Source organism: Humulus lupulus, chromosome 4 (assembly GCF_963169125.1).
Source record: "Humulus lupulus chromosome 4, drHumLupu1.1, whole genome shotgun sequence".
Classification (NCBI taxonomy): domain Eukaryota; kingdom Viridiplantae; phylum Streptophyta; class Magnoliopsida; order Rosales; family Cannabaceae; genus Humulus; species Humulus lupulus.
Genome location: NC_084796.1, coordinates 32,813,128 through 32,957,306, shown reverse-complemented (window position 1 = coordinate 32,957,306; position 144,179 = coordinate 32,813,128). Strand labels below are relative to the sequence as shown.

The 144,179-nt window shown below is 38.8% G+C and overlaps 4 protein-coding genes across 10 annotated transcripts; 1 reads left to right on the top strand and 3 right to left on the bottom strand.

Annotated features, from left to right (window-relative positions):
* Positions 1 to 29,389: 29,389 nt before the first annotated feature.
* Positions 29,390 to 49,695, bottom strand: LOC133832056 (uncharacterized). Its single transcript, XM_062262446.1, has 3 exons — positions 49,189 to 49,695; positions 48,998 to 49,089; positions 29,390 to 29,558 (listed from the first exon to the last, which is right to left on the bottom strand). Exons 1-3 carry the CDS (start codon positions 49,693 to 49,695, stop codon positions 29,390 to 29,392), a joined length of 768 nt encoding a protein of 255 aa, XP_062118430.1.
* A 1-nt stretch (position 49,696) lies between these two features.
* Positions 49,697 to 54,569, bottom strand: LOC133828908 (uncharacterized). The gene is made up of 3 exons (XM_062258957.1): positions 54,311 to 54,569; positions 53,680 to 53,772; positions 49,697 to 51,018 (listed from the first exon to the last, which is right to left on the bottom strand). Exon 3 carries the CDS (start codon positions 51,013 to 51,015, stop codon positions 50,308 to 50,310), a length of 708 nt encoding a protein of 235 aa, XP_062114941.1. The 5' UTR covers positions 51,016 to 51,018; positions 53,680 to 53,772; positions 54,311 to 54,569; the 3' UTR covers positions 49,697 to 50,307.
* Positions 54,570 to 57,960: 3,391 nt separating this feature from the next.
* On the top strand, positions 57,961 to 112,601 carry LOC133830307 (uncharacterized). Of its 2 annotated transcripts, none has more exons than XM_062260262.1 (9): positions 57,961 to 58,209; positions 109,954 to 110,308; positions 110,671 to 110,704; positions 110,819 to 111,043; positions 111,143 to 111,232; positions 111,437 to 111,502; positions 111,602 to 111,693; positions 111,792 to 111,839; positions 112,015 to 112,601. In XM_062260262.1, exons 1-9 carry the CDS (start codon positions 58,149 to 58,151, stop codon positions 112,130 to 112,132), a joined length of 1,089 nt encoding a protein of 362 aa, XP_062116246.1. In that variant the 5' UTR covers positions 57,961 to 58,148; the 3' UTR covers positions 112,133 to 112,601. The 2 variants fall into 2 exon arrangements, with proteins under 2 accessions (XP_062116246.1, XP_062116248.1); XM_062260264.1 differs by lacking the exon at positions 57,961 to 58,209 and adding an exon at positions 108,719 to 109,044.
* A 1,344-nt stretch (positions 112,602 to 113,945) lies between these two features.
* Positions 113,946 to 118,627, bottom strand: LOC133830305 (uncharacterized). 6 transcript variants are annotated; one of them, XM_062260259.1, is made up of 5 exons: positions 116,636 to 118,626; positions 115,416 to 116,408; positions 115,090 to 115,315; positions 114,783 to 114,925; positions 113,946 to 114,534 (listed from the first exon to the last, which is right to left on the bottom strand). In XM_062260259.1, the coding sequence occupies exons 1-5, from the start codon at positions 118,403 to 118,405 to the stop codon at positions 114,217 to 114,219; spliced, it is 3,450 nt and encodes a 1,149-aa protein (XP_062116243.1). In that variant the 5' UTR covers positions 118,406 to 118,626; the 3' UTR covers positions 113,946 to 114,216. The 6 variants fall into 6 exon arrangements, 3 of the variants coding, with proteins under 3 accessions (XP_062116243.1, XP_062116244.1, XP_062116245.1); XM_062260260.1 differs by having other exon boundaries at positions 113,946 to 114,531; positions 116,636 to 118,625; XR_009891986.1 differs by having other exon boundaries at positions 114,291 to 114,531; positions 114,783 to 114,944; positions 116,636 to 118,627.
* Between the last annotated feature and the right edge of the window lie 25,552 nt (positions 118,628 to 144,179).

Below are 144,179 nucleotides of genomic sequence, written 5' to 3'. Positions count from 1 at the left end.
CATTTTACCGTTCGAGGCAGTTTCGAAGAAATCTTGAGTTCTAGGAGTCGGAATCAAGCGAGGATCGAGGCATAGCGATCCTAGGAAAGATTAAAAGCTTCTTGACCGAAGGATTTGACAAGAAACAACCCAATCAAAGGTAATCTAAGTTTTAATTTTTGAGTTTTTAGAGTTTCTAAGCTTCGAATTGGAGTTTGTGAATCGTTGAGTTTTTGGTTCATTTGAGCCTCGAGATCTGATGGTTTTGGATCATTGGGAAGTTTGAGAATTTTTGGATTTGGAAGTGTTTAGGTATGTTTTTGGAGGGTTTGGGATGAAGGAGATGGAGTTTTGGCTGGTTCTGGGTTGGGGGCCGCGACCTTAGCTCGAAGAAGCAGGTGGAGCATTTTGGCCTTGTTGGGCGCTGCGGCCCTGGGTATGGGGCGCCGCGGCCCTTGCCCCTGGTGTGGCTGGGGGTTGCGGCTCAAGGTGCTAGGGCCGCAACTCTTGGGTGTTTTTGAGCCCGTTTGAGTGTTTTGACCCGAGAACTTGGTTATAGGCCTCAGGATTGTTCCTACTACCCGGATTAGTGGGGATTGATGTCCCGGAGGCTAGATCTTGGTTTGGGAACCTTTGTTAATCATTTTATTGATGGTGTCCCATATTAGGTTATGACTAGGTGACTGCTAAAGAGCTAAAAGTCAAATCGTTCTCAAGGGTCGTTCTTTTATTCATTCTCGCTCGAATCAGAGGTAAGAAAACTGCACCCTGTGTATATGACATGCATGATTGTTGTTGAGGCATGTTGGTTGATAAATGTGGACATTGATTGCATATTAAATGCTTAGCAGAGCTTGCTTACTTGTGTATGGCACTGATTAGTCAGGGACGGCACTAGTCGCGTATTACTGACCTGAGAGTTAGAAACGGCATAAGCGTCCTGAACGCATGGCCGATTAAAGATTAGATCTAATCGATATCAGCGTTGAATGACTCTAGGAGCATTAATGCTGGACCGATCCTAAGGTCAATGAAACTTATAAGCGCTTGGCTAGTCTAGGACTAGCTACTCAGAGCCAGGGCCAAAGGCCTAGGTGATAGCTTGTCACATGGATAGGGAGCGGAATCCCATGGTTGTGACTCTATGGTCACGAGGTAGGTTATGTTGGTGACTAGTCATCAAGCACCTATCTTGTTTAAGCTAGTGAAAGGATCACTTATGTGTAAAGCCCCGGTGAACCTATTGTCACATGGCTAGAGGGAACGGAACCCACCTTAGTGACTTTTTAATTGTCACTCATCTGAATGGACAGAGAGTCCTGAATGATTATTATGATCATTGTTGATATTATATTCATGCAATATTGTGTTTTCTTGTTGGGCCTTGGCTCATGGGTGCTGGTAAAGGGAAAGAAAAGCTCACCCAGCCTTGAATGGAGAGCTTATGTGGTGTTGTGTACATATGCGGCCGCTTGACCACCACGGCCAAGGAGTTCTCAGAGGAACTAGGGGGTTTACCCTATTTTTTCTGCTTAGGTCGGCGGGTTTGTAAATTTGAAATAGTAATGACCATTTTGAGTTGTAAATAACTTGTAAAAGTTTTTGATGGGCCCATGAACAATTTTATGTATTTAATAAAATATATCCTTCCCTTTTGATTGGTTTTTCACCTTAGCCTGTTAATAACACTTAGAAGCACGTTTTTAACCAAAGGACTCGGGTAGCGAGTTAAATTTTCAGTTCACCGTAACTATTCTGGGGTAACCAGGGCATTACAACTTGGTATCAGAGCGTGCCAAGGTTAGGGTTCCTATAGACTGGCTGGGCATGTACACTCATCACTGAAGTCAAGCTCGACTCATGGTTTGGTAACTATTTATGTAGTTATATGTATAACTGCTTAAATATAGTATATATGCTTTACCTGTATGCATGAGTACCATGTTAAACCTGTGCCCTGAAATATTACATTCTCAGCAACCGTGTGCTAATTAGTACTGAAATTGCTGGAACGTACTTATTAGTATTGTTGTTTGTGGATTATTATGTGATGCATGCTAAGTGCTAAATGCTATAAACATGTATCTGCTTGTATAATTGTATGACTGTGGAATATGATAATTGTCTACTTGTTCTTGGACCGTAAGGCGGCAAGAGGTTTAGTTATTACTACCTGACTGGCCGTATTGACCATTGTTTCAGCAAGGTATCAGTGACAAGAATGAATCCAGGGCAAACAGATATGTCAGCTGGCTAGAGTGATCAAGGCCAGAATAATAACAATTAGGGTCAAGAAAATGACGAAGGACAGGTTCCACAGCCAGCTCCTGTAAACTGGCAGCAGATAATTAGTGATCTACATGCTATAGTGTTGAGACAGGGAGAAGAGCTTCGTCTCCTGAGACAACAACAAGCGCTTGGAGTGGCCAGTGTATCAGAGGCACCTCCTTTGTCGGTGTCAACAGTTGAGCAGCTGCCTGAGGTTGGAAATAAATGGGAGCCTCTTTATGAAAGATTTACGAAGCAACAACCTCCAGTATTTGAGGGCAGATCCTGCCAAGGCTGAGCAATGGATGAGTATGATTACCACCATCCTAGATTTCGTGAGGGTGACTGGTAACGAGAGGGTGGCTTGTGCCACTTATATGTTTTGGGAGGATGCCCGAATTTGGTGGGAGGTTATTACCCAGACCAGAAATGTTAATGCCCTGAGTTGGGAAGAGTTTCAAACTCTGTTTAATGAAAATTATTATAATGATGCTATCAGGGCGACAAAAGCTGAGGAATTCATTAGGCTACTTCAGGGAGGTTTGTCAGTCACTGAGTATGCCTTAAAATTTGATCGTTTGGCGAAATTTGCCATGGAGCTAGTGCCCACTGATGGGACCAGAAGAGAGAGATTTCTTCAAGGGCTACAGCCCAGATTAGCCCGTGATGTGCGTATTACCACTGTGGCTGGGGTTTCTACCTATGCACAGGTGGTTGAGAAGGCACTCACAGCTAAGAGTGCAAAGAAAAAGATCTGGCGAGATAGTGCAGCCAGAAAGGATTTCAGGTTGACAGGTCCTCCATTTGTGTGTTCTGGTAGGGGTGTAGGCCCTAGTGATCAGAAGAGGAAGGTTCTTGACACCTTCCCAGTTCCAGGTCCTGATAGGCGGCCCCGTGTCATTTCAATGGGTCGTCTAGGTAATGAAGCCTGGAAGTCTTATCCTGAATGCCCTAGATGTAAGAGGCATCACTTGGGAGAGTGTAGGGCAAGGACCTGCTTCTCTTGTGGAGCAGTGGGTCATCTTAAAAAGGATTTCCCTAAGGCCAGAAAAGAAGAACCCAGGAAAGTGGACAGCTCGGCCCCAGCTCGAGTGTTTGCATTGACACAAGCAGAAGCTGAGGCTTCTCCCTCAGTAGTTACAGGTCAGCTTCTTAGTGCTGGAACCCCTTATAATGTTTTGATTGATTCTGGTGCTACGCATTCTTTTGTTGCTAGTAGTATTATTGATAGACTGTGTAGATCCTGTGATTTTTATGCTGTGGGGTTTGGAACTTTGTTGCCCACTGGAGAGTTAGTGGTATCCAGAAGATGGGTCAGATCTTTGCCAGTGACAGTGGAGGGCATAGAGTTATTAGTGGATTTGATAGAGTTGGTTATGATTGACTTCAATGTGATATTGGGTATGGATTGGTTGGAAAAGTATGGGGCAACCATTGATTGCAGAAGGAAGATGGTCACCTTTGAGTCTGAAGGTGAGGATCCCTTTGTGTTTGTTGGTACTGTGTATGGACCTCGCATACCTATAATTTCTGTATTGAGGGCTAGGGATCTATTGCAAGGAGTTTGCATTGGATTCTTGGCCAGTGTGGTTGATACCACCCAGATCATGCCAGTGAGACCAGAAGAGACCAGACTTGTTTGTGAATTTCTGGATGTATTTCCAGAAGATTTTCCAGGGTTGCCATCACATAGAGAGATAGAGTTCGTGATAGAACTGACACTAGGGACGGAGCCAGTGTCTAGAGCACCTTACAGAATGGCCCCAGCTGAGTTGAAAGAATTAAAGGTACAGTTGCAAGAACTGTTGGATTTGGGTTTTATCAGACCTAGTTTCTCACCTTGGGGTGCGCCAGTTCTGTTTGTGAAAAAGAAGGATGGTTCTATGAGGATGTGCATTGATTACAGAGAACTGAATAAGTTAACAATCAAGAATAAGTATCATTTGCCAAGGATAAATGATATGTTCGTTCAGTTGCAAGGTAAGAAGGTATTCTCAAAGATCGACCTTCGTTCTGGTTATCATCAGTTGAGGGTCAAGGAGGGAGACATATTGAAGACTGCTTTTCGTTCTAGGTATGGGCATTATGAGTTCTTAGTTATGTCATTTGGATTGACTAATGCCCCTGCTGGTTTTATGGATCTAATGCATAGAGTGTTCAAGGATTATTTGGACTAGTTTGTGGTCGTCTTCATCGATGATATTCTGGTATATTCTCAGTTTGAGTCAGAGCACGAGCAGCATCTGAGGTTGGTTTTACAGAGACTGAGGGAACACAGACTGTTTGCTAAGTTCAAGAAATGTGAGTTTTGATTATCTCAGGTATCCTTTCTTGGGCACATTGTCAGTAAGGAGGGGATTAAGGTAGATCCAACTAAGATTGAAGATGTCAGAGATTGGCCAAGGCCAAAGAATGCTTCTGAAGTTAGAAGTTTCCTTGGATTGGCAGGTTATTATAGGCGTTTCGTGGAAGGGTTTTCAAAGATTGCTACTGCATTGACTGAGCTGACACGCAAGAGCCAGAGATTTGTGTGGTCAGACAAATGTGAGAACAACTTCCAGGAACTGAAGCAGAGATTGATTACAACTCCGATTCTGAGTCTTCCGACAGATCAGGAGAAGTTTGTGATTTATTGTGATACTTCTCATCAGGGTTTGGGCTGTGTTCTGATGCAGTCAGAAAAAGTAATTGCTTATGCCTCTCGTCAGTTGAAGGAGTATGAAAAGAGATATCCCACTCATGATTTAGAGTTGGCGGTTGTGGTCTTTGCTTTAAAGATATGGAGGCATTGTCTTTATGGAGCGAAGTGTGAGATCTATACAGACCACAAGAGCCTGAAATACTTCTTCACTCAGAAAGACTTAAATATGAGACAAAGGCGTTGGCTGGAGTTAGTAAAAGATTATGATTGTGAGATTCTGTATCATCCAGGAAAAGCCAACGTGGTAGCTGATGCTTTAAGCCGGAAGGGTCCAGGACAAATTTATGGTATGAGGCTGATAGCCAGAGAGTTAGCAGATGATATGACCAGAGCTGGTATAGAGTTGCTGGTGGGCCAGTTGGCTAATATTTCGCTACAGTCTACACTATTGGAGAGAATCAAGGAGGGTTAGTTGAGTGATCCACATCTGATCAAGATCAAAGAGGATGTTTTGGCTGGAGCATCCAGAGATTATACAGTGTCTGATATAGGTTTGTTGAGATATAAGGGATGGATATGTGTTCCGTTAGACACTGCTTTGAGATGAAAGATTCTGGATGAATCTTATACTACACCTTACTCTTTGCATCCAGGCACCACGAAGATGTATCAGGATGTGAGATCGTTGTATTGGTGGCCAGGGATGAAGAGAGATGTAGTAGAATATGTGGCTAAGTGCTTGACATGTCAGCAGGTCAAGGCTGAGCATCAGAGGCCAGCAGGGTTATTGCAGCCTCTGGATATCCCAGAGTGGAAGTGGGAGGACATAACGATGTATTTCGTGGTGGGCCTACCTAGGACTATTGGTCAGCATGATTCTATTTGGGTGATAGTGGATCGCTACACCAAGTCAGCTCACTTCTTGCCAGTGAGGACTACATATACAGTTGACCAGTATGCAGATCTCTATGTGAGAGAGATCGTGCGCCTCCATGGAGCGCCTAGGTCGATCATGTCAGGTCGGGACCCCACTTTTACTTCCAAGTTCTGGGGGAGTTTACAGAAGGCCATGGGGACGCAGCTGAAGTTCAGTACTGCTTATCATCCTCAGACAGATGGATAATCTGAGAGGACGATCCAGATATTGGAAGACATGCTGCGAGCATGTGTGCTGGACTTTGGTGGATCTTGGAGTAAGTATCTACCTCTAATAGAGTTTTCCTACAACAACAGTTATCAGTCTACCATTGGAGTTGCACCTTATGAGATGCTGTATGGTTGGAAGTGTAGATCTCCCATTCATTGGGATGAGACAAGTGAAAGGAGATACTTGGGTCCTGAGGCAGTTCAGAGGACCAGTGAGGCCATTGAGAAGATTAGAGCTCGGATGCTCGCTTCCCAAAGTAGGCAGAAGAGCTATGCAGTTCCCAAGCGCAGGAACGTGGAGTTCCAATTGGGAGACTATGTCTTCCTTAGAGTCTCGCCATGGAAAGGGGTGAGAAGGTTTGGGAAGAAGGGCAAGCTAAGCCCTAGATTTGTAGGTTCATTTGAGATCCTGGAGAGGATTGGTCAGGTGGCTTACAGGTTGGCTTTGTCACCGGCGTTGTCAGCCGTGCATAATGTGTTTCATGTTTCAGCTCTTCAGAGGTATGTATTTGATGTGACTATGAAGATCAGCCATGAAGATCTGGAGCTATGAAGATCTGGAGCTTGAGGCAGATTTCTCCTTTGAGGAGCAGCCAGTCTAGATTCTTGACAAAAAAGATAAGGTCCTCAGGAATAAGACGATACCTTTGGTTAAGGTATTGTGGAGGAACAACAAGGTCGAGGAAGCGACCTGGGAGCTGGAGTCAGATATGCAAAGTCAGTATCCCGAGCTGGTCAGGTAAGTTTTCGAGGAAGAAATTTCTGTAAGGAGGGGATTGTTGTAATGCCCCGAAATCCCTAATGCGGTTAATGGCTGGAATAGTATGCCGGGAGGGCCATAATTGTTTAATTATGCCATTAATTGATAAATATGCATGTTTATGTGAATTATATTATAATATGATGCTATATGCATTCACGTGGTCCACATTTGATTATTAGGGTGTTTTCGTAATTTGGCCCGTTGAGGGCATATTTGTGTATTTTGGTGCATATTGTGAGTATTGGATGAAATCCCATTATTATGGAGATATATTCGAGCTATTCAGCATGAGATAGTCTTATATTATTAAGTTAGCGGTTTTGTCATAACAGGGTCATTTATTGAGATATTGAGTAATGAGAATGTTATTTGATGATAAGTTGGGAGTTATTGAGATCAGGAGGAAATTCTGGGAGTTTTGACTATAATGTCCCCGGGAGTGTTTTCGGGACCCCGAGCACTAGGTTTTATTTGAGGTTACTTAAGCTTGAAGTAGCTTGTCAGATAGAACCGTACGTTAGAAAACCTTTTTTTCTCTTCCCGTTAGTTCATTTTACCGTTCGAGGCAGTTTCGAAGAAATCTTGAGTTCTAGGAGTCGGAATTAAGCGAGGATCGAGGCATAGCGATCCTAGGAAAGATTAGAAACTTCTTGACCGAAGGATTTGACGAGAAACAACCCAATCAAAGGTAATCTAAGTTTTAAGTTTTGAGTTTTTAGAGTTTCTAAGCTTCGAATTGGATTTTGTGAATCGTTGAGTTTTTGGTTCGTTTGAGCCTCGGGATCTGATGGTTTTGGATCATTGGGAAGTTTGATTTTTGGATTTGGAAGTGTTTAGGTATGTTTTTGGAGGGTTTGGGATGAAGGAGATAGAGTTTTGGCTGGTTCTGGGTTGGGGGCCGTGGCCCTGTTCTTGGGCGCCGTGGCCCTAGCACGAAGAAGCAGGTGGAGCATTTTGGCCTTGCTGGGCGCCACGGTCTTGGGTATGGGGCGCCGCGACCCTTGCTCCTGGTGTGGCTGGGGGTCGCGGGTCAAGGTGCTAGGGCCGCAACTCTTGGGTGGTTTTTAGCCCGTTTGAGTGTTTTGACCTCGGGAACTTGGTTTTAGGCCTCGGGATTGTTCCTACTACCCGGATTAGTGGGGATTGATGTCCCGGAGGCTAGAACTTGGTTTGGGAGCCTTTGTTAATCATTTTATTGATGGTGTCCCATATTTGACTAAAAGTCAGATCATTTTATGACTAGGTGACATCTAAAGGGCTAAAAGTCCATTCGTTCTCAAGGGTCGTTCTTTTATTCATTCTCGCTCGAATCAGAGGTAAGAAAACTGCACCCTGTGTATATGACATGCATGATTGTTGTTGAGGCATGTTGGTTGATAAATGTGGGCATTGATTGCATATTAAATGCTTAGCAGAGCTTGCTTACTTGTGTATGGCACTGATTAGTCAGGGACGGCACTAGTCGCGTATTACTGACCTGAGAGTTAGAAACGGCATAAGCGTCCTGAACGCATGGCCGATTAAAGATTAGATCTAATCGATATCAGCGTTGAATGACTCTAGGAGCATTAATGCTGGACCGACCCTAAGGTCAATGAAACTTATAAGCGCTTGGCTAGTCTAGGACTAGCTACTCAGAGCCAGGGCCAAAGGCCTAGGTGACAGCTTGTCACATGGATAGGGAGCGGAATCCCATGGTTGTGACTCTATGGTCACGAGGTAGGTTATGTTGGTGACTAGTCATCACGTACCTGTCTTGTTTAAGCTAGTGAAAGGATCACTTATGTGTAAAGCCCTGGTGACCCTATCGTCACATGGCTAGAGGGAACGGAACCCACCTTAGTGACTTTTTAACTGTCACTCATCTGTTTGGACAGAGAGTCCTGAATGATTATTATGATCATTGTTGATATTATATTCATGCAATATTGTGTTTTCTTGTTGGGCCTTGGCTCATGGGTGCTATGTGGTGCTGGTAAAGGGAAAGAAAAGCTCACCCAGCCTTGAATGGAGAGCTTATGTGGTGTTGTGTACATATGCGGCCGCTTGACCACCACGGCCAAGGAGTTCTCAGAGGAACTAGGGGGTTTGCCCTATTTTTTCCGCTTAGGTTGGTAGGTTGTAAATTTGAAACAGTAGTGACCATTTTGAGTTGTAAATAACTTGTAAATATTTTTATGGGCCTATGAACAGTTTTATGCGTTAAATAAAATATATCCTTTGTTTTTGATTGGTTTTCCACCTTAGCCTGTTAATAATACCGAGAAACACGTTTTTAACCAAAGAACTCGGGTAGCGAGTTAAATTTCTGGTTCACCGTAACTGTTTTGGGGTAACCAGGGCATTACATCTTCATTGCTTTTGATTTTAAAAAATTATAGATAGTTGGACAATTCTCATATTTGTTGTATAGTTTTGTATTTTTTCCTATCATTTTTGCATTTTGTTCTTGGTTTATGTTTTGTTTCTCAACTTCGTTTCAATTTTTAATTCTATTTTGATATCAAGTTCTTTGTTTTGTCTTTTTTGTTTAGTCTAGCTTGGTTGATTCATTTTTTTTTTTTGATTTCATGCACTCCATGTGTTTGATGAAACTCTTCATCTAAAGTTCATATGTTGAACTACAAATGTTATTAGTTTTTTTTCCGTTTTGTTTAATTCTTGAATTGGTTGTCCTTGAAGCATTAATTTTTTAGTTTTTTGTGATTTATTTTTTGTTATTGATATTGAGTTGATGTTCCTGAACTTGTGTTTTATAGGAAATAGTAAAATGAAATTATTCATGCTTTTCAATATAGCTAATATAACTACACTAAAAGTTGTGATACAAAATTTCCACAATATTACTATTATTACTCATCCAATCTACTTGTTTCTAAGACAAAATTATCAGCAAATTTTTTTTTACTTAAGCTTTAAGTGCAACAAACACAATTTGAAAATTTTAGTATTTTTTATAAAGTAGCATGATCAAGATAATAGTCTCAAAACATGAAAGATATTCAAGGTTAGGCTTTTTTTTTTTTTTTTTTTTTGTAATTGACGTGCAATTTTTGCATAGGATAGCCTTGATCTTGTTCTCAGTTCAGTTTATCTTGACAATTTGAACTAATAATTTTTTTGACAATCATCAAAAGCCAAAGGCTTTAATCTGAATATGCAAACTTATTTCAAGCTTTTTAAGTAAAAGTAGAGTTGCTATTGCTTGTTCTTTTTTTAATCAATTGCAATCTTTACAGTATCCATTGTATATTTAGAGTTTGCTTCATGGGCTGGTGTGGTGAGAGTGGTTACTTAATTAGTCAGAAAGAGCTGAAAAATAATGTTTGTTTTTTGGGAAAGTATTTTGTAGATTAGACAATGCTATGGGGAATGGGGATTTAATGGAAACTCTTGCATACATTATACTGATTTCTTTAGTTGCTCAAAATGAACAGTTATGTCAGTTTGTTTTTTTTTTTAAATAATGATTCTCCCCACATAAAGAAACTCCATATTGATTGCATCTATATTAGCAACATCTTTTGTAGTCTTAGTAAACTTCTGAATCCATTTTACATCATCTCCTCCGTATAGCCGTATAAGCAAATGTGTTTTCCCTCACTGATCTGAAAGAAAGGTGTTATAAGACATCATTGTTAATATATATATATATATATATATATTAATAGTCCTTTGATTAACTTTTCAAATAGTAGCATAGTACTATGACAAAAAATGTACCTAGATATCCTTATTTAGGTCCATGTTGTCAATCAAAAAGTCAATTGACCAACTCATTTCATTCCACAATGACTCTTCTCTGTGAGTAGTAAAAGGGTATGCAAGGCTGCCAGGTATATCACGAATCATCTTGAAACTCTCTATCTTGTTTTTTTTCTGAAACATTTTTATTCTGAAGCTGTACTACAGGTTTGGAACGGTTGAGCTTGTCGGGGAATGTTTCTTCTGAACTTTGCTCAACCCCCCATTATTAGAATCAGAATTCTTCAACCAAACTATATGTACATTCTTTAGTTTGTTTGATGTCTTTGATGATGATTGTGATGATATTAATCCTGCGCTCTCGAAATTAATTTTTGATGAATTATTTAATTATTGATTTGTCTTACTAGTTAAAATAAAAGTCTATTCAAATCTTTAAAATCCAGTTGCATTTAAGCTGCTGATTTTTGTCTTAATCTGATGATATTGTTTTTTATACTGTTTGCTTTTGTGAAAAGTTAGTAGACAAAATTTCCACATGAGAACAAAGCTCATCTTATTTTCATGATCTTATTTTCTATTTTCATTACCTATAAATTAGATAACTTATATATGGTTCATGTGGTTATCGCATATATTCTTCGTAACATGATGATTTATGAGTTTTACCACTTTTATATTACTAGTTTATTGTTTTGAATGAGAGTTTTATAGAGTTGGGATGGTTCATGTGGTTTGTGTATATTTTGAATATTTTTATGTGCTCTCTGTCTTTGATGGAATTTCTCATATCAACTTTGTGTTTGCAAAATGAGAAATAGAATAGGAAGCTTATTGATCATGCTCACGATTTGGTGGTTAATCTACACGACACGATAGAGACCTGCATATTTTTTTTTTGTTCTTCTTTCTATGTGTTGCTTTGTTTCTTCTATATGGGGAAATTTAGAGGGGTAGAAGATAAGCAAAAATCCTAATCGATTTTAAGCTAGGAGAAAGATTTTTTCCTATGAAAACTTGAGTTTTAATCAAATGCAAAATCTGATGCAAGTAAAAAATTCTTATCAATTTGAATGTATTTTATTCTATTATTTTTCTTGGATACACAATTTCTTTTGGACACTAAAATTTGCTTTGGGAAATGTAGAGGTTGATGGTTTGTTTCATATATATGGCTCATACTCTTTATAGTTGACAAACGATGGTTGGAATTGAAGGTGAATGTAAATGGAAGAGTTGGTTTTTGTAGTTTAAATATTTTGAATTAGGGGTTTTGTGTTCTTTCTAGCAAGGTGGCTTTATTTTTATAAGGTTTCTTTGAGTTTTTCTTCTGTCAAGAGATAAGTTTGAATCTGTCTGTCATTTCTTTATTAGAGTTGTAAGTGTTAGATTTAAATTTTAAGGAATTATGGTTTAGATTTTAAACGTTATGCTTTGTGGTTTAAATTTATAGTGTAATGAGACGTGATTTAGATTTTAAGCCTAGTGGTTTAAATTGTAAGGCTTGTTGTTTAATTTTTAGGAAGCTCTGGTTTAGATTTTAAATGTTATGCTTTATAGTACAAAGAGACGTGATTTAGATTTTAAGTCTATTCGTTTGTACTTTTAGCCTAGTGGTTTAAATTTTTAATCCTTGTGGTTTTAATTTGAAGGTCTTGTTGTTGAGATTTTAAATGTTCTGCTTTATAGTTTAAAGAGACGTGTTTTAAATTGTAAGCCTTGTGGTTTAAACTTTGAGGAGTTATGGTTTAGTTTTTAAACATTTTGCTTTATAGTTTACATTTATAGTGTTAATAATTGTCATATTGATTTTTAAGCATATTGTTTAACATTTTAAACCTTGTGGTTTAAATTTTAAGAAGTTATGGTTTAGAGTTTAAACATTATGTTTTACAATTTAAAGAGACGTGGTTTAAACGTTATGCCATACTCCTGATTAAAAATGCATAAGCATGAATTCCATCTTTATTTCTTGTAGCGTTATAACTGCTTCACCCTGAAATTTGTACTTCGTAGATATATTAGTTGCAACACCCTGGTTACCACAGAACAATTACGGTGATCGGTGAATCAGAAATTTGACCCGCTACCCGAGTCCTTTGGTTAAAAACGTGTTCTAAGTGTTATTAACAGGTTAAAGTGGAAAAACAGTAAAGAGGAAAGGATATATTTTATTAAGTATATAACTGCTCATGAGCTTATTAAAACATTTACAAGTTATTTACAACTCAAAATGGCCACTACTGTTTCATGTTTACAACCCCGCCGGCCTAAGCTGCAAAAATAGGGTAAACCCCCTAGTTCCTCTAAGAACTCCTTGGCTGTGGTGGTCAAGCGGCGGCATATGTACACATCACCACCTAAGCTCTCCACTCAAGGCTGGGTGAGCTTTTCTTTCCCTTTACCTGCACCACATAGCACCCGCGAGCCAAGGCCCAACAAGAAGACACAATATAGCATGATATAATATCAACAATGATCATAATAATCATTCAGGAGTATCAGTCCAAAACAGATAGGTGACAGTCGCAAAAGTCACTAAATTGGGAATAACTCCCTTCAGCCTTGAGACGATAGGGTCATCGGGGCTTAACAGATAAGTGAACCTTTCACTAGCTTAAACAGGATAGGTGCATGGTGACTGGTCACGAACATAACCTTCCTCATGACCATAGAGTCATAACCCTAGAACATCATTCCCTAGCCATGTGACAAGCGGTCACCTGGGCCTTAGGCCCTGGCTCTGAGTAACTAGTCTTAGACTAGCCAAGCGCTTATAAGATTCATCGACCTTAGGGTCGGTCTAGCGTTAATGCCTTAAAGTCATTCAACGCTGCTATCGATTAGATCTAATCTTCATTCGGCCCTGCGTTCAGGACGTTTATGCCGTTTCTGACTCTTAGGTCAGTGTCCCTGACTAGTCAGTGCCATATACAAGTAAACAATATTCATTAGCATTTAATATGCAATCCATATCCACATTTATCAACCAGCATGCCTCAATAACTATCATACATGTCATATACACGAGGTGCAATTTTCTTACCTCAGGTTCGAGCGAGAAATATTATAAGAACGACTCCTGAGAACGATCGATCTTTTGGTTCCTTAGCGGTTACCTAATCACAACCAATTATAACCTCCATTAATGAAAATCAACATGGATAGGGTCTTAACCTAAGCACCACTCTTGAGACCTCGAAACATGCTCACACTGTGAGTAGATTCGATCCCGGGCCTTAAGGATTGAAGCCCCAAGTCAAAAACCCTTGAAAATACTCAGAACGGGACTTTGAAGGAACAGAGTAGCGCTACAGCGCTAACCCCTAGCGCCCCAGTGCTATTCTCAGAACCTCCAACACGCCCAAATGCCCCCTGAGTAGCGCTGTAGTGCCCTAAGGTGGGCGCTCTAGCGCTACCTCCAGACCAGGAACCCCCTGAAACCTCCCTCTTCATCTCCTTCGATTATAACCTAATTCCAATGCTTCCAAATCCCATTTTTGATGCCAAATGAACCCAAAAACCATCCCAACGTACCCCAAACATCACAACCATAGGAACCCTAGCCAAAACTCCCAACAAAACCAAGATCTCAACCTAAAAATCACAACTGTAAAACAAAACTAAAACAGGACAAACCAGGGATTTCAATGGTTAGAAACTTAGCCAAAGCTCAGCTTATGATGCTCTTCAATGGAGGAACACACTCCCAAACTCCCAAGGCTTACTTCCCAAGCTTGAATCCTCAAGAATGGTTCAAAAATCTCCAAGGAAAATAAAGGAAAGGATGGTACGGGAAGGCTCTCCAAGTTGCTCTGTTTTTCTACCTCTTTCTCAGCCAAAAATGGTTATATTGATAACTCTATGATTTAGAGTTATTTTTATGAACTTTGAACTTGTTTTTGGTTGAAAAGAGTAATGAGGGTGTTGTTAATTGTAAGTTTGTTTAGTTTTTACCTTTATTTTCTAATTAGTGTGTCAATTCAAGAGTCTTGTGATTTGTTGGTAGTAATTGTAAATATTTATGTAAATATGTGTGTTTTGTTATCTAGGAAAGGAACCTTAAACTCGCCAAGGGAATCAAGGGAATCAAAAGAAAAAGGGAACAGAAAGTTAGCATTGCTGCTCGGATGCTGTAAGCCAGACTCGTAGCAATTCTGGAAAAAGAAGGATGGCGTGGACAAAAGCCAGCAACACTTAAGTAATGACCTCAGCGCCTATGTGGCATCCATTGTAATGAAATAATTCAGCTGGCTGAGGTGGCAAAAGAGGGACAAAAGAAGGAAATGAAATAAGTAGGGTAAAGAAAGGACCCTAAAGAAAGGACCCAGCCGTAATACATAAAGGGGGGAATAGAGAAAAAGAAGAACCAGCCACCATCACATTGAATACACAAAAAAGGGGGCTGCCATTGTTAGAGAAAAGTTGCAGAAAAAAAAGAGCATGAAGAAGAAGAAGAAAAAGAAGGAAACACAAGGAATTGAATGAGGAAGATAAGGACAAGAAGATCCAACCTACAACACCATCAATCTAGGCTTTGCTCTCATTTCTTCCTTTCTTCTCTATTTTGTATTTTCTTATTTTGAATAGCTATTCTAAAACTCATGGATATTAATTTTCTGTTTTGGTTTATGTTTGCTACTTTAGTTATGAGCTAAACTTTTGAGACTTGAATGGTTAAAAACCCCTTTTGTCATATATTTTAAATTTGAATGCATTACTTAAGCTAAATTGTCATTGTTCATTCAAGTGAGCTTCATGTTTATTTACTGTTGTTGTTTGGAAATTAATGGCAGGTGATTAAGCTAGATTTAATACTGGAAAGGTTGAATCTAGTAGTTGGTACTTGAATGATGCAAGAGAACACCCATTTTCTAGGTTGTTCTTAGTAAGTAGAATAGGAATATTTTACTACCTTGCATAACTTTGAGAATTTATGCTTAAATTATGTTCTTGAATTTGATTTAATATAGGAATATATTGGGTTAGATGATAGAACTTATTTCTTGAGCTTTGGAAAAATCTCATGGGCTTGTAAGGAATTCTAGTTAACTCTATGCGTTTTGCTGAAGTAATGCTGCAACAACTGGGCAGATAAAACATAGGGGGGATTTAGCTATTCAAGTCTATCATTCCATAGATACTTTTTCTTGCAGTTAATTTTCTAGCGTTTGTAGCAATATTTTAATCTTGATTCCAGTTTAATCATTTTATTTTAGTTCACAACATCCAATCAATTTATTTTCTTAAAATCCAAATTGTTAAATAATTGATTTTTCATTAAATTTCACTTGCAATCCCTGTGGAGACGATCTTACTTATCACTTTATTACTTGTTTGACGATTACGTATACTTGCGTATATTAATTTTCACAACATATATCTATCCTAGGGGTGAAATGACCATTATACCCCTAGGTCAATTTAAAGTTTCTAAAGGCTCCCAAGGGAAAAATTGGTATTTTCCACCTATCTCGTTAATCATAATTAACGCTCTCCAATTCTCACTATTCTCGATAATCTCAAACACTAATAATTCATATCCCGTTACCCTTTAATTACCGGTAACGCTCTAACCCTTAAAATCACCCCAAGACTCATCCCGAGCCCCGAACTTAAACCTGTTATGACTAGACCGCTAATCAATAATCCAAGATCGTCTCATGCCGAATAGCTCGAACAAACCCACATTATACAATTATACCCTCAATGGGCCAAATTACCATCACACCCCTGTAATTAAAATGTGGACCCACATGCATGCATTTAACATCATATTATAATATAATTCACATATACATACGTAATATCATTTAATGGCATAATTAAACAAGTATGGCCCTCCCGACCTACTATTCCCACCATTAAACACATCGGAGAATTCGGGGCATTACATTAGTCCTCCTAGTTCTTCCTTGTACATATATATATATGGTGGTCATAGTAAGTTTCCAGATGAGTTCTATGTTGTGAAGAACCTTTTAGAGTGATGAAAATAGAACCTTTTTAAATGTATTCTCTATGTTGTGGAACTTTCAGGTTGTAGATCATGTGCTTTATTTATTCTCTTTTTCAGAGTCTGCATGAGTAACATTATCTCTTTTCCTTTCTTTTGTTGCATATTTCATTTTTTATTCAATTATGTTTGTTTTTTAATTTTTGCTTTGTTTCGATGATTTCAAGAGTATTTATTTATCGAGTTTAGTAATTGATAGTGGTTTATTTTGTTTGGTAGGTTTATATTTTGATCTATGTTATAATGAAATGCCTTTAAAATCTTTGTGGAAAAACAATTTAGTTTTATGGTCATTTGCCTTTTGGGGAATTTAATATGCCTTTTACCAATAGATTCCAAATAATTGAAGATTTCAACAAAAAGATTGATATAATCAGTTTAAACTATTAAGGTTAAAATTAAACTATTATGATAAAATTTAAACCAATAAGCTTAGATGGATTTAAATTTAAACCACCAGGCTTAAATGAATTAAAATTTAAACGACTTAAAATTAAACTGCTAGGCTTAAGATTTAAACCACTGAACTTAAAATTTAAACTACTAGTCTTAAAACTTAAACCACTATGTGTAACGACCCCAAATTCGCTAATAATGCTTAAGGGCCTTGATTAGTGTGCCGGGAGGGCATAATTGGGTTAAATGTGATTTGAATGATTTTATTGCTTTAAATGCATAATTATATGATTAATAATGCTTGTATGACTATATTGATGTTAATATGATATATATATATATGGTATTTGTGGGAACCACATTATTATGTGGGTAAGTATGCAGAGCACGAGTCGAGGCGATTCTAGGGCTAGATAGCGGGAAAAGTCACAACGGGGCTTAATAGTTGACTTTGGATAAGTCAGGGGTATTTTAGGTATCGGGTAGTTATTTAGACTATCGGGTTATGAAAATAAATATATGGAGATATATTTGAGGTTAGAAAGTCTAAGCGGGAATATTGGGGAATTTTACCGTTTTGCTCTCGGGGACGGTTTTGGCACCCCGAGCCTCGGGATTGACTTAACGGGATAAGGGTAAACTGAATTAAAGGGAAAACAGTAGAACAAAAATAAGACCGATTCTTATTCTCAGCCTGTCCTCTCTCTCCTCTCTCAAGGAAAACATAAAAAAAACACTGAAAATCTTAGGGGAATTCAGTGGATTGAAGGAGTGATTTAGAGGCTTAGCTCAAGAATCAACCAGGAAACTTAATTAGTACCAAGGTAAGCATTGAATTCCCTTCTTTGTGGTTAGAAATTCTGAGTTTTGGCTGGGTATTGAGAGAATTGTAATTTTGATGTTAAGGGCAGAATTAAGGAGGAAAAGCTTGGGAATTGACTTGGATTCTCCTTAGAGAAGTGGTTCAGCAGAAGAGGTAAGCTCTAATTCATGATTTAGAGGTTTCAATCTGAGTTTGTATGGCTGGTTTTAGTGTTTGAAGTTCTTGAGTTTCAGAAATTGAAAATGGGATTCTAGTAGGTTTTTGGGCTGGATTTATGTTGGGATGTGTTGTTAGAGTCATGATAAAAGTGTTGTGGTTAATGGGTTTTGAATTAGGGAGTTTTGGAATGGCATTGGATGAGGTTTAGATGTTGGAAATGGTGGGTTTTCTGGGCACGAAGGGAAGGGTCGCGGCTCTGTTCTAGAACGCTGCGGCCTTAGGATGAAGATGAGCCAGGAGGGCTCGGCCAAGGGTGAGCGCCGCGGTGCCCAAAGCAAGGGCCGCCGCACGTGTCTTCTTTCAGGCATGCCCTTGGTTCTGTTTTGAGGGCAGGGCCACGGCTAGGCTTCAAGGGCCGCAGCCCTTAGATGCATACTTGAACGTTTAGGGTTTTAAAGCACGGGAATCTAGTCTAGAGTGCTCGGTATCGATTTCACCACTGTGCTTGGTGGAATTTGGTTTCTCGGAAGTTAGTTCTGTAATCGGAAACCCTTATTTGAATATTAATGGAACCCTACACCTTGGTTGTGACTAGGTAATAAAAGCTAGGGCTCGGGAACGGATCGTGCTTGAGGAGCGTTGCTCGTATTCAGTAACCGCAAAGATCAAAGGTAAGAAAACTGCACCTGGTTTTATATTTGTAATGGGACTAAGGGTTCCCTATTGTGATGCTTGAAAGGATGGTATTATGGCATGCAAGCCAATTAGTGAACCAACGGACTAAGGGTGCCAAGGGTTACACTAGCGCACAGGGCGCGACTTGGCCACTGGTAGCTGAGGACAGCTTAATATGCACTGAGCTCGATTTAAGCGGGCCAGAGTCAGTGGGGTAAACAGAGGGTGCGGCCTAAGTTGTCGGCCCTGATTATTATGTGACTTGAATGTTATAAGTGATTGATTGCATTCCCGAATCTGAATATATGCTGATTGGTTAATGTGAATTATTTGGTGATAGATCATGTTTAGTGAATTTACTATCTGTTATTATTGTCTGTGTGCACATTGTGTTTTCTTGCTGGGCCTTGGCTCACGGGTGCTATGTGGTGCAGGTAAAGGCAAGGGCAAGCTTGATCAGCCCTGATCTGGAGAGCTCTGCGAGCTGAATGTACATGACCAGCTGCTCAGCTGTCACGGTTGAGGTTTTAGGCAGGGACGCGAGACCCAGAAATGTTCATTTTGCCTTAGTATGGATGACAGTTGTCTGTAATTGGAGAGTCTGTAATCAAACTTTTAAACTCTGGTACTTATGGGATCCCATGTATATAACTGTTTGATTATATAAAATGTAACTTTTGAGACCAAAACCTTTTTAACCCTAGCTCATTCATGTTTAGTGACACGTTTTTAAATTAATGACTTGATTAGCAAGTATTGCACCTTTATAAGTACACGGTGTAACAGTCTTGGCTATCCAGGGCATTACACTATGTCTATAATTTAAACCACTAGGCTTAAAATTTAAACCCCTCTGCTTAAATTATAAAGCAAGTGTCTTTAAACTAAATTTTTAAAATATATAGCATAATTTATACAATGTAAACCAAAATCTCTACAAATTTAAATCAGAAGGCTCTAGATTTAAAATTTTAAACTTAAAATTTAATCCATGAGCCTTAAATGTTTAAAATGTGAATTTCAAGGCTTAATTAGCATCAATTTTTTTCCAAAGTCACATTTAAACCCCTAGACTTAGATAGCTTAATTTTAATTTGTTTAGCTTGCAAAACAGGTGTCGATTCAATAATTTTTGTAGATGCCTCCCGATTGCTGCGGCTCTATTCATGTAGTGATGCAACACGCCCCGAGTAGATTTTGTTTTTGTCTCCTGAGCGCCGCAGCGCGCCCGAAGTAGATATGCTACTGTGTTCTGAGTGCTGCAGCGCTCCAAAAGTACATATGATCCCGTGTCCTGAGCATTGCAGCGCGCCCGAAGCACATTTTGTTACTGCCCTGCGCGCCGCAGCACTATATTTGTTGTGCTACGGCGCAATCCCCTCCTTTTCCAACTTATTCTAATGATTCCAAAATCCACTTTGTCAAATCATTTATGTAATGTTTGTTTAAAATATGAAAATATTTCATTTTTTAGATCGATGGCTTGTTTCCTAGTGTACTTTTGTACAAGTAGTTTTATTATACAAACTAAGAATAATCGGGTAGTTCAAATCATTGTATGTGCTTCTATGAATACTTGTGCATGTGCTTTAATTTTGATATTTTTCTAATAAGAAGTTTCTATTACTGATTATGTTTCAACACAGTTGTTTTAATTGAGCATTATTTAATCAATAATGTTAGATACATTTTTATTGTTATTGTTATTTTTTTGTGATTAATTTTTTTTGTTTATGCCCATTCCAGAAATGTCTTCCAAATCTTCCATTAAGAAAGATAAGAAGTCATTATCAATTGTTCATACAAAAACAAAGGATATGTTTCAAGTAAGAAATTTTTATGCTTTTTTATGTATTTTAAAGTTTTATCATCTCTAAATTGAATTATTTTTAATTTTTTTGTTGATATTTTATAATACTTCTTTATATAATTAACTTATATGTTTTTTTTCATTTTTATTTGTCTGTGCAGTATTTAAGTGAGGATAAATTAGTTTTTGTTCATTCTAATATTCGAGCTCAATGTTATTGGAGTGATATTGGGTGCATTCAAAGTTTTCTTAGTAATGAAGAACTACAAATACTGAAACAATATTGTGTTGGGTTTATTTTGGATTTGGATACATCGCTTGAACCATCCCATATGATCATGCATGCTCTTCTTCTTCATGAGGACGGTAGCTCTAATGGAAATGAGCTGCATCTAAATTTCGGAGGTAACATAACAAAGTTTGGCATTGAAGAGTTCGGTATTATAACAAGTTTAAATTGTTGTGAAATTTATTCTGATGTGAGTGTTAACAATGATAATAGTAGATTACTTGTTAAATACTTCTCTGGAAAATCATCAATTTCAAGAAATGAGTTGAGAGATTTCATTAAATCTAGAAGAATTGATATTGATGCTAAGGATGCCATTAAGTTAGTCAAAGTATACATTGTTGAAAATATATTAGGAAGTAAAAGAGGTGATAGGTTGGTGGACAACTTTGTTCTGAATTTAGTTGATGATGAAGAAAAGTTTGAGACATATCCTTGGGGTCACCGGTCTTTTAACGAAACAATAAAATACCTCACAAGCGCCTTAGATTCATCAAAGACAGTATATGAGCTCTGTGGCTTCCCTATAGCCTTCCAAGTTTGGGGATTTGAGGTTATTCCTTTGTTGGCATCATCATTTGCCATGCACGTTGGTTCAAAAATCCCCAGAATTTTGAATTGGAAGATAGAGAAGAAGAATTTCCACTTAAAGACAATTTGGAAAAAAGTTTTCAAAAGATCAAAGGTAAAAATTTGTTTTTATTATTTTTTTTTTTATCTTCCTCTCTTATTTAGAATTGTTGTATTAATATTTTTATTTTGTTTTATGTATAGGTTTATGTTCCTTTAACCTTTACTAATGATGAAAGAAATTCATTTCATCATGCTATGCTTTGTGTCTCTTCAAGTTTTAAAAGAGGGAGAGAAGAAGATGATCATAATTAGAAAACTAAGAAGAGAAAAATTTCTACTTCAAGTAGTTCTAATGAAGAAGTTATTTCATTGTTGAATGTTCATTTTTTATTGTTTCCAACTTAGGTATTTGTTTTTGTTTTTGTCTAGTTTGCATTTTGAAAATATGTTGTTTACAATTTCTTATATATTTAGTTTTTTCTGTGTTGTTCATTATATATTTTTGCCCTTCTATTTTTTTTTTTCAGAAAATCAAAGAAGATAATATTGTAATGAAAAAAGATATTGTGAAGGATATTGAGGAGGGAATGAAGCATTTTTTTTATTTTATGGAGATTTTTATGAAGAAACATGATGCAAACAAGGCAGTTCCTGGAGAAGGACAAGGAGAAGGAGAAGAGGAGAAGGAGAAGGAGAAGAGCAAAGATGGAAAGTGTTCTTCTCAAGAGGGGAACTCCTTATCTGAAGATGATTTGCATCAAAGTATGCATGACTTCAACAGTGTAGATTGTGTTGCTCCTTTAGCAATTATTCTGGTATGATTTTTAACCTATCTTTGATTTGAAAAACCTTTTATTATTTTTTACTTTATCTTTTACAAAATGTTTGTTTATTTTTCTTAATTTTGTTTATCTAATTCTGATTTTTAGGTTTCCAATGTAGAATCAATTCAAAATGATCTCAAAGAATTAACAACAAACAAAATTGATAATGACGATGACAAAGATTTTGAGACTACTCCAACTTTTAATATTTTATCCCAATCATCAAATGACAATCATGATGCACATGAGGAAAATAAATTATACTCAAGAAAGAAAAGGGGAAGGAAACCAAACAAATTTGTTTCTTCTCCATACACCCATGATTTGTCAGCAATTGTTTTGGCTTTGTCCAATGAATGAAGAAAAAAAGAAGCTCATTTCATTTCATTGGACGATTTCCTTTTGAGAGAAAGTTTGATGATATGTCTTCAATGGAGTTGGAAGAAAGATTTATGTCATGGTATAAGCTTGGTCTTAAGAAGCATAGGTAAGTTGGTTTACTTATTGAGTATTTATGTTAATTATATTGTTTTATATATTAATACCATTTGTTTTTGCTATGTTTTGTTTTTTTTTGTAGGTCTAAAAAAGAACCATTCTATCCATTTTATGCAACGATGCCTGGGTTTCTATATGGTGATCTATGCATTAATTATAAGAAGTGGTTCCACGATCTATATGACAAGAATGGCCTCCTTGATGATATGGTAAGATTAAATTTCTTTTTTATCCTGTTTTATACTTTATGAAAATTATTATTCTTTTTATACTTTTTTATGATTTTTCTTGTCCCTCATTTTTCATATTGCAGCATATTTCGGTAGTACTTTATTATTTGAGAAGGAAGGCTATTTGTCATACTTGCTCGCCTTCATTTCAAAATTGTACTACATCGGACTACATTTTTGATGCATTTCTTAGGCAACTAGCAATTAGTGAATCTCAAATAAAATATTTTAATTGGAGTAAGGAAGTGACTATAATTGATAGGATTCTTGGTAAATCAATCTTATATGGGAAGTCATGGTTGGATGTCAATTTTGTATATCTGCCATTTTTTATTCTAGGTGGAAAACACCTAAATCATTGGTGCTTAGGAGTTGTCGAGATTGACAAGCGAAAAATCTTTATTTATGATTCTTACTACGAAGATGGTGATGAGAATGTAAGAAATCATGTAAAGAAATATTGCCAAGTTCTTCCTTATATTTTTTACTACTTGTGTTTCCATGAAAAAAGAGAAGGATATGCTTCTGGTTGTCAGGAATTTGAGTATTTGTGGGAACCAACTCCATTCCAAGATAATATGTAAGTTTTGAAAATATAAATTAGTTTTATTAATTGAGGTTTTATCGATTGGCTTAATTTTTCTTACCGCCTGAGCGCCGGGGCTCTAATTTTCGTAATTCCTGTGCGTGGCGGCGGCGTAAATGGCATCAAATTTTGAACCCAATTTAATTTTTTTTTATCAATTAAGCTCTATTTATAATCCAAGTCTCTTTAAATCACAATGTTTTAAATTTAAACCACTAAGCTTTAATTTTAAACCCCTAAGCTTTAATTTTAAACCACTTGCCTAAAATTTTAAACCACAAACCAATTGGCATCAAATTTTGAACCACAAGGCTAAATGACATCAAATTTAAACCACAATTTATAAATTTTTATCCATTAAGCTCTATATATAATCCAAGTCTATTTAAATCACAATGTTTCAAATTTAAACCACTAAGCTTTAAATTTAAACCACTTGCCTAAAAAATTAAACTATAAACCAAATGGCATCAAATTTTGAACCACAACGCTAAATGGCATCAAATTTTTAACCACAAGGCTAAATGGTATCAAATTTTTATCTATTAAGCTCTATTTATAATCCAATTCTATTTAACCCACAATGTTTTAAATTTAAACCCCTAAGCTTTAAATTTAAACCACTTGTCTAGAAATTTAAACCACAAACCAAATGACATCAAATTTTGAACCACAAGGCTAAATGACATCAAATTTAAACTACAATTTATAAATTTTTATCTATTAAGCTCTATTTATAATCCAAGACTCTTTAAACCAAAATGTTTTAAATTTAAACCACTAAGCTTTATATTTAAACTCCTAAGTTTTAAATTTAAACCACTTGCCTAAAAATTTAAACCACAAACTAAATGACATCAAATCTTGAACCACAAGGCTAAATGTCATCTAATTTTGAAGCACAATTTATAATCCAAGTCTCTTGAAACCACAATGTTTTAAATTTAATTAAAAATTTAATCAACAAACCAAATGGCATCAAATTTTGAACTATAAGGCTAAATGGAATCAAATTTTGAACCACAAGGCTAAATAGTATCAAAATTTTATCCATTAAGCTCTATTTATAATCCAAGTCTCTTGAACCCACAATGTCTTAAATTTAAACCACTAAGCTTTAAATTTAAACCCCCAAGCTTTAAATTTAAACCACTTGCCTAAAAATTTAAACCACAAACCAAATGGCATCAAATTTTGAACCACAAGGCTAAATGGAATCAAATTTTGAATCACAAGGCTAAATGGTATCAAAATTTTATCCATTAAGCTCTATTTATAATCCAATTCTCTTTAAACCACAATGTTTTAAATTTAAACCGATAAACTTTAAATTTAAATCACTTGCCTAAAAATTTAAACTACAAACCAAATGACATCAAATTTTGAACCACAAGGCTAAATAGTATCAAATTTTTATCCATTAAGCTCTATTTATAATGCAAGTCTCTTGAACCCACAATGTTTTAAATTTAAACCATTAAGCTTTAAATTTAAACCCCCAAGTTTTAAATTTAAACCACTTGCCTAAAAATTTAAACCACAAACCAAATGTCATCAAATTTAAACCACAATTTATAAATTTTTATCCATTAAGCTCTATTTATAATCCAAGTCTCTTTAAATCACAATGTTTCAAATTTAAACCACTTGCCTAAAAAATTAAACCATAAACCAAATGGTATCAAATTTTGAACCACAATGCTAAATGGCATCAAATTTTTAACCACAAGGCTAAATGGTATCAAATTTTTATCCATTAAGCTCTATTTATAATCCAATTCTCTTTAACCCACAATGTTTTAAATTTAAACCCCTAAGCTTTAAATTTAAACCACTTGTCTAAAAATTTAAACCACAAACCAAATGGCATCAAATTTTGAACCACAAGGCTAAATGGAATTAAATTTTGAACCACAACGCTAAATAGTATCAAATTTTCATCCATTAAGCTCTATTTATAATCCAAGTCTCTTGAACCCATAATGTTTTAAATTTAAACCACTAAGTTTTAAATTTAAACCCCTAAGCTTTAAATTTAAACCACTTGTCTAAAAATTTAAACCACAAACCAAATGGCATCAAATTTTGAACCACAAGGCTAAATGGAATCAAATTTTAAACTACAAGGCTAAATGGTATCAAATTTTTATCCATTAATCTCTATTTATAATCCAAGTCTTTTTAACCCACAATATTTTAAATTTAAACCACTAAGCTTTAAATTTAAACCCCTAAGCTTTAAATTTAAACCACTTGTCTAAAAATTTAAACCACAAACCAAATGGCATCAAAATTTGAACCACGAGGCTAAATGGCATCAAATTTTGAATCACAAGGCTAAATGGCATCAAATTTAAACCATAATTTATAAATTTTTACGTCTGACCCGGATGATCACATACGTCTGACCTGGATGATCACATCGCACAGTATCGACTTCCAATTCATCAATGGACAGGCAGAGTCATCCAACAAGACCATCATGAACAACATCAAGAAGCGCCTTGAAAAAGCTAAGGGAAGATGGGCTGATGAGTTGCCAGGAGTCCTATGGTCCAATCGAACCACAACCAGGAATGCGATAGGGGAGACACCATTCTCATTAGCTTACGTGATGGAGGCAGTCATCCCTACTGAGAGCGAAGTTCCGACAGCCAGATATGAGCTGACTATAGACGAAGAAAATTGGGAAAACATGTGCCATGAACTCGACACCATCGACGAAAGAAGGGACAAAGCACTCTTAAGAGTCTCGACCTATCAACAGAGCATAGCCAGACATTACAACAAGAACATCCGCACTCGGACATTCAAAGTAGGAGATTGGGTTCTACGAAGAGTCTTCTAGAACACTAAGGAAGCTGGAGCAGGTAAGCTCGCCCCGACATGGGAAGGTCCCTACCTCCTCACAAAGGTAGTCAGACATGGAGCATACAAGCTACAAACAAAGGAGGGACGCGATATCAACAACAGCTGGAATGCTATCCACTTGAGACTGTATCACTCTTAACTTAACCTAGTCTACTTTCATTTTCTTTCATCAGTAATCTCACAAGATCTTCATTCGAGCAACATACTGACACTGTAATGCAGGAAGTGTCAGAACTACATTTGGGCTTGATCCCTGCAAAGGGTATGTAGGCAGCTCCACGGAGCGCAGCCCCCTATCACAACCATTTTTTTTACATATACTACGAACAGTTCAATAACAAATCTAAGTATAAATTGACTAAGTAACTTCATACTTAGATTGGGGGAATAAAGCACTTCTACTCCACACCTTGCACCTCCTCTCCAAGCCTTCCTCAAATGAATGCAAGGGTAAAAACAAACTACCCTTATATAGGCACACAAATCCACCAGATGAGTACCAAGTGTCATCCATCAGGTGGCCCTATAAAAAAAGGGGATTTTAACTTCCTCTAGGGGAACACTCAAAGTCTCAAAGACAAATGAAGGTTCACATGGAGTAGGCCACTCGGCCATCCTGGAGGAGCACTCGGCCAACCCGGCAAAGCACTCGGACATCCCGGAGGAGCACTCGGCCAACCCGGCGAAGCACTCGGACATCCCGGAGGAGCACTCGGCCAACCCGGCGAAGCACTCGGCCAACCCGTCGAAGCACTCGGCCATCCCAACGAAGCACTCGGCTCGTGCAGCCCATTCAGTTGGTCAAGCAGCCGGCCATGCCTCAGGGCCACCCCGTGGACCACTCGGCCAGAAGGCCGTTCGGCCCAAGCATCCAGTCGGCCCAGACAGCCGGTAGCCAACCAGGCCCGCGCGCATCCGCAGGCCACTCGGAATGACCGGATGCGTAGGTGCGCATCACTCGGCCGCAAGAAAGCAGCCAGTCGGCCCAAGCAGCCGGTCGGCCAACCAGGCCCGCGCGCATCCGCAGGCCACTCGGACAGCCGGATGCATAGGTGCTCATCACTCGGCTGGATACGTAGGTGCGCATCACTCGGCCGCAAGTAAGTAGCCAGCGAGACCCTCGTGAATAATTTCTGAAAGGGGTAAATTGAGTTAATGCATATTCTAACAATTTTCTCTAACTATTGGGAAAATGGATAAATTCTGATGGAATTAATTTCTTTTTTACTCTTTGATAAAAGAATGAATTCTATACCAAAGAGTGAGGGACAAACTGTAGTGGACAAAATCTGTATACTAGATAAATAATAGTCCAACAAGCAGTCAGTCAGCCCAATAAGCTATCTAACTAGCTAATAAGGCCCAAAGCCCATGTAAAATAGGCTCGCATATACAAAGTACCATCCAAATACCCAAAACCATACCCGGACCCGAATTCGGATACACTCAGTCAGCCAGGGACCTTGAAATAGTCAAGGCTCCCATCACGTTCACCAAGAATCTCGGAACGAAACCACTTGGAGCGAGTCAAACGAATCAGAAAGATGGAGGAGGACGGAACGAGAAGGAGGACAATAAATAAGACCATCAGAGGTTGAGAAAAGGCATGAGATAATCACTGAACTTTCTTTACTCTCTAATTGAAACGAAGGCTACTCTATTTCTAAGCAATCCAGTCACGTAAGACTAATCAGTCAGTCTGATTGGACCTGACCTAGTCGCTTGACCCCTCCGTCATCGCCACCGTCACTCTGACCATTCTACGACTCCTCCATTCATCATTATTTCGATTATTTATATCTTAATTTTATTGCTTTCTATTTGCTCTCATTACAACCCGACTGACTTGAGCGTCGGAGTCCCTTTGGCTGACACCCCACCGGTGCTCCCAATTGAACTCTCGTCTCTCTTCTCTTTGTTCTTGACAGGTTGCTGGTGCCCATCTAATCAATTGTAGGAAATCACCTCTACAATCCATTAAGCTCTATTTATAATCCAAGTCTCTTTAAACCGCAATGTTTTAAATCTAAACCAATAAGCTTTAAATTTAAACCCCTAAGATTTAAATTTAAACCACTTGCCTAAAAATTTAAATCCCAAGCCTTTAATGGCTTAAACTATGAACCACTAAACTAAAATGGCATCAAAATTTAATTCACAAGGTTTGAGTTTTAATCCTTTAGGCTTATATCATAAACATAATATCTTTAACCATTACGTTTAAAATTTAAACCCCTATCCTTTAGATTTAAACAACTAGGCTTAAAATTTAAACAAAATTTCTTTATTGGTTAAAAATTTAGACCACAAATTGTGATTGGCAAAAAAAAAATACATATATTATTGATAAATGTGTTTACTATGCGCTGCGGCCCATATATTTTCGAGCCGCGGTGCGCAATGACATCAAATTGCAATTATTTTTCTTACCGCCTGAGCGTCGGGACTCTTATTTGCATAGTTCCTGTGCGCCGCAGCGGTGGAATTAGAGTCCCAGTACAACATTACCCCATATTTCTGATTTCAAAATATCATTTCTTCCCCATTTTGAAATCTTTTTATATATATATATATTGTATTTTTAATTTGTTGTATGAAGTGTACATTTTCAATAATAAGAAACAAAATTGAAATTTAAATCATGATATTGTTAAATGTAATCTTGAAGTATTAAAATTTAAAACACAATTCTTTAAAATCTAAACAATGACAAACGTAATTCTAGAAGGATTATTTGTTGCTTAATAAATGAAATTTTATTTTATTAAGATGTAACATTTATATTAATTAACAATAAACTTATAGAGTTAATAACCTTTATATATTAAAGAACTCAAGATATTATTAGTAATTTTAAAGTAAAACATAAAGGAAATGAATCAAAATCATTGTAGAGATCAAACAATTGATCTTTGCATATTGATTTGAAAATAAAATGAAACAATAATGTGTGTTTTTGTAAGTCAATATTTAATCTTTTTTTCGAGGGTTTCTGCAAGTCTTTCTGTTATGTCCACTTTAACTGCAATTCCCGCATTTGTTTTGTTTTTTTGGTTTTTTGTTTTTCTCCCATGTAGCTTTACATCTTCTTTTCTTTGGTCTACCAACTCTTATTTTTCCTTCTGGAGGGTGTACTTTCACAGCTTTGATATGTTCAGGTATTTTCCAAGTGAATATATACTTTCTTTGTAAGTTGCAACAATGGCTTCCTTGGTGTAATATGGAGAACAATATTGATAAGTATCTTGATTAGTTTCTTTAAAAATAGCAATTGCATGGGCACAAGGAAGTTGATCCATTTGAAACCTGTTGAAAAATAACCAATCTTATAAAAACAACTAAAGTAATTTCATTATTTAACCATATAAAAAGTCTAACCCTTCAAGCAACTTGTAAAGCAACCTAAAATGATGTTAAACCCTAATATTTAAACATCATATTAAACCTTAATCCACTTATTTAGCAGCTCACAATCATTATTATAACCAAATTTAAACCAACTCATAAGCAACCTAAGCAACAAATAAATCAAATATTTATAACCGACATATACAAAATCGTTTTAAGAAACCTGTTCAGCAAGTACCAAACACTATATGCAGCATATACATCAACTGTTACAACTACTTAAGCAATTCTTAAGCAACTGTCTGAGCAACTACCATTCATTATAAGCAACATATACAACAACTTAAGCAATTGTCTGAGCAACTACCAGTCATTATAAGCAACATATACAACAACCTTTACATCTACTTAAGCAACCTATTTAACAAGTACCAATCATTTTAAGCAACATATACAACAATTGTTCCACTAACTTAAGAAACTCTTAAGCAATCGGAACCAGGAACTACCAGTCATTACAAGCAACATATACAACAAACATTACAACTACTTCAATCAATTCTTTGTTGGTTTTTATTGATCAAATCAGAGATTATACGCAACGGAACAACAATCAAATTGTTAATTTAATCCCACAAGATTTCTAGATCTACTTCTTCACATGCATATATATATTGAATCAAAGACATAAATATAAAAATGACCTCAGGTCCTTCCTTGTTGCTATCTTTTTGTATGGCTAAATCCTTGAGATCTCACACCAAGATCTTTCAAAATGTTCTCAGCATACAAAGAACAAATGTGGGCTCGCTATATAACTAATAGGCAAAATCTATTTATCAGATGTTCTCAACACATGAGATCTGATAAAGTTTTGGACCTAGGTATTGTGAAGAACAATGATTTTTGTATATTTCACTGTTCTCTTTCTCTGATAGAGATTTCTAGATATTTTTCTATCCCTGAAAAGTTACGTTCTGAAAAAATGATATCCTATATTTAATATATCCCATATATTAAAATAAAATCTTAGTTATTTTAAACAATTTGAAAATAACTAACAGTTATCAGATTTTTGTTTTAATAATAATATTTTAATCATATTACAATATCTCATATTACATATTACAATATCCCTATTTCGTGCCTTGGGCCCGGAACCGTGATCCAAGCCCACTAGCCGGGCAATTAAGGTTGGGCCCAGCCCAGGCCCGTTTGGCAGGGAGTATGATTGACTTCGACAGCCCAAGAGTGAGCCCAGGCCCGGAAGGTGTCTGGGAAGAATGATCCGGGACCTTCATCCAGGAGAGGTACAACTGTCTGGGGTTACAATCGGGATGTATGCAAACGGTCCCGAAGCCTGGTAAACGATCCGGGCTCCTGGTGGATGATCCGGGCTTATGGTAAACGAAGAGGGACAGAGGTAAACAAACCGGGGTCGAGCCCCCAGGGTTGGCAGGATAAAGCATCCATGACCCTGACTCCGCCCCATGAAGCGTGGGAGTTGTCCCCACGTTTCACCTACAGAAAAGGCCACCTAGGGATTGTACGCCGCTGGTTCAGACATGTGCCGCCACTACTTTGACTGATCTTGTCCCCTGAATCTGCCTCGTAACTCAAAATGCCCAGACCAAAAGCCCCAATTTCTCGGGTGATAGATAGGCTTTGGGCTGCCCCAGTGGGCTCTGGTTAATGTTTGTCTTCTTTGTTTTAATCCTTTGTATTGGGCTTCTGATAGAGAAGCCAGTAATATTTATACCTTTATTGGGCCCGGGTCAGCCTGGCCCAAGCCCAGTGCTCTTGTGAACCTATAAATACATGTGACAGAGCACTGGGGAAGGGATCTTCTTTTGGCGTATATACAGTTACTCTGCTGAAACGAAGAAAAAACCCCATTGTTATAGACTTTCTAAGCTCTAATACAACTGTCTCGTGGACTAAGGCTCATTAATGCCCCAACCACGTAAAAATCTTGTTCACATCTTCCAAACCCCTTATCATTAATCTCTCTTAACTTTTATTAATATAGTTTCCGAAAATCTCGGTAAACATTTTGGTGCTTTCATTGAGAGCCTGAGAAAGCTAGTGTTGACATCAAACCTCTACAACAATGGTGAATACAAGACACACCACTTTCAACCCTACTAACCCAGAGCAGGGCAATGGAGAGCCGCTGCGCCCCCCCCCCCCCCCCCCCCCCCCCCCCAACCTCTTCCTCAAAGTCCACCTGAGGTCGCTCCTCATCAGACATCCCACCCTGACGAGTCACAAGACTACGAAGGTGGAACAGAGTACGAGGAGGACTATTATGAAGAAGAGGGAATGAGGGGGAATACCACGACGAAGCTGCATATCCCGAGATCCCAGGAGTGGACCCCAGCCAGGAGGATCTGTAGGTGACTAGACTGAGGAAGCAAGTCCTGGACCAAGAGGCCAGGATTGCTGAGCAGGCAGAGGCATCTAGGCAGATGCAGGAGTCCCTCCAAGCCCAGTAGGCATTCATAGCCGCGCAGGGTCCGGCGACCAATCTCCTAGCTGGCCCGCCTCCAGGAGTGCAATAGCCCGCTTCGCAGGCCAGAACCGGAGCCCCCGAAGATGTGAGGCCGGCCAGCCCTTCCCCCGAAGCAATTTCCTGAGCCTGGCCCAGGAAACCTGGACCGGGAGAAAAAGAAGGTCGGGGGAAAGACCCGAGAGAAAAATACCCCGGTCCCGAAAGCCGGGACCCATCCAGGGCTGCTCCCTAGGAAAGAGAAGGTGCGCCCCATCCCAGGACAGGGAAACCCGACCAATCCGCAAGGGATGCGGTCGCGGGATGCTCGGCCCTAGCATGCCCCAGGGCAAGCCAGACGGGAAAGGCCTTTGCACCCCAGTGCTTCGGTGAACAAAAATTGCCGGGAATGCCCGCATAGCAGGGAGCATCACGCCCTTAGCTCCGGGGATGACACGTCCCTGGTAGACCTGCGCGATGGACTGAACGCTCGAAAAGAGCGGGCCCGTAAGGAAAAGATCCTCCCCCGAGGTGACGATCTTTGGAACGACATGAGGAACGAGAGAATCCCCCTGGAGGATGGCATGGACAGGCAGCTCATGGAGCAACTGGCCGCTTTGAAAAAGGTCACGGACCGCTTGGTCCGCAAGCAGGAGGGAGTGGACACCAACTCCGATGAAGAGGACAAAGAGCCATGTGCTAGCACATCCTGGACGCTTTGCTCCCTAAGGGGTTCAAGATGTCGAGCCTCACTGCCTATACCGGGAATACCGACCCCAGGGATCATCTGTCCTGGTACAATAGACTTATGATCGTTGCCCATGTTAGTGATGATGGCAAGTGCCTCTGTTTTTCGATCACTCTAGGCGGTCCCGCCGAGGAATGGTGGAAGAGACTCAAGCCCGGATCCATCCAATCCTGGTCAGGGCTACAGTCGGCGTTTTGTAAACAGTTCGTGGCCGCCATGACGATGGACATGCAAATCAGTGCCCTCGCCAACCTTAAACAGCTCCCCGCGGAGACACTGAGGGCCTACATCCAACGTTTTACCGAGGAGGCCTCCAAAACCAAGCTGGACGATGGGCAGCGCCTGGTGGCATTGCAATCAGGGATTCGGGTCGGGTCCCCCCTCTGGGATGACATGCAGCGCAGCAAGGCAGCTACCTTAGAAGAATTCATAAGGAGGGCCCAGGGTTTTATCAATTGGGAGGAAGCTCAGATCCAGGCGTTCAGATGGCCTCCGGTGCCTCAGCCCAGTGCCCACGCGTTCCCGAGGTATGGGGTGCAATTCCCGGTGCAGCCCTACGTCAGTCCCCCGATTGCCCCAGGTTCAGCAGTTACGCCCGGGGTTACCTACACCCCTACGGTGTACGGTCCTGCTTCTTCAGGACATGCCCCTGTCCAGTCCGCCCCCTTTTCTGGATATGGAGTCGCGCCAGCGGGTCACAGCGCTGCCCCCGTTGGGGCCCAGCAGTCCCAGGCGAAGGGAATGGAGGCAAGTGTAAACCCCTCCCGGGGGAAGAGATCCGACAAAGGCCAAAATCTGTCTGAACTGACTAAGAAAGGCAAAAGGGGCTACGAGCCCCAATATTCAGAATACACCAACCTAGTGGACATCAGGGAGAACATCTTCCTGGCCACAGAAAGGGCGGTTCACTACCGGAAGCCTGCCCCCATGTTCAAAGGAGGGAGGAATTCGAGAGATACCAACAAGCGGTGCGCTTACCACAACGACGCGGGCCACACGACTGAAGAGTGCCGACAGCTCAAGGATGAGATCGAGAATCTGATCAAGCTGGGGCATCTCCACCAGTGGGTCAGGATGCCAATGGGAGTCCTGGGCCTGTCGGCAGGTCCTGGACAACCTGCGGTCCTAGGTGCCCCCAGAGCGTAACCGCCTCAGGGAGGATATGCACAGGGCCCGGCGGCGTAAACCCCTCAGGGGGTCCTCGTTGCGCCATCGCCTGGCCTTGGAGTGCCTTATCCATCCGGGACGGCCCCCCCCTCGCGTGGACAGGCATGTGCCCACGATTTCGGGCGGGCCTCACCTGGGAGGACCTTCCAAGAATGATCAGAAACGCTACCTAGGCGAGCTCGACCACGATCAGGAGGTGTGCGCTCTGGTCTAGGCCCCAGCTCAGCACCCGAAACTGATGAATCTCCCTATCACTTTCACGGAGGACGACGCCCGTAACGTCCATTTCCTACACCATGACCTGCTGGTCATAGACGCCCAGATCGCAAACAATCTGGTGTCCCGGGTGCTGGTGGACGACGAAAGCTCCGTCAACATCTTGTTCAAGCCCGCCTTCGCCGCGATTGGCTTGACCGAAGTAGATTTGGCATCGTGTCCAATCCAGATCTACAGCTTCAACGGAGACGCGTTGCTCCCCATGGGAAAGATACAATTTCCCGTAACATTAGGGAGCAAGTTCCAGCACTCGTTCAAGTTCTGCACTTTCGTGGTGGTGGATTGCCCCACTACTTACAATGTCATTTTCGGGCGGCCCACCTAGTTGAGTTCGGGGCGATCACCTCCATCCGTCATCTTTGCATGAAGTTCCCTTGCGACAACGGAGGGGTGGGGACAGTCTGGGGGGATCAAAAGAGCGCCCGGAAGTGCTACCACGTGTCCGCCCGACCAATCTACATGGTCCGGGAGGAACCCTTCAAGGAAGTCATCGGCCCAGTTCTCCCTCCCCCCGCAGGAAGGGTGGTCCGGGAGGAAGATGAGCTGGACCCGAGGATAGGAGACGACTGCGTCTTGGAACCCATGGACGATATTGAGGAGGTGTGCATTAGTGACACCAATCCGACTAGGATAATCTAAGTCGGAAAAAATCTGCCGGCAGAGGTCCGAGCCGCCATAATCGCCCAAGTAAAGGAGAACCAGGATGTCCTGGCCTGGTCTTATCCAGATATGACGGGGATCAACTGTAACATCATCTGCCACACGTTGAACATCGACCCGAACGTGACCCCGGTCAGACAAAAATGAAGGCCCTTGGGAACAAAGAGGGCCGAGGCCCTCAAGTTGGAAGTAGAGAAGCTGTCATCGATCAACTTCATCCGTGAGGCTATGTACCCCGTGTGGCTCGCCAACCCAGTGCTGGTGCCGAAGCCGAATGGGACATGGAGGACATGCATCGATTTCATGGATCTCAACAGTGCTTGTCCGAAGGATTGCTTCCCGCTTCCCTGGATCGACCAGATGGTGGATGCGACATCCGGGTATGAGATCTTAAGCTTCATGGATGCCTACTCCGGCTACAATCAGATTTCCATGCATGTGGCAGACCAGGAACACACCAGTTTCCAAATCAACAAGGGAATATACTGCTACATTGTCATGCCCTTCGGGCTCAAGAATGCCGGTGCCACCTACCAGAGGCTCGTCAACCGAATGTTCCGGGCCCAGCTAGGGCGAAATATGGAAGTCTACATCGACGATATGCTGGTCAAGTCCAAGACATCCAGGAAACATTCGGACGACCTGGCCGAGGCCTTCGCGGTCATTCGGAAGTATGGGATGAAGCTGAATCCCAAGAAGTGCACTTTCGGCGTGGCCTCCGGAAAGTTTTTGGGGATCATAGTGGGCTTCCGGGGAATAGAGGCCAATCTGGAAAAGATCAAGGCACTAATTGATATGCCCTCTCCCCGAAAGCATAAAGACGTGAAAAGTCTGACCGGGCGGATAGCCGCCCTAAGCCGTTTCGTCTCTAAGGCCACGGACAAGTGCATCCCGTTCTTCAATGTTCTTCGGGGAAGCCAACGCTTCGAATGGTCTGTCGAATGTGAAGAGGCTTTTCAAAAGTTGAAAGAGCACCTGGCCAGAGCACCGATCTTGGTGAAACTGGTGGACGGGGAGCCCCTATATCTCTATCTGGCAGTGACCAAGCACGTGATCAGCGCCGCACTGGTGCGGGAGGAGGAAAAAGCCCAGCTCCCGGTCTACTACGTGAGTAAAAGGTTGTTGAGAGCTGAGTCACGGTATCCGCTTATTGAAAAATTGACATTTTGTCTGCTGATGGAATCCAAGAAGCTCCGACCTTACTTCTAGGCCCACACCATAAAAGTTCTAACCAACCACCCCTTGCGGCAAGTGTTGCAGAAGCTCGAGTCGTCGGGAAGACTCTTAAAGTGGGCCATGGAATTTAGTCAGTTTGATATATCTTACATTCCTAGGGTCTCCATCAAGGGGCAACCCCTGGCCGACTTCATCGTGGAGTGCTCCGGGATCACCCAGGGGGATAATCCCGCGGCGCCCACGACGCTCGTATGGAAGGTGTACGTAGACGGGGCCTCGAATGAGAATGGGGCCGGGGCCGGGATCATCCTAGTGTCGCCGCAAGGACACCAGTTGCAAAACGCCCTGTGTTTCCAGTTCAAGGCATCGAACAACGAGGCCGAGCACGAGGCCATGCTGGTCGGTTGCGTCTGGCCCGGGAGGTAGGGGCCGCGAACCTGGAGATCTACAGCGATTCCCAGCTAGTTGTCAGACAAGTCTCGGGAGAATATCAAACCAAAGGGGAAAGAATGGCGGCTTATGTGACTCAGACAAGAGAGATGCTACAGGCATTCAAGAAGCACTCCATCCGCCAAATCCCCAAGGAGCAGAATGTTTTCGCGGACACACTAGCAAAATTGGCCACCGATGCCGAAGCAGAGCTGTCCAGATTGGTCCCCATTAACCATCTCCCCATCCCAAGCATTCGAGTCTCCGCGATCAACTCCATTGACCACTCCGCGTCTTGGATGGGACCCCTTATCCACTATCTGACAACCGGTGAGGTGCCGGCAGACAGGGCCGCAGCCAGGAAGCTTCAATACCAGGTCCACAGATATGTCATGATGGACGGAAAACTCTACCGCAGGGGGTTGTCCATGCCATTGATGGACCCTAAACGGGTATGTTTAAAAATTTATATATCGCAAGCGCACGAATCGTCCATATAGAATAGTGATCGTAAGCACGGATGTCGAACCCAAAGGAGTTGTCTAAAATCGAAAATGAAACTATTTTAAATCAAAAGTAATAAATTCTAACCTAGTTCCAAAGATTGATGAGTTTTAATAGTATGAACATAAAATGAAATATTGAAAAATAAAGCTTTTTAAGATAATGAAAATAAACCAATAATGAGTTGAAAATAAGTATTAAAAGAAAAGATTATTAAGATACTAGAATCCACAAAATGTAAGTTTAATAATATTTATTAGTATATTGATTCCCAAGTTTTAGTGATAGTTAAAATAATTTAAACTATCATTTTCCAAAAATATTTATAATTTTAAGCACAATTTTCTTATAAAAAGATAGGATTTTTCTTCACTTTTCAAAATTATAATTTCAAAGCATTTAGTGTAAATCAATCTAATGAAATAACAAATAAATCAATGAACATTATTTATAAGGCAAAACATAATATTTTTGTTCTAAGCATGGATGTGTACAATTTAATGACACATCTTACACAAAGAATATTATGTTTATGCACTAATGAAGAACAAAGTGTAAAAATGTTCTAACAATCTAAAATACAAGATATTTAAGATGAAAGAAATATATGAAGAAGAAAAATCCATAGACTTTGTTGCATTACAAGGGAAATCAACATACAACATAAATATTACCTAGTTACAAGTTGCTTCATCATGATCTTAATAATCTTATGAAAAAGATTAGAAGCACATAACTAGAATAGAAATTACAAAATAAATGACATACATACTTGCAAAATGCTCTTGAAAAACCCAAATGGAAGAGAGAATGGTAGAGAGAAAATGAGAGAAAAAGATGGTAACCAAAAAATTAAGCACCCCAACAATGGTCTTGAAAGTCCATATTTATAGCCAAAGTGAGTTTATTAAAATAATCAATTTAAATTAATTAAATTGATTAGATTAATTAAATAAAATAAATATGGTATGTAGAGGTAAATTATAGGGTGTAATGATGATGTTGTGGTGAAAATGTGTAGGAAAAAGGGTAAAAAGTTGGCATTTTTGTCATAGGGGACAAAGGGACAAATTGCATTTTTGTTGGGCTCAATAAGGGAAATGGCAGCAATGTGGTGGTTGGGTGTTGGAGGGGGGGCCACGGGTTGGGCCTAGAGTGGGCCTCACGTGGTTGGGCTTTTGGAGAAACACCATTTTTCTTGTTACTTTCTTTCAAAATTACCATCTTTCCTTTGATTTTCTTGCTTTTCAAGGGTAATAATTTTCCTACACAATAAATTATAAACTAAATTAAAATTAAATATTTTCATTAATAAAATATATCATATAACTCCCATGAAAACATTAATTAAAATTTAATTTACATAACATTTAATTTCAATAAAATCATATTTTTAGCATTCAAACTAACAATACTAATTTTAAATAATTAAACTACAACATATTATAATAACATATCTATAAAAACATATAAAAATCTAGAAAACTACAATAAGACTAATAAATTAAAAATTACATAAAAACTTAATAAGTTAATTAAAAACTCATGAACTAAGCAACAATTAGCATGTAAAACATGGTAAAATAACTCTATTTTGTAGAGTTATCACACCCCCAAACTTAAAGTTTTGCTAGTCCTCAAGCAAAAGAAAAATTAAAATACACATATATATATATATTTTTTTATTGGTGATATAAAAATGATTTTCTCAAAAATTGCACAATGAAAATAACTCTCAGAAATTATTATGAATAAAAGTTAAGCTTATATAATTAATTAAATTGTCAATTTTGCTTTTAGAAAATATGTTTTTATTAAAATTATTTTTCACTTAAACTTATAGGAAATAAGAGTTTTTATGAAAAATGTAATTTTTGTTACAAGCAAAATTGACCCTATAATTAAAAACAAAGCTTAAAAATTATTCATATTTTTAAGAGAATTAATTTCAAACTCAATCAGAATTTTTATCATTGAAAATGAAAAATATCACCAAATTTTTTTTTTTTTTTTTGTAAATAATTTTTTTAATTTTTTTTTTTTTTGAATTTTTATGAAAATGAACAAATAAAAAAAAATTAACAAAACCACAACATATAAATAAATAAAAAAAATTCAAACAAACATTTTTTTTCTTTTCAAACAAGCATACATAAAATAAAACACAAAACATTAAAAACAATGCAAAGCAAACATAAATAAAACACAAAACAAACACAATAAAACTCGATACCCCCAAACTTAATTTAAGCATTGTCCTCAATGTGTCAAAATATAAATATAAATTAAAATTGACAAGAGTGTAAAGTTTAGAATGGTCGTACCTCGATATTGTGCATTGCGAAGATAGAACAAGATAGAACAGGATACAACTAACAAAAATTAAATCGCACATAAAACAACAATACAAATAAAACACAAGTTATCAAGATCACACAGGAATCAAAGAGCATGGTAAACAGGGTCCTCAAGGAGTATCTCATCCACTTCATCAGTTTTTAATTCCAAAAATGGTTTTAATTTTTGTCCATTAACTTTAAATATATCACCATTTTTAGGATTTTCAATTTCAATAGCTCCATGTGAAAAAACATTACGAACAATGTAAGGACCAGACCACCTAGAGCGTAACTTTCCCGGGAATAAATGCAAACGAGAGTTGTATAAAAGGACTTTCTGACCTGGATAAAAATCTTTTCTCAAAATATTTTTATCATGGTAAAATTTCATGCGATCCTTATACTTTTTTGAATAGTCATATGCATCATTCCTAATTTCGTCTAGTTCATTGAGTTGAAGCTTTCGTTTCTCACCTGCTTTGTCTAAAGAAAAATTTAACTGCTTAATTGCCCAGAAGGCTCTATGTTCTAACTCAACAGGTAAATGGCACGCCTTCCCATACACAAGTCTGTAGGGTGACATGCCAATGGGCGTTTTGTACGCGGTACGATACGCCCATAATGCATCAATGAGTCTTAAGGACCAATCTTTCCTAGTTGGATTCACAGTTTTTTCTAAAATGTGCTTAACTTCCCTATTAGACACTTCAACTTGACCACTAGTTTGTGGGTGATATGGTGTTGAGACTTTATGTGTAATGCCATATTGTTTCATCAAATGTTCAAATGGCTTATTACAAAAGTGAGTACCGTTATCACTAATTATAGCACGTGGTGAACCAAAACGGGAAAATATATTTTCTTTCAAAAAACGAAGCACAACTTTGTGGTCATTAGTGTGGCATGCAATAGCTTCAACCCATTTAGATACATAATCGACTCCAACAAGAATATAAAGATTACCAAAAGAGTTAGGAAATGGTCCCATAAAATCAATGCCCCAAACATCAAATATGTCAATAATAAGAATAGGATTTAAAGGCATCATGTTTCTTTTAGTTAAACTTCCTAACTTTTGGCAACGTTCACAAGCTTTACAATAAACATATGTATCATGAAAGATAGTAGGCCAATAAAAACCACATTGTAAAACTTTAGCAGCTGTTTTCTTACCACTAAAATGTCCTCCACATGCATGATCATGACAAAAAGATATGATTTTAGACTGATCACAGTTTGGAATGCATCTTCTAATTATTTGATCAGGGCAGTATTTAAACAAGTAAGGATCATCCCAAATAAAGTTTTTCACCTCAGAATAAAATTTAGATTTATCATGCTTAGACCAATGAGATGGTATTTCTTTAGTGACCAAATAATTAACAATATCAGCATACCAAGGTAATGAAGAAATATGCATTAATTGTTCATCAGGAAAAGTTTCAGTGATAGGAGTGGAATCATGTATAGTTTCAACAACTAGTCTAGATAAATGATCAGCAACAACATTTTCAGATCCTTTTTTATCACGTATTTCTAAGTCGAATTCTTGTAAAAGCAGGATCCAACGGATCAAACGAGACTTAGCATCTTTTTTCGATAAGAGATATTTTAATGCAGCATGATCAGAATAGACAATAATTTTAGATCCTAACAAATAAGATCTAAATTTCTCCAATGCAAAAACAATAGCAAGCAATTCTTTTTCGGTTGTGGAGTAATTTAATTGAGCATCATTTAAAGTTTTGCTAGCATAGTAAATTACATGAGGTATTTTTTCAAGTCTTTGTCCTAAGACAGCACCTATAGCATAATCAGAAGCATCACACATTATTTCAAAAGGTATTTTCCAATCAGGAGGTCGAATAATGGGTGCAGTAGTCAACATGGCAAATTTTCAAAGGCAACATGGCAATTACTATCAAAGACAAAAGCATTTTCTTTTCCAAGTAAATGGCATAAAGGCCGAGAAATTTTGCTAAAGTCTTTTATAAATCTTCTATAAAAACCGGCATGGCCTAAGAATGATCTAATTTCTTTCACAGTTTTAGGTGGGGGGAGTTTTGAAATAAGGTCAACTTTAGCTTTATCAACTTCTATTCCATCAGATAAGATTACATGACCTAAAACAATTCCTTTTTTAACCATAAAATGACATTTTTCCCAGTTAAGCACAAGGTTTTTCTCTTTGCAACGAATTAAAACAAGTGAAAGATGGTGCAAACATTCATCAAAAGAGGAACCAAACATAGAAAAATCATCCATAAATACTTCAAGAAATCTTTCAACCATGTCAGAAAAAATCGAAATCATACATCTTTGAAAAGTCGCAGGTGCATTACATAATCCAAAGGGCATGCGACGATATGCAAAAGTTCCAAAAGGGCATGTAAAAGTAGTCTTTTCTTGATCTTCTGGGGCGATGGGGATTTGGTTATACCCCGAATACCCATCAAGAAAACAATAATATGCATGGCCAGCTAATCGTTCAAGCATTTGATCAATAAAAGGCAATGGAAAATGGTCTTTTCTAGTAACATTATTCAACTTTCTATAATCTATGCACACTCTCCACCCTGTTTGTACTCTAGTAGGGATTAATTCATTTTTCTCATTTTCAACAACTGTGATCCCAGACTTCTTAGGCACAACTTGAACTGGACTAACCCATTGACTATCAGAAATAGGGTAAATGATACCTACGTCTAACAATTTTATGACCTCTTCTCTAACTACTTCTTTCATATTTGGATTTAATCTTCTTTGACATTCCCGAGAGGTTTTAGCATTCTCTTCTAGATGGATTCTATGCATACATATGGATGGGCTAATTCCTTTAATGTCTCCAATGGTCCAACCTATGGCTTCTTTATGTTTTCTAAGGACATCTAACAATTTACCTTCTTGTTCTTTATCTAAAGCGGATGCTATGATAACAGGTAAGGTTTCAGACTCTCCTAGAAAAGCATATTTTAAATTTTCTGGCAAAGGTTTAAGGTCTAACTTTGGAGACTCAGAAATTGATTGAACATGACCTAAGGGTGAAAAAGGTTCAACTTTGGTTTCATTTAAGGGTATAGGCTCTACCAAAGAATTCACATCATCATTAGAGTCATCAACATGCAAGTTCATACCAAAGTATTTTTCACAAAAATCAAATAAGTCATTTCCATCATTTTCACAAATACTATCTATCATGTTAACTTCATGCACTTCTTCACACTCAACAGATTTAACCACATTAAAAACATTCAATTCAACAGTCATATTTCCAAAAGATAATTTCAAAACACCATTACGACAATTTATGATTGCATTAGATGTAGCTAAGAATGGTCTACCTAAAATGATAGGAATTTGAGCATGCATATTTTCCACAGGTTGAGTATCAAGAACAATGAAGTCAACAGGAAAATAAAATTTATCAACTTTTATCAAAACATCCTCTATAATGCCTCTAACTTTTGGCAACGTTCACAAGCTTTACAATAAACATATGTATCATGAAAGATAGTAGGCCAATAAAAACCACATTGTAAAACTTTAGCAGCTGTTTTCTTACCACTAAAATGTCCTCCACATGCATGATCATGACAAAAAGATATGATTTTAGACTGATCACAGTTTGGAATGCATCTTCTAATTATTTGATCAGGGCAGTATTTAAACAAGTAAGGATCATCCCAAATAAAGTTTTTCACCTCAGAATAAAATTTAGATTTATCATGCTTAGACCAATGAGATGGTATTTCTTTAGTGACCAAATAATTAACAATATCAGCATACCAAGGTAATGAAGAAATATGCATTAATTGTTCATCAGGAAAAGTTTCAGTGATAGGAGTGGAATCATGTATAGTTTCAACAACTAGTCTAGATAAATGATCAGCAACAACATTTTCAGATCCTTTTTTATCACGTATTTCTATGTCGAATTCTTGTAAAAGCAGGATCCAACGGATCAAACGAGACTTAGCATCTTTTTTCGATAAGAGATATTTTAATGCAGCATGATCAGAATAGACAATAATTTTAGATCCTAACAAATAAGATCTAAATTTCTCCAATGCAAAAACAATAGCAAGCAATTCTTTTTCGGTTGTGGAGTAATTTAATTGAGCATCATTTAAAGTTTTGCTAGCATAGTAAATTACATGAGGTATTTTTTCAAGTCTTTGTCCTAAGACAGCACCTATAGCATAATCAGAAGCATCACACATTATTTCAAAAGGTATTTTCTAATCAGGAGGTCGAATAATGGGTGCAGTAGTCAACATGGCAATTTTTCAAAGGCCCTGGCAGCCCAGACTTCAAGAAGTTGCCTCATTTCATCCACGGGATCAGACATGTCGGAGTCTCCTGAAACAAACACAAATGAAAAGGAGTCAGTACGATTAACAGGAAAATAAAGGTCAAAACTAAGAGTGGCCCGGGACGAACCCTTATCTAAGCCCCAGACATGACTCAACTCATCTAAGGCGAAGAAGTAGACTCGATCCCCCATGTCGTCCATATTCAGGATGTTCCCGTATTGGAGGAACCCAGACAAGAACATGAGAATTTCTGAGCCTACGGGAACGGGAGACGAAGGTCTCGTCTCCCAGTCAGCCTCGAATGCGGGGCCTCGAAGTGCTAGCCTATCCCTAGCTAAGTCCCCGACTTAGGGAGCATAAGTTAAGATCAAAGGTGAGTTACCTCGCCCCGATACGCTATCCTCGGGGGTCCCCGTGTTTGGCAGTGCCTCCTCGAAGAGGGCTTCCAGCTCCTCAGAAGCGGCCACCTCTGACTGGTCCAAGTCTCTCTTCCTCTTGGCCACGTCCGCGAGTGCTGCAGCCTCTACTTCCTTGATGTGCTCCAGGGCCACTTGCTCCCTTATGGCGGGGTTCTTCTCGCACTGTATTCCCCGAAGGCTCGGGGCGTCAATTGTCTGGTGGGCCGTGAGCAGTCTGACCAGTCGGAGGTTGTCGGTATTGACTTAGCCCCCAATGTCCAGGTCCTCCGCGCTCAGCCCAGAGTAGAGCTTCTTCCGGTCAAAGATGAACTGGGTGAGAGGATTCTGGGCAAAAGGTCCTGCCACCCGAGGTAATACGGTGAGAAATAAAAAAGGAAAAGAAAAAGAGGAACAGGCAAAGAAGGATCGGGAAAGTACTTACCCACTCGCTAGAAGTCCAGCATCAGCGTGGGGTTCTTCTCTACGAGGAACCCGGATGTCATGAACCAATAATGTTGAACGTCCGGAGGATGCTTCCAGGCGCCGCAGCTTCAGCCGGTAGAAGCTGTCCAAGGTCTTGTCCTTGGCGTTGACCTGCTGTTCCATCTTGTAGAAGTACAAGATTTTCGCGGGGGTCTGCTCCACGATTTCCTTCGCAGTGCAGAAGACGCGCCATCCTGCAAGCAATCGGTAGGCTTGGGGCAGAAGCTGGAAGGGTGCGATCCCCACGAATGTTAGGAACCGCACGAAGTAATCATGAAGTGGGAGTGTAGCTCCTGCACTGATGTGGCCTGCACTCCAGGCCTCGAACCCGCTCACGAAGGTGTGCACCTGCTCCTCTTTCCTGGCCAGGCGGTTGTGGAAGAGTCCGGAAGTGGACTCTATGCCCAGGCGTTTCTCCAAGACGTACATCATCCGGTAGTTCTGGAATAGGTTTAGTACCGTGTCCATCTCCCATCTGTTACCTTTAGGGGTCCGGGACCCGGGAAGGAGGACGGGGGCCTTGTTGACTTCCTCCTCCGAATGAAGGGTGACGCCCGACGTCATGGCTGATGATCTGGGAGCAAAGAAAAGAAAAACCAAGTAGTCAATACCGAAACCCAAGAAAGTCGATTAAGGTACGGGGGGCCTCCTACGGACTGCTTGGAGTCCCCTCCGGATCAGGTCCAGGTTCACCAGGGAACCACGAGACCCAGATCGGGACAAAAAGTGGCCTACTAAGTACATTCCACCACTTGTCCGGGAAGCATCCAGACCCGGAGCGACCCAGACCAGGCAGTCTTCCTAGCACTAATCCTAAGCATAAAAAGGTTCTAGCAGCCTAAACATATGAGAAAAATGACAGAACATACGTTCGTATATCTATAAAGGCAGAGGGTAGAAGAACTTACTGTGAATGACTGGTCGTGAAAAATGGTGGTTGTTCGGCAAAAAGGACGACAGAATCTCGGTCTTGAACCGACGAAGGCGCTTCAGCAGCTCGTCGACGGGGCAGGCTGAAGACGTGTGCTCAGGCAAAGACACAGATGTCGAAACTGTTGGAAAGAGGCGACGATGCAGAGTGAGCAGACGGAGGAAGATCTCATCGACAAGGTCAGACATAAACAAGTCCTCAAAATTCTTAGAATGGCTCGAGAGTGTAAAGGTTTCAAATGGATACCTGAGGGGTATTTATAGAGACCCAAATCTTGATCTATGATCCAGCAGATAGGATTGATCCCCCATCGGACGGTCTAGGATCATGCAAAGGCATTAATGAATCCACTCAAGTGCTGGATCCGATCCATTTCGATCCGACATCCCAGGAGAGGGGCACTTCAAAGGTCGCTCCATTTTACGGTCCACCTCAGTGCAGAAACATTAATGAAGAACCCCCGTGCGGATGGGAATCTTCAGAATCCGTGCTGACGCACTAGCCTAGGCCTAGCTACCCTTGATATGGTTGGTGACCTTTCGGGGTCAAGTTCCATCGTTGCAGCAGTCACTGGACGACACGTGTGCCCCTTTCGCGAAACGGGACTTCGGTAAATGAACCCGGACCTTGGTAAATGGTCCGGGCTCTGCATGCACCCAACGTGCACACCCCTTTGCCACAGACCAATGATTCTAAGCAGGAAACGGGGAGATAAACGTGAGTATCTGGGAGCAAGGCAAGCCTCCACCTCGCGGACCCAGATGAAGGCTTGGGGGGTAAATGTTATCCCCATTTCCTGCCTTGGGCCCGGAACCACGATCCAGGCCCACTAGCTGGGAAATTGAGGTTGGGCCTAGCCCAGGCCCGTTTGGCAGGGAGTATGATTGACTTCGACAGCCCAAGTGTGAGCCCAGGCTTGGAAGGTGTCTGGGAAGAATCCTCCGGGACCTTCATCCGAGAGAGGTACAACTGTTTGGGGTTACAGTCGGGATGTATGCAAATGGTCCCGAAGCCTGGTAAACGACCCGGGCTCCTGGTGGATGATCCGGGCTTACGGTAAACGAAAAGGGACAGAGGTAAACAAACCGGGGTCGAGTCCCCAGGGTTGGCATGATAAAGCATCCGTGACCCTGACTCCGCCCCATGAAGCGTGAGAGTTATCCCCACGTTTCACCTAAGGAAAAGGCCACCTCGGGATTGTACGCCACTGGTTCAAACCTGTGCTGCCACTACTCTGACTGATCTTGTCCCCTGAATCTGCCTCGTAACTCGAAATGCCCAGACCAAAAGCCCCAGTTTTTCTGGTGATAGATAGGCTTTGGGCTACCCCAGTGGGCTCTGGTTAATGTTTGTCTTTTATGTTTTTATCCTTTGTATTGAGCTTCCGATAGAGAAGCCAGTAATATTTATACCTTTATTGGGCCCGGGTCACCCCGACCCAAGCCCAGTGCTCCTGTGAACCTATAAATACATGTGACAGAGCACTGGGGAAGGGATCTTCTTTTGGCGTATATACAGTTACTCTGCTGAAACGAAGAAAAAACCCCATTGTTATAGACTTTCTAAGCTCTAATACAACTGTCTCGTGGACTAAGGCTCATTAACGCCCCAACCACGTAAAAATCTTGTTTACATCTTCCAAACCCCTTATCATTAATCTCCCTTAACTTTTATTAATATAGTTTCCGAAAATCTCGGTAAACACCTAGGTATTGTGAAGAACAATGACTTTTGTATATTTCACTGTTCTCTTTCTCTGATAGAGATTTCTAGATATTTTTCTATCCCTGAAAAGTTACGTTCTGAAAAACTGAAATCCTATATTTAATATATCCAATATATTAAAATAAAATCTTAGTTATTTTAAACAATTTGAAAATAACTAATCAGTTATCAGATTTTTGTTTAAATAATAATATTTTAATCATATTACAATATCTCATTATTTATTTAATATTTAAATAACTAAAATTTTGGAACCAAGAAACTTTCTCAGTCTCTTATGTGTGTAGCACAGTGACTGTGTACTGTGCTACACGTGTACCACATGCCTGTGATGGCATGTGATTTTTCCCAATTTTTATTATTATTTAAATACCAAAAATCCCAAAAATAAATTAATTCAAAATGAATTATATTTTGTTAAATCAAATAATTAATTAATTACACATAATTATACAATAATTATGTTTGATACATAGAAAAATATTTTACTTATCAAATAAGTCATTTTTGCCCATTTTTGTATTTACCTTTGTCAGTGTTTGTTTGAGCCATTTCGGGGACCATGGACCTATAACATTAAGCTCCAATAAATTGAAACTAAATAATTAAACTCTTTAATTATAATAGTTAATTTATTAATTATGATATTTCTCCACTATAAATTCATAATTGCACTCTTTATGTTATAGATATACTTTTACAGAAATCTTTTCTTAAGTCGTCCATTGATATAACTATCTTTCAATAGTTCAGCCCTCTAATTAATTAGTTCATAAATTAGAATGGAAGAATTATCATTTTACCTTTCTAATTTACTTATTATTCCTTAAGTACCATTAATTCACTAGTGAATAATTAATCTATAATCTAATTATAGATTTGAGCTCAAAATCATTTAGTTCCAGAATTAACCCTTAAGGGAACTAATATACGATCCGTTAGGAAAGATTAGATTCTGTATTGTTGATACATGTTCCCAGCCATCCATGATATTAAATCTCCAAAACAAAAGTCATTAGCCTCATTCTTTGAAGATACCTTAACGAATGAATCAAAAGATTTAATAAACATGAATAGGAGTTCATGAACACTCAAGATTTAGGTTGATCTATAAATGATCATCAGTTATGATATTAATTACAAGTCTTTATTGTTAAATGGTTTTTGGATAAAGACTTTAATTCATATCGGTCCATGTCATATATAATTATATTATATAAATGACCTTTACCGAGATGTCTTACCACATCAATAATCTGAATCTAGATTATTTGTATCATTATGATACTCAGTAAACCGTACTTACAACTCCAATTAAAGAATTCCATAAATTTAATTTGTTGTTGTCGACTATTTTTATTCATTCATGTGATCTTAATTCTCTCGTACTAATACAAGATCACATCCTCAATAATGAATATGAAAATTTTCTGATATTTACAAAATTATTCAAACAAAAATTTAACAATCTAAATATAACAATAATAATAAACCATTGTATTTATTTATTCACAGAAAAAACAAATGTCTTTTACATGCTTTTAGGACACACTCCTAACATTCTTAAGCAACCTATTCAGCAACATGCAACTTAAAATTCCCAAAAACAACATATAAAATAACATTTTTGAGCAACTATTGTACTTTTAAGCAACTTTATAAAGCTCATAAACAACACATAAATAAACATATTACCATTCTACAAACCAAGGAAACCGCAATAAAATATTTAAATAAAAAATTGGATTATGGTGTTAAACCTGTTGCATGTGCATGTTCTTGAATTGAGATCAACTATTGATTTCTTGCCATCATCATGAACTTCATAGAAAATATGATTTGTTGGGTGCACCTATTTTTTTTTAATCAAGAGTAATATTGTTAGTTTGGTATGTGTAGTGAAGTTAAATTAAATAAAAATGAAGTGTGCATTTTTAGTAAAAAATAATACCGTTAACTTCAATGAGTAAATGTAGTTGTCATTCAGGATCACTTCATGCTTGTCTGTCAACTTTGTGGAGGTTGCATTTGCTATGTTCCTATTAGTCCAACTCCACCGTTGTACCAAAGCACGTAAACACTCTAGCATCGTACAAATTGGTAGCTCTCTTACTGCTACGATTGTAGAATTCAAAGATTCTGCGATGTTTGATGTCATGTTTGAGTATCTATTGTTTGGAGAGTGAATCCTTGCCCATTTGTGATACCCAATTTGTTGTAGGTAAGGTCGCAGCCTTTTGTCAATCTTATCAAGTTCTCTCATCTTGTACTCAAACTTTTTCACAGTGTATGCATTCGCTGCTGCAAAAAATGTATCCTTGAACTTTTTTGAGTTCTTCTTGAACTTGTTTTTCATGTTTTTGAGCAGATGGAAGCTACAAGCCCCATGCGGTACTTCTGGGTACACTGTGATGGCTTCTTTTATAATGCTTTCATGTCGGTCAGAAACGATGCTCATGTCTTCTCTTACACCATAAGCTTTCCTAACAACTCCCAAGAATCATCATTCTCTGAATCAACTACATAGAATGCTAAGGGGAAGATTTTACCTTTAACATCTTGAGTTGCTACAACCAATAATGTCCCTCCATATGTTGATTTTAAGAAAGTCCCATCAACTATTACAACATGTATGCAATAGGGCCAGCCTTTCATTGAAGCATTCAATGCTACAAAAGCATATAAAAACATGCCATCTTTATATGATTTTAGTTCAATATAGGATCCTGGATTTGTACGATGCAACATATACAGATAACTAGACAATTCTGCATAAGATTCAGCTGCTTTTCCTCTAACTTTTCAATAGTTTTTTTTCTCTAGATCTCCAAGCTTTGCTGCATTTGACTTGCACTTCATGATCATCTTTCAAGTCCCTAACTATATTAGCAGCTGTGTACTTTGTTTTGATGTTTGTGAACTTGTATTTGATCATATCTGCAATGATTGTCGATGTTGCTCTTTTAATCTTATCTCCAAAGCACAAGTGTGAATATGGCTGAACTTTCTAATTATGAATTGATTTGTGTTTCCATGACTTGATGCTCGTAACATCCACTTGCAATTTTTATCAAGGCAAGCAACTAGATATTCCTTTTTTGCATGACTTTTGTACACAATACTGGAAATGATTATTTATCGCATAATGGCTCAAAACAGTCTTCAATGTTTCTTTGTCCTTATATATTTGAGACAAAGAAATCTCTTGGTGATGGTTGTTGGTGATGACTAAATCATCGTCAATGTCAATCACTTCTTCTTCATTATTTCTGTTTCTTTTATCTATCATTTCTATAATCTGATTGGACACCAGTTCTGCATAATCAATAAAGTCTGCAACCTCCTCAGCAACACAATTATCAACTGGTTCATCATCTGAATTTGATGTTGCTTCTTCAATTTGTGCAACTTCATTGTATAGTTGATTATGTGTTGTTGTACTCCTAGTTGAGAAAAAATATTGCCGCATTGAGTTGATTTCAATTGTGAGACACAATGGGTATTTTGTGATATTCGTTTCCGTTTTCTTCAACTCTATGTAGAACTTCAATTGCGAATCATCAACTATTTTTAAAGGAGGGTATCCATCTTTAACTTGATACTGTATTGTCAAAAATGTAGATTCAATTTGCAGCTTCAATTCATTGCATATCATACCAATCAAGTTGTTGTAGTTGCAGTCATTTCTAATTACTATTCCACAAACATCAAAGTTGATATAGTTTTTGTTTTGATCCCATTGCCCATTATGTTGGAGTAAAACTGCAATGCTATCCATTTCCTGCAACCAAGATATACCTTGTAACTTAAACCACAAACAAAATGGCATCAAATTTTGAACGACAAGGTTAAATGCCATCAAATTTTGAACCACAATTTATAAATTTTTATCCATTAAGCTATATTTATAATCCAAGTCTCTTTAAACCACAATGATTTAAATTTAAACCACACAGCTTAAAATTTAAATCACTTGCCTAAAAATTTAAACCACAAACCAAATGGCATCAAATTTTGAACCACAAGGCTAAATGTCATCAGGCTAAATGTCATCAGATTTTGAACCACAAGGCTAAATGGTATCAAATTTGTATCCATTAAGCTCTATTTATAATTCAAGTATCTTTAACCCACAATGTTTTAAATTTAAACCACTAAGCTTTAAATTTAAACTCCTAGCCCTTAAATTTAAACAACTAGGCTTAAAATTTAAACAAAATTTCTTTATTGGTAAAAAATTTAGACCACAAGTTGTGATTGACAAAATATATATATAATATTATTAAATGTGTTTACTGTGCGCCGCGCCCCATATATTTTTAGAGCCGCGGCACGCAGTGACATCAAGTTGGCCTAATTTTTCTTACTGCCTGAGCGTCGTGACTCTAATTTCTATAGTTCCTATGCGCCGCAGCGGCGTAAATGGCATCAACTTTTGAACCCAATTAATTGTTTTTTATCTATTAAGCTCTATTTATAATCCAAGTCTCTTTAAACAACAATGTTTTAAATTTAAACCACTAAGCTTTAAATTTAAACCCTTAAGCTTTAAATTTAAACCACTTGCCTACAAATTTAAACCACAAACCAAATAGCATCAAATTTTGAACCACAAGGCTAAATGACATCAAATTTAAACAACAATTTATAAATTATTATCCATTAAGCTCTATTTATAATCAAAGTCTCTTTAAACCACAATGTTTTAAATTTAAACCACTAAGCTTTAAATTTAAACCCTTAAGCTTTAAATTTAAACCACTTGCCTAAAAATTTAAACCACAAACCAAATGGCATCAAATTCTGAACCACAAGGCTAAATAGCATCAAATTGAAACCACAATTTATAAATTATTATCCATTAAGCTCTATTTATAATCCAAGTCTCTTTAAACCACAATGTTTTAAATTTAAACCACTATGCATTAAATTTAAACCCCCAAGCTTTAAATTTAAACCACTTGCCTAAAAATTTAAACCACAAACCAAATGACATCAAATTTTGAACCACAAGACTAAATGTCATCAAATTTAAACCACAATTTAGAAAGGACGGTCATGAATTTCCCCCGAAAAACTCGTGTCATGTGTGATCACAAGAACAAAATAGGGATCTCAATTCTTTTGTTTTAAGAATGTTTTTATTTGAAACGATGTTAATGAAAACTTTTTATTGTATTTCTTTGTCATGAACAGTTGAATCTCGTAAATGGTTATAGATTTAAAGTTTTAAGCATCTTTTTTGTTACAATCTTCAAATTTAAATTAAACCATATTTATTTTAGATTGTAAGCAAATAAGTATAAAATTTAAACCACTAAACTTTAAATTTAAATCACAAGCCTTAAAATTTAAACCACTTATATTAAATTTTAAACCTCAATCCTTAAATGGCTTAAAATATGAACCACTAAACTTAAATGACATCAAAATTTAATCACAAAGTTTAAGTTTTAACCCTTTAAGCTTAAATAATAAACATACTCTCTTTTATTCCATTTAATGTAATGTGTGAATATGGTTTATTGCTTACTAACCCTCAAAACCAATAGTCGTAGAACTCTGACCCCATTATAAGTCAGGTAGTTATGGCTATTTTCAATGATACTAGTAACTTTGTTCTTGTCAATAGAAACTCAGAGAAGATATGGGAAAGTTTTAGTCACCCCACTAACACTTTGCTATGAACACAAGTATTGGAAAAGGGAGATGTGGTCTCTTCAAGGGACTCAAGTACCAACTTTTCTAGAGGAAGGTTTTCAGCTTTTTTTGCTGAAAGATGGGAATTTTGTGCTTGACAGCATAAACTTACCATCTGAGTTTACGAATGAGAGTTTCTACCCAAGTGGTACTACTAACGCCAACTATTCAGGTCCTGGTAAGCAACTTGTGTTTAATGAATGAGGTAGTTTATATGTATTAAGAGATAATAATGAAATGTTTATGCTAAATGGAGCAGACAATGCTTCTAGTGCAGACTATTATTATAGAGCAACTCTTAATTTTGATTCTGTTTTTACTAAGTATTCTTACCCCAAGAATCCCACTATGGAAAATAGTTGGTCTGATGTTTGGTCCATACCAGATAATATTTGCATAAAGAGTTTTGTGTTTAGAAGTAGTGGGGCTTGTGGTTATAATAGAATATGTAGACTAAAAGTAGATAAAATGCCAGATTGTGAATGCCCAAGAGGGTTTTCTTTACTTGATGCTAATGATTAGTATAGAGGCTGCAAACCAAATTTTCTTCAAAGTTGTGAAGAAGACACAAAGAGTTCAGCTGATAGTTTGTACACATTTCAAAAGATCAAATATATTGATTGGCCAACGGGTGATTATGAGGTACTTAAGCCTTATCAAACAGGCAAATGCAGTGTTTTGAATGATTGTATGAGTGCAGTTGCAAATTTTAAGAACAATACTTGTTGGAAGAAAAAGATACCTTTCACAAATGGGAGTCTTGACTCTAATGCTGGGGCAAGGGCTTTCATCAAAGTTAGGAAATCTGATTTTCCTCTTGAGAATCCTTCTTCATCTTCATAGACAAAGAGCCAATATGTTATAATTATTGCATTATTATTTCAGACTATAATAATACACGAAACACTTTGGTTCTGAATTAACTTTTCAAATACTCGAAACTACTGAACCTCAAAATTGGACAAAATGCATAGGAAAAGAAAAATATATAGAATAAAAACAAAATATTCAACTGTATAATTACTCCCTGAAGTTCCAGCAATTATGCCTTCTACTTAAAGATTGTTGAAACAAAGCTATTTGATATAATCTCCTGATGTCTGCACTGTATTATATTTCTTATGCTTCACATGAATCCAAATTTGACATTTTTGAAACATATGCTATAAAGAAACAAAATAAATAAATGCAGACCAAAAACCAATTCTACAAGCAAACCAAGACGTTATTTACAGAATTTTCTGGACACCATAAATTTTGTAGAGGAAAACCTCTCAAGAACAGTTTTAATCTTGTAAGAAAGCAATAAATGCAGCATCCTAAAGTAAATTAGAAGAGAAGTAAACCGAGCAAAAAAAGTAATAAAAACTTACCTGAAAGTTGCAAAGATTTGAGTGTTTGGGTTTGTTTTTGAAGTCACAATTCAATAGGATTTCAACCTAATTGCAGATTTTGCTAAGATTTTGTTGGGTTTTCAAATTTTTGTTGCGGATTTGAGTGTTTTGGATTTTATGGGAGGAGATTTCTGGTTGTTTTTTGAAGTTTTACATTTCGACAATAGTTGGTAGAGAAGAAAAGATGAGATCATGAAGATGGGAGAGATTGAGATTGTGCAGAAGGAAGAGCGCAAGACCCACTTGCAAACCATATTATTGAATATAACCTAAAATTTATATATTATTGAATTAAATATATAACCACCGTATTTTTGTTTGGAAAGTTTCTGATATATGTATTTACAAAAAATGCTCAAGTAATTAATACTAATATTTTTATTAAAATAATTAATTGGATATAATAATTATTTTGATTTAATAAAATAATATAATAATAAAGAGAATATTATATTTCAACAATCATATAATATATTAATAAAAAAATAAAATATTTTAGTGTAATTTTTATTTTGATGGTGGATCAACACTAAAATACACTAAAATACATTAGTAGGCATAAGAGACCCAACAAAAAATAGCATAAGAGACAAAGAACAAACAACAGTAGGAAACAATGAGACGTGGAACCCAATGAACCATCATCATCCTTGTCAGTTGGCGTCGACCCCCGACCCACCCACCCATAGCAAGCAATCGTTGTCATCCCGCGTCGACAACATCTATCAATCAGATTCGACGAAATCCCTCACTCACTCACCACCGGACCAGAGCATCCCCACATAATACGAGCTAAAATTATATTTCATAATATAAGTGATTAAAGAGACACTTCACATTGTAATATTTGAGTATGTAGGGGGATGGATGGAGGTTGTCTTCTGTGGAGGACGGTTCTAGACTCAACCGTGGGGTTAATATTATCCTGTCTTTTTTGGTGTTTTGCGTTGGGTGTTTGTTTTTAGTTCCAGTTTTATTGCTTTTGTTTTTGTTTTTGTAATGATGGTGTTCTATCACTCTATCTTCCAACAATTTGGACTTGTATTATATTTGTATTATCTCTCTCCTTGTTTGGATCGTATTTGGGTGGTGTTGCCAACTCTCTTCTCTTTTGAGCACTTATCTTTAAAAGGCCAATCATTGTTCTATGTATGTGAGCAGCAGGGGATTTGATCAGCTTTACTTTATCATGTTTCTGTTCTTGTCAGGGGATAGATAGTTTTAGTTCTTACTTCTTAGGTTGATTTGATCTACTAATATATTCAGCTTAATTAGCTTTACGAGATTCGTGTAACTCTTTCAGTGGTCTATTTTAACGAGCGAATGAAACCTCATTTTGATTTTTCTTTTTTATAAAAAAAAAACTCACTTAAAAAGGATATAATTAAATTTGTCAAAATATATATATATATATATATAATTAAAAGTAATTAACTCATTGACTTTGTTGAAACATTATAGATTAATTTCCTTTCCCAACTCCTAAAACAATAGTATCCCTCTTTTGCAAAAAAATCTATATATATAGATACAAATTTATATAATTTGTGCATTTTCCACTTGCACTTGCCTACGTAAAATGAAGGTATAAAAGAAAAGTAGATGTACTTACATATATAAATAAGAGATTAATCTTATTTTTATTTATTTTTCTAAAAGTAAAAATAATAAAATTAACTTTAATATGTGTACATATTTTTTAAAATTAAAATAATGACAAATAAGGATTTTTACCCTTAAATTATTGTCCTTGCAAAATTGTGTCCCCAACTTATTTTGCATTGAGAAAATTCCCTAAATTAATTAAACTATCAAAAATAGATTTTTCATTTAGCTTTCGTCCAAAAACTTTATGGAGGAGGTGATGTATGTGACATGTTAGGAAATGGACAAATAGGAGTGTTACCTTTTGAATTACAGAGTAAAACATCCTGAATTATATTGCATTGAAAAACTCTCTCTCAACAAATTAAACCACCAAAAAAAAAATCCTAATTCTATTCCTTTTCATTTTTGTTTCTTTGGTTTCTATCTAAAAATCGTATCGTCCTCTTCATTATTCCTTCTCTTTGGTTCTTTCTAAAGCTTGTGAATTTGATGTCATCTTCTAACAAATAAATATATACCCAATAGTATACATCTTCTCATTCCCACGTATTTAAGTAACCAAACAAATTAGTAGACCTATGTTTTCCTTCCATTCCATCAAAACAAATATGAGTAGACACTAAAAATTTAAGTGAAGTAGCTAATTGTTCTAATATGAAAATGATAATTTATCATATAAAAATGTGTAAAAGCTTACTTACATTAATAAGGATAGTGTAATATATATATATATATATATATCTTTCAGACAAGGTTTGACATGTGATATAAGGGTGTCGTATTGTATTAAATAAGTGGAACAGTATGTTTAGAATGAATTTTGTGTTGTATTATAATTACAATCACAAATTTTAATACAATATCAATCGTATTATTCAATACATAAAAAACGGTATGTGTTAGCTCATATAGTAGTATTTTTTAAAATAAGTTGTATTGTGGTAAGGTCTGGGTCGAGGTCGAGGTCAGTGCTAGAGCCGGGGTCAGGGTCAGGCTTTGGGGCCTGGGTTGTGGTCCGGGGTCGAGGGTTGGGGTCGGGGGCCGGGGTTGGGGTTGGGGTCGGGGTCGGGGTCGGGGTCGGGACTAAAGTCCGAGGTTGGGGTCGAGGGTTGGTATCCGGGGCCGGGGTCGAGGTCAGGGTCAAGGTCCGGGACCAAAGTCTAGGGTCGGGGCTGGGGTCGGGGCCGAAGTCGTGGTCCGAGGCTGGGGTCTAGGTGCGGGCTGGGGTCGAGGTTCGAGGTCGGGGGTCAGGATCAGAGTCAGGGGTCGGGGTAGTATCACCTATGATATCGTTTAAAAATGTTTATTTTATTTAGTTTTAATTAATACAATATAATTCAATAGCATACCAAACATAATATAATTTAATACAATATTTTAATACAAGTGAATACTAAGTATAGTGTTGTATAAAAATAATACTATACAATATAATCATATACAATGCTATACAATACATTACGACATAAGAAACGTGCCCTCATTAGTCTATAATATTTATGATATAAGCACATAAACTCAACAACAAGACGAGTCTTCTTACTGTGGCAGCCCTTGTTTAGTTTAATGTTATTCTCATTTGGCCAAAAAAAAAAAACTTCAACAACAAGAGATAATAAATTACACTAAACCAAAATAGTTGTATTATTTTTACGTGCATAGGCAGCATATTAAATATTTGATAAATAATTTGTTTGGGGAGCCTCTCTGTTCAGTTTTTGGATAGAAGCTAACAAAAATGATTTATTTACGATGGTTTAATTAGTTTATGAAAAAAAATGCACAAAATAATTCGGATGACAATGAAATGTGAAAATTCGAGTGTAAAATCCTATTTGTCCTTAAAACTAAAAAAGATGGATTTGAAATAAGAAAATGATGTAGTCACGTGCTTGGAAAGCCACCTATATTTGTTTTCTTGCATTTTAATATATTTCATCAGTTTACCCTCCCAAAGCCCATATATATGCAACATAAGTTCTTCACCAAGCTTTCTTTTATATAAAATTTATATATATATATATATATACATATATCTTCCACTGCGTAAATCATGGAAACGAAATGCATGGACTAGCCTCTGCCCCCACACTTGACCAATCATGTGAAACATTTCTCAATAGTAGTACTATACTCCTAATTATTCACTTTCTCAACCTTCAAAATCTTACTCCACAACCTCTCTTCCCTCACTACTTCTGGTTTCTGCATGCACCAAAGAGATCTCTCGCTTCTCCCTTTGATAAGCCACTCAAACTCGAGTATGGGAGGTATGTGATACAAATACATATATTATATATACATCATATACATATATTTTGGTGGGATCACACTTTTGTTATTCTTTAACTACATAATATATGTTATTTATTATAGTAAAAGGAAAAACTACATTTTCCTTATTGTAATTCTATTAAGTTATTGGATTTGTTCTTGAGCTTAACTACATCCAAAATATGTATGATTTAAAACAATATAAGCCAAACAAAAAATAGAGTATACATAATATCAATCACTATCCAAAATTATCCCACATAGACGAGCTAAAATTTTATTACATAATATAAATGATTAAAGAGACACGTCACATTATAATATTTGAGTATAAATATACGTTCCTAACTCATTGGTTTTTCAAAAAAACAGCAAATTAAGGAACATAGAACTCAAGAATATCATACATAAGCTTTTGTCTGGTCCAGTCTTAATAATTCACTTATCTCTATGAGGCACTTTTATTAATCTTTGTTACTCAAGTACTCAATAATCAGATGGACATGTATAGTTTTTTTTATAACTAAGTCATCTCTATATGATTTGGGAACCTTTCAATAAAATGATTTCATGTTAAAAGAAAATATATGTAGTTAGTGAGACCACTTATTTATAGTTAGTCTTTGTTGCACTTAAATTCAAATAAATAACAAATCCCCTTAAAATATGTGGTGGAAGCCTATCTTTTTAAATAAATAACACCTCATTTATTAATTAAATAAAATTAATAACTAAACCTATTCGATTCCAACAAGTTTGAGTCTTTCCTACACAATTAGCACGTCTAGAATGTCCAAAGTAAGGTATACTCTGACGTGCCACAACTCTGACAACATACTTTTATATCAGACCATAATTTTATTGAAGAGGTTTAGTCAGATACTCGACCAAGTACATCAGACTCGTCACTACACCGACGGGCTCCAAGGTTCATGTCACGATATTTGACTGACACATGTTGCCACATCGACATCAGTATCCTTGTTTAGTATGTCATGACTGAAAATTAGAGATAACATTTCCCCCATATCCATTTGGCACTCACACTACAATAGACTTACCTCAAGTAGACTCCATAACATGTGACTTTTATGGAGACATGACATTTTTCAAAGTATATCCGATACAAGCAACGATCAAAGTTACTTCTCATAACTATATATTAATTTTTTATTAAAAGCAGTGAATCACATCTTTTTTAAATAAGGAGCAATGTTGCCAAGCAAATTGCCAAGCAGTGGCAACTTTGGTAGGCAACCTTTGTTAAAAAGTCATCAAAGGTCCACATAAGGACTCATTTGTTAGTAAGCACGGTGTAAAACAACTCTCATTGGAGATGCTCTAGGAAGGAGCAAGTTTTGTATTTTTGACGCACACAAACCCAGAAAACCTTTTGGATTTCTCCTGCCTTTTCCAGATTCCAAATCAATTCATTGCATTTTTTGACACTTATATTGTATCAACAACTATACAACTTCCCAAAAAGTCACGGCCTATAAATAGTCGAAGCCCCGTTTGACCAAAGTCTACACTTTACACTTTCAGACCTTCAACAAGAAAACCCAGAGAAATAAAGCTTCAATCTATTGAAGAGAAATGAAGCTTCTCGTGCACAAAATATGCTATTTTCATTCTCGGATTATTATTTATTGTAAGCCTTTGAACATAACTAGTGATGCACATGAAGTAGGGAATTGACAGGAAGCCTAACTAGTGATCCCCTTGTCCCCATCCCCGCTTATTCGTCGTCAGGGGCGGAGTAGGGAATTTCTAAGGGTAACCTATTTATTTAACAAATAAATTTTAAAATAAAAAGTGAATATTTAAAATTAAAATATTAGACAATATTTATAATTTAAAATACTAAATATTGTCTCAAATAAAATTTAAAATCTTTAAAAAATTACTAATATACTGCAATAATACATAATGAAAAAAATACATAAAAAATATTTAAATATAAAATAAAAGTTAAAACAGGACCCCACTCCCCGTTGTCGGTATTGAAAGTGTAAATCAAAGTTACACAAAAAAATTGAGTCTTTTAAAAAATTTATTAATACCAGTCAGGATCATACATGTATAGATCTATTAAATCACATACAAATAGATTACAGATTACCTCTTGTAGCATATCAAGAATCCATGCATCGTTTTGTATAAATCAACGATCTTCCAATCCAGATTCTGAAAGCTCACACCTTGATCTTCCAGACAAATCCTCAAACACACAAGGACGTGTGTGGGCACATAGGATTCAAAAGGTTGATTTAGAACTCTCTAGATGTACTCAACACAGGAGATCTAGATAGGTTTTGTAATACCCCCAAAATCTCTAATGAGGTTTAATGGTTGGATAAGGAGGCCGGGAGGGCCATAATTGATTATTTATGCAATTATGTGAATAAATGCATGCATGTGGGTCCATTTTTCACTGTAAAGGGTATTTTGGTAATTTGGCCCGTTGAAGGCATATTTGTATAATTTCATGCATGTTTATGATTTATGGATGAGACCACGTTATTATGTGGATATGTTCGAACTATTTGGCATGAGACGATCTTGGAATGCAAATTAGTGGTTTGGTCATAACGGGATTAATTTCCGGGCTCGGGGTGAGTCTCGGGGTAATTTGATGATTAGTACATTATCGGAAATAAAAGGGTAATCAGATTTGATTTATTTATTATTGGCGAGTATTGGGAATATTGGGAATTGAAGGACGTTAATTATGATTAGCGGGATAAGTGGGAAATGGCAGTTTTGCCCTTGGTGGCTGTTAAGGAAATAAATAGGCTTGGGGGCATTTTGGTCATTTGACCTTAGGTTATATTTAAAATAGATGGCTGGATGTTGAAGAATTAAAAAGCCAAAAGCAGAGTACTCTCCTTCCACTCCCACGATCATCTCCTCTTCTTCTTCTAGGTTGGATTTTTGAAGCTCAATTTGAGGGTTCAAGCTTGGGAGTTAATGCTTAAGGGTTTAGGCTTGTAATTAGTAGCTGAAGGAGGTTCAAATCTGAGTTTAAGGTAAGGATGCAGCCATGAATTTTCTGGTTTTGCTCTGTTTTGAGTTAGCTTTTTGAGCTTAAACTTTTGATTATAGAAGTGGTTATTTTATGAGGTTTTAAATGGTTTAAAGCTTAGGTTTTGTTGGTTGAATGATGGATAAGTTGTGGTAATGCTTGGTTTTGATTTGATAAATGTTTGATAAGGTTTGAATTGAGAAAATGGCAGGGGAAGCTGGGTTCGTGGGGTCAAGTCGCGACTCACTAGGCCAAGTCGCGACTTGGACCCAAGTCAGAGCCTCCCAGGGCTCTGTGGGGGAGGCGCGCCACGACCCACCATGGGTCAAGTCACAGCCCGCCCCTAGCTCTTCATGTAGTGCTCTCTGTTTTGAGGGCAAGTCGCGACCCACTACGCCAAGTCAAACCTGCCCTTCCTATTTGAACTAAGAAGGGTTTTTCAAGGGTTTTAGGCTCGGGGTTTCAATTCTTAAGGCTTGGGATCGAATTTACTAATCGTGTTAGTAGGATTCGAGGTCCCGCTAGTGAGGTTTAGATTATAAACCTTTTATTGATGGAACTCCATATTGGTTATGACTAGGTGACTGCTAAGGAACTTAAGGACTGATCGTTCTCAGAGGTCGTTCTATTATTAATTCTCGCTCGAACTAGAGGTATGAAAACTACACCCAGTATATGACATGCACGGTTATTAATGAGGCATGTTGAGTGCTCTATATATTGACATTGATTGCATAGTAAATGCATAGCAACTTTGCTTATCTGTGTATGGCACTGACTTATGAGTCAGGAAACGACACGAGTCGTATGGTATTGGCTTTTGATTCAAGAATAGTATTATCGTGTGTAACACAAGCCAAAAAGATTAGATCTAATCGACATAAGCATTATCATCATAAGCCTAAAATGCTTGACCGACTTTAAGTTCGATGAAAACAAAAGCGCTTGTCTAGTCTAAAGGTTAGTTACTTAGAGCCAGAGCCAAAAGGCTCAGGTGACCGTAATGTCACATGGCTGAGGGTGCATAGCCCAAGTTCGTGACTCCATAGTCACTTATTTGGTTTAATTTCGTGACTCCATAGTCACTTATCTGGTTTAAGTTCGTGACTACATAGTCACTTATCTAGTTTAAGTTCGTGACTCCATAGTCACTTATATGGTTTAAGTTTGTGACTCTATAGTCACTTATCTGGTTTAAGTTCGTGACTCCATAGTAACTTATCTGGTTTAAGTTTGTGACTCTATAATCACTTATCTGATTAGAGCTACAAGTCCCTACATGATTACCAGAATCTTGATATTACATACATGCAGTAATAAGTTTTCTTGCTGAGCCTTGGCTCACAGGTGCTATATGGTGCAGGTAAAGGGAAAGAAAAGCTCACTCAACCTTGAGTGGAGAGCTTAGGTGGCGATGTGTACATATGCGGCCGCTTGACCACCACGGCCAAGGTGTTTCTCAGAGGAACTAGGGGCTAACCCTATTTTTGCCGCCTAGGTCGGCAGGTTGTAATTTTTTACACTGTAAAACATTTTTATGGACCCATATACAATTTTATATTTTAAATAAAATATATCCATTCCTTTTGATTAAGATTTTCACCTTAGCCTACTAGTAACACCTAGATGCACGTTTATAACCAAATGACTTGTTTAGCGAGTTAAGCACCGTTTAATGTCCACAATAACGGTCTTGGAGTAACTAGGGCGCTACAGATTTGATTGAGAGAAGATGTATTGAATAGTTTTTCAGGTTTAGGAAAAACTATCACTTTTTTTTTTCAGAGAGAGTCTGTCAGTATAAATATTTTAATTGCTTAAAACAACTTATTTATGAAAGTATCTCTCTTTTAGTTTTACAAAGATAATTAATTTAATTAATTAATATCTATTTTATTAAAATAAAATTGATCAGTTATAACCTATTTAATTATTTAATTTAAATCATATTTAAAAAGAATAATTAAATAATTGATTAAGCAAATAATTTTGAAATTCAAAATTCAAATCCCATAGATATAGATATCCCTGTGTGTGGCACCACACTCACTGTACAGTGAGTGTGTGGTACCACACACTATTAGGGTTCTCCCTAATTTACTCATTTGTTTATTTAATCAATATTTAAGACAATATATTTATCCGAAAATAAATATCAAATAATTTATAATTAACTTTATCTTAAAATATCAGTTTGAAATAAATAAATAAATAAATATCTTATTATAAATAAAATAGTTATTAATCTCTCTTTATATTAATCCAAACATGATTAATATTTATTTTAACATATAGTTTTTCAAAATAAAAACTATATAGTTAAGAAATTAATTAATTCATAATTAATCAATTGCCCATAATTATGACATAATTATTTCCTGCCCTGGAAAATTAATTTCCTTGCAATTAAGTCATTCTCTCTACAAATATTTGTTTTGACATCCTTACCCTTGATAGTATAGGATAGATGAGATATGGGGACCATTGACCTATAATACGAAGCTCCAATAAACTAGATTGTTAATTAAACTCTTTGATCTAATAATCTTATTTATTATTCCATGACTACACCACCATAAATATGGAATTGCACTCTAAGTATCTATAGAATTATATTTACCGAGTTTTCTCTTGTAGTCCATTGATATAATCAATAAATGTAGTTCTGTCCTCCATTTATTGGTTCATTAATTAGGGCTGGTAAAGATTACCGTTTTACCCTTCTAATTACCTCTTGATCCTTAAGTATCATTAATTCACTAGCGAATAATTAATCTATAATCAAATTATAGATTTGAGCTCAATAACTATTCAGCTCCAGAATTAACCCTTAAGGGAACCAATATTCAATCCCTTAGGAAAGTATGAATTCAATTATTGTAAATCATGTTCCTAGCCATTCATGATATTGAATCTCCAAAATAAAAGTTATTAGTCTCATTATACTAAGAAACCTTAACAAGTGAATCAAAAGATCCAATAAACACAAACAAGAGTTCATGTACTCAGGTTTAGACTGATCTACAAATGATCATCTATTATGATAAGAATTAAATCGTTATGTCAAATGGAAAATTTATAAAGATAATTAATTCTCATCGGTCCTCTCATATATATTCTCTATTATATACAACACATTTACTAAGATGTCTATCCACATCAATAATATGAATCTAGATGCCTTGCATCTCGTATGCTTAGTAAATCGCACAAATAAACATTCATTAAAGATTCATTACTTTAATATGTTACTGATTATTTTATTCATTATATATGATCTTAATTCTCTCGTACTAATACAAGATCATATTTTTGTGAATGAATTTTCTTGATATTATTTTATAATTAATTCAAACAATAATTATAACATTCAAATATAATAAAATTGTACTTATATTTAAATCAATAAAATGTCTTTACATGCTTTTAAGGCATTAATCCTAACAATCTCCCACTTACCCTCAAAGCAAGTGAGGCATCTCCCTTAATCTCATGTTGCATACATGACCCATAAACGACTTTGCAGGAAGTGTCGGTAATTGAGTCTGCCAGGTTTGGTTCCGACGCTGTCTTCATAACAGCCACATCACGTATATGCACAATCTCTCTAACCAGATGATATTTCCTTTCTATATGCTTTCTTCTCTTATGGCTTCTAGGTTCCTTGGAATTAGCTACTGCTCCACTGTTGTCATTGTAACGCCATGGTTAGCCAAGACTGTTACATTGTGTGTTTAAAATAGTGCTTGTTATACCCAAAAATTGGAGAATGCATCCTAGGAGGCTAAGGAGAATGCATCTAGGAGAGTGCCTCCTAGGAGGGCTAAGAGGGTGGTCCTAGGAGACCCCAAGGAGGGTGTGGTCCTAGGAGACCCCAAGGGTGTGTAGGAGGCAAGCCTCCCAAGGTTTTCTAAGTGTTGGCTCGAACGTGTCCAAGGTAAATAGCTAAGGAGGAGGAGTCTCATGCAAGAGAATGGAGACTTAGACTTTCATAAGGAAAGTCTATACAATGTTCGATCGGACATGTTTGGGAGATGCTAAAGGGGGTTGCCTCAATGTTGTCCAAGGTGGGGTTCCCTCAATGTTGTCCAAGGTGAGGTTCCCTCAATGTTGTCCAAGGTGAGGTTGCCTCAATGTCGTTGAAGGTGAGGTGCCAAGGAAGTTGCCTCGAACCACCTTGGTCCGAGGAGAAGCCAAGGAGATTGGTTCAAGGAGGAACATGGCATGCTAGAGGAGAGTACATGTTCGAGGAGAACCATGCACGTTCAACCCACCCAAAGCATGTCCTACCACCATGCATATCCTACCACCATGCATGTTTAACCAGCACTTGCATGGGTAGTGAGTAGGAGGTGGACCAACTAGCTAGAGGAGACTAAGTCAGACACAACTTCAACAACATGCGCGGGAATCTCTCATTCTTCCCGCAAATGGGGAATTTGTTACATTTTGAATTTTGAATGTTTATTTGTAATATAAATGTAATAAATATAGTAAAATATCCCTATTATAAGGGGATATCAGTTGAGGATCCCATCTCTATAAATAGAGAGCTTATGAGATGAGAGAGGGGTCCCTTCTGCTTATTCTTTCTAGAGAGATAAAATTGGGTCTGTCTATTCTAGAGAGAGAAAGTGCTGAAATTAGAGAGAATTCTAGTATTTTCACAATTTATACTGAAGAAACTCAGTTGGCATAGTCCATCTGATCTTGAGTATAGATTTATAAATCACAATTCTAAGTGGATTAGGCTATTACCGACAATCGGGGCTGAACCACTATAAAAATTCTGTGTTATTTACTTTTCTTGTTTATACCGTCTGTTGTCGTTTACATTCTCTTGAAGGTTCGTCGTATTTGACGTTCTCACGTCGTTGGCTAAAAACGCAGTCAACATTTTGGTGCTTTCATTGAGAGCCTGAAGAGAAGAACAGACGGTCCCTGAAGCAAGATGGCGCCTAAGAACACCACTGCTGCTTCCAAGAGGACGAACTCCTCTAAAGAACCTGCTAGATCTGAAGGTCCTTGCCCACAATATCATGAGAATGAACCTAGGGTCATGCTTGAGGATGTGACTCCAGGAGTTGAAGAGCTCCAAGAGACCATGGGGGCCTTCCAGGAGGAGATGGCACGATTCCACGCTAGGCAAGAGGCGTTTGCTGAAGAGATGGCCAGGCAGAGAGCTGCCTTAGAGCAGCAAAAACGCGATATGGAGGCCAGAAGTGAGGAGCTCAGACAACAACAGGAGGAGGTCAACCAGAAACATCGTGAAGCAGCGCTTGCTTTGGAGGCTGCTACCAAGTTGGCCCAGGCCAATGCCCAAGCTACAGCACGAGGGGCAACCACTCCAGGAGCAAGGACCACAGAAGCTAGTGGTAGGAGTAATGATAGACCAAGGAGGGGTGGTAATAACCCACCTAGTGAGGGAGATGGAGTTCGATCGCACACTACCTCAACCCAAGGGGAGCACTCTAGAACCCCCTCCAGAAGTCACCGATCGGGCAGTAAAAAGACTCCACCTGGGCAGGAGCAAAATAAATCTCCTAGAGAGAAGAGGACCTCTCAGTTCAAAGATGGGCATGGTGGGGATGAGGCTGATAGTCATCCAACCAGCCAATCCAAGGAAAAGGAGGGCCACAACCCACAAGGAGGAGAACACTGCCCAGAGCGTGCCAAGAAGCCTCCATTGCATCCCGACCAGCGGCGTAGCAGGAGAGATGAAGTCCCACGTAGTAAGCCCACTGGGAAATCGAAGAGTACGGTATTTGATCGGGTAGGAGAGCATGCTTCTCAGAAGGATCTGAGGGACGTTATCACCAACAAGAGGAGGACCGTCCCGGTCGAAGGGCAAAATCTGGACCGTCCTACCAGTCAATTAGAAATACTTGACGGTGGCGTGCCAGATGGTAATGCCCGACCAGGCGGTCAAAACCTTGGAACCTCATCAGTTGCACCAGCTATCCAAGCCCAGCTTGACATGCTAGCAGCTGCAGTGCAAGGTTTGTCGAAGCGACCTTCCGAGATAGATCCGATAGACTACCGGAGTGGCAGCCCGTTCTCTGCTCGAATAAGAGCAGCCCAACCACCAGCAAAGTACAAAGCACCGATACTGCCAATTTATACCGAAAAGGCGGACCCAATAAGACATGTTGGGAAGTTTGAGGACCAGATGGAACTACTCGGGGTGAGTGATGACTATCGGTGTAGAGTCTTCCCCACCACCTTGACGGACACTGCCCAAGAGTGGTATTGGAGGTTTAAACCAAACTCCATTACCTCTTGGGAGTCATTCAGGAAGGAGTTTTGTAGACAATTTAGCACTGCCCGGACTCCACCAGTTTATGCCAACGACTTGGCAGATATCAAACAAAGAAAAAATGAGTCTCTAAAGAGCTATATACAGAGGTTCATGAGAGAAGCCAATAGAGCAACTGCTGTAGGAGACGAAGGGAAGATGGTTGCCATATCTGCTGGGATAATTTATCGAAGTCCCTTATGGGATAGCATCCATCGCCATCCAATCTCAACACTTCAACAATTTCTTGACCGGGCGGAAAAATATATGAATTTGGATGATGCGATAGAGAAAGGGGAGAATGGCATAAACAACCCAAGCAGACCAACTGACTCTCCTAGTGATGGTGGAAAGAAACGTAGAAGTAATGGGTCTGACCACCATGAAGAAAAGAAGGCAAAGATGGATTCAAGTGAGAAGCCAACCAAGTATGAGCCTCAATTCACCAACTACACCACTCTCTCAACCAGTAGAGCAGAGATATATCTTGCTAGTCAAGAGGAGGTTCCTTACAAGAAGCCTCCACCCATCAGGAGAGAGATGAGGAAGAGAGACATGAACAAGTATTGTCGCTTCCATGAAGATTATGGTCACGACACAAATGAATGCAACCACCTCAAGGACGAGATAGAATTTCTTCTCCGGTCGGGCAAGTTGAAGAAGTACCGAGCAGAGACACCCCAAGGAGAAGGAGGTAGAAGCAACTCCGGATTCAAGCGACAAAAATCTCCACCCTTGCAGCCTGGACCCGTGGACTTCACCGTAGACACTATATGTGGAGGTCCGCCCTTAGCTGAGGAGAGCAACGAAGCAAGAGGAGGGGTATGCTGAGGAGGAGTGCTAGGAGCAGGAATCGTTGGAGTGGCGTGCACATAGAGCGTCGAAGGAGATATTATTTTTAAATACCGCTTTCAGAGTGGTAGCTTGGTTTCGAGTTTTTTAGACTTGTTATTTAAGTTTGGTGTATGAACTGGTTATTTGCTAACCAATCATTTTATTTTGAACAATTTTGGTTGTTTAAGACTCGTTGCTAGACATGTTTTGTCATTTTTAATTTACGAGTAATAAAAGAGACTACGCGCAGCGTGGTCGATTCTTGCTACAAATATGCATGTGTGTTAGTTATCCGAGTAGTGTTCAACTGGTCGATGTGTTCAAGCAGTGTTCAACTGCTTGAGTATTTTCCATATATTCTATGTGTTTCACGAGTAGTTAACTGCTCGAACAGATTCAGTCATGTAGCAAGTGACTAAGGGTCTTTCAACCTCCAACCACCTGGGGGGCACATGGGGTATGCTGGTATATAACTTAACACAGGCAATAAGAGCACGAGGTAATATATCTGTTTTTAGGCTGACTTGTAAATTTTCGAAGTCCAAAAAGGCCATTAAGCTAACTTGCTTGGCAAAGCTTAAGTAACTTGGAATTTTTAAAATTTCAAGTTAGGAGCAGATATTCGTGTGACCATAAACATCATGCTCATAAAATGTTAGAGCAATAAGAGTGTGAGAAAGTATACTTAGCATGGACTTATGAAATGTCTAGAATTTCTAAGTTAGAAAACTAAGTACTCATGCGAAAATCTAAGGCATACACCAGAGTGACTTTACTCTTCACAAGAAACTTATAACTTTTTAAGTCTAGAGGAGACTTAGAATGTTTTAAGCTAATAGAGAGAAGTAAAGTATAAGTGCCAACAGCTACAAGTTTAGCTCACCAGGTGCAAAGTTTTCTTGCTCAGGAGAGCAGATACAACTTCCCTGGTCGGCTAAGCATGTATCATCGATCAACATTCCCTGGAGTGAATCAAACAAATGCATGCAAAATAGATGCTACATGGTGAAAATTTGTCCTTGGGAGGAGAAGTCAAGTTTTCACTAAGATTGATTGAGAGAAATCAATCTCTCAAAATAAATTTGGGAGGGTCGAACAAGGTGCTTTGATGGTTTTTCCTAAAAGTACCTAAGAGTGCCCAAGCAAATGCATAAAAATGTGGTGTCCAAGCATACCTTGAGGTGGCCGATCGGATGCATGTTGATCCAAGGAGCATCTCGCCTACGTCCAAGGATCTAGGCCCAGAAATATTGGTGCCTAAGGTACTGCATCTGAGGAGGAGAAACACGCTTGAGTGGTTGGAAGCTACATTATATCCGATCGGAGTGGGGGGCATTCGTCTGAGGTGATGTGTTTAGTTCCAAGGAGAAGCGTCCAAATGGTGATGCTGCCTATGTCCGATCGGAGAAGGAATGCTTGGAAGGCTGGCTACTGTTCCATGCATTGCATTGCATTGCATTGCATTCATGTTAACACGGCTTATGCCTGTTTGTCCATGCTCACGATCAATACAGGTGCTTAAAGTGTTTGAAAAATTGGGTGTCCAAGCATACTTTGAGATGGCCGATCAGATGCATGTTGATCCAAGGAGCATCTCACCTACGTCCAAGGATCTAGGCTAGAAATATTGGTGCCTAAGGTGCTACATCCGACCAAGAGGAAACAAGAAGTATCCAGTCGGACCTAGGTCTTTGGCACCATAAGAAAAGAAGTGTCCGATCGGACAAGAAGTGTGCCTAAGGTGCTACATTCGACCAAGAGGAGACAAGGTACCCGATCGGACCTTGATGGAGGAGCCAAATGTTTGGCTCGGGCCATGTCCGAGGAGAAGCCAAGTCATTGGCTTGGACCTTGGTTCAAGGAAAGGTCATGAAAGCTTCGATCGGATTATGTTCGAGGAGAAGGCCATGCATGTGTGCCAAGGGTCCGATCGGACCTTAGCTTGGTGAGCTTCCAAAAAGATTGGCTCGGACCAAGTCCAAGGAGAGGTCCCATGCATGCCCAAAAGATAAACTCAAGAGTGCATGCCTGCCTGCCTTGTGTCTAAGAGTATATGCATCCGATCGGACATGATTGGAGGAGCCAAGAGGTGTCCGATCGGACCTTAGTTTGAACTTCCAAAAATATGTAGCTGGGACATGTCTGAAGAGAGCCAAAGTGATTGCCCTGGACCCATACCCGAGGAGAGTGCCTGCATTCGATCGGATCACATCCAAGGAGACCATGTTTTGCATGGTGCAGGCCGAGCATATCCAAGGAGCCTAATGCATGTGTCCGATCGGACAATGTCATGAAAGCTCAGTCCGAGGAGACCGTGCATCCGTTCCAAGATGGTTGGCTCGGACCAAGTCCAAGGAGAAGTCCCATGCATACCCAAAAGATGAACTTAGTTTTTGGCCAAGGGTATGCAATGTCCGATCGGACATAATCTGAGATGCCAAGAAGAGTGTTCTTCCGATCGGACGTGGTTGGAGATGCCAAGAAAAGTGTTCATCCGATCGGGCATGGTTGAAGATGCCAAGAGATTGGACTTAGATTTTGGCCAAGGAGAGGCCACACAAGCTTCGATCGGACCGTGTCCGAAGAGAAGCCAAGTCATTGGCTTAGATTTTAGATCGAGGAAAAGCCATGGAAGCTCCGATCGGACCATATCATGAAAGCTCCGATCGGACATAGTTGGAGGAGCCTAGTGCGTTTGGCTCGGACATGTCCGAGGTGAACTTCCAAGATGTGTGGCTCGGACCACCTTGGTCCGAGGAGATTGCAAAAATATGTCCGATCGGACCCTAGTCTGAGAAGCCAAGAAATTGCCTCGGGTGTGAAGACAAGGAATCTCGATCACCGAAATTCTAATCCTAGCGCAACCAAATCGAGGATATTCAACGACCTATCTCTATGCCATGATGATTTTGCAACATATACAAAGGGAGCTTATGTTTTCATTACATCAAGAAATATAGAGTTTGAAGAAATCACAAGGCAAGTTCGAGACAAGTTCTGTCATGGGAGTTTACGTGAAAGTTATCAACCGGATAGGAGCTTTGGGATGACCTCGAGAGCATTTTGCTAGAAGAAAAGTTTATCATACGAGGGAAATCGTATAATAAACTTGGGGGGCAAATGTTATACCCAAAAATTGGAGAATGCATCCTAGGAGGCTAAGGAGAATGCATCTAGGAGAGTGCCTCCTAGGAGGGCTAAGAGGGTGGTCCTAGGAGACCCCAAGGAGGGTGTGGTCCTAGGAGACCCCAAGGGTGTGTAGGAGGCAAGCCTCCCAAGGTTTTCTAAGTGTTGGCTCGAACGTGTCCAAGGTAAATAGCTAAGGAGGAGGAGTCTCATGCAAGAGAATGGAGACTTAGACTTTCATAAGGAAAGTCTATACAATGTTCGATCGGACATGTTTGGGAGATGCTAAAGGGGGTTGCCTCAATGTTGTCCAAGGTGGGGTTCCCTCAATGTTGTCCAAGGTGAGGTTCCCTCAATGTTGTCCAAGGTGAGGTTGCCTCAATGTCGTTGAAGGTGAGGTGCCAAGGAAGTTGCCTCGAACCACCTTGGTCCGAGGAGAAGCCAAGGAGATTGGTTCAAGGAGGAACATGGCATGCTAGAGGAGAGTACATGTTCGAGGAGAACCATGCACGTTCAACCCACCCAAAGCATGTCCTACCACCATGCATATCCTACCACCATGCATGTTTAACCAGCACTTGCATGGGTAGTGAGTAGGAGGTGGACCAACTAGCTAGAGGAGACTAAGTCAGACACAACTTCAACAACATGCGCGGGAATCTCTCATTCTTCCCGCAAATGGGGAATTTGTTACATTTTGAATTTTGAATGTTTATTTGTAATATAAATGTAATAAATATAGTAAAATATCCCTATTATAAGGGGATATCAGTTGAGGATCCCATCTCTATAAATAGAGAGCTTATGAGATGAGAGAGGGGTCCCTTCTGCTTATTCTTTCTAGAGAGATAAAATTGGGTCTGTCTATTCTAGAGAGAGAAAGTGCTGAAATTAGAGAGAATTCTAGTATTTTCACAATTTATACTGAAGAAACTCAGTTGGCATAGTCCATCTGATCTTGAGTATAGATTTATAAATCACAATTCTAAGTGGATTAGGCTATTACCGACAATCGGGGCTGAACCACTATAAAAATTCTGTGTTATTTACTTTTCTTGTTTATACCGTCTGTTGTCGTTTACATTCTCTTGAAGGTTCGTCGTATTTGACGTTCTCACGTCGTTGGCTAAAAACGCAGTCAACAGTGCTTGACTCACTAAGCGAGTCATTTGGACTTAAATGTGTAATTAAAGATAAATCAAGGTTAGGTATTAAAAATTTTGGTCAACGAAGTAGTTATTTCTCATTAAAACATTAAGTTTATACACGAGATCCCACAAAGTGGTTACAAACTGAAAAAAAAAACAAATGGAATACAAATCAATCGTCTTAAGCGGCAAAGTAGGGTTCAACCATGGTTCCTCCCAAGCTATCCCAACAGTGGCAGTTGTGTAGGCTACATATGTACACACCGCCCTTGAAGCTCTCCAACTCATGGCTGGTCCGACTTTCCCTTTCCCTTACCTGTACCACATAGCACCATTGAGCCAAGACTCAACAAGAAAACTTAAATCAACAGGTAAAAATGAGCAACAATATATAAACAATAAACTTAAATCAATAAATTCAATCAGAAACAGGATATAAGCCATAAACTTAGCAGTAATAATCTGCTCATTCAAACACATAATCCAATCTCAACAATCAATATAGTTAGTTAAGTGCAATCAACACTTCTATTTATTGGTATAATGTTCAGGCCGATGCCCTTAAGCCGAGTCTTCTGGTCTTATAGCCAACCTCGACACGCTTAGGCTAGGCTACGTGCCGCACGCTTGCTATCGGCCCCCGACACCTTTAGGTCAGCCTTCAGAATAGATATAATCACATAAATATATATATTGTACAACATGCAATCAGATGCAACAAATACAAGCATGCCCTACCGAATATTCTCAAATACAATTATAGCCATATTCTCACATATAGTCATAGTCATACTCATATTTATTAATAGGGTTCCGAGCCCTGATCACAACCCGAGTGCAGTTTTCTTACCTTGAGTCCCGAGTAGAAAGCGTATGGCGATCCCGAGCACGATCCCTTTTCCCGAGCCTTAGCGGTATAACTTAGTCACAACGCAATATTGGATAACAATCAAAACCTAAACCAATTAAAATCTTTGGAATAACTTATTAGCCTTTGGGACCTCGAATTCTACTAAACCGGGTAGTAGAATCCTTCCCGAGCCCTTAGGTTTGAGTTCCCGACCTAAAAGAACTGTTTTGGCCATTTTTCTCAATTAAAGTCGCGGCTCAAGCCCAAGGGTCGCAACACGCTACAAGTTAGAGAGCTCGAGGTTTCCTCCTAGCAGACAAGGGTCGTGGCGTGCCCCAGCCAGTGCCGTGGCTCGAACCCGAAACCCAGAAATTCTGGGGGTTTCCATGAGTTTTCCCCGAGCCAAAATTATCAAAATCTATCCTAAACAAGAACCCAAGCCACAATTGAGCCCCAAAACCGCAATATTACACTCACAGTAGCACAAACACATAAAAACTCAACCTAAAACCTCATGGAAACCAAGAATTCAGAAAAACTTTAAAAACTTAAAAGCTTTAAAACTCATAACCTAAATCTTCCAATTACCCCTGTTCAGATCAATCCTAGTTGCTCCCTTAAGCTTAGAAGCTCCTAGCTCCATTGAGCTTCAATTTCCCCAGCAATCCTTGCCCCAAAATTCTAAGATTTAGTGCTCTTCCCTTTCAATCTTCCAAAGCTTCCACTAAGAGAGTGAGAGATGGAAAACATGGGAGAGAGAGAGTGTGTGTCTTGTTTTGTTTTACTGATTGTTCTCAAGGCTTCTAGCTTAGCTAAGACCAATCAAAGGCTAGGAAAAGACCATAACGCCCCTAACCCAAATGCTTTCCCCTCAATCCCCTCAAGGGAAAAACGATCATTTGCCACATTTCCCACTAATTCTCAAATTGCACTATAAATTCCCGAATAATCCAAACATATCCAAATAATCATCAAATAAATACCCGCTACCTGATAAATCCTGAATACTCACTAGGATTTCCCAAAATACCCCTAGGCTCACCCTGAGCCGGGTATTTAACCCCGTTGTGACTATTCCGTTAATACGCTTACTAGGATCGCCTCGGACCACACTTCTCAAATATACCCCCATAACACTGGGATCTCACTCATAACGCATACATAATACAAATATATCCTCAACGGGTCAAAAATTACAAATATGCCCCGATTTACAAAAACGGGCCCACATGCATATTTAATACACATAAACATGCATAAATATTCGCATTACCACATAAATCATTTATACCACATAATCATACATATATTCCATTAATTCCATATATAAATTATGCCCTCCTGGCACAGTAATCTAGGCACTCAGCCTTAATAGAAAATTTGGGACGTTACAGTCATAGTACACAATTAGTGGCTTATCCATATTTGGAACTAGTTCTAGATCAGTGTAGAACTTCCTCAACCAAAACGCTTCCTAAGCTGCTTCACAAGCCGCTATATACTCAGCTTCAATGGTTGAATCTGTCATACTGGATTTGTTTAATACTTCTCCAGGCTACAACTCATCCACCAAGAGTGAATACTAGCCCAAACGTCGACTTATGAGTGTCTTTGTCTGATTAGAAATTAGAATCACGGTATCCAGTAGGGTTTAATTCTCCTCCTAAGATACTTGAGAATGTGCTTTATTGAAATCCAGTGTTCCAAACTAGGATTTGATTGATAACGACCCACAATCCCTATTGCATAACATATGTTAGGCCTAGTACACAATATAGCATCTGCTGTACCCCAAAATAAATACGAACTGAATTACTCAGCACGAGGTATAGCTGGCAGACAAGCATATGAATAAAGCATACATATAGAACATCTAACTAACTCTGGAGTGAGTAGCTCGAGTCAAACTTCACAGCTTACAACAACCAGATAGTCTCCAGATTGCCTATTGTGCCAACAACTTAGTTCAAGATGCGCGATGGTCGGATCGCCTTCGTGAAACTCTAAACGTGACCCGTGTCAGTTCAGGTTAGTTCTTGGACATCCGGCTCGAAGAAAGTGTTCAGCTCGCGGAAGCCTAGTCATGACGCATAGTGAAGGATCCCAAAAGACTCAAAAATTCCTTATACAGTCATTTATGCTTAAATATTATTCTGTATTTATTACCCAATATTGGGGTCATAGAATCAATAGGCATTAATGTATTTATGTAAATGGGATGTTACCCAAAAATGTATGTTACCATATTTATGCATGGTTACCCAAAACTGTCTAGGTAGAATTCCTTATAAATATAGGGGAGAATGGATAGAAATGAGGAGAACATCTTTGTATACTGAAACTCTGGTGAATTTGTGACAGACAATTTCACGGTGAGAAACAAACAGACTAATAAGAGTGACTCATGGACTAGGTGGATTTTAACCACTAAACCACGTAAAAAGTGTGGGGGATCTTAATAAGTTTTTATTCATCTAGTTACGGTTTAGCAAAAGCCTAATATCTCTATTTTTAGATTTCTTAATCCACATTGGCGAAAAACTGTGTCAATGGATTGGTGCTTTCGCTGAGAGCATATTAGGCCTAATCCCCCACACAAGTTTCACCTAATATTCACCATGGTGGTCACCCGATCTATGCGTGACAACGAAATGGAACAACCTGATGATCAGGAGGTTCACCGTGCGGCCATCCCCACTAGAGAAGGCTCAACTACACAACGTCTTCCTAGAAAACAACATGCGGACCAAGATGATGCTGGGAGCTCAGCCTCACGCCCATCAAATCCCCATCTGAGATACTTGATAGCCATCAAGATGGAAAATTCCTAATTAAGGAGCCATCTTGCCCAGGCTAATAAGTAGATTGAGGAGATCTTGGCTTACCCCCTCCTGCAATCAATGTTGGCATTAGAATGAGGCAAAGTGGGTTCCATAGGTCCCACAGGAATAATCGACCCAATCTTAGTAGCTCTGTTAGAACTGCAAATTCGAGCTCTATACCTTCTGAGAAAATCCCGTGAAATACTCACCTGCAAATACTCATAAGAATCATCAACTTCATGTCAGTCGATCTGTTCGGACTGCGACTCCGAGTTCCGTACCTTCTGAACTGATCCCAAAAAATGCTCAACCCACCAACCCTTGCAGGAACAATCATTCAACTCACACTCCCAGGAATCAACCTAGCCAACACAAGGCAAGCTTGGACCGATTTGAGGAGGCGAGACATCCCAGCAAATCCATCCGTGCCACGGCCAGAGCCTCCGACATGGAGAAATGAACTAGCCCTACCTCCAACCTAGGAAGTTGGAGTAGACCAAGGGTGAGCTAATCTAGTGTGCCCTGATGGAACAAGGATAGCTTCACCAATAAGACATTCTCTGTCACCAATTCGACATCCAATGCCAACTCACCCACAAAGGAATGCTCCAGCTCGAAGGGATGGCAGGAGAAATCCTCCCCTCCCCCCCCCCCCCCCCTTAGAGGACATTTATATCCCACATCCTCGCGCTAATAATCCAGGTCCTCGATCCCTGCCACGAGCTATAAGCTTCACTAACGGAAGCTACTGAATAGAGAGCCAGCACGATGGCAGGCATGAGAGCGACCTGATGAATCACTTGAGCTCCGCATAAAGCCTTCATTTCGACTCATATTTCAACTTGCGCGATCATCTAAACTCACAGAGAGGATATTTAGCTCGCCATGATGATTTGAGTTATACTCAACCTAGGGGAGATCCATCTATTGTACGAGACAATGGGAATGTCCCACCTAACCGAGCTTAAGCTTGGAGGCAAAATAACCCATCTAATGCATACAACATGATTGGGGCTGATAATCAGCTCCCGAATAACCTAGATGCCAAGGATCCAACCCTCAAGCGTTTGGCCTTAATGGAAGAGCAGATGAAGAAACTCCTATCTAGAAAATGATTCGATGATTATGATTTCGATGAGGAGCTCGTGCCTTTTTCTCCTAACATTGCGGCAGCTCTGTATCCTATTTGCTTTAGGATACCGACCATGCCTACATATGATGGAAACACTGACCCATCCAATCACCTTGGGACTTTCAATACGTTAATGATGGCTCACAACATCGGGTTTGACTTAAGATGTATCTTGTTCCCCACAACACTGACTGGATCGACCAAGTTGTGGTTCAATAAGTACAAGAAACATTCAATCACCTCATGGAAGAAATTGTCTTCCGAGTTTAAGAGACAGTTATGAGTTGCGAAGGAAGCTCGCGTTGAAGCCGATTCATTGGCTAACATTAAACAACAGCCTGGTGAGTCCCTGAAGGCATGTCTGAACCGGTTCACCAATCCAGCAACACAAGCTAGGGATGTTGATGACAACTCCAAGCTCATGGCTATGAGGATAGGGATCACAGTAGGAGGTGATTTATGGAAAGCACTCTAGCGAAAAGGAGTTAATAGTGTAGATGAATTCTTGGCTCAGGCTGAGGAATGGATAAATTTGGAGGAGGCACAATCTAATGTCGCAGGAATAAGCCAGACCCCTATTCAGCCCGCTGGAACGATGGCGGATGTTGTAGCTACAACTCAACCCGCTACCCAGTATAACCAGGCGGGGAGCAATAAGCAGAAGAGGACTGGTGAGGGCGACCATAATGACCCTTCAAGGGTGCGTCGCGATGCTAAATGGGAAGAATAGCCAAGTGAGATTTTGAATTGTGGGGACTCAAACCTAAGGGCTCGGGAATGATTCTACTACCCGATATTGTAGAATTTGAGCTCCCGGAGGCTAGGACTTGGTCCGAAAGCCTTTATTTACTTGATATTGATGGATATCCTCTATTATGGTTGTGACTAGGGTACCTTTAGGGCTTGGAAGGGGATCGTGCTCGAGGGTCATTTCTATTTATCCAGTGCTTGGACCAAAGGTAAGAAAATTGCACCCTGGGTTATGATTAGGGATCGAGCCCCTGTGAATGAGCATGCTTATGATTATGCCGGTGATTTTTTGATTAAGCATGCTTGACTGCTCTGCGTCTAGATAATTGTTAAATAAATTGTACTTGCTTGTTTTTTCGGTCGTGTCTATGTTACCCATTATGTTGTGTTTAACGAAACATCCTTTCCTTTTCAATCATATTTTGCGTCACCTCCCCCAACCAAATCCCATAATGTTATCCAATCTCTTCCCTTTTTCCCACTCTCATCTGCATCTCCTTCCTTTCCTAGTCCACCCAAGTCTCCCATACCCAATTCTGTTGTCCATCCTTCCCCTTGTTTCCCTGCTTCTCCTTCTCCTGTCTCTACCGTTTCACCCTATGTCGTGTCTTCCCCTATCCTCGCCTCTCCTGTTGTCCAACCTTCTACCCAAAAGGTCGCACCCACGAACACTCATCCCATGATTACTCGGGCCAAATCTCGCATTTTTAAACCAAAACTATTTGCTAGCTCTCTGTCATCTATACCAGTGGAGCCTGCTACATTTACCGAGGCAGCAAAACATCCTGAATGGCGTCTTGCCATGGATAAGGAAATTGGGGCATTACATTCTTAAGGCACTTGGTTTATTGTACCACATCCCTCAAATGCTAAAATTATAGGCTGCAAGTGGGTCTTCCGAATTAAACTCAATCCTGATGGTCCTCTATCCCATTACAAGGCATGTCTTATGGCTAAAGGATATCATCAAACTCATGGCTTGAACTTTCATGAGACTTTTAGTCCAGTGATTAAACCCACCATAATCCATTTAGTACTTAGTTTGGCTGTCTCTCAAAATTATATTGGTAATCAATTGGATGTGCAAAATGCGTTCTTACATGGCAACCTTACTGAGACTGTTTATATGTCCCAACCACAGGGTTATGTTGATTCTGCACAACCTCATCACGTTTTTCGATTGTATAAATCTCTATATGATCTCCATCAGTCACCTCGTGCCTGGTTTCTAAAGCTGAGTACTGCCTTGTGTCAATGGGGCTTTACATCGTTCATGGCTGATGATTCTCTATTTTTGTATGTTTCTGGTTCAATTATGTTGATTGTTTTGGTATATGTCGATGATATAATAGTGACTGGTTCTGATGCTACAAAAATCTCAGAGTTATTGGCTTACTTGACGTTGTCTGTGTTTTCATCCAAGAACACGTGATCTCCTGAGTAAGACACGTGCCTCTTTTATGAGGCAACACCCAAAGGAGATGTTCTCGGGAGGTCAGTTCCACAGTTGGAGGTCCTTCTCCTCGTATAATGAGAATGCATCAACATCTCTACTGGGCCATGTCCCGAGAGCTGTGAATGTCTTCATAAGGTTACCTCCTAGGGATGCTTGGTAGTCCATGTCTTTCCTTGCCCTTAGCTATATTCCAGGCCAAGGACCTAGTCCTCGGAATCTCAGGGATAGGCCAGGTGTTATCCAATGCAGATTAGCTGCCTCAAAGAAAGACCTGGCATCCTTTTTGGGTGATCTCCCTACAGTGTTATCGATGGTACAACTTGACAACTCACACTCCCACTATGTCGCTTGACACAGAAGTACGTACAACATGGCCTGATAGTCCCAGGGGCATGTTCCCCATAAAGTGGTTACCTTTCTGCAGTGGGCCCCACAAATCTCGCTTGTGTCGTGGTCTCTATTCAATGCATCCCAATGCATTGAAGTGTATTAATCCCCTAATTATGGGAAGAATGTGTATTAGTTACTTATGATTAACACTAATGACCCCAACCTCTATAAATAGGGCTGGGAATTTCATTTTAAAGGGTTGAGTATTTTAGAGAGAAAACTATTTGTACTCAAAGCAATCTAAACACTGCCTAAGAATACACTACTGGAGCTTGCAATCACAAGCTTACAACCATCTTAATACCAGAGACTTGTGCACTAGGGTTCTTTTATAACCTTAATCTCTCTTATTAAGGTTGATAGCGAAAAAGGCAGTCAATATTTTGGTGCTTTCATTGAGAGCTTGAAGAAAGAATTTGAAACATTCACGATCATGGTGACTACATGAAGAAACGTTACAGAGGAGGTGTTCCCTCCTACCAGAGTTGAAGGAAGAGAACCCAGTAAGAAACCACCTCAGGGCGTACCTAAGATGATGGAGGACTACGATGACTACGTCGAATATGAAGCGAAGATAATGGTGCCGACCAAGGGTATTATGAGGACGAATATCCTCAGTCCATGGAGACGGAAGAGACGCCAGAGGTAGTGGTGCTCCGTGAGCGGGTGGCCACCCAAAAAAAAAAATTGATGCTCAAGAAGGTATGATTGCTGCTCTTCAAGAGATGTTACTTGCCATGAAGACCACTCTTGCAGCCTAGGGTTGTGAGTGGACCCCAATGGCAACATGCCAATCGGGCACCCAACAGGTGTGCCACTTGCGCACCCCGTTGGAGTGCTACCTGTCAACGTAGTTAGTGTGCCTCCCAGGCACCCGGTTGCAGAGGCGCGAGATCCGCCAGCTGGGGTGCCCACTAGGCACTGCTTAGTGGTGAAAAATGCACATTTATTGATTTTAATTGTCAAAATAAATTAAGTTTTAATTAATATTTTGATGGAATTAATATGATTTATTTTAGAAATGAAAATATTTGATTATGATTTAATTTATTGTTATTTTGTAGGAATTAAAGTTGTATTTTGACACTTTGAAATGAATAGAGAAAGAAAGAATTAAATCTGAAACAAATGAAAGAAAATTAACAAAACTAAAAAGAATTCGGCCCAAAAGCCCAGGCCCAGCCTCTTCTCCCCTCTCTCCTAGCGCCAGGTGGCGTGCCAGCATTGCGCCACGCGTCCGCAAGTCAGCCTTCTTCAACAGCCTTCGACCCGCGTGCGACCCGGTTCGGCCCCTCCCTTCTCCAGCCAATGCCTACGTGGCGCGCTTGTATTGGCTCGACTGGATCAATGGATCAGCTGCCACCAGCCACCTTTGGCCCAATTTTTTGAGCACTTTGGGCTTGCACCTTTCCTCTTTGAGCTTTAAAGCTCATGGTTAATATTTATAATAAGATATGATTTTTCAAAATCATATTTTATTATTAATATTTCAGATTTATTTTGTAAACCCCAAATTGTTGTTTAATTTATTTTTAGTAATTTTCTCCCTCTATAAATAGGGACTCTTCTTTCACATTTACCATGTAATTTTTAGGTAGCAAAACTCTACCAAATTTTAGTCTCATTTCTCATATTTTCTCTCTAGAATTTCATGAGAATGTCTAGCATAATAGGCTAACCTTCTTAGGAAGGTTAGGATGATCCTATATGCACTATGACTTTATTTGGTATTTTTGATTCACCATGTGTTTAAATTTTATATATTTGAGTGATTTATTTTATTTCATCTCTATTCCTTCATCTTGTTATCTATATTTATGTTTACTAATAGTATATAGATTTTGTCAAGCACTTTCTATGTATTATCAAATTAGTGAAAATAATATAGATAATATCTTTATCATTTTCTCCATCACATTCATATATATTTACTTTTGCTAAATCTATATAGAATTAGTCATGCTCTTTCTATATATTTTATAAATAGTAAAAATAATATTTGTGTTAGGTTTTATGTCCAATCTTTTATTGCATTATTTCCAATGGTATAATGTCATTTTTAGATTTCTCATAAGATTTATCTCATCCTTCCATGGTAAAGAATAGTAATCACTTGAATACATTTTTGTGAAATATATTTGTACTTTAATGTTAAATCTTCCAAATGAATAGTTGGTGTAACGCCCTACTTCCTTAGAGCCGTTACTAAGTGAGTTTTAAACGTGCATTAACTCGCTAATCGAGGTTTTATATCAAACAGTGTAACTAAGCCATGAACAGAGGAAAAACTTTTAGAAATAAATTCATTTCATTGAAAATCATAAAAGTTTAACACTTGGGATCCCAAAATACACATTAGAAGCATTTAAAACACATAAACTGAACCCAGTCGACTAAACGACAAAATCTAGGTTTATTTACAAACATCTCCCAAATTCAACTGGCTGTGGCAGCCAGGCTGGCCAAACATGTACACGCCGCCTCACGCCTGTTGTACTCATGGTTGGTTGATCTTCTCTTTACCCTTACCTGCACCACAGAGCATCTGTGAGCCGAAGCCTAGCAAGAGAACCCACAAACAGATAACATATGCAACACATATATCAAGCATATAAAGAGGCCACCAATGGCTAAACATATACGGCCTAGCCGTCCTAGGCGTTTACCATGCCCTGGATTCGCGGACCACGCCGTGAGGATATCCCAGGTATCCTTCTAGGGACGCGCCCTGGCAACTCGCACTCCACATGCTCAACGCTGCTCCCGGCCCCTTGCCATTCTCGGCCTTGCACTCAACGTGCCTAATGTCGTTCCCGGCCCTTCGCCGTTCTCGGTCTACACCGTTCCTGGCTCAAGCCGACCATTCACATCATAATATACATAGCATAACAAGCAAGTATAGAATTCTAGCATAATCAGGTAAAGGGCTACGCCCCGCAGTTCTAACATATTCGACTCGGCCCTGCATATCAATTCTATTCAAACTCATTGGGCTCAGCCCTGCACACAAGCTCTATGGGAACAAGGGTTCTCTTACCTGAGTTCTGAGCTTTCTGAGCATCGATGCCCCGAGCACAGTCCTCTAACGTGAGCCTCGCCGAAACCCTAGTCACAACACATTAACAATGTCCATCCATCAAATTTTTAATCCAATAAATAACTTAGAGCCATAACCCTAACCTCCGGGTCCTTGAATTCTATCAATCCAGGTGATAAAATTCATCTCGAGCCTTACCCCTTGAGTTCCCAAGCCTAAAATGCCCTTAAAAACTCAAACTGGCACAAAGGGTCGCGGCCCCACCCATAAGAGCCGCGGCTAGCCTCAAAACAGAGGCTAGCACCTCACTGACCCCCACACGGGTCGCGGCGCGCCCACTAGGCGCCACGGCGCGCATGAGCTTCTCGGCCTCCCATGGCCGCGCGCGCACACGAGTCGCGGTGCATCCCTCCTAGGGTCGCGGCTCTCACCATCGAACCCAGATTTTCCACCATTTTTCTACACCTTTCCTCAAGCCAATTCACCCAAAACTCACCTATCTAACCCAGATATTTAACACATAAACTCTAGCTCAATAATAACTCAGTAACAACATCAAAACCCATTAGAATCCACCCCAAAACTCAACTAGACCACACAAGAACAATTCAACTTGCTAGCATGCATACTCTAATAACCAGCTGCAACTCTAGACTTATCCACCATAATCAAAGCTTACCTCTTGCTGAATTGAGCCTTAGAACCAGCCCCCTTATGCTCCAAGCTCCCTAAATCCCAGCTGAACTCCTTAGATCCTCAAGTTGATTCCCAAAGTTTTCCCTTTGATTTTGCCTTAGAGAGTGAAAGAGAGAGAAGAATAAAAGCTAACCTTGGCCGAGAAGAGAAGTGCAAGTCGGTTTCTCCAAGTTTCTAATTAATTCCTCTTTTTTTTTGTTTTATTTGACTTAAGTCTAAAGGGTTACCTCAAGGCTCGGGGTACCAAAATGTCCCCGAGGGCAAAATGGTAAATTTCCCCAATATTCCCGCCTAGACATTCTATCCTCAAATATATCTCCAAATATTTATTTTCATGTCCCGATAATCCCATAACACACCTAGTACCCAAATTACCCCTCGACTCGCCCCGAGTCGGAATCTCAACCCTATTGTGACTCTCTAGCTAACCGCTCCCCAGGACTGTCTCGGATCGTGCTGCACAGACATTTCACATATATATAACATATATCACATTCATGCCCCTAATATCCAGACGGGGCCCACATGCACATTTAACTCACTAAACATGCATCGCTATCATATATTCACGTTAATTCACCCATTAACATATTAAAGCATATTAAATCATTTATTGCTCTCCAAGCACACCAATCAAGGCCCTAAGCTCGATTAGCAAATTCAGGTCGTTACAGTTAGGATGTGAACTATCCATTTGTGTATTTTTTGTGAATCAAAGATCCAAATAAATAAGTATGCATATTGGTGATTCTTGATCCTTCCTACTTGTTACCTATTGTTACATCACACTTTAGTCTATCTCTATTTCTAATCTTTAAATCCCAAAAACAACAAAAATATCACTTGTTCTATTTTTCTCATATTATTGATCTCTAAACTTTATTTATTGATTAAATTTAATTCATTGCCTCCTTGTGGGATCGACTGCCCGATCTATACTACAACCATCGCTTAGTGGATGCACGATTTGGGCGTTAAACAGGCACCCAGCAGAAGTTGGAGCCTCAGCGCCACCACAGGACCATGGTAAGGGAAAAGCTGATGATAATCCTGCTTTGAAGCATAAGAGGGCCTGTCAAGAGCCCGAATGTCACTAGTTTCCACAGCAGGCTGGTAAGGGTAATGAAGCAAGGGCTCGATGACACCTCCAGGAAATCAGCGCCCGTGGAGCTTGGGGAGCTCCACCCCGACACGCCCATACGGACCGTGCGAGGCCTAGAGCTAGTGTCCCTTTGGGACCTAACCTGTCCTACATGAATAACGGCCCAGAAATCCCCCCGAGGAATGCCCCACAAAATCGAGAATGGGGCATCAGTATCTCGGTAAACAAAAATGAGTCCAATGGAGAGATATAAGTGGCTCGTCTAGGAGATAACGGTGCGTTCTGAGGACAAGCCAACCTACGAGACAACCTCAATGCTCGGAGGTGTAATAAGGCAGGAGTATGCGAGCCTGCTGGTAGAGGCCCGTCAGATCTCTGAGATAATCTCAACGCTCGGAGAAGAGATTGCCTAGCCCAGAGTATCAACTGGGATCGTGACCCGCTCCAAGCAAAATTAGAAAGTCTAAAAGCGAATAATGCTCGGAATGGCCAAACGACAAGGCCACGAGTCTGATTTAGAAGATGAAGAGGTAGAGCCATGTGCTCCTCACCTTGTTGAGGCCCCGCTACCATTAGGATTCAAAATGTCGTCCATACCATCTTATGATGGTGGTTGGGAACCCACGGACCATCTGTCAAAGTTCAATAGGTTAATGTTGGTGCATCATGTTCCCGATGACGCTAAATGTCACGTGTTCTCGCTCACCTTGATCAGAACAGCTGATGAACGGTTTAAGAAACTCCGACCAGGGTCCATTCAGATATGGCAATAGTTATCATCCACCTTCCAAAGACAGTTCATAGGGGTTCGGAAGGTAAGCTTTGAGGTCAACGCCTTCGCCAACATCAAGCAAGGACCGTTTGAGACCCTCAAGGCCTACATCAAACGCTTCAAAGAGGAAGCGGTGAGAACCAAAAGGGTCGATGATGACCGACAACTGATGGCATTGTAGGTTGGCATATCGCAAGATCCCCACTATGAGATGATCTCCAGCAAAGGGGATGCCGACGTCTCGATGACTTCATTCGCCGAGCACAATAATACATCAGCTGGGAAGATGCCCAGATCGAGGCATTCAGAGTGTCCGCCCTTTTCCTTGCATCGGCCGCACCTAGTCCCATGGCCTTGGGAATCCAATACTCCCCTTATGCTCACATCCAGCAGGGCTCGTTGGGAGCCCAACCTAGCCAGAGCGCCACCCCTTCCGGTTACAGCGCCATGTTTCCTCTTGGGTTTGGTATGGCTCTGGCAGGATTTGGGGCAGCGCCCACTGGATACAGTGCTTTTCAGCTAGCATTTAGTGCTGGAGTTGTTGCCCCATCCCAGCCACCGGAATCCAGTAGAGTTCCCACTAACACAAGGCGCGGAGAGAAGGGTAAGGGCCACAAACCCAGAGGGAGCGGAACCACACAGCACGAGAAGGGAGTCACGTCAGGCGAGAAGTACATCTCACAGTATTTAGAGTATACTGACTTGGTTAGCTCTCGAGAGAACATCTTCGTGGCCACGACACAACACGTACACTATAGGAAGCCATAACCCATCCAAAGACATAGGGATGGGCGGGACCTTGGCAAATTCTGTCGTTTCCACAACGACATAGGGAATCACACCAATGAGTGCCGTCAACTCAAGGATGAGATTGAGAATCTCATTAAGCTAGGACACCTCCATCGATATACTAAAGGTGGAGCGTGACAAGCACAACCTTTTGTGGTAGGACTAGTGGTCCCACCTGCCGCACGACAAGCCCCGACAGTTGCTCCTATAGTTCCCCAACATCTAGTGGCCCAAGGACCTCATCCAGTGAATGGTCGGGTAGGAACCATTTCAGGAGGACCTCACTTGGGGGGCACCTCACGAAGCTCGTAGAATAGATATGCGCAAGCTTTGAACCATGATGATGAGGTAATGACTTTGGCCTAACTACCTACCCAAATGTTGCGAATGACTCACCAAGTCATAACATTCTCCGAAGACGATGCTCGGAGAATGCATTTTCCGCATCACAATCCGTTGGTGATTGAGAGCCAAATCTCCAACAAGATGGTGGCGTGGATTCTCGTAGACATCGGGAGTTCGGTGAATATCTTGTTTAAGTCAGCCTTCGAAAAGATACGATTGACTACAGCAGACTTGTCCCCGTGCGCCTTGACATTCTATGGGTTCTCGGGAGAAGCCTTCATCCCGATGGGGTAGATAAAGCTCCCCGTGATGCTTGGAAAGGTACCTCGTCAAGCCTTTAAATACTTCACCTTTGTAGTGGTGGATTGTCCCTCAGCATACAATGCCATTTTGGTAGGCCAGCACTGGTGGAGTTTGGGGCAGTCACCTCCATCCGTCATCAGTGCATGAAATTCCCCACAGATGCAGGTATTGGCACAATCCGTAGTGACCAAAAAGAGGCGAGGCAGTGCTACAATGTACCCTTTAAGGCTCTCGTGATGATGGTAAGGGAGGAAGGCTCCGAGAAGTTTGAGATCCCGAAGGTACAAGCTGTGCAAGACTTGGGGCCTCATGAGTTACACCCAAGGGTTCAAGAGGAGAGGTCTATTGAACCAAGACTCAAGGGAAGCTTGAAAACAGAGGTTCGTGAGGCGTTAATGGTCTTCCTCCGAGATTCCAACATGACTGGCATTGATCCAAATATCATATGACATGCTTTGAATGTCTATTCTAGCTTTGCTCCCGCCTAGCAGAAGCAACATACATTTGACCAAACTTGGAAAGAGGCCTTCAAGGCCGAGGTGGACAAGCTCCTCTCCAATGGGTTTATCCGAGAAGCCCAATATCCTAGGTGGCTATCCAATCCTGTCCTTGTGCCAAAGCCATATGGCACTTGGAGGACATGCATCAATTTTTTGGACCTTAACAAAGCATGTTCGAAGGACTGTTTTCCACTCTCCAAGATAGACCATATGGTCGATGCCACCTCCGATTACGAGTTGCTGTCGTTCACGGACACATACTCATGAGATAACCAAATATTCATGCACGTCGTTGATCAAGAGCACACTAGCTTTTGAACCGATAAAGGTGTTTATTGTTACGTCGTGATACCTTTCGGGTTGAAGAACACTGACGCCACTTACCAAAGGCTGGTTAACAAAATGTTCAAAAATCAGTTGGGGCGGAACATGGAGGTTTATGTGGAAGATATGTTGGTTAAGTCCTGGAGTGCCCTAGATCATGTAGGCAACCTGACTAAGGTCTTCACGGTGCTCCGCTGGTTCGGGATGAAGCTCAACCCCCAAAAGTGCACATTTGGGGTAGCCTCCGACAAGTTCCTAGGTTTCATCGTAAGTGCTGGGGGGATTGAGGCGAACCCCGAAAAAATCAAGGCTTTAATCAAAATGCCTTCTCCTGGGAAGCATAAAGATGTTCAAATCCTGACAGGAAGGATTGCTGCTTTGAGTCGTTTTGTCTCCAAGGCAACGGACAAGTGCATCCCTTTCTTTAATGTTCGCGGAGGGAGTTAGAGATTTGAATGGATAGAAGAGTGCGAACAGGCATTCCAACAAATCAAGGTGCACATGGAAAACCCTTCGATCATGTCCAAGCCAGTGGACGAAGAACCTCTCCTACTCTACATGGCTATTTCGGAAGACGCCATCATTGTCACGTTAGTAAAGGAGGAAAGTCGCGTTCAACACCCTGTCTATTATGTCAGCAAAAGGCTCCTCGGGGCATAATCTAGGTACCCGCTGATGGAGAATTTAACCTTTTGCTTGATGGTTGCCTCTCGGAAGCTAAGACCCTACTTCCAGGCGCATCCAATTAAGGTCATCACGAACCACCCACTCAGACAAGTCCTTCAAAAGCGTGAGTCGTTGGGAAGGCTCTTGAAGTGGTCAGTGGAGTTAAGTCAGTTCGATATCACCTACCAACCGAGGACTGCCATAAAAGGTCAAGCACTCGCCGATTTCATCACTGAGTGCACCGGGAGTCAGGAGAGAATCGAGTTCACCCCAGTGGTCAGACCAACATGGAAGTTGTTCGTGGATGGGTCTTCAAACGAGAATGGCGCTGGGGCAGGACTTATTTTGGTTTCCCCCAAGGGGCATAGGGTGCATAGTGCTCTCCACTTCAGGTTTAGCGCCTCTAATAATGAAGCGGAGTACGAAGCCTTAATCACTGGGCTTCGCTAGGCACTGGAACTCAAGGCTGAAGGAATCGAGATCTTTAGCGACTCCCAACTCGTGGTGAACCAAATTCTCAGAGAATACCAGGCCCAGGGGACAAAGATGGCAGCATACTTGGAAAAGGCTCAAGAAATGCTACATAACTTCTGAAGTTTCACTATTCGGCAAGTGCCGTGGGAGAAAAATTCCAATGCAGATGCCCTGGCTAAGCTGGCCACGACCAAAGATGTTGAATTAATCAATGTGGTCCCCATTGAATACTTGGAGTCGCCAAGTATCTCAGATCCAGACGGGGTGGAATCTGTACAACCCCAAGATGGGTGGATGGAGCCAATAGTTAAATACCTCATCTCCAGGGAGTCGCCCCAAGACAAGAAGGCAGCTCAGAAGTTACTGTACCAAGCACCGAGGTACGTGATCATGGATAATAAGCTTTACAGACGAGGCTATTCTTTGCCCTTGCTTTAATGCGTATCCAAGCAGGAATCCATTTTAATAATGTGAGAGGTACACGAAGGTTTTTGCGGTGATCACGCCGGGGGACAAAGCCTTTCCATAAAGATCTTAAGGCAATGGTATTTCTGGCCCACCATGAATTGAGATACGATGGATTACGTCAAGAAATGCAACAAATGATAGTGCTTCACCAACATCCCCCGAGCGCCTCCAAATGAGCTTACTCAAATGACCAGCCCATGGCCTTTTGCTGTCTGGGGCATCGACCTTATCGGGCCCCTGCCTATAGGGAAATGAGGGGTGAAATATGCCATAGTGTTCGTCGAATACTTCACGAAGTGGGTTGAGGCTGAGTTTCTCACCACAATTACCTCAAAAAAGGCTTTGGACTTCATCATAAAAAATATCGTTTGCCGATATGGGCTTCCAAGGAAGATAGTCTCCAACAACGGATTGTAGTTCGATAGTGAAGTGTTCACAGACTTCTGTCAACGACATGGTGTCATCAAGAGCTTCTCTTCTGTAGCCATCCGCAGGCCAACGACCAAGTGGAAACACTGAACAAGACACTCAAGTACACTCTAAAGCAAAGGCTAGAGCAGAAAAAAAGATCTTGGCCCGAGAAGCTACCTAGGGCATTGTGGAGCTACCGTACCACTGCCCGGACCTCCACCGGTCATTCTCCCTTCCCAATGGCCTATGGGTACGAGGCTATGCTCCCGGTTGAAGCAACAATCTCCACACATCAATGGGATACTTATGATCCGACCATGAACCATGCCTTACTTTGGGAGTCCCTGGACCTTGTGGAGGAGCTACGCGAAGCTTCTCAGCTACGAGTAGCATCCTACTAGCAGAAGGTGGCCAGATATTTAAACTCTAAAGTGAAAGATAGAAAATCCAGGGTCGGAGACCTGGTTTTATGAAGAGTCTTCTTAGCCACCCGGGATCCAGGTGCAGGAATGCTGGGACCCAACTGGGAGGGCCCATACCAAGTCGAGAGCATTGTATGTCCATGAACATATAAATTAGCCCAACTTAATGGGGAGTTGATTCCTCACGCCTGGAATGCCGAGCATCTTCGCCTGTATTACCAGTAGCATCTCCAACAAACATTGTTTATTTCTGTAATGCCCCCCGTAGCCTTCGGGCACATATAATGGAAACCGTGTATATAAAACACGGTAAGAAATTTGTTTGTTTTGCTTATGTTCTTTAGTTTCCATTATATTCTATTAATGTTGTGTAAAGAGCACCCGCTTGCCTGGACAAGTGACTGCAGACTAGTCTTCGATCACTTGGGGGGCATGGAGTTAGGGCAGCACCGCATCTCACAAGGAACGACCTAGGAAAATAAACTTGTAAATAGCCAAGAGGAGTAAGCCTAGCATCGTCGTCCCGAGAATAAAAAGTGTTAGGAAGCTAACAAAGTCTAGCCTAGAAGGTAGCTTGTTCCAGGCAGAACTGAGCTTAGTACCTAAGAGCTAGATAGCCCAAGTAATGCAAGAGTAGACTATTGTCATCTCCCACGGACACCGAGCCCGAGGAGCTCTGACCAAGTCTCTTGGTTTCGAGATGCGAACGAAAAGGCGAGTACCCATACTTGGCCTCGGGAAATCCATGATATAGGAAGCTTGGCTAGTCGATGAGCGAAGTGCCCTTAGTATCACTATATCCCATATTTAGAGAAGCTAGTATAACAAACAAGAATTTAGGTTACCTCTCGAGGACAACGCGCACCCGGAGAATAATAGCAAAATCCTAATCTGTGCGATACAAACGGATACCTAAGTGGCCTACGCCTGGGCATCATGTTAACATCACCTCCCGAGAAGATAGCCTAGAATGTAGAAATGTACTCGAAGAGCAATGTCGAAACCCTTGACCTCTCGAGTAGTGCATTCTTGGGAGGCAAGTTTTTTCACATGCCAGGACCCCTAAAAGCCCGAATCTTTGGGTTGTAGGGGCATGAGGCAACGAGTAAAGGCCTGCAGTAAATTTTGCGTCAAAGCTACTTCTAGGATTGTGAGCCTAGAAGAGACTAAACGCGGAAACCAGGTATTTGAAACAGCTTGAGTTCTTGTTCTCGTAACATTCGTGTTATGTCAAACTTATAGAACCAAGACTTTGAGTTCTTGTTCTCGTGACATTCATGTTACGTTGAATTTATAGAACCAAGTGCTTAAAAAGACTTTGAGTTCTTGTTCCCGTGACAGTTGTGTTACGTTGAATTTATAGAACCAAGTGCTTAAAAATACTGAGTTCTTGTTCTCGTGACATTCGTGTTACGTTAAATTTATAGAACCATGTTCAAACAATTCGAGTTCTTGTTCTCATGACATTCATGTTACGTTGAATTTATAAAACCAAGAGTTTAAAAATGATTTGAGTTCTTGTTCTCGTGACATTCGTGTTATGTTGAATTTATAGAACCAAATTTTTAATATGATTTGAGTTCTTGTTCTTGTGACATTTGTGTTACGTTGAATTTATAGAACCAAATGTTTAATATGATTTGGGTTCTTGTTCTTGTGACATTCGTGTTACGTTGAATTTATAGAACCAAGTGTTGTAAAACAAGTATGAGTTCTTGTTCTCGTAGCATTCGTGTTACGTTGAATTTATAGAACCAAGTCTTTAAAAAGGTTTGAGTGCTTATTCGCGTGGCAGCTTAGGTTACGTTGAATTCAAAGAACCAAATCAAGTGAAAGAAAATATGCGTAGTTAAACAGGAAAACAAGTACAAGTGTGCTCGGGGGCTCGAGCATTAAAATGTATGTTTATACCCCTAAAAATTATGGAATGCATGCCTGATTCTACTCAAGGAGTTGCTAGGGGCCTTCGCCTGATGGCACCTCTGTCACCAACTCAACCACTGGGTTGTCTTTGAGAATCTGGCCCTACGCCAAGGCCTCTCTTTCTTGAGCCTCGCGAGCAATGTCTGCCTCGAGACGCGCTTTGAATTTGGTCCTCATATCAGGTTCCTCTACGAAGGAGAAGTCCATGTCCTTGTTGTTCTGCCACGCGATAAGGAGCATGTCCTCAGCCATCACGTCGAGGTCTTTGGACAGGTCCTCGTTGGTTTTTTCCAGCTCACAAACACGAGTTTTAAGTACCATCTGGCTTATCTGAAACTCCTCGCAGACTCGGGCCAGTTCCTCCTCCATGGTCTGTGTTCGGATCGCGGCATCCTCCAATAGCTTGGTGGATATCTTCTCCAAGGCAGACAATTTTGAACTCTCCACGACCAGTTGATCTTCTACCTCTCGAACATGGCCCCTGGTGTCCTCCACCTCTTTCTGAAGTCGTGAATGTTCTTCCAGAGGAACTGCAGTCTCTTTGTGTAATGCTCTACTACCCAGGGACTATTACGTTGTGCATTTTAAACAGTGTTAAACTCGCTAACCGAGCCATTTGGTCATAATCGTGTAACTAAGTGTGATTAACGATTTAGGGTTAAAATTTTTGATCAAAGATACAACGTTTCACTAAAACATTTACTGTATACATTGGGATCCCAAAATATAGTTTAAAGGTTAATTACAAGAAAATATTTACAATCAGCCGACCTAAACAGCAAAATAGGGTTTAACCCTAGTTCCTTTTTAAACCCTGGGCCGTGGCGGTCAAGCAGACGCGTATGTACACATCGTCACCTAAGCTCTCCAACTTAAGAATGGTCCAGCTTTCTTTTGCCTTTACCTGCACCACATAGTACCCGTGAGCCGAAGCTCAACAAGAAAACTCAATATGCTCATGAACAGTAATAACATGTTACTAAATCATAATAGGCATGCCTAACAATAATAGCCCTATTCATGCATGCAAATAAATCCAAATAATGATTGTGCTAATCAGATGAGTGACTATGGAGTCACAAAATTGGGCTTTGCACCCTAATCAGATGAGTGACTATGGAGTCACAAACTTGGGCTTTGCACCCTAATCAGATGAGTGACTATGGAGTCACAAACTTGGGTTTTACACCCTAATCAGATGAGAGACTATGGAGTCACAAACTTGGGTTTTGCACCCACAGCCATGTGACGATGCAGTCACCTGAGCCTTTTGGCCTTGGCTCTAAATAACTAGCATTTATACTAGACAAGCGCTTTTGATTTCATCGAACTAAAGGTCGGTCAAGCATTTCATGCTTATGATGATAATTCTTAATTCGATTAGATTTAATCCTTTTAGCTTGTGTTAAACACGCTAATACCGTTCTTGACTCATAGGTCAATTCCATACGACCAGTGCTCAGTACTACTGCTGAACTTGACTAATGAGTCACAACTTCATAGTCAATACTAACACCATTGCTGATTCTAACTATGGAGTCAGTTCCACTCACAAGTAAGCAGTGCAACCAGGCATATATCATATGTCAAATATCCAAACACAGGGCATTCAGCATGCTTACTTAACAATCACTAGCATAATTATGATCATGCACATTTACAGAGACTCAAGCTCTGATCAATCTCATATCCAATATTCATGTCATGCCATAATCACATGTATCTCATGCATCACATGCATCACATACTGGGTGCAGTTTTCTTACCTTTGGTCCAAGCACAGGTTACCAATAAACGAGCCACAAGCACGATCCTGATTCCAAGCCCCTAGCGATAACCTAATCACAACCATAATATAAAACCTCATCAAAATAAGTAAATAAATACTTCCATACTCAACCCAAGCCTCCGGGACATCAAATCCCTTAAAGCTAAGTTCCCACGACTAAAAACCAAATCTGGAAAAATTTTCCCTTAAGCGCCACAACCCTCCAAACACCATGTCGCGGCCCACCTCCAGACAAAGCCAACCTCCTCCTTCTTCAATCCTGGGCTGCGGCGCCCTAGAACAGGGTCGCGACCCAACCACAAACCAGCCCAAAAACCTTATTTTCTCCATTTTAAAACCTTCCAGAAACCTATCCAAACATCTCCAAATTCCAAAATCAAAGTTCTCAAACATCCTAATGATCCAAAATCAACAAAACCCAAGCCTCAATCAAATAAAAAAACTCATCAAATCATAAAATCCAATTCAAGCTTAAAAACTTTAAAAACGTAGAACTTAAAACTTGGATTACCTTCGATTGAGTTGTTTCCTGACTAAATCCTTCGACTAATAAGCTTCTAATCTTCCTTAGAATCACTATGCCTCGATCCTCACTTGAATCCGAGTCCTAGAACTCAAGTTTCCTTCGGAAATGTGATCAGGTGTCGAAAATGGAACTTTGAGGGAGAGAGAACGTACTGAACGTTCTTTTTATTTCTTAATAGGTTACTTCAAGCTTAAGTAGCCTCAAGCAAATCCTAATGCTCGGGGTCCTGAAAACACCCTCGGGGTAAAATAGTCAAAACTCCCAGAATTTCCCTCTGATCTTACTAACTCCCAATTTATCATCAAATATTTATTCCCATTACCCAATATTCCGGTAATGTGCTAAATACCCCTTGACTCACTCCGAGTCAAGTAGAAATCTTGTTGTGACTTTCCCACTAGCTTACCGCCTAGGATCGTCTCATGTTGAGTAACCATAGCATAACCAAATAATAATGAAGCACCACACATATACCACATATATGCCAAACATGCCCAAAATATGAAAAATGTCCAATTAAATAAAAATGGGCCCACATGCATAATTAATATACCTAAACATGTATATCTAGTCATATTATGATATAACTCACATAATCATGCATATAATCATTTAATGGCATAATAAATCAATTATGGTCCTCTTGGCCTCCTAATCAAGGCCCTAAGCCTTATTAGGAAATTTGGGTCGTTACACTTTGGTTTGATCAAGCTCCATCTGGATGCGAGCCAACTCCTCTTGAGTCTTCTTCAACTCAAGAGACCGCATCAGCACTAGGTCCCCAAGTCGTTGGTTTAAAGCAGCAACCTGTAAATTTGGGATGATGAGTCAGCCAAAAAGACAAGATATTCATCGTTCTTAAACAGAAACCAAGACTTACCCTAGTGGCAACGTGACGGCTTGTTGCCACCAGTGCCACCTTATTGTCACCACCACAACGGGTGAAGCTGCCTGCAGTCATCTCGCACAAGGATGTTGTTAGTCCCTGCAGAAGTTCTGTGTCGAGAGGTATGGCCCTCTCTCTTATTCTCCCCGTGAGGATAGGTTCAAATTCTTCGCGGCGAGGAGCAGAGACATGTTTTTTTGGCTAGTCCTCACGTAGAAACTCAGTCAACAGTCGAACATTCTCGTTGCCTTCACCGATGCGAGCATTGTAGTGCTCGGGGACCTCCCTGTGTAGACCCGAGTCGTTTTCATCATAGTACTTCGGAAAGATAACCAGATGGGGATCCTTGGCTTGAGGAGGATTGGGAGGAATTTCCTTGCCTTTCCCAGAGAACCCTTCATCTCGGGGGGAGGAGACCTCAAGGTCTATGACCTCGTCGGTGACTGCTGCGCTTGAGGTAGGGGCCATTGGAGCAAGGACTAGGGATGTTGGAACAGAAGGAGGGGGTGGCACATGTGTCGGAGCCATCAGGAGGTTGATCTTGGAAGGGCCCGACACCCTTTGACGCTTCAAGCGCACCAAATCTGAAAGGCCCATGCTATCTGTGCAAAGGAAACACCCTGGTTAGTCACGATAAATGAATAGAAAACCATAACAAGATATACATGCATAAAAAGAAAGGTAAAACTCCTCGAGATCCCCACCACGATCAGGCTCCTCGGAATGGAGGAGGGTACTAGCAAAGTTACATACGAGACGACCCATCTCTTGTGTCAAATTGGTCTCATACTGACAAAACCATGACGCATACATGGTCATCGATTCATCAAGAGGTATGAAGCTGGGAAGGTGCATTTTTCACTTTGGGTTGTGAAGGAACACGTCGATGAGATCCTGGTAATCTTGATACTCTTCCGCAGACCAGCAATGCTCCAAAACTTGGCCGCACTTGAGAAAGGAGGGAGAGACTAAGATATTGTAACGCCCCACGTCACTATGGTTGTTTCCTAGAATGACGACTGGCCCTACAAACCAACATGAGTCTTTTCAGTGTGCTTTGTCCTCACTCGCACGCTTCCTGGGAAAATTTCCTAGGAGGTCACCCATCTTGAGATTACTACAGGTCAAGCACGCTTAACTTTGGAGTTCTCAAGTGATGGGCTACCGAAAAGAAGATACATCTTGTTGATATAGGTAGTACCCATCAATCCATTTAATCCCTCTTCAACTGTGTAGTCCCATACCTACACAATCTTAAAATCATCACACTTGACCTTCCCCAGGCAGTGTGGGATTGCACAGCTTTACCCGATCTTTCCCCCTACAGATCACGGGATAGTGACTGTCACATATATGGTCGGGACTAGTTCCCTCCCCTACTCTCCTAGCATGATGGAGAAGGATTGGAGATTTACCTTGGTGTGCGAAGGATGATTCAATCCCCGCTTCTAGCTCTGCCTTAAGTTCCTCGTCTTCTTTCGCCTTCTCAATGGATTTAATGGCAAAAACACTCTCCGCGCGCTCCTCACGAAGGCGCTGCTGGTATTGCTGGAGTGCCTTGGGCGCCATGAAGTCTGTGTGTAGTTTTGCTTATATCCAAGACCTCTTCGAGTCTCAAAATGGGGTAAGGACCATGGGATTTACACTTTGCCCCGCCCGCAGCAGCCCACGCTGTCAAAGACAGGTGTCGGTGACAAGGTGGGGGAGCTCTAACTCCTTGTCATTGAGGGAGCCCATCACCCGAAGCCTCTCTTCAATGGAGTCCACAAAGGGGAAAATATGGTTCGACAGTACGGACTTGATTGGGAAAATATGTACGGAAATCAGTTACGAGCTAAGCACCATCGGGCTAACCTACGAAGGTTCGATACTTACCGACGGTGGTGAAGTCCAGGAGTAAGGTGGGGTTAGTCCTTGTTGGAAAGCCGTCCGCCCAAAAGAATTGATCTTTGTGTGCCCGGGCGTGGTTCTCGTTGTCACATGGGGCTTTATAACTTCCTTTCCCCGGACTTTTATACTTCATCAGGGTGTAATATCCCCCTTTCTCCCATTTATTCGAGCATTGCTGAAAACTGTAGATATACAATATTTTGGTGGGAGAAGGGGTAGGCCAGTCCTTGATTTTGTATAGGACGTAAAGTAACACCCGATAACCGTTCGGAGACAGTTGGAACGGGGCTATGCCGACGTATTTGAGGAAGTCGACATAGTATTGGTGCAGCGGCAGGGCTGCACTCGCATGAAGGTGTGAGGCGCTTCAAGGCCCGAGCCCCGGAACGTTTTCATGCGCCCTCTCATCCTCCCGAGCCAGGCGCACTAATATCTCATTGTCATCCACCCCGTAGTTGGCGAGTATTTTATTTGAGGCCCCCCGATGCCGAAGTTTGCTCGGAATGTCCTCTGCTTCGAATTCGATGTCGAGATACAGGGTATCTGACAGCATCAGGCTAGTGTTGGCCTCTTCCTCCAAGAGGCCAGCTTTGCGGGGCCTCTCCGTCATTGGCCTTGGATTCTCTCAAACACTAAGATCCTAGCTACTACCATCCACGCATTTCCCCTTCTCAGAACGTTGTTCTACCTCCCGAGCCATCTGTTTCATTGTCGAAGGCGTAGAATCCTTGTTGGTGGAGTTGATGAAGCTCCTCAGACATCTGAAAACAAACACCAAGCAGTTAGCGCCTTAACTCAAAGGAAGTTGGGCCAAAACAAGAGCCCCTAAGACAACTGCTCGGGGAAGAAGAAGAAAAAAGAAAAAAAAATATAGACTAGTGGCTCTGGGGTGTCCTCAGTGTTGCATTAGCTTATACATGATCTTTATTTACTTTCATGTATATCTAATACTAAACAAATTAATATGAGATAGCCTAAAACATGTTTCTAAAATTGAATTCAAAGAGAAACAAAGTATAGAATACTTATAGTTTACGCAGCGGAATGAAACAGTCCTTCCTTCAATTTCTCTAACTCTTGTATCCTCTCAATCACAGAGTATTATCAAGAAACTGAACCGATCTTCTATTTTCTTCACAATCTTCCAATGTATCCTTAGAATTGTGGGCAATTTTCTTCACGACCTAGACTAGTGTGGGAAATTCTCAACACATGAGATAGATATAGAGAGAATAAGAGAAAATAACAAAGAGGCTTAGAAAATGACTTGTGTTTAGAGAGAATCTAAGACTATCAGAAAACCAGTGATTAAACTTATCTGTCGTCTCAGAAATCTAAACTCATGACTTCTCTCTAAGCACTCCTTTTATAGACTCAATTAGGCCATTTAATTTAATTAAAAAACCAATAAAATAATAGTTATTTTGAAGCCCTAGGTCAAAATTATCATGGGCTATAGGCCCGTGAAATTTCTCATTTGATTATAAGCTCATTGGACTTAAAATCAAGGCATGTATTATTTTCTATGGATTTAATTAATTAAATAATTATTTAAATCATTTATCAAATTAATTATTTATAATTTGAACATTGATTTAAACTTATTTATTAATTTAGATATCAATTTATCTTAATTAATAAATCTGCCATAATTTCTCTTTTCTTCTCAAAATTACACAACTCTGTGAAACTATCCAAAATTGACCTGGTCAACTTTGATAATTCTAATTTATAATTAAATCAATTAATTGAGACTATCTAGATGATTTTATCCAAGGTACAATGGGGACCATGGGCCTATGAAATCAAGCTCCAATAAGTTATCATAAATCTAACAAATAAATTTACTAACTTATTAATTCCTCGTGACTCCACTATAGACTCGGAATTGCATTCTTGAATTCATAGAACGCTCTATAACAAATATAGATACGCTATTAATTATCCATTGTTACAACCATAATTGTCACTCAATCCTCTATAGACGGTCTACAATGAGATAAGACTAAAATATTGTTTTACCCCTCATTGTATTTTATCCTTAAAACACTTAGTTCATTGTAAATGATATTTCAGTAAACTAATTTAATTACTGAAATGAGATCTCTATCATTTAACACCTTGAACCAAACTAAAAGGAAACCATCGTTTCACTTATTCATCAGAAGCTATAGATGTTCATATCTATGATTAACACTCCCACTCAATTATACTACCGAGTTCCCAAGATGTAAGTATGGGCTAGTCCGTAGGGTAAGCTGCTGGTAACAAACAAGTAAAAGAACTCAAATAATACAATCAGTTAGAATACTAACCACTCAGAATTAAGATTGAATTGACTTATGGTCAACTATATGATAGGAATAGAATAGATAATAACGGTACGTTTACTTATCTTATCAACTGTCAATATCGGTCCATTCCGATGTAACAAATACATCCGATCTTATCTACTTTGCTAATGTTCTGGAAAGAACATAACACTGTAATGTGTAAGTAGATCATATCGTAGATTGGCAAGTCAGTGTAAATCCGGTGCACTGACTAATCTTAGGACTAACTTATTTTGAACATATAATCATATTTATATTCCACTGTGATTACGTCACGATAAATAAGATTAGCTATATGCTCGGGATTTAATAGAAGTTTATATTAAACAAATAATCATGAAAATAAAACATGTGAGCAAAGTGATTAACCAAGTAAAAAAAATGATTTCTATTCTTTTATTGATAATAAAATGAGATTACAAAGAATTTGTGTTTTAATTAGGGCATAAAACCCCAACACTCAGAGCCAAGCACTTGACACTAGAGGCACCACCGAAAAAGATGAACACCATCAGAGATGATGAACATCACCGGAATTCCAGATTCCGGCCAAGGAAGCAGACTAAGGAAAGATGCCCCAGAACACTACAGAGTGGTCAAATGGGCCATTTATGATCCCAAAAAACGCAAAACAACCTCAGAAAAGCTAAAAAAACAACTCGTAAGCATGCACCCTAAACTCTCACATATGCACGAAAACTGTAATCACAGTTTGGGGATACGTATTCAAAATGAAGCGTCGGATTGTGTTGAACTGAGTGCGAACTTTGAAGAACAATTGTCCATTCACCCGGAAGTATGAAGCCTCGCGCCAGTCGTCCAGAATGACAGAAGGAACTGGAGAAAAAGCACTTGCAGAAAAGGGTTTAAGAGAGGTCGAGAGAGTTTGAAGGCACAAAAAATTTGAAATGAGCTAAAGTAGCGTTGGGAATTTGGTTCTCGACCTTTTATAGACCCAATGCTTGGAAGCGAAGTAAGTTTATCCCAACCGTTGGATTATCTAGGACCTGGGTACTCGAGGATGATCCAAGGACCTAAAATTAGAGTGGTGCGGATCGTGATCATTGCCATTTGAAAAGGAAAATCTCGAGTGTAAGCTGAAATGACGCCTAGGGTACAGAAAAGACGTTTCGGGCAATGGAATTCACCTTTCATTAATTGCACCGATTGCTGGGCCTAAAAATGGGGTTAAGGCATGTGACAGGAAATCTCGTAGTGACGTCAGCGGAAGTCCAAGCATTTCCTGTTCGAGGACTTTTTGAAGCCTTCATCAGTTCTAAGTCTCCATTGTCCGAGGACAAGTAGAGACTTGGGGGGAAAATGTTTTATGTGTTTTCACCCAAGAACACGTGATCTCCCAAGTAAGAAACGTGCTTCTTTTATGTTGCAATGCCCAAAGGATATGTTCTCGGGAGGTCAGTCCCACAGTTGGAGGTCATCCTCCTCGGATAATGAGAAGGCGTCGACATCTCTCTTGGGCCATGCCCCAAGAGCTGTGAATGTCTTCATAAGGTTACCTCCCAGGGATGCTTGGTAGTCCACGTATTTCCTTACCCTCAGCTATTAACCAGGCCGAGGACCTAGTCCTCGAAATCTCAAGGATAGGCCAGGTGTCAGCCAATGCAAATTAGTTGCCTCAGAGGAAGACCTGACAACCTTTTTGGGCGATCTGCCTACAGTGTTATCGATGGTACGACTCGACAACTGGCACTCCCATTACGTCGCCTGACACAGAAGTACGTACAACATGCCCTGACAGTCCCAGGGGCATGTTCCTCGCAAAGTGGTTATGTAACGCCCCAACTCCAGGGACCGTTACGGTGTGCCTTGTAAACAGTGCTAAACTCGCTAACCGAGTCATTTGGCCAAAATCGTGAACTAAGTATGATTAGCGGTTTAGGGATTAAAACTTTGGTTAAGATGTAACGTTTCACTAGAACGTTTAATTTATACATTGGGATCCCGAAAATAACGTTTCAGAGTTTATTACACAAAATATTTACAACAGGCCGTTCTAAGCGGCAAAACAGGGTTCAACCCTAGTTCCACTTTAAACCTCGGCCGTGGCGAACGAGCAGCTGCATATGTACACGTCATCACCTAAGCTCTCCAACTCAAGGATGGTCCAGCTTCCTCTTGCCTTTACTTGCACCACGTAGCACCCGTGAGCCGAAGCCCAGCAAGAAAACACAGTATAACATGATATAATATCAACTATAACCATAGTAACCATTTGGAACCAATGATCCATCCAGATAGGTGACAGTAGCCAAAAGTCACAATAATGAGCATCGCTCCCTCTAGCCACGTGACGATAGGGTCACCATGGCTCAACTGATAAGTGTTCCTTTCATAAGATTGGTTAGGATAGGTGCATGGTGATTAGTCACCAACATAACCTTCCTCACGACTCTAGAGTCGAAACTATGGACAACGTCCCTTAGCCATGTGACAAACAGTCACCGGGGTTCTGTACCTTGGCTATAGTCATCTGGTTGTAAACCAGGCAAGCGCTTATAGTTCTCATTGACCTTCCGGTCGGTCTAGCATTAATACCCCATATGAGTCATTCAATGCCAACCTTGATTAAATCCAATCTTTAATCGGCCCGGCGCTCACAACACACTGCCATTTCTGACCCTTGGGTCGGTAAAACACGACCAGTGCTCAGCCCATGGTGAACTTAACTAATAAGTCACAGCTTCACAGACGGACCTGACACCATTGTCGATTCTGACTAATAAGTCAGCGCCATATACAGGCAAGCCATGCCACCAAACATATATCACATGTCCAATGTCCATAAACAAAGTGTTTAGCATGCTTACTAATAGATACCAGTACAATTAGGACTATGCACAACCACAGAGACTTAAGCTTTGAACAATATCATACCCAGTATACAAAGCATGTCCTAATCACATGTTTCTCATGCATCACACGCATCATACTTAACAATCCAACATGCATCAATAGCAGCCATGCATGTCACGTTTAACAGTCAACCAACATGCATCAAGAATAGCCATGCATGTCATACTCAATAATCAACCATCATGCATCAATGATAGCCATGCATGTCACATATACACAGGGTGCAGTTTTCTTACCTCCGGTTCGAGTGAGAGTTAGAGTAAGAACGACCCCTGAGAACGATCGATCCTTAATCCTTTAACGGTCACCTAGTCATAACCAAAACAATCTCCAATTAATGAAAATTACCAAAGACAGGGTCTTAACCTAAACCCCACTCTCGGGACCTCAAAACACGCCCACACAGTGAGTAGATTCGATCCCGGGCCTTAAAGATTGAAACCCCAAGTCAAAAACCCTTAAAAACACCCAAAACAGGGTTCTGAAGGAACAGGGTAGCGCTACAGCGCTGCCCTTCTAGCGCCCCAGCGCTCAAGGCAGAACCACAAACCGCCCAGCCACCCTGCAGGTAGCGCTGTAGCGCCCTACACTGGGCGCTGTAGCGCTACCTTCAACCAGCCAATTCCCAGATTTTTCCTTCTTCGATTCTACCATTTCTAACCCAATCCAAAATCTTCCAAACGTCAAATTAACTCCCAAATGAACCCAAATACCATCTCCACATGTCCTAAGGACCACAACCCCAAGAACCCTAGCCAAAACTCCAACCAATTCCCAAGTTTCCAACCCAAAAACCAACTGAAACTTAACTTATAAAACAGAGTAAAACCAAGAGTTCTAGTGGCTAGAAACTCACCTTAATCTTGGCAACACACCCTCTTCAATGGTGGAGCACAACCCTAGCTTGGCTAAGCTTGGTTCCTTGGCTCGATTCCTCAAACTGAGCTCGAAAATCCAAAGAGAAAAGAGGAAGAAAATCTATCGGGAGTGAAGGAGGAGAGGCTCTGTTTTTGTTACTCTTCTACAGCCTCAATGGCTGATATATATCTCTTAAGGTAAAAAGACCTAAATACCCTTAGGTCTAAAATAAAACCTTAATAGCCACCAAGGGCAAAACCGTCCTTTTGCACCTATTTCATTAATCACATTTAACACCCTCCAATTCCCGCTATTCTCAATAACCTCAAACACCAATAATCCATATCTCATTACCCTTTAATTCCCGGTAATGCTCTAATCATTAAATTCACCCCGAGACTCACCCCGAGCCCCGAACTTATACCTGTTATGACTAGACCAAACTCTCGCATCTCACGATCGTCTCATGTCGACTAGCTTGAACCAATCCACCTTATAATGTGGCTATATTAATTAATCACAATCATGCACCCAAATTATGCGATTACGCCCACAGCAGCCAAATTACCAGAATACCCTCACAATAATAAATTCTCCCATATGCATGCATCCACCATCATATAATAATATAATTCACGTAAACATGCATATAATCATTAAATACTATAATAAATCAATTATGGCCCTCCCGGCCTCCTAATCAAGGTCCTAAACCTTATTAGGAAACTTGGGGCATTACAGGTTACCTTTCTGTAGTGGGCTCCGCAAATCTCGTTTGGGTCGTGGTGTCTATTCAATGCAGCCAATGCAGCCCAATGCATTGAAGTGTATTAATCCCCCAATTATGAGAAGAATGTGTATTAATTACTTATGATTAACATTAACGACCCCAGCCTCTATAAATTGGGCTGGGAGTCTCATTGTAAAAGGTTCAGATTTTTAGAGAGAAAACTATTTGTACTCAGAGCAATCTAAATACTGCCTGAGAATACACTACTGGAGCTTGCAATCACAAGCTTACAACCTTCTTAATACCAGAGACTCGTGGACTAGGGTTCTTTTTATAACCCGAACCATGTAAAACTCCTTGCGTTCTTATAGTTCATTTATTTAATCTCTCTTATTAAGGTTGATAGCGAAAAATGTAGTCAACACTTGAAAACTCAATTTGCCTTTACTGATATGGGTTCACTGCATTTTTTTTCCTGGTTTGGAGGTACATAGATCAGCAGCTGGTATTCATTTGAGCCAAACTAAATACTTTCATGATCTCCTCACTAAAATGGGCATGCTCGACTCCAAACCACTTGCCACACCCTTGCCTTTAGGTACATTATCTGCTCACGGTGGTACTCCTTTGCCATCAGCTACTGAATACCGCATCATTGTCGACGCCTTACAATATTGCACATTTACACGACCTGATATCCCTTTCTTTGTTAAACTTTGTCAGTTTATGCACGCTCCTACAGATGTTGACTTTCAAGCTGCAAAATGTGTCTTGTGCTACATCAAGGGTACTAGTCATCTTGGGTTACTTCTCCAACCTCACTCTGATCATACACTTCTTATGTATACTGATGCCGACTGGGCCTCTTGCCCCGACGATCGTCGAAGCACAAGTGCCTATTGTGTATTTTTGGGACATAACCTCATCTCATGGTCATCTTCTAAACAAAAGGTTGTCTCTCGTTCGAGTACCGATTCTCTTTTGCATTTTCGTTGCCTGCGTTCTGGAGCCACTGAAGCTTCTTGGGTTCAGTCCTTGCTTTCTGAGTTGCATCTGCCATTATCTCAAGCACCTATTCTCTACTGTGATAATTTAAGTACACTGCATCTTGCCTCCAATCCATTTGCACGATCGTACGAAACATATCAAACTTGATTATCATTTTCTCCATGAACATGTTATGCATCGGACCTTACAGCTTCAACACACACCGTCCACGGATCAGTTAGTTGATTGCCTAACCAAACCCCTTGTTACTCATCAGTTTTAAGAGCTTCGAAACAAACTCATTGTGCTGCCTTGCCCACTAAGTTTGAGGGGGATGTTAAACCAAATGATTAACGTGTATTAATTTCATTAAGTGTGTGCTTTGCGTCTTTTATTATGCTGAGTATTGCTCTTTTATTCAGCAAAGTCCATGTGTTGTGTGGTCGTGCTATATGCCACTATATAGCTCCTTTGTACCCTCTTTTCTAATATAAGGAATACGAATTACACTTTTTCATTCCTTCAGCCTTTTTTTCTATTAATATTATTGGTTTTGCATGCAGTGGGCTTTTGGGTGTTATATTTCGATCATTATAGAGCAATGAAACCAAGAAATGGCCATTTTACCAATTTTCATCATCCTCATTTTCAATAAGTGAATAAAAGATTAATTAATAAAAGGTGTACGTATACTATGAACTTTAGAAAATAAAGTACTCAATCACCTTAGATAGAACTATAAGAACTATAGTATAGAAAATCATGAAGCATGAGTTGAGTTATACTATACATAGACTTAGTTAGAGATATCTCTTTATGGTTGAGATTCCTTCATATATTTTGGTGGGTTCACACTTTTGTTATTCTTCAACTACCTAATATATTTTATTAATTAAAGTAAAGAAAACTACATTCTTTTTCCTTATTGTAATTCTATTCACTTGGTTCCACTGAATTATATTTGATTTGTTCTTGAGCTCAAGTACATCCAAAATATGTATGGTCCTTCCATATATTTTTAAACTATATAAGCCAAACAAAAAATAGACTATACATAATAGACATGTCTTTTTTATCAAGTTAAAGCCCACATTCCTTGTTTTCTTAACTTGTTTCTTTCATTCACCGAACATAAAATACTACATTGTTTCCTCAAAACCCCAAAAACTAGGTTTTACAAGAGATAATGAGATGAATTTGATTTGACACGTGTTATATATTGATTCTTAAAGTTATTTACTCATATAGCTTAAGGGAAAAGTTTGTTTAGTTGCTTTCAAACTTGGTCCCCAAGTTTGTCACCGTCTCAAAATTGACCCCCACTTCTTATCTTTATTTATTTATTGGTTCAAGTCACTGAAACACTTGGGGTTTATATATATATATATATATAGTGTAATGATTGTTACACACACAAATTGCACATATTATTCACACACAATATAATTACACAATTACAATCAAAGTGATGTATTCCCACTTTAAACTACTTTAATTGAATAGTATTTGTAATTTTTGTGTGTCTAGCAGTAATCATATATATTAAGATACAGGTACATTAGTTAATGAATATTCAGCTTTACAGTAATTCCAATAAATAAATAAAAACGAAAAATTTGTGGGTCTTTTCTTTTTCTCTTTGCACTTTAGTCTACGCGCATTCATTTCCTCTTTTTGGTACAGAATTTGGCTAATGAGTAATGACTTTTTTTCCTTCTTTTTTGTTGGGAAGATTTTTAAAGAAAAAAATAATACAAAAATGAGGGTGAGATGACGTGTGTGTGTTCAACTTTTTTTAGACAAGAGTAACCCATATTAGATTAATTAATGCAAGCTTGACTAGGTGATTGTACGTATGTGTAATAATTTACTTTACATTTTTCACCAGCTCTTTTCATAATTGAGAATTATTCAATAATTTGAAGAAATAAGTTAAAAGTACTCTCCATCGGATTATATAAATTGGTTCTTCATTTTAAAATTTATTATTTCTTCTCTACTTCCATAGATGGCAATAGAACTCCTTCAAAAAAAATCAATTAATATTTTATTATTTTTACTTTTATTTTTCTCCTTCAAAGAGTTTTTAATTAATATTTAGTATTTTTTTTTATTTAAGTGAACAAATTGTATTTAAAAATATAATATTTAAATTATATAAAAAAAATATAAATAAGCTAATGTATGAAGTAATAGAAAAAAAATTAATAATGTATTTTACAGAACGAAGTAGAAAAACTAGTGTAATTGCCCCTAAACCCAAAGTGGATTCCTTAAGTGAGTTTTGTCAATCTAAACCTTTCTTCGGGCCAAAATCATTTTACATGTGAAAGAATGACACTATACAATCAGGGCAATTTTGTAAATTCACATAGGAAAGTGTGCACATCAAGCTAGGAGCTAGCTGTGAGTTGTGGTCAGGCCCAAGTCAAGACGGTGGTCAGGCCGCGTGGGGTCCCATTTCCAAGTCGGGCAGCAACCTCTTTGCTTTAACAGAATGAAAAAAGCTTTTTAGACAAATTTTAAAGAAAATTGATAATTTCTATTCTCTTTACGTATTAGTCACCTTTGACCAATCAGGCTCCCTAGATCAGTTCTTATCATGCAAAAAATGGAAATCAGTTGTGGGTCCCACAGTCACACTGTCTGGATTTTAACAATCATTCCCACATAACTGTTTTGGTTATGGTTAGGCCCCCCACCACAACCGTTTCTTCTTCCTTTGATTATTGAATCATTAATGCAATGTTATAGAAAGTCACAAATTATTGGCCATTATGTTGAAAATAAACACTACTAATGATTTCAGTGTGTCGTCTACTATAATAATACAAGGCTCAATTCTTATCACTAATGTTAGTCCGACTACATATATTTTATGTCGTCGAGTGAATCAAACCAAACATCTTTTTTTTTGTTATTGCCATTAATTGTGGGTAATAAAATTGAATATTGTTACAAGCCATTTATATAGTGTCCAACAACATTAATTTAATATGAGGTCCAGATATTAAATTACATAAATCATCAAATATGGTATCATGTAATGTTAAGTACTTTAGAGTAAAGTAAAGTACTGTGTAGCAGCAATTTTCTTACAATAAACAATATTAGAATGTTTTTATGTATTTCTTTTCAAATTTATAATAATTTGTGTCTTCTAGAAATGTTGCTATATATTACATCCAAAACAAAACAAAGAAGTTTTGTGTTGATTGATCCATATTAACTTGTGAATTTTGGGTCCCACCATAAGACATAACCCATTCACCACATGGGATATGAATCTCTATAAATATATGTATATGTATAAATATACGTGGCAGAGTAGTAATAGTATAAGCTTTATTCTTTAATTGGCAGAAGCAATACACGGCACCCAAAAACTATTCTTACACTCCAACAGCATCTTCTTCCCCAAGCATTACCAACATAAATAAAATCCAAATTACAAAGGTTCCATGGTCCCTGACTCCCTTTTTTCTCTTTCCTCTATTTTTGTGATTTTATAATAATTTAAAAGTATAATAATTAATAAAAAAAAATAAAGGATTGCTATCCAAGAAAAAGGTAACAATGGCAGGCATGCATGTATGACCCATGAGAAGTATAGTACCATTTTTTTATGTGCATGAAAATTTAGAGACTGTGACTGGTGTGGTGAGAGACAACAAACAATCTGGTCTGGGGTATAGTAAGAAAGAAAAGAGAAGCTTGTTATTATGCTCAAAACATATATAAATCTATATATAACACCACACTACCCCTTATGACCCCATTTCACACTTTCTCTCTCTAAATGGTTTTTCTCTCTTCAAAGAGAAAGAAAGAAGCAAGGCATCTCTTTCTCTCATAAGCTACCACTTCTTCTGATATAATTTTTTTTTTGCTTTCTCTTGTAAGTATCAAACTTTTCTTTGCTTGGACTTGGAGTTAATCTGCTTCTTTTTTATTAGTTAATTTTTAAAATTTATTGAGACATAAATTTTTATTTTAGTATATTTTTTTGTCTGTGTGAAAATAGACCCTCTAAAGTTTGGAATCCATGCTTGGCTTCATCAATGTAGTGAAATAAGTCATGTTGGGTTTTGTTGTTTTCAGCTTTTCATTCAGATCCATATCTTTTCTGAAGCTCTTTTATATCAACTTTGAAAGAAATGATAAACCCATTACTCATTCGACCTTCCCTTTCAACCTCCTCTTAAATGTTGGCTTGTTTTTACATCATAAGTAGATTTGGTGGCACTCTGTTCAGATTGTAGGAACTGGGTTTTGATAAATATTATGAATTTCAGAATCTAGTTTTGGTTGTTGGTTTCAGCATTTAGAGCTTTACTTTTGCAAACAAGTTATTCTTTTCAACTTTATTCTTATAATTTCTGCTGTGTTGGGTCCTTTTCATGATCATGGACTTTTAAAGCTATACTATTTTTTTCAAAAACTATTCTGCCTTATTTTCTCTTCTTTTTTTATTGGTTTATCAGATTTTTTTTAAAGGATTTTAATTGCCATGTTGAAAAGGTTTCATTAGAATTATTTCATGCTTCTGGGTTTTCTAATTGTCATTTATTTCTCATACTAATTTATAAATCAATCATCTTTTCTCAGGGAAAAACAATTCAAAAAAATTGTGCAGATTGTTTCTATTATTTTATTCTTCAAGCTTACATTTATTCCTTTTTTTTTCTCCTTTGATACTTTTGAGCAAAGTGCCAACCAAATTTACCCCAGATTGTAGAACTGAAAGAACAACAATTAAAAAAGTAAAAAAAAAAAAACAGAGTTAACAGCATGAGTTTTCTAACAGGATCCTCAGGAAGTTCTTGGCAGCCAATCATGACTGGCGATACCACAGTGTCAAGTTACTGGCTGAACTGGAGGGTCTTGCTTTGTGCCCTTTGGGTCTTATTTTCTATGATTCTGGCATTTCTTATAATATTCAAGTTTGAATGTTCAAGGAGACCAAGACAAAATATTGGAGAAAACCAGAATGAAAGATGTCCAGGAATTTTATATGAGGATGAAACTTGGAAGCCTTGCTTGAAAAATGTCCACCCTGCTTGGCTACTGGTTTTCAGATTGGTTGCTTTCTTTGTTCTTTTGGTACTGCTCATTGTCACTGCTTCTGTGGATGGAGGTGCCATATTTTACTACTATACTCAGTAAGCAACAACCCCTTTAAACTTTTATGTATGTTTAATGTATCTCGTACTTTGTATAATAATGTCTTGAGAAATTTGTGGCTGATTTCTTTCATTACTGTTCATCTCTTCAAAGTCTTAATATTACCTTTTCTGGGCCCTTTTGTTTCATCCTAGACTTTGTATTTTGAACATTATTCACACCATTAAGATTATAGAGCTATAAAGATGAACTCCATTAGTTTCTGCTTTTCGAAAGGGCTTCACGTATAGATGATTAAACAAAAAGGCAATGTAGCTAAAAAAATTGCTTCTGATTATATGTGAATGATGCACTGTGAGAAATCTAGACACTAACAAATGACATTTATGGTTTTTGGCAGGTGGACTTTTACATTGGTTACATTTTATTTTGGGGTGAGTTATATAGTTGGATAGAGCTTCATTGTTCTCCTCTCTGTCTCTTCCTCTGTTTATGAGTCTAATTATCTTTATTTGTTTGTTATTTCTGCTTCTACTTTCCAAATTTAGCTCGGATCATTGCTTTCAATGTATGGATGTTACCGGCATCATAAAAAAGCTAGTGGTGATAAGGTGGATAGTGTCGAAGTAGATGCAGAGCAGGGCACTTACATGACTCCTGCACTTGTAATAGCAAATTCGTTCAATAGAGGAAAGAACTTAAGCCCCCATGCGGATCATAACTCTCGCAAGCCTGCAGGATTTTGGAGTTATGTATTCCAAATAATTTTTCAGGTACATTGTTTAGAATCATCAACTCTTCTTAAGTATAAAAAAATAACAGACTTCAATATTATGCTCTTCCACTTATAACAATGTTTTACTGTTACAAAGATGAATGCAGGTGCTGTTATCCTCACGGATTGTGTCTTTTGGTTCATTATTGTTCCATTTCTTACCATCAAAGATTACAACTTAAACTTTGTAAGTCTCCTTACATTCTACTGTTGACTTTGAACAAATGTACTTATTTATCAATTAGAATTGAAGTGACTTCTTTCACTAAAAAATTTAGTCTGTAATATCAACCATGTAAATACTTGGTTGCTTCTTTTGTCAATTTGAGAAATAATTGAACCAGATTATGGATGAGTGTGTTGCTAACCATGATTTAACCTTTTATTGCAGCTGATAATAAATATGCACACAATCAATGCTGTCTTCCTACTTGGTGAGACTGCTTTAAATTGCTTGGTAAGTTGATGGTTTAACTATTTAGGTCAGTAAAAGGTTTCTGCTATCTTTCTTCATGGAAGACATACAAATCTTATTTTTTGTTCTTGTTCTTTTCAGAGGTTTCCTTGGTTCAGAATCGGATACTTCTTCCTTTGGACGATCTTTTACGTAATTTTCCAGTGGATTGTTCATGCTTGTGTAAAACTTTGGTAAAAAGCACAATCCATTAAGTACCTGAGCACAACAAAATTCTTGTAAACCACTTCATGGATGATAATAATGTCTCTTTTTGTTGTTTAAATATCAGGTGGCCATATCCATTCCTTGATTTGTCATCTCCATATGCTCCACTATGGTGAGTAGTGTCATAACAAAGTTGGTTTCACACATTTCATTTCCTTTCTACCAAAACAAAAAGGGTTAAAAAAATTTTGTTGTTGCCTTTTATTTTAGTTGCTAATATATTGGTTTCTTAAATATGGTTAAGAAAATAAGCTGACTCTTTTCCCTGAATTCTATGGATTTTGAAGGTACTTCTCCGTGGCTCTAATGCATATCCCATGCTATGGCATTTTTGCTCTAATAATGAAGCTCAAGCACCATGTATACTCAACAAAGTATCCTAATTCTTATCAATGTGAGAAGTAATTTGTGGTAAAGAAGACCAGCAAAGGCAAAAAACCAACATTCTTTATGGAAGAGAAATACAGAAGTCAAAGATTATAGATCATAGTTCCATGTCTTGAACAAGTTTATAGAATACATTGTTTGTTAAGGTAAGTTTTGGAAGACACACAAGATAAGATGTACAAGAAAAAAGTAGACATTTTCTTTGTTTAGTTTGTTCATAGAAGCACTCCTACAGAAATGGCATAGTTTGTAAGTACACAAAAAAATCAAGAGAACTCGGAGAGAAAGAGAGAGATCTCCCCATTCTCCTTGTTTATTCTATTTCAAAACATAAAAAAAAAAAAAGATATAAATATATTTTTTCTCCTATCTGTTTTTTGTTTACTTCTCCAAAGTCTATTTGTGTAAATAATTGGCCAAACTATGGTCACCAGCTTGATATATCTATATTTCCATTTAAGAAAATTTATTCACATTCTGAAGATTATTGTTGTCTATGAAATAAGTATATTTATATATTTAGTATCTACGATGTGATAATAAGAATAGTTGTAGTTGAAGCATAAAAATGGCATCATAGGTGGTGTCAACATTCACAAAAAGATGCTTTTTTTGCACTTTGTTAACAATCGTTTTCTATGTTGTTATGCTTTTCGTTTGTTGAGCTATTAAGTACACCTTATTTGGACAATAAATTAAATTATTAAAGGTCTAGAGCAAAAAAAAATTAAATTATTAAAGGCACTTAAGCTCTATCCTATTGGCATAATGTTTTCTGAACTAAGTTGGGTCACACAAATTGTACCATTCCAAATTCCCACAAACAGAATGCATGGATAATATAATGGATGATGGAAAATCAAATTCAAAATTTTAAAAATAAAAATTATTATAATTAGAAGGAAAAGAAAAGGGCACAAATAAAAAATTAAAAAAGCAAAAAAATATGTTCTACTTTTGGTCATTTTACAATAGTAATCCCAATGGGAGCTACCATTATTTTCTTTCAATAAATCTACCTTCATTACTATCAAAAGGGGCAGGTCAAGCAAAGAGTGACATGAGGAATAACGACAGCTTTCTACTTTTAAGAAAGTGCTGATTCAGATAATTGAATTAATTAATTAAAGGTGACCCCTATATATATACTTAGGAAAAAGTAGAAAAAAAATGTAGTTAATTCATTGTGTTTAAACATGGTGATTGACCTATCAACCAAAAAGAAATATTCCCAGTGTTCAATAGCTTAGGCATTTTAACCATAACAAAAACATGACAACTACTTATGCTTTTGGTTAGATAACATTAATGCGACCGACAACTGTAATTTTTATTTTTTGGTTATGCACTTTCTTTTTGTATGTAGGAATGTCTTTGTTGTATTCTCTTTGTTTTTACTTTTTAGTTCACAACAATCTTAAAATCAACAAAAACAATAGAGTAACCAACAAAACTTATCATGTTTGATTAGGATATGAGTGAACTTACTCAATTTATTGTCCTTTTTCTAGCTTTGTTTTCAAAATTTAATGCTAAAGCACTTTTAGCTGTCAATTTTTACTTTTGTTGTTGTATATGGTTGATTACTAGCCTCTATTTTTTTTAATACACAAACATTTTGTAAGATTGTATTTTACCAAGTTGTTGGATCCTTACACTTATTCATTAGAGAATCCAAAATTTGAAAAACAATAATTTGGAAATCATTTTACTAAGACTAAAAGTAATTTAAACATGCAAAGAGAGCTTAAGGGTAAAAATGGAAATATTTGGAAAAACAATCAAGAGGTGGCTGTGCCTGCATTTTGACGTGGTTTTGATAGCTTCTATCTATAGTGGCCAAAGATTTTATACAAGTAAAATAGAGACAATGAATTACAAGAAGGCAAACTTTATATCTTTGTATGTTCCAAAGAATGACCAACCAAGGGTGCTAAAAAGAAAAAAGAAAAAGAAAACTCCTAAATCTACAAGGATACTCGGCTGTACAGAGTTTTTCCTTGGCTAGTGCCTAATTATTCAGAAAATATTACATGAAAAGAATGTTCATGTTTCATTTCAGGCCAAAAAACAAACATATGACACAATGGCAATGAAAGCTATCACAACGAAGTGCTTGGCATAGAACCCATCAATATGACATTGTCACTGTTTTTATGCATTCCCAAGTTGTCTGGCTTTGCTTTTGCAAACAACCCAGAGAGAAATCCAACATTCAAACCAGAGGTTAGTCCCTTCCCGAAAAGGTCTAAAGCTCCACTGCTATCACCACTGGCCCGACTACGGCTTACTCTCTTAGTCAGTGACCTTGTGTCATCAATCCTGAGATGTGCTCCACAAGGGCAATCTGTGAGCTTTTTGAAGCAATGTTTGTGGAATACTGATTCACAAGAGGGACATTTTTCGACATCACCTTCCTGCTACAAGTGTTTCTAGTCAGATGACTGATATTCTATCCTACCAATCAGTTGTATTGAGGAGGTTAAGATTTCTTAGACACTATAAAGTAGGAAAGGAAATTTTGACTCAGAGAGTGGAATTAGAATCTATCTAGTTTGTTTCATTATACAACTATGGTTTTCAAATATCTTTTCCATGTAGTTGACTTAAAAAAGCTGGTATTTTTAGAGGCATGCGAGGGATCCATAAGCACTATATACATATTTACCTGGAAAGGGAAAATTAGAGAAGACGGGTCATTGCAAGCTTGTCGAGCACTACATGGGACTCCCGCATCACAGCATACGAGGCATTGCTCTGTTATGTGTTCCAGAATTTTCTTCAAGACAGTTTCCACCATCACAGGTAGCACTGCCAAATGAGTCAAAATCTGTATTAACTCAGACTCTTAGAAGTACATAAAGAGATTTATACTGTAAGTTTGAATAGTATGTATTAGAGACTCATAGATTCTGAAAACAACTTTTGAAGCCATATCAAGGCATGATAAATAAGCTTGGTATATAGAGCCTAACCAGCAAACGCCCCTTTTGAAAGATCAATAAGGTCTCTGAGAGCAAAAAAATCATTGCTTTCAAGAAGATATCTTCGAGATCCAAGTCCTTTATTGATAGATCCTTTGAATGAGCAGTGGACATATGAAAGTATACTTCCAATTTTTCTTCTAACACCCATAACGTGAAGCAGAGCTGGGACCTTTGAGAAGAGGAATGGATTGACTGCGCTGACACAAAGCATGGGCTGCAAGAAAGAAAAATCATTACAAAACGAGAAATGTCCTCAGCCAAGGCTTAGATTCAATTTAATAATTAGTAAAACAAGATATTATCTGATCAGTTACCTGATCATGTATAGAATCCAAATATGATTTAGCCAACTGAGAGACTGGATATTCCATAAAATCCCAATTATGCAATACTCTTGCTGGTAAAACTGCAGTTTCATTTGTATGGCAAGAAGAGCAAAATAATTGACTAGTGTATTCACAAAGTCTAGGTTTCCCCCATCCAAATGTCTGTGCAAAGTCTCGTATAAGTGTCTTCTCATCATCAAAATGTTTGTAGCACCCAGCGCAAGTATAATGCTGTGCTTCTAGCATCTGCTTCATAGATTTGTATGGTTGGATTTCAACAATAAGCGCTATAGTCTTCCCTAATGTGGAAATGTTTTCTCCATTTCCTCTAGAAGTAGACCGAGGAGCCATCAAATTTGATCCAGGGGAACTAGGAACTGAATCTTGAGGACACAAAAACCAAATCAACGCACTTGGAGAAGTGTTAAAAAACTTGGGATGAATAATGGAGCGCAAGCATTCCTGAATGAGAATACTCCTCTCTGAAACTACATCAGGAGATGCATTTCCAAAAATCTTTCTGGATTCCTTCTCAACAGAGGCCCAGATAGAAGGTAGAGTCCAACCCTGGCTAGCGCATAATGTTTTCAGCCGGCGATACAGGGTAAAGAAATCTCGATATCGCCGTTCAACCTCCCATTGATCCTTGCCACTCAATACTCGTATTTTATATACAGTGTATTCTTTCACTCCAACTAGTCTTTCACTAAATGAGATATCCCCTTTCTTTTGCCTAGCACCTACCACTTCAATGTCATCAATTCTCAGTGGCTGCTGATACAATGGGTGAGCATCCTCTGCCTCCTTGCCAGAAGTCGAAGCCGAGGAACCACCATCTCTTAAGGGTAGAGATAGATGTGATTGTAATCCCCTGTTACTATGAGGAAACCAAGCTCCTGGGGACTCGCTAGAGTCCAGTAAAATTTCTTCCATTTCAAGGACAACCTCATCATAAAATTCATCAAGCTCAAGATCATCTGTCTGCAATAAATATAGTGTGAAAAATAATGAGATGCAAACAGTTTAAGATCAACTCAGAACTCAGAGGAATTACAGCATAAGAATTTTCACAGGTTCAGAGGGTTAAGAATTTGAAGTAACCACAAAAGGCTTTGTCAAAAATTAAGAACTTGATGAAACCCAATTCCAATTTTGCAATTTACTCATGAGACGATGGAAACAAAAGTAGCATTTAAGCAATGACTGACCTTTACCACTGCAGGATGAGTTCCAACAGGACCTTCCGAAACAGGAGGACTCTTCCTTACATTATTCCCGAAACTTGGTAGGTCTGTCTTTGGCTTATAGTCTTTGAGAAAATCTGAATTCATATTTCTGGATGGCACGTTTGAATGAGAGCTTAGTTTAGCTGACTTGTCATCAAGAGGGTCTAATTTTATTTTTGAGTTCCCCAGAGCTCGATTTTTGGAAATTCCACTATCATTAATGCTGATGCTCTCCTCAATTATAGCATTTTGGTTCGTCTGTGACATACCATTATCCATATCGCTATAACCAGTTTTCACAGCAAAATTTTCTTCTAGAGGATCAAGCCCAAATTTATTAGGATCGTGTGCCAATTCATCAACGCCTCCAACTTGATTGATGGTACGAGAAACAGGACTTGCTTTTTCTTGCTCTGTTGCATGACCCTTTGGAAAAGAAGGTGTTGTGGTAAACAAACTTTTGGTAATTTCAGTCAAATCAGGACTACCTTGAACTTGACAACTGGCTACAGAAATATCCTTCACATCTTCTAGTTCACTAAAATTTAGAAAATGAGCTGCGGCTTCAGAATTATTTACAATATCATCCAATGTATAATCACCTTCAAGTTGATTGCTGGAGACGGGCATCTCTGTTAGATTTTTTCCTTTCTCTGTTTGACGATTAATTGAAAACCCAACAGAGGTCGCAGGACTAGAATCCAAAAGTTCCCTTTTGGTTTCATTATTCTTTTCTGCCTGGTTTTGGAAAGCATTCATGGTGAAAAGATCTAAAGGCTTCTGGGTTCCTCCACTTTCTTGCACAAAATCATCCCAATCGTCTGAACCAAAGGCTACAGATGAGTTAATGTGCAATGGATTTTCATTCTTCACTTTTGCTTCCTGCCTATAAAGCTCGTTCCTCTGGTAATTGTAACCAGATTTATCCTCGTCATCTGCACCATAGTTGTACATGGAATCCTCAACCTCAGAATCCTCATTTCTAGATGAAGCATTGTCTTCTTGTGACTCTTGTCTCTCCCTCTCCTTCATATCACCAGAACAAAAAGATTCTGGTTTTAACCCATCAAAGCCACTCTCATTCTCTGCACTAGCAATGGGATCTAAACAACATTTCTCAACCTCCCCTGAAATTCGAGTGTCACTTCCAACAAAAACTGAATTATTAGTTTCTTGGGTACACATCTGCTCAGCCTTATTTTCTCCGGTAACTCCAATTTCCTCAACCCCTCTCTTTGGTATCAAAGTTTCTCCACTATCACCTTTAGCCAAACCATTTTCGAATCCAGATACCCCTTCCAAAGCTGAAGAAGACTCACCCTCAACCTTCCAAGACATCAATTCATTCACAGCAGGAGCACCAAGATCAAACTCGTCATCACCATACAATTCAAACCCACTAGAGCCATAATTCATAGAATTCACATTACAAAACTCGATTTTCCTATCACCTAAACTCTTAATCTCCTCACGACTGCTCTCCCCTTTCCCTCCCAAGCTAAAATTCTCCAAACCGCCAGTCTCCTCCCCAAACCCAGAATTCCTCAAAGACCCAAATTCAGATTCCCCAAAATCGTTAAAAACGGTGACCGTACTACACATACTGGGCGTACCCATTACCGAGTTCGCGCTACAGTAGCGGTCGAACTCGGACTCACCACAAGACGAGTATCGAGAAGAGCACGCATCACCGTCGTCCGATAACTGATCCCGCAATAGCAGAAATGAATCGGACGGCTCACCATTTATCATCACAGACTCGATAAACTCATAAAAGTAATAAAGAGAAAAAAAGGGTAGAGACGAAACCTGAAAACGAAGCTACTGCGTCGTAGGGTGGATCGTAGGAGTAGTCTCGAAAAAACCAGATCGGGAGAGGAGATTTGAATTGATCGAGAGGAAAGAAAAGGAGAGGAGAGCGGGAGCTTGAGGAAAGACAAAATGAAAATGTGTTTGTGGGAAATGGAATACTGTTTTGTTGTTGGGGCTTGTTTGATTGTTAGTTAGACAACTTTGATAAGGACAAGAATGTTGTCATTGGCTAGGGATGAATTGCACTATCCCCACATCCTATGTTATTTTCACTTAATTATTTCTCCTCTCTTTGTTCATTGTCGTTTTATTGTGGTATTGTCGTTTCACCAAAAAATTAAAACTAATATAAGGTTTTTTGTATGTGTAGTTCAAAATAATTTGATCAACTAGAGTATTAAGGAGGAGAATATGGTTATCTTGAAATTTATAAATTGTGTGTTGGTTGTGCATGAGAATTGTTTTACCCAAAAACTAGCGTCATGACGTGGCGATGATATGAGACACGTGACAGCTAACTAATGGTATAACATATAAGGACTAGTTGATACTCTTCCAGGACACAGAGAGGATTATTCTACAGTTGAAGATGTATTAGTCAAATGCTTCATTAATTATTATTCCTCAATAGTACAAAAGCAAGGCTGGTCGAGAGTTCCGAGCAGAGTCCAGGAATGCGATATTATAGAGATATTTATATATAACAATATTGATTATTTATTCATTATTTTACTACAGTTAGTTACGCAAATTGAGGAAGGCCCACGACCTATGATGTAAGTTCCTAAGCCTATAAATAAGAAGCTTAGTGAATCATTATTTTGGTTAAATGCATAAGAATATCTAGAGAGACTATTAAGCTTTTATACATCGATTTGTACTATTTCAAGCTACTAAAACTCAGTTGATTCTAGGTCATCTGATTGAGAGTTTGAGAATTTCAATATTAATAAAAGTTCAAGTGGATGTAGGTTATTACCGACATTCAGGGTCGAACCACTATAAAACTTTGAGTGTCGTTTACTGTTTCTTAGTTTAGTTCTTATTCACATCGTTTATTTGACCCAATGTCATTGGACAAATCTATAGTCAACATTTTGGTGCTTTCATTTATAGTTGAACTCACGGAGATCAATTAATTGAGAAGCTATGGCCAAATCCAAGAGGACTCATGGTCAGCAGGCTAGTCAAACATCTAAGAACCCCCAGAATCCACCTCCTCCCCCAAGAGTTACTAAAGAAGAGTTACAAGTGGAATTAGAAGAAGAAAGCGAGAAGTTGGATGCTGAGACCCTGCGAGCAGCCATGGGAATGTTGCAGGATGAGATGGCTACCTTAAAAGCTAACCAGGAAAATGTTGTTGAGACTATGATCATGCAACATGTGGAGATTGACCGAAAACAACGAGAATTAAATGATAGACAGATAGAAATGGACTGCCATCAAAGGGATGCTACTGCTACCTTGGAGGCTTCCATACAACTAACACAGGGGTTCGATTTGCTCCAAACCCACCACAGCCTGAGCGACCTCATAATCATCCATCTCCTCAAAACCCACCTCAACAGCAACAACCTCAAGTTGCCCAGCTAGAAGGATAGCCGCAGAATTCTAGTAGACACAACAAGCAGCGACAACCTCCTCGTTCTGCTCAAGTAAGCGAGCAACACCCCAGAAAAAATAGAGATGAGCAGCGTCCCCGAAGCCTGGGACGCCTGGTAAATGATGAACATATCCTTCCTGGAAATGGGCCAGAAAATGTCCCTTCATGGAATAGGAGGCAACCTGACATAGGCTCTGCGGCCTGAGGCCCCCCACGGCATAACAATGCCCCGAGGCCTAGCGACCAGCGTAGGCTCTATAGGCCACCTCTTGTTTATCGAGATGGTTTAGGTCAGAGAGAAGGTGATAGTTTGTGTAGTTGGTAGTGAACCCATCGATCACAATTTAGGGATGGACATGACCACAATGAAGGAGATTATGCGTATTTTCATAATCAGAGAAGAAATGTTGGTCGGATAGACGAGCAGAGGCAAGGACAGCAAGGGCCTCCACCCATGAATAACCATACCAACTAGCCAAAACGCAAGGGGGAAACCAAGGCAATCTAATGTGTTTGATGGGTTGGGAAGATCAGAACAAAGATTGAGAGGAGAAGATCTGAGAAATTTTCTGAACTTCGAAAAGACACGATGAGCACATCCCGACAGTTGTTCATGCCCCCGCAGTTCCCATAGTTGTTCAGGCTCAAATTGATGTGCTGAATCAGGCCGTACAACAGCTAGTCGGAAATAAAACTTTGGATATCAAGTATGACCGAAGAAAATGCACTCTATTTATTAATAGGATTGTAGTAGCAGAAGTCTCGAGAAAATTCAAAATGCTTGTTTTGTGCAGTTACACTGTTTAAGAAGATCCTATATCTCATGTGAATAAGTTTGAGATACAGATGGACATTCAGGATATTCCCTGCTACCTTATCTGATGTTGCCCAGAAATGGTACTTTAAGTTCCAGCCAGCCACAATAACTTCCTGAGAGATGTTTGCTAAGGAGTTTTATGGATAGTTTTATGTTGCTCGGATACATCCAACAGAAGCTAACCAGTTGGTCGACATACGACAAAAGGATGACGAGCCTTTGAAAGAATACATCGAGAGAGATTTATGAGAACAGTTGCTCGTGCCAAATCTGTTAGCGATGAAGGTAAAATGATGGCAATCACAACATGAGTGAAAAGATAGTCTCCTTTATGGAATAGCTTGCGAAAGAATGGAGTAAGAACCACCCAAGAATTCCTTGACCGAGTAGATAAATATATAAAGCTGGAAGAAGCCATTGCTAGTGAAGGAAAGGAAAAATGGGTGGCAACTGATAAAAAGAAAGAACCAACCAAGGCTTCTAGTAATATGAGTAAGACTAATAAAGGTGGGAAAATGGTGGAAAAAATGGAGGGGAAAGGTCAAACAATGACTCTGCTACTTCTGAAAACAAGAGACCCAAACCTACTAAATATGAGCTGAGGCTTACCAATTATACAACATTGATTGAAAGCTGAGAAGATGTTTACAGGCCAGTTACACAACCGTCCCATATAAGCGACCAACCCCAAATTCTTAGAGATATATCAAAAAGGGACACAAATAAATTTTGTCATTTTCACAATGACTACGGTCATGATACAAATGAGCGCAACTAGCTAAAAGATGAAATTGAGTTCCTAATTCGACAAGGACATTTGAGGCGGTATGTATGAGCAAGAGTTGATCCCTAATCGGTAGCTACTAGAGGTAACGAGCAGCCATGCGCACGACAATGTTCACCTCCATTACAGCTTGCACCTTTTGCGAGCACCCTACACCTTTCGCGGGCCCCCTGCTCACTATATGTGGTGGACCACACTTGGCTGGCGACAGTGGTAAGGCAAGAGAAAGATATGCCAGAACACTACGTCATGAACAAGACACTGCAATGCTGACATTCGAGGAATGGACTCCTAAAAAAGCTCGAACAGAAGGTGACTTGATAACCTTTACTAAGCAAGACTGTCAGCATGTTAGGTCCCACATGCAGATCCTCTGGTCGTGGATGTCCAAATCGCCAATATGATGGTGAAACGAGTGTTGGTCGACACAGGCAGCTCGGTTAATATCCTGTATAAGTCCTCACTAGAAAGGATGAACTTATTGACCAAAGACTTAGAGCCATGTAGCCAAACAATATATGGCTTTACTGGAGAAGGGCTCGCACCAGTAGTGTAACACCTTACTAAACCAGGCTCGTTACACTATGTATTTAAAATTATGCTTAACCCGTTAAGCGAGTCATTTGGAATTTAAACGTGTAATTAAAGTTAAGTAACAATTTAGGTATTAATTTTTTTTTCGAAAGAGTAAAACTTATCATTAGAGAGTTTAAGTACGTACAAGGGATCCCAACATGAGTTTATAACACAAAATATAACATGTTTCGGATTACAACAATAGTCGACCTAAGCGGCAAAAGCTGAACTCAACTCTGGTCCCTCAAAATAATCTCAGTCGTGGCGATCGAGCAGAGCGAGTATGTACACACCGCCCCTAGAGCTCTCCAGCTCTTGGCTGATCCAGTTTACCCTTGCCCTTATCTGCACCACACAACACCGATGAGCGAAGGCCTAGCAAGAAAACTCAATTAAACAGAAATAGGCATTCAAAGAAATATAAGTCATATTTAACATGCTTCATAGTTATAAACAAACTAATGCAAGCATCTAATCCCTTAGCACGACCTGTGCTGAGTGAATGCGTACCGCACCCCTACAGTGGCCCTACCATTACGGCCTACACTACGCGTGATTATCACTGAATCCGACCAATGCCGGTCATTCACAAATAAATGCACAACCACAAATGCACTAGACGCAATCACAGATAATAAGAGAATAATCTAATGGAATTCAATAAGCGGTTATAACCGCATTCATAGGTTAGGGAAAATGCCCTAAATACAATGCAAGTGATAGTTTTCTCACATCGAGTCTTGTGCAATTAATGGTACGACCCTGAGCGTGATCCTTTCTTTGAGCCTTGCGATAACCCTAATCACAGCATAAACAATATTCCTTATTAAGAACTAATTCTGAAAACTGATTCCAGGATAAATCCCTAGCTCTCGGGACTTCTAATTCCATCAATCTGAGTGATGGAATCGTCCCCTGAGCCCATAAGCCTTTTCCCCAAACTTTACATTAAATACATCCCGAAATTGTACGAGCGCAGGGGCGCTGGCCCCCTGGCGCAGTTGTGGGTAGAGGCAACAGAAACACCCCCAAAATCCTGGTTCAACTTAGGGGCGTTGACCCCTTGGTGTCGCTGTGCCGCAGCGCAAACCCAGAATTTCTGGGTTTCTCCCCTGCAATTTATCAAACCCAAATCTACACCCAATTCGATCCCAATCAATTCCATGTACAAAATGAGGCTATAAAACAGTTATAAAATCCATATACACATCATACAAACCAATAACCACAACATATAACCAAATTTAAGCTTCCAAGTAGAATTTTAAGAATTTAGGTCAAAACCCCCAATTTTCTTCAATTCGAAACATTGTAACTAAACTTAAGAATTCAGCTAAAATTCAAACTTTAATCCAATACAAAATCATGTTTCTAAACCTTACATAACCATCCCAACAACTTAGAATCCTCAGTTTTCAAAATTAAACCCAAACTCCCTGAAAGCTTTATCAAGAGCAATAGAGGAAACTGAAAATAGAGAAGGGATTCCATACCTTTCTTCAAATTTTGAAACCCTAAGCTTGTTGAAGTCCTAAAGCAGCTACAAATCCTAGTTACAAGCTTCACCAATCCCCAAAGTCTCCAATAATCCAAAGCCTTGATCTTAGCTTCCAAGTTTATAAGCCTAAGTGTGTTGAAGAAGACACTAGACGAAGAAGAAGGGTCCAAAAACGTAGCTGCCAACATTAGATTAACGTTATTTAAAAAAATTGGTCAAATGACAATTTTTCCCTTCACTCTACTTAACCTCAAAGCTAACTCAAGGGCAATTTGGTCTTTTGGCTTAAATTCCCACTAAACCTCAAATTACACCTCTAATTACCAAATTAATCTATCAAGCATTCAAACACCATTATTTCACCAATTAATTTCATTACCAATAAATCCCGGTAATTTTCCAAATTACCAAAATACCCCTAAGCTCACCCCGAGCCGGGTATTAATCCTCGTTGTGACTTTTCTGCTAAAATGCTTGAAATGATCTACTCATGTCGAATATCTCAAATATATCAACGTAATAATGTGGTCGCAAGCATATAGCATAATAAATAAAAAATATACCCTCAACAAGCCAAAATTACGAAAATGCCAATTTTTAACAAAAGCGGGTATTTAAACACATTTAATACACATAAAAATGCATCAACAGTCATATCATAATATAGCTCACATAATTCACATAACCACATATATATAATTATATAATCACATAATTCCAATTATGCCATCTCGACACAATAATCAACATACTAATCCCTATTAGGAGTTTTGGGACGCTACGACTATCCACTCCTAATAGAAATTTCGTTCCTCCATTGTACTTTAGCCAGAGGAATAGTCTTTTTCCTCAAGACCTTGTCCTTCCTATCCAAAATATGAACTAGCTGTTCCTCATAGGATAAATCTTTCTGTAACTCCAGATCCTCATAGCTTAACACATGAGTCGTATCCAATACATATCTCCTAAGCATTGATACATGAAACACGTTATGTACTCTTTACCAAGCTGGAGGCATAGCCAACCTATAGGCTACCTGCCCAATCCTTTCCAGGATCTCAAAAGGTCCTAAAAACCTAGGGCTCAACTTGCCTTTTTTCCTGAATCATTTCACTAAACTAAACGGTGAAACTCGAAGGAGTGGTACCACACTTGGAACCTCCACGTTCCTACGCTTAGGATTAGCGTAGCTTTTCTATTTACTCTGTGAGATGAGCATTCGTGCTCTAATCTTTTCAATGGCCTCACTGGTCCTCTGCACCGCTTCAGGACCTAAATATTTCCTATCACCCATTTCATCCCAATGAATGGGTGATTCACACTTCCTACCATACAACATCTCATATGGAACCACTTCAATCGTTGACTGATAACTATTTTTGTAGGAAAACTAAATAAAAGGGAGATACTTACTCTAGGATCCCTCGAAATCTAATACACATGCCCTAAGCATGTCCTACAGTATCTGAATCATCCTCTCAGATTGTCCATCTATCTGAGGATGATATGATGTGCTAAATTTTAACTGGGTGCTATAGCCTTCTGCAGGATTCCCCAAAACTTGGAGTAAATATGGGATCCCAATCTAACACTATGGATTTCATAACCCCATAGAGACGTGCAATCTTCCTCACATACAGTGCTGCATACTGATCCATAATGAAATTCATCCTCAATGGAAAAAAGTGAGCCGACTTGGTATATCGATCAACGATCACCCATACCGAGTCATGCTGACCCATCGTCCTATGCAATCCACCTACAAAGTCCATGGCGATGTCCTCCCACTTCCACTCAGGGATATCCAATGGTTGTAATATCCCTGTTGGCCTCTGGTGCTCAGCTTTCACTTTCTGACAAGTTAGGCACTTTGCCACATACTCAACTACCTCTATCTTCATCCCTGGCCACCAGTACAAAGATTTTAGATCCTGATAAATCTTTGTCATGCCTGGGTGCAATGAATAAGAAGTGGTATGAGACTCATCCAAAATCTCTCGTCTAATACCAGCATCGATTGGAACACCATTATGATCCTTGTACCTCAACATGTTTATCTCAGCAATGGTAAATTCCTTAGCCACTCCACCTAGGATGTCCTCCCGGTGCTTCTCTAACTGAGGATCATTCCTTTGAGCTTATCTTACCCTCTCAAGGAGTGTAGACTGTAGAGTAACGTTGGCCAATCTACCCATCTGGTCATCTCCTCTGCCAATTTTCTGAATATCTATTTTAAGCTATACAACTGTCTTGGACCTCTCCGACTCAGAGCATATGCTACCACGTTGGCCTTCCTGGGATGATAAAGAATATCACAATCATAATCCTTTACCAGCTCTAACTAATGTCTCTGTCGCATGTTCAGATCCTTCTGCGTGAAAAATCAGTTCAAACTTTTATGATCAGTATAAATCTCGAACTTCTCCCCATACAGATAATGTTGCCACACCTTCAGTGCGAATACCACTGCCGCCAACTCTAGATCATGAGTAGGGTACCGCTGTTCATAATTCTTTACCTGTCGTGAAGCATAAACAATCACCTTCCCAACCTGCATAAGAAAACGGCCTAACCCATGTCTTGATGCATCACAATAAACCACAAACTTCTCTCGATCTGAAGGAAGACTCAATACTGGAGTGATGATCAACCACTGCTTCAACTCTTGAAAACTTCTCTCACATTTGTCAGACCAAACAAACTTCAAGTTCTTGCGTGTCAACTCTATCAATGGTGTTGCAATTCTTGATAACCCTTCAACAAAATACTGATAGTATCCCGCTAAACCCAGGAAACTCCTAATCTCTGTGGCACTCCTGGGCCTTGGCCATTCTCTCACTGCCTCAATCTTGGTCGAAACTACCATAATTCTATCTTTACTGACAATGTGACCAAGAAATGTCACCTCAGGTAACCAGAACTCGAACTTCTTAAACTTGGCATATAACCTATGCTCTCTCATTATCTGTAGTACCAACCGAAGGTGTTGCTCATGCTATGTCTCTGACTGAGAGTAGACCAGTATGTCATCAATGAAGACAATCTCAAACTTGTCCAAGTAATCTTTGAACACCTTGTTCATCAGATCCATAAACGTTGTTGGGGCATTGGTCAACCCAAAGGACATGACCAGAAACTTATAATGCTCATACCTCATACGAAAGACTGTCTTCGGGATATCCTCATCTTCGATCCTTAGCTGGTGATAACCAGAACAAATATCAATCTTTGAGAATACTGCCTTACCCTGCAACTGATCAAGTAAACCATCGATCCTTGGCAGTGGGTACTTGTTCTTGATAGTCAGCTTGTTTAACTCCCGATAGTCAATGCACATCATCAGTGTCTCATCCTTCTTCTTAACAAATAACATTGGCGCACCCCATGGTGAGAAGTTGGGTCTAATGAATCCCAAATCAAATAATTCATGTAATTGTACCTTCAATTCCTTCAATTTTTCCAGGGCCATTCTGTATAGTGCTTAAGATACTGGTTATGTTCCCGGTGCTAACTCAATGAAAAACTCAATCTTCGATGCGGCGGTAACCCCAATAGATCCTCTGGGAACACATCCGTAGTGGTATCCACTATGCTTTTTAGGAATCCTATGCACCCCCCTTGCAATAGGTCTCTTGCCTTAAATGTTGAGATCATAGGAACGCAAGGCATGTTCACAGCACCCACAAACACAAACAGGTCCTCTCCCTCGGGCTTAAAGGTCACCATCCTCCTTTTACAGGCTATGGTTGCCCCATACTTGGCTAACCAATCCATGCCCAAAATCATATCAAAGTCCTCCATAGCTAGCTTAATCAGGTATACTGAAAACTCTCTACTATCCCCTTCTACTAGTAGAGATCTAATCCATCTCCTAGAAACTACCAATTTCCCAGTAGGCAATAAGGTCTCAAACCCCACATCACATAGATCACAAGACCTACACAATTTATCAATCACTTAACTAGAAACAAAATAATGTGTAGCACCAAAATCATTCAATATAGTATAAGTGGAGCCAGAGCTAGAAATCTGACCTGTCACTATCGAGCGACTAGCCTCAGCCTCTAACTAGGTTAGTGTGAACACTCGGGCTGGAGTCAAACTATCGCCCTTCTTCTGTTCTTCTTTCTTCAGTTGTGAGTCGTCTCTCTAGAAATGTCCCACTACCCTGCAAAGGAAGCATGCCTTTGTTGGTATTAAAAGTGTAAATTAGTAACCTGCTTACTTGACTTGCAATCATTATTTCTAGTACAACTTAAATAGAAAATACAGTGATTATAATAATCATGCTTCACTAAAGTAGCATTGAAGAGATACAAACACTTTTGTAATCTTTTATGATTATTAAACTGTTTCACTAAATGACTTCATGGAAAATTTTCAATTTATTCACATAACCACTTGTGAATCTCACCTTCTAAGTCTTTGATGTTGTACAATCAAACATGTATAGATTATAACAAGTGTTAAAATTGTAGAAATAATGATAATGATCACTTATTATTTATTTAATCTTATCTAATATGATTATATTCGATTTCCAAAATACTAATTTTGCTTAACATTCTAGTTGTATGTGAGTTGGGTTTGAATTCTAAGTTCACATGCATATTTCTTGAATTTCAAATCCGAGTTTAGACTTCCTTTTGATTAGATCAAACAAATATTTAAGCGACTTTACTTTGAATGTTGCACGAAAATTTTAAAAAAATTTCTTTGCATTCAATCAAAGTTAAACATATCTTAAATAAATGTCAATCAATATTGACTTACTATTTATTATTTCTTTTAGCTTTGAACATTAAAAGGTTCAACATACATCTCTATGTATAAACTAAACGATTATGTGATCTTAAAGAGAAAGGTCTTTTGGTTAACTTTAATCAACATACTATATAAACAGGGAGAGAACCAATAAATAGTTCCAATAAAAGACTGTCTTTTATTTGTTTTATATGTCTAATTAATTACAAGTCAATCTAAAAAATAATTCACATATATGTTTCACTTAATTGTGGTTGGAATAAGATGTCTTATGAAATCTATGATTTGCACAATAATAAATCATTCATAATTATCATTTATACTCATTGATGAAATAGGTGGAACAAGTATATTTCAAAAATAACAACTGAATTTATTATTCAAAAGAAATATTAAACTTGTTCATTCATCAAATAAAGGAATCTAAAAACATAGTTTCTAGAAAGAATTCTAGAACTAATTTAAGGAAAGAAGTTATTAATTTCTTTCATAATGAAAATCAACTATTTCAAAATGACAAAAAATTTAAATTATTTTAAACTAAACAAAATAATTTCTAAACTAATTTTTTCTTTATTCAATCGTCTTCATCATTTCTTATTCGCTTTGGTTTCAATGCAACTATTATTTTTCTCAAAAGATTTCTGCATCCTTGAACAAGAACTTATGAAAAATAATATTAGTGGCATAATTTTGAATCGACCATTCAAAAATATTAAAGAAGAGTTTTTGAGTAAATCGAATTTACCCCGTATTTCAAAAATTGAGCATGTGCTATAGCATCATCCTTTATCATGGCCTACATCTCGTATGCAGTTTCAATAACCATATATCTTTCTTTAATGTCGACATGCATGGTCGATAACATGCATTGACGTGCCAGGTGATTCAATCTCATACATTCACCATATTTTTCATGTTCATCAAAGCTGGATGAAAAGCTTGGAACCTCTGGTGGTAGATCATAGATCACTCCATACAAGTTTTGTGTTCCAAAGACAATGTGAATCCTTTCGTACCATCTTTTTATGTGGTTAAGACTAAATGGAATTCTTTCCAAGAGTTTGTCAATGGGGTATGTTTGATTTCCCAAGTTTTCAAGTAAATGATCAGGATTAAGATAATTAACTATTGTTACTATAAATAAATAAATTAAATATAATGAATTAAAACATATAATAAATATCAAATTTTATTTGGAAAAGTAAACATGATGTATGAATGCAACTTATAAAAACACATAAAATATATATACTAATCCACGATAAGTTAATTTGAAAATTAATTGACCGTCTTGGGGTAGGTCAAACTAACTCCAAATTAATTTTGAGACAAATCTGAATTTCATAAATGAAAACTTAAAAACGCATTTTTCTCTCTTTTGACTTATGAATTACCGCTAGTTTGGTCAAGATACATTAGTCGTGCTCGAAAGCCTAGATAAACCTTTGGAGTGTAACCCATTATTTTCAATCAATGACTTAACTCAAGAGCGTGCCTTAGGGTAAGTCAAACTTGAAATACATCACTAATTATATTCTTATAAAAGAAGTCAACCTTGAGATAAAATAAACATATTCGAAAGCCTTTCCTTAGGGAGGCCGCAAATGGAGGCGACACGAGACCCTTCCTATGCCTCTTGGTGTTCAACCAATAATGAAGACTGTAATGCCCCGAAATCCCTAATGCGGTTTAATGGCTGGATTAGTAGGCCGGGAGGGACATAACTGTCTAATTATGCCATTAAATGAATATATGCATGTTTATGTGAATTATATTATAATATGATGTTATATGCATGCATGTGGGTCCACATTTGATTATTATGATGTTTTGGTAATTTGGCTTGTTGAGGGCATATTTGTGTATTTTAGTGCATATTGTGATTTGTGAATGAGATCTCATTATTATGGAGATATATTCGAGCTATTCAGCATGAGACGATCTTAGATTATAAATTAGCGGTTTTGTCATAACGGGGGTCTTTTATTGGGATATTGAGTTATGAGAAAGTTATTTGATGATAAATTGGGAGTTATTGAGATCATGAGGAAATTCTGGGAGTTTTGACTATAATGTCCCCGGGGGTGTTTTCGGGACCCCGAGCACTAGGTTTTATTTGAGATTACTTAAGCTTGAAGTAGCTTGTCAGATAGAACCGTACATTAGAAAACCTCTCGTTCTTTCCCATTAGTTCATTTTACCGTTCGAAGCATTTTCGAAGAAATCTCGAGTTCTAGGAGTCGGAATCAAGCGAGGATCGAGGCATAGCGATCCTAGGAAAGATTAGAAGCTTCTTGACTGAAGGATTTGACGAGAAACAACCTAATCAAAGGTAATATAAGTTTTAAGTTTTGAGTTTTTAGAATTTCTAAGCTTCGAATTGGCTTTTGTGAATCGTTGAGTTTTTGGTTCATTTGAGCATTGGGATTTGATGGTTTTGGATCATTGGGAAGCTTGGGAACTTTGATTTGGTGATTTGGAAGTGTTTAGGTATGTTTTTGGAGGGTTTGGAATGAAGGATAACGAGTTTGGGGATGGTTCTGGGTTGGGGGTCGCGGCCTTGTTCTTGGGCGCCGCGGCCTTAGCTCGGAGAAGCTGGTGGAGCAAGTTTGGCCTTGTTGGGCGCCGGGGCCCTAGGTGTTGGGCGCCGCGGTCCTTGCTCTTGGAGTGGCTGGGGGCCACGACCCAAGGTCTTAGGGCCGCAGCCCTTGGTCAGGTTTTAGCTTGTTTCAGTGTTTTGGCCTTGGGAACTTGGTTTTAGGCCTCGCGATCGTTCTTACTACCCGGATTAGTGGGGATTGATGTCCCGGAGGCTAGATCTTGGTTTGGGAACCTTTGTTTATCATTTTATTGATGGTATCCCTTATTTGGTTATGACTAGGTGACCGCTAAAGGACTAAAAGTCAGATCGTTCTCAAGGGTCGTTCTTTTATTCATTCTCGCTCGAATCAGAGGTAAGAAAACTGCACCCTGTGTATGTGACATGCATGATTGTTGTTGAGGCATGTTGATTGATAAATGTGGACATGGATTGCATATTAAATGCTAGCGAATGTTGTTTACTTGTATATGGCACTGACTAGTCAGGGACACTGACCTAAGAGTCAGAAACGACATAAGCGTCCTGAACGCAGGGCCGAATGAAGATTAGATCTAATCGATATCAGCGTTGAATGACTCTAAGGCATTAACGTTGGACCAACCCTAAGGTCGATGAAACTTATAAGCGCTTGGCTAGTCTAAGACTAGTTACTTAGAGTCAAGGCCAAAGGCCTAGATGACTGCTTGTCACATGGCTTGGGAACGTTGTTCCATAGTTATGACTCTAGAGTCATGAGGAAGGTTATGTTGGTGACTAGTCATCATGCACCTATCTTGTTTAAGCTAGTGAAATGTTCACTTATCTGTTAAGCCCCGGTGACCCTATCGTCACATGGCTAAAGGAAGTTGTACCCACATTAGAGACTTTTGTGACTGTCACTTACTTGTTTTGGACTGATAGTCCTGAATGATTATTATGATCATTGTTGATATTATATCATGTTATATTGTGTTTTCTTGCTGGGCCTTGGCTCATGGGTGCTATGTGGTGCAGGTAAAGGGAAAGAAAAACTCACCCAGCCTCGAGTGGAGAGCTTAGGTGGTGATGTGTACATATGCGGCCGCTTGACCACCAAGGCCAAGGAGTTCTCAGAGGAACTAGGGGGTTTACCATATTTTTGCGTCTAAGGTTGGCGGGTTTGTAAATTTGAAACAGTAGTGACCATTTTGAGTTGTAAATAAATTGTAAAGCGTTTTAATGGGCCCATGTCAGTTTTATGTACTTAATAAAATATATCATTTCCTTTTTTATTGGTTTTCCACCTTAGCCTGTTAATAACACTTAGAAGCACGTTTTTAACCAAAGGACTCGGGTAGCAAGTCAAATTTCTAGTTCACCGTAACTGTTCTGGGGTAATCAGGGCATTACAAAGACCATGGGACTTATTGTTATAACTCCCTCTCCCACTCACTATTTTGAAAAAGTGTGTTTTTCACAAAATCAATATATTTTTTAATTTAGTTGAAAAATAAAATTAATTATTTTTTACCAAATGATATTCTAATAATTATAAATTCAATTAAGCAAAACAAAATAAAATTGTGCCATTAATTCTAATTTTGCTTTAATAAAGAGAATATCATTTTTATTTTAATAAAATATTTTTCATTAAAACAACAAATTAAACAACTTTAATTTTGATTTACCATCTTAATTAATTAAGACTAAATTTGTTATTATATGATTTATCATATATAAACATATAAAAAAACATTATAGGACGTTCCTAATAGCATGTTTCTACACGGATGTAATGCATGCTAATTGCATACTGTGTGGGTATATAAATGACATGTTATAAGTGCCAAAATATTAAACACTTTAATCACATTCAAACATTTATAATAAGTAAATAAAAGCGGGTATGGCAACGTTTGGGTATTTCTAGAAAAATTACAACACTTGCAAAAAATACATGAAAATGTAACTTAGACTATTTAAGGCCTAATGAACAACACCTTGATCTTGAACCTTAAGTTGCAGTCTTGTTAAGCCAATGTCACCCCTTTTCTATATCTATTTTGAATTATACAAAATTTTTAATTATTTTAAAACAAACTTTTAAAAAATAATTAAACTTTGGGTTTTAACACCCAAAAAGTTTTTAGGGCCCAATTTGAATTTGGGTAATTTAATTCAACAATAAAATTAAACAATTTAATTTTAATAAATTTAAATTCAAGATAATTTCAATTTTGGATATTTTTATTAAAACAATTTTAATTATGGAAGATAACAATTAAAATATTTTTAATTAAGAAAAATAATCACTATTATTTAAATTAAAGAAATTTCCAATGTAAAACCATTTTAATTCAATTTCTGATTTTTAATTAAAATAATAATTAAAACAATTATGGTAACAACATATTATGGTTTGTAAAATACAAACCCTAGGTGTGTATCGAGTGGGGCGGCGGTTGGGAGGTCTAGCGGTGGCTTGGGTGGGGGCTGGTAGAGGTGCGCAGCTGGGGGTGCTGGGCGTGGAAGGGGCCCACGCTGAGCAGGTTGGGCGTAGAAGGGGAGCGCGCTGGGGCGCAGGCTTGGGCAGTGAGGTGTGCATGGGCGCGGGTGGCACAAGCAGGCACGACTCGGGGCTAGGCTCGGACTCAGGCTTGGGGCTCGAGCCATCTTGGAGTTTTAGCCAGAATTTTTAAAAGAAAAATTACTAAATTCCTATGCCCCAAAATTGACTTACATATTTCATATAGAAATTTTAAGAACAATTCCTCAATTCAAAAGCACCATGATTAAACAACCCTTAAGAATTTATCATCATGAAAATAAACATCCATCCATTCAAATATATATCCCATATAATGTAGCATCCCAGAATTTTACTTAGCTAGATAGCAGTAGTAGTAGCTGTAGAATTTTACCTTTCGTGGATATTGGTCAAAGTCGGGATTTAGTTGGAAACTCGTAGAAATAGTTATGAATTTTATAAGTTTTACCTATGGTTTATAAATATTAATTTTAACATAAGGTTTGATTATTATAGTTGGTCCTACGAATATTATTGATAATAACCTAAGGTTTAGATAGAATAATTAAGAGGGTGACACTTGTCATAAGCATGTTTATTAAGGATTTAAGTAATTTTGATGAATAGTTTAATTAAAAGAAAGATCTAGAAGCTCTAAAACCTTCCATTATCTGTTAGGATCACGTTTTACTCAGTCAAAGTAGTTTTTTAATCAATTTCAAATTATCCTAAAATGTGCAAAAACGTGTTTAAAATATCAGCGTATGTTGATATATCGCAGCTATAAGGGCCGATATATTGCCTATAATTGATTCGGAAAACACGTCGACTTCACACGAATGAAACCATGGACCCTCGGTATCATGGTAGGGGCGATATATCGCCTAGGGTAGGAGATATATCGGCTCCAGAGGCCATATTTGAGTTGTTTGTAGAATTCTGAACTAGAAACAACCCTCAACAACCTTGACTCGTTCCTGAACATTTTTGACTGAGTTTTGGGCATGTGTTGAACAGATAATTTAAATTTATTCATTTTTAATCATTTATTTATTCATTTTAAAGGATTTAGTTTCACTCCTTAAACTCTATAAATAGGACCCTTCACTCAACCATTTTTCTTCATCCTTAAGCACAGTTTAGAGCCTCCAAGCTGCTAAGATTATTCTAGAGAGAAACACTAGGGTTTTGGGGTTAAAGCTTTCAAATCTAAAGTTTTTATAAACACTTGGGAAGTAAGTTTTTGTGTGATTTCGGTATTCGAGGTATAGATCGAGGTTCTAAGCTATCCAAGGTATTCATTATCTTCAGGTTTAGTTCACTATAGTTTCTATTATTCTTTCATTTTTCTAAAAATCCTAACTTGTGATAGTGACTTTTGGTTAGGTGTTCAATTCCTTTGAAACATAAGGTTTTCGGTAAGTTCTTATATTGATGGTTTAGATTGTCTCTTCATCTTATTTTTTTAGAAACTTATGGTTTCTTTATGTTTGGTTTTAGGAGTTTCAATCCCGCTCTTGTCTCCAATATTCTGATTTTTGGTAAGGAAAATTAGGTAGTTTAGTATTATGACTTAGTTTATGTAATTTATGATATAGTTTATGTTTGTATGATCTAACATTTCAGGTACAATAAATGGGTAAGTGTGTCTGGATCTAAGGTGTCCAATGATGTATGACGGACTATGTCCGGAAGGCTCAGTTGCCAAAACTTTATGATGGACCTAAGTGATGTCCGGTGTATGACAGACTTTTGTCCGGGGCTTAATTGTTACCCCTGTATAAACACTTATCTTTTTATTATATCTGACTTGTTATTATGACCTATAGTTATGATTTATGACCTATGACCTATTGTTATGATTATGGGTATGACATATGACCTATGATCTATGACTTATGACTTATGACTTAGAGTATGATTTATGATTTATGACTTAGATTATGATGTAGAATTATGGCTTAAGCTATGATATGACCTAGAGGTTTGTGTTTGTGTGACTCTTGTGAATTTATGATATGTTTGATTATATGATTATATGACTAACTCTTGTTTGTATTTTCCTTATTGGGCTTAGAAGTTCACTCCTTATGATGTTGTTATTTCGGGAAATTAAGGATAGAAAGGCCGGTGACGAGGGGGACCTAAGAGTTTCGTGATGTACTCGTGGGGACCAAATAGTCAAGGAAGATCAAGCGGGCCTATTTATTTATTTTTATCAAAGAATGTTTTCTTTTAAAGTTTAATTTAAATGCTGCTCATTTTTGTGTTAAAGAAAATTATTTTATTTTTAAAACTATGGATCCATGTATGTACTTAGTTTCAAGTTTTATTCAATAAAAGAGCAATATTTACGATTATGACCCAACGCTGAGTTCTCGGTAATCTATGAAAAATTAGAGCGTTACATATAATATAACAATGCACATAATCCCACACAACAATTAATAATATACATAGATTAACGACCTGCTCTGGTACCAATTGTTGGAAAAACAATTAGAGTACGCAGTGGAATAGGCATGGTGGACCCATTGTATACAACAATTAAAATTTTCTGTCTCTCATATAAACAGTTTATATGATCAAGAAAACATTCAGACAGAAACATTAACATACAATATTATGAATTTGCAACACATATATATATATAAATCTACAATATATTTATATATATCATATAAATATATACATAAATATTCAAGAACATGAGTATTTACCTCTTGAAGCCTATCAACTGTCCTTGAGTCTTTTCGTATATATTTCGATCTTCTTATCCAACGCTTTTGAGTACTCAAACCACGATCTTCCGGAGTGTTCTCTACACCTCAAGATGTGTGTGGGCACATAGAGAACATGAGTTTGTAATTTTGGAATCACAAGTATTTTTCAATACATGAGAACTTAGATTATGGTCTGAGAAAGGTTAGAATAAAGAAGAAGAAGAAGAAGAAGATAATCTTTTGTTTGACAAAATTTCTGAAACTATTCTGAATTCTCTCTTGTATTGTCTATCTCTTCTAATTATTCTATATCATATATATAGAGATTATTCTATTACCTTATTATTTATAATAATAATAATAATATTAATATAATAATAATATCACAGTGATGATAGGAATTGATTTAGGTAAATATCTAACTTACCAAATTTGAAAATATCTATTTTTAAATTATTAATTAATTAATTAAATAAATAAAATAAAAACAACAATGATACAATAGCAGTGTAGTGCTACACGCATGACAGAGTCCTTGGACTGTGTCATGCGTGAAATGTTATTTCCCTTTTTAGAGATATTGAATTTTTCTTTTTATTTATTTGACTAAAATCAATATTCTACAAAATAATGTATTTATCTTTCGAAGGAAAATATGAGAACCATATTTCAAAATTTAAATTTTAAATTCAAAATTCAAATTGATGATCATCATTATCATCATCTTTTAAAATTCAATAAATCAAAAACTATTTTTTGACTTACCAATTTTATTTTCTCCCACTCAAATAAAATAATTAATTTATTTATTTTTATATATGAATTTCGAAATTATATATATTTAAATTAAGAAATATATTTTTGAAAATTTTATAATTAATTCTAAATTAATTATGTAATCTCAATTATCATATAATTTCATACTTGACCCGGAGAATAAAATTCTTCTCAAATTTCCAAATTACAATTTTACCCTTATATCAACTCTTACCTTGATATGGTGTTGATAGAGCCAACTTGGGGACCTATGGTGTAACGCCCTACTACCTTAGAGCCGTTACTAAGTGAGTTTAGAATGTGCAATCAACTCGCTAAACGAGGTTTTTAAAACAAAGTGGTTAAACAGAAGTCAAGGTTGTAATCTTTGAAAATTCCTTAATTCATTGAAAATTTCAAGTGTCTTATATTTGGGATCCCAAAGTATAGTCTATAAAGTGTTTACAATTCCAAAATAGGTTTATAGGAAATTAACCATCAAAATCAGAGTTTAATACAGTCGTTTCTCAAAATGCCCCCAACCAAAGCAGTCGGGCAGGCCAAACATGTACGCGCCGCCCCACGCTCTCCGTACTCATGGCTGGTTGACTTTTTTCTTGCCTTTACCTGCAACACAGAGCACCCGTGAGCCGAAGCCCAGCAAGAAAAATCACACAGCATATAACATATACATATCATACAACCATTATAACAGATAACTCATAGATGAACAGATAATCCATAAGATTAAACACATATACGACCATGTCGTCCCAGAAGCACTACCATAGCCTGGGATCTCGGTCCTCACCGTAAGGATATCCCATGTATCCTTTGGGGTCTTACCCTGACTATAAGCACTTCATGTGCTAAGTGTTATACCCGGCCCCACTGCCGTTCTCGGCCCTTCGCCGATCCCGGCTCCTTTACTGTTCATTCTGCTATAACCACATATAGCATTCTCAAATAGCATTCAAACATACAATAATTCAATTAAAGCTACACTCTAACAATAATACAATCTAGGGGCATGCCTTGCAACAACACTATGGGCCCATGCCCTGCTCTACGAGTGTTACAGTTTTCTTACCTGTATCCCGAGCTTCACAATACACAAAGGTCACGAGCACTGTCCTCTACCCTGAGCCTCTCCAAAAACCTAGTCCCAATACATAAGAAGTACTCTTTAATACTAACCAATCCAAAACCACCTCTCGGGACTAATCTCATACTCTCGGGATCCCCAAATTCCTAAAACAATGTATCGGAAACATCCCCTGAGCCCCCGGAACAAATGCCCAAAAATGCAAAATTCCCTGTCCTGAAAATAGCCTAGCACCACGGCGCTACCCTTGAGGGCCGCGGCTCCCAGCAAGTCAGAGAGCACCCCCAGCCCTGATGCAGCCTCGCGCTGCGGCGCCAAAGAACAGGGTCGCGACGCCCCTTCGCGAACCCAGAAATCTGGGTTTTCCTCTGCATTTTCCCCGAGCCAAAACACTCCCAATTCAACCCCAATGCATACCCAAACCTCATAATCAACCCAAAACCTCAAATAAACCATCTAACAACCTATAAACACCACCAACAAGCTCAAACACACAATCACACCCAAAATCCACACTTGAGTTTCAGATTTTTCAAACACTTAAACCAAAGCTTGAGAAAAATATAAACCAGACTTCTAGATTCTTAAACCATAACAGATATGAGAATTCAAACATGTTTAGAGCTCTTACCTCAATCAAGAATTCAACTTGAGCTGCTCTTCCCAATCAAGTTCCAAGCTCAAACCCCAACCTTCCGTTGAACCTAACCTCAATTCATCCCAAGAATTTACCAAGCAAAGCACATACTTCAATTCTCAATTCCATGATATTCTTAGCTAAATTCTACAACATATACACAGAATTTCCTTACCTCAATTCACTGACTAATCCTCCAAGTTCCTGTAGCTTTAATTCTCTTCTTGCTCCCAAGAGATTTGCCCTTAGTTTTCCATTTCCTCCTCTAGGTTTCCTTTCAATTTCAGCAAGAACAAGAATATGCCCAAGTGTAAAACGTGAATGACCCTTTTCCCTCAGCTGAAGGTTCCTATATTCTGCCAAAAGACCATTCTACCCCTCCAAGTAGATCACTTCCTAACTGAACCTCAAGGGCACACTTGCCATTTCACCAATCCTACAAATCTACCACTTCTTTATCTAAACTTGTTACCCTTACTAATTACCAATGGTTACTCAAGTTACTCAGTCACCAATAACCATTAACCACTAATTCTCAGCCCAATTTACAAAATTCCCAGAATACCCCTAGGCTCCTCCTAAGCCAGGTATAAAATCCCGTTGTGACTTTTAAACTAATTAGCTCCCTAGAACCGTCTCGGCACGTGCATCACCATCATATCACCACTCACACATGGTACAAATCATATAATACAATTATCACATTTATGCCCTTAGCGGGCTAAAATTACCAATTTACCCCTATCATACAAACGGGGTCCACATGCATATTTATACCACCTAAACATGCATTCTAATCACATACTCATTTAAATTCATATATTAACATGCCAACTCACTTATTGCCCTCCAGGCACGCTAATCAAGGTCCTAAACCTTATTAGCAAATTGGGGTGTTACAATTATCACCCACACCGAATCATGCTGACCCACGGTCTTCGGCAATCCAACCACAAAGTCCATGGTAATATCCTCCCATTTCCACTCGGGAATCCCTAGAGGTTGCAATAACCCTGCTGGCCTCTGATGTTCAGCTTTAATCTGTTGACAAGTTAAACACCTAGCCACATAGTCCACCACATCCCTCTTCATGCCTGACCACCAATACAAAACTTTCAAGTCTTGGTACATCTTCATATTACCTGGGTATAAAGAGTAGGGAGTGGTATGAGATTCATCCAGAATCTCCCGTCGAATATCTGGATCAGTCGGAATATAAATTCGCCCCTTGTACTTCAATAAGCCCATCTCTGAGATAGAGAAGTCCTTAATCGTTCCAGCTAGGACATTCCCTCTACGTTCAACTAACTGGGGATCCCTTCCCTGTGCTTCCTTAATCCTTTCAAGGAGCGTTGACTGAAGAGTAATGTTGGCTAACCTACCAACCAATAACTCTATGCCTGCTCTGGTCATCTCCTCAGCTAGTCTGTCTGATACCTGCCTCGAACTATATAACTGTCCTGGACCCTTCCGGCTCAATGCATCAACCACTACATTAGCCTTCCCAGGATGGTAAGGATGTCACAATCGTAATCCTTTACCAACTCCAACCATCGTCTTTGACGCATGTTCAAATCTTTCTGAGTAAAGAAATACTTTAGACTCTTGTGATCAGTGTATATCTCGCATCTTTCACCATACAGATAATGTCTCCAAACCTTAAGTGCGAATACCACTGCAGCCAATTCCAGGTCATGCGTGGGATATCTCTACTCATACTCTTTTAATTGCCTTGATGCATAAGCTATTACTTTCCCAGCTTGCATCAACACACATCCCAAACCCTGTCTGGAAGCGTCACAGTAAACCACAAACTTCTCATTGTCTGTCGGCAGGCTCAACACTGGTGCAGTGATCAGCCGCTGCTTCAATTCCTTGAAGCTGTTCTCACTCTGATCTATCCACACATACTTGGTTTTCTTTCTTGTCAACTCTGTCAATGGAGTAGCAATTCTGGAGAACCCCTCTACAAATCGCTGGTAGTATCCCGCCAATCCGAGAAAACTTCTGACCTCAGGAACGCTGCTCGGTCTAGGCCTATCTCTCACTACCTCTATCTTACTTGGGTCAACCCGTATCCCCTCCTTACTAACGATATGGCCCAGAAATGTAACTTGCGGTAACCAGAACTCGCACTTGCTAAACTTAGCATATAACTTATGTATTCATAATACTAGCAAATTGTACTAACAATAATTAATCTAAAGATTCCATAACTTTATTTTACTGCGAACTGTTTTAGGTTTATTATCTTAATCTCAATCCTCTCATACCAATATGAGATTAAGACCACATAGATAAACTTTGGATTTTTCTGATATTTACTTAATATTATCAACATAATATTAGACATATTCTATATATATATAATAATTTAATTCAATTATTTATTTCATTTAAAACATTTGTCAACTACAATTGCCTTAAGGGCACTATTCCCAACAATACCATGCTTCAGCATAAAATCTTTGAATTCTAAATCCAAATATTCACCACCTTGATCTGATCGAAGTGTTTTAAGAGTCTTACCTAATTGCTTATCAGCGTCAGCTTTGAATTCTTGAAACTTACCAAAGGTTTAGATAAGTATGACCATATCTTGAATAATCGTCAATAAAAGTGACGAAGTACTCATACCCACCTCTTTCTTGCACATTTATTGGACCACAGACATCATTGTGTGCAAGCTCCAAAGGTTCTTTAGCTCTATTTCCTTTCGCTGAGAAAGGGTGTTTGGTCATTTTGCGTTCTAGACCAGATTCATAAACTGGAAGAGCTCAAACTCTTAGTTCTCTCAAATATCCATCTTTTGTTAACCGGTTTATTGTGTCTAGTCCTATACGACAAAGTCTAAGATGCCAAAGATATGTGTCATACTCATTTGAAATTTTTTGTCTTTTGTTTCCTTTTCTTTTAGTTACTTTAAATAATTCTGAGTTATTTAGCGTTCATTCATTAGGTTTGAGCATATACAGTCTGTTTGTATGTTCTACTTGACAAATTTTGAAACCATTCTTCGAAATAACAATTGCATTATTATTAAAATAAATATAAAAAAATTGTTCATGCAACACAGATAAAGAAACTAAGTTTCTAATAAATCCAAGAATAAAATAAACAATATTCAAAACAAGATAATTATTTCCAAAATATAAATGGACTGTTCCTTTTGCTCTAGCTGAAACGACCACTCCACTTCCAACTCACGCTGTCACCTCGCCATCAGCCAGTTCCCTTGACGACTCAAGTATCTGCATATCATCTTTCTTTTTTATCCAGGATGACATATCATCTTCTACATACTCAAGTATCTAAAATCCAGGATGACATATCCTCTTCCACTACACAAGCTTCAAGTACAAGAAAATCAAATTTACCTTTCTTTTTTAGCTCAGCGAGATCATTTTTATAGTTTCTCTTCTAGTGACCTTCAACCCCACAGGGAAAACATTTTCCTTTTGGTTCTTTCTTCTCAAAGTTGTTGTCATTCTTGTTCTCCTTGGCTTTTGGTGCCTTCTTGCCTTTCTTGTCCTTGTCATTATTCTTCTTCCTCTTCTTGGTTTTATCCTCAGAGGTTGAAGGTTTCACCTCTACCACATTTGCCTTAGTCTCCTTTGTTATGGTTTTGTTAAGAGACTCAATGTCTGCAGTTCATTCAACAGCTGGGTCATGTTGAATTCCAACTTATTCATAATATATGCAGAGAAAGCAGGAGTGAGCGATTCAAGTATGATGCTTACTACAACCCCATGTATTTCTGCTTCATGCATCACGTTAATCATGCTCAAGACATGTTCACGCATAGAAACACCTTTCTTCATCTTAGTAGTCATGTAGGTTCTAGTAGCCCCATGTCTATTTTGATCAAATTGCTGCCTAAACATGGCTTGCAAAGATTCCAATATATCAAAAGTAATTTCCATGGGTTCATGCTTTATATTTGTCCTCAATATTCTTAACCTTAATGTTGGATTGAATCCATGCATCATATTTGTCCTCAATATTCTTCGGGGCATTGGCAGCGGGATCTTCAGGACATTCCTCAGTTATGACAAATTTATGGTTCGCATAAATTAACATCATATTCAAATTCAATTTCCATCTTATAAAATTATCACCATTAGGTTTTTCAAGTGATGGTAAAGCAGTTATTGGATTGCCACCGTTCGACATTACTGAAAGAAATAAAATACAATAATATTATTATTTGAAAAAAATATATCAATAATTTGGAAAGTAAATATGATGCATGAATGCAATCAATTAAAACACACAAACTAACAATTACTATTCCACCATAAAACTACCCAACAAATAAAGTGTCGCCTTAGGGTTGGTCAAGTTAAATTCATATAGTTTATAAGAAAATCTTATCTTTATTATTTAAAACTTAAAATAACTCTTTATTTTCTCTTTTAAAAATAAAGTACCGCTGATTTGGTCAAGATGCAATTATCCACTGCAAAGCTTAATTGCATCGTTGTAAGTGTAACCCATTATTTCACAATTCACGACTTAACTTAGAGAGTGTCGCCTTAGGGTTGGTCAAGCCTTAAATACATCACTTCTTCCTATATTCGTAAGAAGCCAACCTTGATATTAATATGTCTACAAACCTTTCTTAGGGGGATAGAAACAAAGCTGCCTTGAGGCCTTATTCATATCTCACGATGTTATACTAATAATGGAGACCATAAGTCATATTGAGATGTTCACCTTCTCCCACTTACTATTTTAGAAATAATGTGTTTTATTAAACTAATCAATTAATTCCAAATTAATCACTAGTTTATTAATAACCCTATGAATGTAATTAATTACAAAATACATTTAATTATATAAGAGCTTATTTCTACAATTAATGTGATCTAGATAATTACCCATTACATTCATCTAACTTTACTAAAACACTTTTTTAAATAAAGTTGGTTATCTTAAAGGCCTATAAAAAAATATTGCCTTTATTATGGTGTGAGTTACCAAGTTTTAATTAATTTAATTCTTGGTAGTTTACATGCAATTGATTTCTCCTAAACAATTCACATAAACAATTAGGACAATCATAAATAATCATATTTTTAAAAGATGCATGATTAATGAAAAACTGTGTGGGGTTTCATGAATGACATATAATTGACTAATGCATGATCATGTTATCAATCAAACATTAATTAACATTTATTTAAATAAATAAACAATAAATAATGAACTGAGAACTATTGTATATTTCTAACTTTACAACAATTGAAAAAATAGAAATAAAATGACAAAATAGCCTTTAAGTTGTTTGCAAGACTCCAAGAATGATTTTCCTCTCTTTTAGGCTTTCTTGCTAATCTTTAAGAATTTGTTAGGCCCAAC

What these genes read in the sequence shown, in the direction of transcription:
- LOC133832056 (XM_062262446.1), bottom strand. Translation starts at nt 49,695, where the DNA reads ATGAGCATCGTTTCTGACCGACATGAAAGCATTATAAAAGAAGCCATC. An exon ending in TTTACTCATTGAAGTTAACG is followed by an intron (nt 49,090 to 49,188) that starts GTATTATTTTTT and finishes AAAAAAAAATAG; the next exon opens with GTGCACCCAACAAATCATAT. An exon ending in AGAACATGCACATGCAACAG is followed by an intron (nt 29,559 to 48,997) that starts GTTTAACACCAT and finishes ATTTTTCAACAG; the next exon opens with GTTTCAAATGGATCAACTTC.
- LOC133830307 (XM_062260262.1), top strand. Translation starts at nt 58,149, where the DNA reads ATGCACCAAAGAGATCTCTCGCTTCTCCCTTTGATAAGCCACTCAAAC. An exon ending in TATTCCAAATAATTTTTCAG is followed by an intron (nt 111,044 to 111,142) that starts GTACATTGTTTA and finishes ACTGTTACAAAG; the next exon opens with ATGAATGCAGGTGCTGTTAT. An exon ending in CATGCTTGTGTAAAACTTTG is followed by an intron (nt 111,694 to 111,791) that starts GTAAAAAGCACA and finishes TTTAAATATCAG; the next exon opens with GTGGCCATATCCATTCCTTG.
- LOC133828908 (XM_062258957.1), bottom strand. Translation starts at nt 51,015, where the DNA reads ATGGATAGCATTGCAGTTTTACTCCAACATAATGGGCAATGGGATCAA.
- LOC133830305 (XM_062260259.1), bottom strand. Translation starts at nt 118,405, where the DNA reads ATGATAAATGGTGAGCCGTCCGATTCATTTCTGCTATTGCGGGATCAG. An exon ending in TGGATTCTATACATGATCAG is followed by an intron (nt 115,316 to 115,415) that starts GTAACTGATCAG and finishes TCTTTCTTGCAG; the next exon opens with CCCATGCTTTGTGTCAGCGC. An exon ending in CTCTAATTTTCCCTTTCCAG is followed by an intron (nt 114,535 to 114,782) that starts GTAAATATGTAT and finishes AAACACTTGTAG; the next exon opens with CAGGAAGGTGATGTCGAAAA.